The sequence below is a fragment of the Giraffa tippelskirchi genome, chromosome 5 (genome assembly GCF_054371585.1).
Source record: "Giraffa tippelskirchi isolate mGirTip1 chromosome 5, T2T-mGirTip1v1.2.pri, whole genome shotgun sequence".
Classification (NCBI taxonomy): domain Eukaryota; kingdom Metazoa; phylum Chordata; class Mammalia; order Artiodactyla; family Giraffidae; genus Giraffa; species Giraffa tippelskirchi.
The window spans coordinates 90,215,607-90,359,785 of NC_137279.1; the positions used below are offsets into that span (position 1 = coordinate 90,215,607).

The window sequence follows — 144,179 nt, forward strand, 5'->3', positions numbered from 1 at the left end:
GGAGATTAGCATCTGAAGCTCTGCTTCTTGATTAATTGAGAAAAATAACTATGGAAATGTAAGCAATCAGTTTTTAATATCTCTGTATTTTGTTTGTTTATTTTAAAGGCACATATGTCCCCATTTCACCCACCAGCACCACACTGTATATATGCCTCTGCGTATGTAATAGTGTGTGGCATTTAGGGATATGTGTGTGTTTATGAGAACACTACATTGGAATCTGCATTTTCAGGTATGGAGTAATGGTGAAGAGAGGTTAATGTACATTAAAAATGAGCATATTCTGTTAATAATAGCAAATATTTAACCATAAGCTGCCCTAAGAAAGAATTACAGAAATAATTTTAAATATTCCAAATTTAAATCTATAAAGAAACTATAAAGGTCTTTTAATGTATGACATGTGCTAGTTTGTTATGGTACTGTTAGTGATAAAAACTAACTAGATTAATGTTTAGTAATAATATTCAATGGAAGAAATTAAAAAATTGAACACTAGAAAACTAATCTAGAGTTTTGACTTGAGGAAATATCATAAAATTTAAAGAAGAAAAGTACAATGTCCTGCAAAATAGATTACATGGAAACTAAATCCTAGAAATGAAATATTAATGAAACTGAAATTCCAGAAATGAAGAGACTAATACCCTGAGGAAACTGTAAAATTTCTACAGTAGTTATGATAGAAGGAGTTATCTTAAAAAAAAAAACAGACAAAAATAAATGTTTCTAACTAAAATGGAATACATCGTATTATCTATGTTTCAAAAAAAAAATAGGCTTACAATTTATAAGACAAGAATTGATAGAACCAAAATTAGCAATGGAAAAATTCACAATCATGTGGAAGTTTTAAAAACAGATTAACAAACTGGATGTAAGTGACAACATAGAATTAATACTTGATTTGTGTAAAGTTAGAAAAGTATTTTCACAAAGTAAAAATTTATTGAAATATGTATTTATAATTTGTGCACTTTTTTACATGAATTATTTATCATTAAAATATTTTTTTTCTGAATTAGAACTCTTGTGAATATCCACATAATTAAAATTGAACTTTAATAATATGTTGTCCAAAAAAACCAAAACATTTCAATAAGTTGTATTATCACATGATATCCTGCTCTTGTCTGCCTGCACACACATATGAGTTGTACAGTAAGCTAAATTTATCAATAGATTTACAGATATGCTGCAAGTTAATATTAAATATCTAAGCTTTTGCCTCACTTATATGGAGTCATGAAAACAATGTTGTGAGCATTCATAATATGATAAATATGGACTAACTACTCTGGACCTATTTCTTTATAGCCATGAGGTGAGAAGAAATTATGGGAATTTAAGAAAGAATGAGTGGAAGTAAGTAGTCTACAAGAAGTACATACAAATCTTTAATATATTTTGTGCTGAAAAGGGGGAAATATAAAGAGCTCAGCAGAATTAATAGAAACAATTTGAAGGAAAACCCTGTGTATATTGTTGGATAAAACTTGGCACTCTTCCATCTTCTTTCGTATGGCATACTTCTAACTTAAATATTTTCATGAAAATTGGTCTATTTTCTATTCATTAATTTGTTCACAATAATTAACATGTCAGTAAGGCTCTTTTGACATCGTCCTATTTCTTGTGTTTTTGAAAGGATGGGGTCCAATCAAAGGTGAGTGCACCTTTATATGGTACACTTCCAATTCCACACCTAAATGGAGGCTGACTGGTTAAATCACAATGATGACAAGAAAAGAGGTAACAATGGTCACCAGAACTTGAAGTCTTCCTTGGAGCGCTGATTCTCCTTTGATCTGAAAATATGATGAGAAAAGAGTGCAATTACATTCTGATACTGATCCCATAGGAAAAAGAAAGATTGCTTTCTATTTATTACCAAGGGAAGAAGTCTCAGTGGAACTCATTTCCCCTTTAGTATTTTTCTTAGGATCATTATAACAATCCCTTCCAGAGAAGTTAAAAGAACATTTAAGAATGCAGGGGCCCAGGAAAAAGTAATACCCCTACTGGATCTGGCAGAGGTGAGTTGAGGGTCACTGAGCTTTGGGTAGAAACTATTCATTTTTCATGTTCGGCATGAGACACACTCTAAAGATTCAAATAATGAAGATTTGAACAGGCTTGAATTTTGGCATTGGAATAGAATTTATGTGAAAGCTCCATCTTTGGGGTTATGGGCTTTTCACACTTAAAATCAGAAATAATATCTAGTTATTCAGACTTTACAACTGTCCAAGATATAAATGCTTACAAGTTTCCTTCCTACTAGTCTTATTTCTAGATTTTTCTAGCTTTAATATAATGCTGGGGAAGATTGAGGGCAGGAGGCAAAAGGGGCAACAGAGGATAAGATGATTGGTTGACATCACCGAGTCAATGGGCATAAATTTGAGCAATCTCTGGGAGATAGTGGACACGGAAGTCTGGTGTGCAGCAGTCCATGGGGTTGCAAAGATTTGGACATGACATAGCAACTGAAAAACAGCAACAATATTTTTCTAAGCCTAATCTAAACTTATTCATTAAAAAATGGCCATTTTCAAGCGATCAATGCATGCTAGGGTTATGAAACACAAAAGGTTGATCCTGCTCTAATAGAAGCTCATAATCTCATGAAGTTAAACAAATAACAAGTTATAATAAAAACATAGTAAGGATGATGGTAGAAACCCTCTGTAGGATATATATATATGAGAATAAACGTGTGTGTGTGTGTGTGCGTGTATAAATGTAGGGAGGGAGATGAAACCACAGTAACTGTTGTAGGGCTTCTGATAGGGATCAATGCCTGTGCTGAAACTTGACGAAAGCCTAGGAGTTAGTTAAGTGAAGAAGAGTAAGCAGGTCTTCTAAGAAGAGGGTTAACATTCACAAAAACAACGATCCAGGAGAAATCAGGGTGAACTCTGAAAACTGTCACAGTGCAGCATGAGAGAGTGGCAGATGGGGAAGACTGAATATGCAGAGCTAAAGTTCAGGAAACATACCTCTGCTGGCGATACAGACTTGAAAGAACTGAAGAAGTGTGGAGGGCATGTGTTCATCAACAATAAGGCAAGGCATGATTTTAGGGACCACAGCAGGAAACTGGAACACACAGTCATTTGAGAATGGGTCAAGAAGGTGAGTTTATAATACATAAAATAAAAAAGTTTTATAACAAAACACCTGAGAGGAAGCTTCTATTCAGGAAGAAGGTAAACCTGGAGAGGGTGGTTTCATGAGAGACTGTCTTCAAGTAGTAGTAATCAGTCGTTTCTAGTGCCAAAGTGAAGTTATAAAGACTGAAACTTTTCCATTGTTTTGCAGTTACCATGTCACTGATACATGGGACAGAATGGCTTCTGTATAGGAGAGAGAAAACAGTCATACAGCAAATGATTGAGGAGTGAAAAGATCTAAATGAAATGTTGTTAATATTCTTTCAGAAAGCTATTCAAGACAGGAAATAATTAACAAATATTGAGCAATATTTATACTCTGATACATTAATTCTTTCAATACTCATAATTTTGCACTAATATTTTTCAACTACAGAAGATTCTGAGGTTCAGAGAAAGATTATGTAACTTGCTTATTTGCTCAATAAGTGGCAGAATGAGAATTCAGGCTCAGAATGTCTGATTTGAACCCATGCTACTAATCATCATTCTGTATTATCTCTCAAATAAAAAGATTAGTGATAGAGACAAGTTTTTTAGTTATTTTGAATCTGAAAAATGTCAAAACACAAAAATACCAGGTAACCAAAATGCCTTTTACATTTATACTGCATCGGTTTCCTTCTCTATTAGTTGAGTGTACATTCTTCCTCATTCACAGATAGCTCTCCTGGGGACACGGAAGGTGGAAATCTATCAGCAGTAACTGAATTTAGCTTCACTGGGTTCCCCCAACTCCAAGATGGTGGCCTCCTATACTTTGTTCCTTTACTCTTCATCTACACTTTTATTATAGTTGGGAACCTATTGATCTTTGCTGTAAGACTGGATACCTGTCTCCACAATCCCATGTATAATTTCATCAGTATCTTCACATTTCTTGAGATGTGGTACACCACAACTGCTATTCCTAAGATTCTCTCCAATCTGATCAGCAGTCAAAAGACCATCTCTTTCATTGGCTGCCTCTTGCAGATGTACTTCTTCCATCCACTTGGAAACACTGAAGGAGCCTTGCTGACTGTCATGGCCATTGACAGGTATGTTGCCATCTGCAACCCACTCCACTACCTAACCATCATGACTCCCCGACTATGTGCTCAGCTCTCTGCAGGCTCTTGTATATTTGGTTTCCTCATTCTTCTACCTGAGAATGTGTGGATTTCTATCCTACCTTTCTGTGGTCTCAACCAAATCCATCAGATCTTCTGCTCTGTGATTTCACACCTTTATTAAATTTAGCCTGCACAAATGCCTCTGTGATCTTGGTGCAAGACGTGATTCATGCTCTCGCTATTCTAATAACAGGTCTGATTATTTCTCTTTCTTACATCAGAATTTCTGTCATTGTTATCCTGGGTATCCCTTCAGCTGAGAGTCATAAAAAGGCCTTTTCTACCTGTGCAGCACACATTACCATCTTCCTGCTGTTTTTTGGCAGTGTGGCTCTCATGTATCTTAGACTCTTTGCTACTTGTACACCACTCTGGGACATCACCATTGCACTAACGTTCTCTGTGCTTGCTCCCTTTTTCAATCCCTTTATATATAGCTTGATAAATAAGCATATGAAAGATGCTATTAAGAAGCTCCTTTGCTCCCCAAAAGGTGTTTAATATATCTGGTAAGTAATTTAGGTTGCAGTCCTGTAAACAAATGGAACTTCTTCACAAAATATTAAGCCCAAAGAGACTAGAATTTCAAAGAATAATACAATTAGTCTAGTTTTCTTCCCCATGACCTGGTGAGCAGACTGGTAAAGAAAGTCTTCCAAGGATTTACAGAGATGACAGCAATATCAATTCTACTTCTGACTTTCTAGGGTCAGTGTAATTTCTCTTTTTGTATCTGTAGTCTTGTTATTTGGTTTTAATTTACTCTGTTACTTCAAAATGATCAATTGTATATATGTTAATAATACTAATAGTTACTACCTTTACTATTCAATATATTTTTTTTATATCCACTCTGTCTTTACAATACTCTTAGTTTCCTTACAAAACCCATGTAAATCTGTGAGAGTACATGCTAACTCTCTATGTTACTAAGGAGATTTCTCTAAGCCCTTTCAGTTACTGGAAATTAAGAAGAAGCAAGAATTCCTGGCACCCAGGCAATAGATTTTATCCCCCATCTTTGTTTCTTTTCCAGTTAGCCTTGCTGACATTTAAAAATACATGCATTGGCTGGCTTACTACATTTAGTACAATAATATCAGGTCCATTCATGTTCATGCAAATCACATTATTTCATTATTTTTTATGACTGAATAATATTCCATTGTATAAACATATCTCCTTTATTCATTCATATGTTGATGGACATTTAGGTTCCTTCCATGCCTTGGCTATTATAAATAGAAATTACTTTTCTGTACATCTGAAACTAATACAGCATTTTAAGTCAGCTAAGCTTCAATAAATAAAAAGAAAAAATATACATGTACTGATGTGATTTGCAGGTGATGTTGTCATGAACTGTGATGTAATTTGGTATTATATTACCTACTACAAAAAGCTACCAGGCTTATACATTTTTAATCATGGTTATAGAAAGCATATATGACTGTCAGAAGAGGCTAACTTTTTTTTCTTTGAACTAAATAAGCAAGTGTGAATGTGGGCTGTATAGTGATAGATATTGTATAACAGAGAAAATAAGAAATGTTTTGCAAAATATAGAGAAAAATATTTGTGAAATGTATCATTCTGGTTACTCTGAGAGCTTTGCATTAAATACAGCCATGAAAGACCAAAAAAAAAAAAACTTAGGAAGATCAGATTCCTACCCATGAAAACTTACTATATTATGTAGAATCAATGCAAGAGGGTATTAAAACATAAAAAATGCATATATTTACATTTATAGTCAATAAAATTTATTAATGATTTAATCTATGTCTCTAAAAATCATCTATTTCCCCTTCCATATTGTGCTAAAAATATACTTTGTATAGTATTTTTAGTATAATACATGTGATTTGATAATAAATATATTTATGTACTAACATTTATTATTTCCACTATGTATTTATAATCATCAGTTTAATTATGGTAAACTGTTTCACTGATCGAACATGCAAATTATTTTTCCATTTTGTTTCTCTATTATTTGCTTCTCTATATTGTTTTTTAACTATTACCACTGGTGGCTCAGATGATAAAGAATCCCACTGCAATGCAGGAGACTCAGGTTCCATCCCTGGGTGGGGAAGATCCCCTGGAGGAAAAAATGGAAACCCACTCCAGTATTCTTGATTAAAAACTCCCGTGTACAGAAGAGCCTGGTGAGCTACAGTCCAAAGAGCTGTGAAGAGTCAGATGTGATGGAACACGCATACACACATTCTTATAAATATAGCAATTATCATTTTCTTGCATAAAGTCCTTTTCAACTTCAAAAACTTCTGTTTCAAGATAAATTTCAAGAAGTTGAATTATTAGAGCAGATGTGAAAGTAGATTCATAGCTTTTGGTAAAAATATTGATTTTGTAAATGGTTGCACAAATAATGACTTAATGTAGCACTTTTGTTGCAACTTCAGTAGTATGGCAACTGAGGTATAGATCAAATAAAAGTCTAGTTATTCTGTGGAAAATATCAACCCTATCACTGGCAAGCTGAACTTGCAGTACAACTATAAAAAGGAAATGTGATGAATTGAGTCATTCGACCCAAATCTTCACATCCCTGTAACAGATTCATAAATCCATAATTTTGCAATGAATGGATTCATGGTAAGTGCCATTTACTTTCCTGCCTCACAGATTTGGTTTGAGCTCTTCATTTAACTGACTCTTGGGAAAGCAATGAATACTATAAATACTGAATATGTGCCTTTACAGTCAGGTTTACATCAGATAACTGCTCCCCTTTCATCACTGGGCTCACATGAAACCATGTCTCTGAGAATCAGTGGTTCAGAGGATGAGAGACACAGGGAGCTGACCTGAACTGTAACTTGCCTGAAGACTGGTGCTTGTAGTCCACAACCCAGAGCTCAGAGCCTGAAGTTGAGCATAGCTCTTCCTATTGCAACTGACTAAAGGACTTCTAGTTCAGTTCAGTTGCTCAGTTGTGTCCGACTCTTTGCGATTCCATGAGCCGAAGCACTCCAGGCCTCCTTGTCCATCACCAACTCCCAGAGTTTACCCAAACTCATGACCATTGAGTCGGTGATGCCATCCAATCATCTCATCCTCTGTCGTCCCCTTCTCCTCCTGCCCTCAATCTTTCCCAGCATCAGGGTCTTTTCAAATGAATCAGCTCTTTGCATCAGGTGGCCAAAGTACTGGAGTTTCAGCTTCAACATCAGTTCTTCCAATGAACACTCAGGACTGATTTACTTTAGGATGGACTGGTTGAATCTACTTGCAGTCCAAGGGACTCTCAAGAGTCTTCTCCAACACCACAGTTCAAAAGCATCAGTTCTTCGGTGCTCAGCTTTCTTTATAGTCCAACTCTCACATCCATACATGACTACTGGAAAAACCATAGCCTTGACTAGACAGACCTTTGTTGACAAAGTAATGTCTCTGCTTTTTAATATGCTGTCTAAGTGTGAGGATAAATTATTATTATTTTAATACCCATGTGTGAAACACTTAATAAGTCACTGTACACTGCCATGTGCGGGCTTTGTCTGACATTGTACCTTCCTGAGTTTGCAGAAATTAATAACTAATGCTTCTTACCTGAATCTTAAGATATTCTTTTGGGTTATAACTATTTTAAAACTGTATTGGTAATAATCTTTTAAAATAATTCTATAATTTCCAGAAAGATTACCTACATCAAATGTGCAGTTATTTAACCACACTGCCTATTATTTTGTATGTCAAAGAACTTTTACACATCAAAGGGATTTGAGATCATTTAGAAATATAGCAGGGGCTGAGTAGTGGATTGTAAAAAGATGTAAGGCAGTCATTCTTTGGAAGCTACATTCTCCTTCTTACCATTTTTCTTCATTGTGTGTGTGGCTTACAGGCATCTTGCACCTGACATGTCCTTGAAAAACAAGTTATGAAATTAAATCTTTATGAAATTTTATCTTTCAGTGTAAGATAAAGCTAAAGACCGCTTTAAACTATGTGAAAAAAACAAAGGTTTATTGGTAACAGAATGAAGAATTTTAACAAGTAGAAAAGACAAGTCAACTTTTATTCTTGTTATTTGTCATATGTACATGAGCAAAATGTTTTGGGTTTGTCCAAACATGGTACAAAATTCATACTAATTCTATGTGATATTCTTTAACTAGAAATTGCTGTATTAAGAAAATTGGGGAATGTGTCTTTGTTTGAAATTATAGTATCACTTCTTACTGCATATTTATTTAGCTTACTTTGAGTAAGAAAAGTCATTACATTTAAAGAGATGAAGGAAATGGATTGCATTTTATTAATCTTTTTCATTCTCAGAAATTTTAGTGAGTAAATGGACAAAAAATGAAAACAATCTTAATAATGGTAACATTAAACAATTAAATCAACATAATTAGCCAAAGCACTGGCTATAGTTCAATGTGGAACTAAAAGGTGAAGCATATGGAAGATGAATCAATTTTCCTAAATTTGGCTGAATGACAGAAACGGGTAAGAAATAAGATATAAGACTATATCCCTCATTTTATTGTTTTACCAATCTCCTCTCCTCTACTGCATTCAGTTCAGTTCAGCTCTGTCGGTCAGTCATGTCCAAATCTTTGCGACCCCATGGACTGCAGGATGCCAGGCTATCCTGTCTATCACCAACTTCCGGAGCTTACTCAAACTCATGTCCATCGAGTCAGTCATGCCATCCTACAATCTCATCCTCTGTCATCCCCTTCTCCTCCTGCCTTCAATCTTTCCCAGCATCAAGGTCTTTTCCAATGAGTCAGTTCTTCGCATCAGGTGGCCAAAGTATTGGAGTTTCAGCTTCAGCATCAGTCCTTCCAATGAATATTTGGGAATGATTTCTTTTTTTTTTTAAATTTATTTGTTTATTTTTTTACTTTACAATATTGTATTGGTTTTGCCATACATTGACATGAATCCACCATGGTTGTACATGAGTTCCCCTTGCAGAGCCCCCCTCCCACATCCCACCCCATCCCATCCCTCTGGGTCATCCCGATGCACCAGCGCCAAGCACCCTTATCATGCATAGAACTTGGACTGGCGATTTGTTTCACATATGATAATTTACATGCTTCAATGCCATTCTCCCATATCATCCCACCCTCACCCTCTCCCACAGGGTCCAAAATACTGTTCTATACATCTGTGTCTCTTTAGGATCGACGAGTTGGATCTCCTTGCAGTCCAAGAGACTCTCAAGCATCTTCTCCAACACCACATTCAAAAGCATCAATTCTTCGGTGCTCAGCTTTCTTTGTAGTCCAACTCTCACATCCATACATGACTACTGGAAAAACCATAGCTTTGACTTCATGGACCTTTGCTAGTAATGTTTCTGCTTTTTACTATGCTATCTAGGTTGGCCATAGCTTTTCTTCCAAGGAGCGATCATCTTTTAATTTCATGGCTGCAGTCACCATCTTCAGTGATTTTGGAGCCCCCCACATAAAGTCTGTCAAGGTTTCCATTGATTCCCCATCTATTTACCATGAAGTGATGGGACTGGATGCTATGATCTTGGTTTTCAGAATGTTGAGTTTTAAGTCAACTTTCTCACTCTTCCCTTTCACTTTCACCAAGAGGCTCTTTAGTTCTTCTTCACTTTCTGCCATAAGGGTGTTGTCATCTGCATATATGAGGTTATTGATATTTCTCCCAGAGATTTTGTTTCCAGCTTGTGCTTCATCCAAACTGGCATTTTGCATGATGTACACTGCACATAAGTTAAATAAGCAAAGTGACAATACACAGCCTTGACATACTGTTTTCCCTATTTGGAACTGTCTGTTGTTCCATGTCCAGTTCTAACTGTTGCTTCTTGATTTGCATACAGATATCTCAGGAGGCAGGTCAGGTGGTCTAGTATTCCTATCTCTTTAAGAATTTTCCACAATTTGTTGTAATCCACACAGTCAAAGGCTTTGGCACAGTCAATAAAGCAGAAGTAGATGTTTTTCCTAGAACTCTCTTGCTGTTTTAATGATCCAATAGATGTTGGCAATTTGATCCCTGGTTGCTCTGCACTTTCTAAAACCAGCTTGAACATCTGGAATTTCACAGTTCACATAGTATTGAAGCCTGGCTTGGGAATTTTGAGCATACTTTGCTAGCGTGTGAGATGAGTGCAACTGTGCAGTAGTTTGAACATTCTTTGGCATTGCCTTTCGTTGGGATTGCAATGAAGATTGACCTTTTCCCGTCCTGTGGCCACTGCTGAGTTTTCCAAATTTGCTAGCATATTGAGCGCAGCACTTTCACAGCATCATCTTTTAGGATTTGAGATGGCTCAACTGGAATTCCTTCACCACCATTAGCTTCGTTCGTAGTGATGCTTCCTAATGCCCACTTGACTTCTCATTCCAGGATATCTGGCTCTAGATTAGTGATCACATGTCGTGGTTATCTGGGTCATGAAGATCTTATTTGTATAGATCTTCTATGTATTCTTGCCACCTCTTCTTAATATCTTCTGCTTCTTTAGGTCCATAGCATTTCTATCCTTTATCGAGCCCATCTTTGCATGAAATATTCCCTTGGTATCTCTAATTTTCTTGAAGAGATCTCTAGTCTTTCCCATTCTATTGTTTTCCTCTATTTCTTTGCATTGATCGCTAAGGAAGGCTTTCTTATCTCTCCTTGCTATTCGTTGGAACTCTGCATTCAAATGGGTATATCTTTCCTTTTCTCCTTTGCCTTTAGCTTCTCTTCTTTTCTCAGCTATTTGTAAGTCCTCTTCAGACAACCATTTTGCCTTTTTGCATTTCTTTTTTGGGGGGATGATCTTGATCCCTGCCTCTTGTACAATGTCATGAACCTCTGCCCATAGTTCTTCAGGCACTCTGTCTATTAGTTCTAATCCCTTGAATCTATTTGTCACTTCCACTTATAATCATAAGGGATTTCATTTAGGTCATACCTGAATGGTATAGTGGTTTTCCCGACTTGCTTCAATTTAAATATGCATTTGGCAATAAGAACTTCATGATTTGAGCCACAGTCAGCTCCTTGTCTTGTTTTTGCTGACTGTATAAAGCTTCTCCATCTTTGGCTGCAAAGAATATAATCAATCTGACTTCAATATCGCCTATCTGTTCATGTCCATGTGTAGAGTCTTCTCTTGGGTTGTTGGAAGAGGGTGTTTCCTGGGACCAGTGCATTCTCTTGGCAAAACTCTGTTAGCCTTTGACCTGCTTCATTTTGTACTCCAAGGCCAAATTTGCTTGTTACTCCAGGTATCTCTTGATTTCCTACTTTTGCATTCCAGTTCAGTCTCTCAGTCATGTCTGACTCTTTGAGACCCTATGAATCACAGCACACCAGGCCTCCCTGTCCGTCACCAACTTCCAGAGTTCACCCAAACCCATGTCCGTGGAGTCGGTGATGCCATCCAACCATCTCATCCTCTGTCGTCCCCTCCTCCTCCTGTCCCCAATCCTTCCCAGCATTAGGGTCTTTTCCAGTGAGTCAACTCTTCGCTTGAGGTGGCCAAAGTATCAGAGTTTCAGCTTCAACATCAGTCCCTCCAATGAACACCCGGGACTGCTCTCCTTTAGGATGGACTGGTTGGATCTTCTTGTAGTCCAACGGACTCTCAAGAGTCTTCTCCAACACCACAATTCAAAAGCATCAATTCTGAGGTGCTCAGGTTTCGTCACCGTCCAACTCTCACATCCATACATGACCACTGGAAAAACCATAGCCTCGACTAGATGGACTTGTATTGGCAAAGTAATGTCTCTGCTTTTAAATATGCTATCTAGGCTGGTCATAACTTTCCTTCCAAGGAGTAAGCGTGTTTTAATTACATGGCTGCAATCACCATCTGCAGTTATTTTGGAGCCCCCCAAAAATAAAGTCTGACACTGTTTCCACTGTTTCCCCATCTATTTCCCATGTAGTGATGAGACCAGATGCCATGATCTTAGTTTTCTGAACGTTGAGCTTTAAGCCAACTTTTTCACTCTCTTCATTCACTTTGATCAAGAGGCTCTTTAGTTCTTCACTTTCTGCCATAAGGGTGGTGTCATCGGCATATCTGAAGTTATTGATATTTCTCCCGCCAGTCTTGATTCCATCTTGTGTTTCTTCCAGCCCAGCGTTTCTCATGATGTACTCTGCATATAAGTTAAATAAGCAGAGTGACAATATACAGCCTTGAGGCACTCCTTTTCCTATTTGAAACCAGTCTGTTGTTCCATGTCCAGTTCTAACTTGCTTCCTGACCCTGCATACATGTTTCTCAAGAGACAGGTCAGATGGTCTGGTATTCCCATCTCTTTCAGCATTTTCCGCAGTTTATTGTGGTCCACACAGTCAAAGGCTTGGCATAGTCAATAAAGAAGAAATAGATGTTTTTCTGGAACTCTGTTGCTTTTTTGATGATCCAGTGGATGTTGGCAATTTGATCTCTGGTTTCTCTGCCTTTTCTAAAACCAGCTTGAACATCTGGAAGTTCACAGTTCACATATTGCTGAAGTCTGGCTTGGAGAATTTTGAGCATTACTTTACTAGCGTGTGAGATGAGTGCAATTGTGAGGTAGTTTGAGCATTCTTTGGCATTGCCTTTCTTTGGGATTGGAATGAAAACTGACTTTTTCCAGTCCTGTGGCCACTGCCGAGTTTTCCAGATTTGTTGGCATATAGAGTGCAGAACTTTCACAGCATCATCTTTCAGGATTTGAAATACCTCAACTGGAATTCCATCACCTCCACTAGCTTTGTTCGTAGTGACGCTTTCTAAGGCCCACTTGTCTTCACATTCCAGGATGTCTGGCTCTAGGTGAGTGGTCACCCCATTGTGATTATCTGGGTTGTGAAGATCTTTTTTGTACAGGTATTCTGTGTTTTCTTGCCACCTCCACTTAATATCTTCTGCTTCTGTTAGGTCCATACCATTTCTGTCCTTTATTGAGCCCATCTTTGCATGAAATGTTCCCTTGGTATCTCTAATTTTCTTGAAGTGATCTCTAGTCTTTCCTATTCTGTTGTTTTCCTCTATTTCTTTGCATTGATCGCTGAGGAAGGCTTTCTTATCTCTCCTTGGTATTCTTTGGAACTCTGCATTCAGATGGGAATATCTTTCCTTTTCTCCTTCTTTTCCCAGCTCTTTGTAAGGCCTCCTCAGACAGTAATTTTGCTTTTCTGCATTTCTTTCCATAAGGATGGTCTTTATCCTTGTCTCCTGTAAAATGTCACGAACTTCTGTCCATAGTTCATCAAGCATCTGTCTATCAGATCTAGCCCCTTAAATCTATTTGTCACTTCCACTGTATAATCATAAGGGATTTGATTTAGGTCATACCTGAATGGTTTAGTGGTTTTCCCTACTTTTTCAATTTAAGTCTGAATTTGGCAATAAGGAGTTCATGATCTGGGCCACAGTCTGCTCCCAGTCTTGTTTTTGCTGACTGTATAGAGCTTCTCCATCTTTGGCTGCAAAGAGTACAATCAATCTGATTTTGGTATTGACCCTCTGGTGATGTCGATGTGTAGAGTCTTCTCTTGTGTTGTTGGAAGAGGGTGTTTATTATGACCAGTGTGTTCTCTTGGCAAAACTCTATTAGCCTTTGCCCTGCTTCATTCTGTACTCCAAGGCCTAATTTGCTTGTTATGCCGGGTGTTTCCTGACTTCCTACTTTTGCATTCCAGTCCCCTATAATGAAAAGGACATCTTTTTTGGGTGTTAGTTCTAGAAGGTCTTGTAGTTCTTCATAGAACCCTTCAACTTCAGCTTTTCAGCATTACTGGTCAGGGCATAGACTTGGATCACTGTGATATTGAAGGGTTTGCCTTGGTAACAAACAGAGATCATTCTGTTACTTTTGAGATTGCATTCAAGTGCTGCATTTCAGACTCTTCTGTTGACTATGATGCCTACTCCATTTCTTCTAAGGGATTCTTGCTCAACAGTAGATATAATGGTCATCTGAATTATATTCATCCATTCCAGTCCATTTTAGTTCACTGATTCCTAAAATGTCAGTGTTCACTCTTGCCATCTCCTGTTTGACCACTTCCAATTTGTCTTGATTCATGGACCTAACATTCCATGTTCCCATGCAATATTGCTCTTCACAGCATTGGACTTTACTTCCATCACCACTCAGATCCACAACTGGATGTTGTCTTTGCTTTGACTCTGTCTCTTCATTCTTTTTGGAGTTATTTCTCCACTGATCTCCAGTAGCATATTGGGCACTACCGACTTGGGGAGTTCATCTTTCAGTGTCCTATCTTTTTGCCTTTTCATACTGTTCATGGGGTTCTCAAGGCAGGAATACTAAAGTAGTTTGCCATTCCCTTCTCCAGAGGACCAGTTTTGTCAGAACTCTCCACAATGACCTGTCCATCTTGGATGGCCCTACATGACCTGGCTCATAATTTCATTGAGTTAGACAAGGCTGTGGTCCATGTGATCAGTTTGCTTAGTTTTCTGTGATTGTGGTTTTAATTCTGTCTGCCCTCTGATGGAGACAGATAAGAGGCTTATGGTCCTGATGGGAGAGACTGACTGAGGGGAAACTCTTCTGGTCTTGTTCTGATGGGTGAGGCCATGCTTTTTAATCCAATTTTCTGTTGATGGGCAGGGCTGTGTTCCCTCCCTGTTGTTTGATCTGAGGCCAAATTATGGTGGAGGCAATGATGATAATGGTGAACTCCTTCAAAAGGTCCCCGACTCTGCAGCAAGCCACCATCGACCCACGCCTCCACTGGGGACTCCTGGACACTCACGGGCAAGTCTGTGTCAGTCTCTTGTGGGGTCATGGCTCCTTTCTCCTGGGTCTTGGTGCACACAGGTTTTGTCTGTGCCCTCCAAGAAGGCACAGTCCTGTGCACGTTCTGGAAGCTCTATGGTGGGGTTAATGGTGAACTCCTCCAAGAGGGTTTATGCCATACCCAGGTCTGCTGTACCTAGAGCCCCTGCCCCTGCAGCAGGCCCGTGCTGATCTTTATCTTCTCAGGAGGCACTCAAACACAGTTTCTGTCTCAATATCTGTGGGGTCTCTTGGTCCTGGTGCACACAAGGTTTGTTTGAGCCCTCTGAGTGTCTCCGGTGGGTAAGGGATTTGATTCTAAACTGGATTTCGCCCCTCCTACCATCTTGCTGGAGCCCCTCCTTTGCCCTTGGATGTGGGGGATCTTTTTTTGGTGGGATCCAACATTCCCCAGTCAATGGTTGTTCAGCAAAGAGTTGCAGTTTTGGAGTTCTTGCAGGAGAAGATTAGCACACATCCTTCTACTCTGCCATCTGCATTAACATTCTTCAAATTCGACTCTCGGAATTTCAACTTTTGATTTATTTAAAAGTTAATCCAATCAGAAGTACCATAAAAAAGAAAATAAACAAACAGACAAAAACACATTTATTGCAATGTCTCAGACTCCTGGATTATCTCATTTGTTCTGGATTTGAGTTACCTCAGATTAGGGTTTTCCTAATTACCAGCTTGAATTTTTTTCCTAATTGGAACTATTATAAGAAGGATTGTTTTCCTACTTATTTTAAATCACTTGTGAAGTATTCTCAGGAGAGTCCATCTTCCCATTCTGGTTGGGCTTAGGAAGATACACAGATACACACAAAGGGGCAGGGTAGAAGGAGAGAGATCCATAGGGAGAGTCAGATCTCTTTATCACTGACTGATGAAGGAAATATAGTTTACGTGGAAGACTCAGGGTAGAAACACAGCAGAAGAGCAAAGAAAGCCTGGCTCAGTAGCTCTATATGGTTGACCATATTAGGGTAGGGAAAGATAGAGTCTTCACCCATGTGTATTCCAAGTTCGGAACCCAACAGCAGCAAGGTCAGTACATTAACTAATTTGGGGAGTTGGGAGATAATGTAGGGAAAGAAAAACACTTCCACAGGACAATAGACCGCCCTAGTGTGCATGTAAAATCTGTGAGTAACTATTGGTAAGGCTGGGCAAGGAAGAATCAGGAACTTTTCCTGCATTGCAGGCAGATTCTTTACCGTTTGAACTACCAGGGAAGACCTGTTATAAGCAAGTTAGTACAAAGCATAAATGTTTCAGTTGCTAAATTTCCCAAGAAATAGGAGGGATGCAAGTGGGGCCAAAGCTCATCAGATGGCTTTAAAACAACAAATGAGCATTGTGGTTGATCTCTGAAATGTTTCAGGAATCAAGTGAGATTTCCAGTTTGTTGTGAGGCATTAATATCATTGACAATTGTACTAGACTTTACTGAGATTTGGATAAATATAGAGAAGCGTTCATTGGGAGAAATCCAAGTTTTTCTTTTTGATTTCCATCTCTCTTATCTTTCTTCTACTTAGCCATGTCTTTTCAATAGAATGCGGAATTAGTTCTGCTCAGAGGCTCTTTCTTGAATGAGTAGACTGGTTCAGTTTTTAGGACCCTGTCTTAAAGGCCATAATCACAATGTAGGGACTAGTACTGGGGACCTCAAGTCTTATGGGCAAGATCATATATGTATATGAAAAATCAAGAACACTTGAAAAAATTTAAAAGGAAAAGATACATAGACATACAAATATTACAGGAAATAGAATGATTTCTATTACGTGTAGAATTATCTTGTTAAAATTAGAAAAGACACATGTATATTGGGCTGGCCAAAAAGTTCATTTGGGTTTTTCCCATAACATCTTCTGGAAAAATCTGAGTGAATTTTTTGGTCAACCCAATAGAATTTGGCTAGTTTAAAGAGAAGGTAGAGCTTATAAAGAACAAGAGGATATTTCATGCAGGGGGGATTTCTTTCAGGAATGCTCAGAGACCAGAAACTGAAAGTGACATGTTTGGATTAACAGCGGGTTTAATAAACTGGATTGGAAATGAACAATTTTTCATAGCAACAGTAGACAAGATGGCTTTGTTTTCTGCTGAAATAACGAAAATGTCATTTCAGTACAGTACTAAAGAAAGATGATGTAGTTGGGAGTTTTATGGGCTTTAGTCACATAATTGGGCATCCTGGTGGCTCAGATGGTAAAGAATCTGCCTGGAATACAGACATCTGGGTTCGATCCTTGGTAGGGAAGATCTCCTGGAGAAGGAAATGGCTCCAGTATTCTTGCCTGGAAAATTCCATGGAGAGAGGAGCCTGGCAGGCTACAGTCTAAGGGATCACAAAGAGTCAGACATGTCTGAGCACTTAACATGTTCACTTTCAGTCACATAATCAATGAACAAATACATCTATAGATAATATACATAAGAGAACATTAATAAAGTGCCCTTTCCTAATGTATCATGAGATTATTAATCAGTGACAGACAAAAGTGAAGCTTATTTTTTCCTTTCACAGTGATTATAAAAATGTTATCCTAAATAATCTGAGACTTTTTTCTTTTTAAAGACAAAACAATTTAGAGGAAGAACATAGTGAGAATGTAAAACTTAAGTATAGGTATGAAAGGGGAGTCACATGAATAAACTGATGTTATAGCAAGATTAGTCTTGAGGGAATAGAGGCTTATATGAAAATAGTAAGACTGGAAGTAGAAACCTTTGATAACCTATTACAATAGTGTGGGCATTATTACTAAGCATCAAATTAGGGGTAAGATAAAAGAAATAAAACGTATTGGTAATACAACAGAAAAAAAGTTAAGCAGACTCCAATGATTAATTAAATTTGAGACATAAGAAGACAACAGATGCAAAAATGTGTAAAGTTGGTATCTAGAAGAACCAAGAAATAAGAAAGTCAGCAAGGGAAACTGGTTGAGTGCTGGGTATAAGTATGGTATATTAATTTACTAAAGCTTTTATAACAAAGTATCAGACTAAGTGACTTGAACAACAACAGTTTATTTTCTCAGTTCTGAAAGCTAGGAAGATTTTGGCAGAGTTGATTCCTTTCAAGGCCTTTCTTCTTGGCTTGTAGGTGATTGCCTTTTCCTTGAATTTTCTCAGGATGAAGACCAGTAAGCTAAGTTTTAACAAGCCCTCCAAGTTATCCTGATGCCTGATAAATTTTGAGAATTATTAATCTAATCTATTGGCTGTGCTTTCTGATTAATTTTTTTTCCACATTCCAATTTTAGTTGTAAGCATCTATGGAATATGGAATATTCCTTCTTCTTCTACACTCCCAAGACAGGGATTTAACCAGATGCCGGCATTTTGTAAGTGTACTTACTCTATGATGAGTAGTAGACATCGCCTGGAAGTTTGAGTGCAGTAGGATTTGAAAACCTCATTTCTTACCTGGAGATGGAGAATGCCAATGAAACGACTGCTCACCAGTTTATCTTCTCTGCTTTCCCTTATTCCTGGAGAGATTCTGTCATCTGTTTTGTTCTACTGCTCTTCATTTATGCATTCATTGTTGTTGGAAATGTGGTCATCATCACAGTGGTCCAGCTAAATATTCATCTCCACACTCCCATGTACTTCTTTATCAGTGCCCTTTCTTTCCTGGAGACCTGGTATACCACAGCTACCATACCAAAGATGCTCTCTTGCCTGCTTCGTGAGAAGAGCATTTCCTTAAATGGCTGTCTCCTGCAGATGTATTTCTTCCATTCCACAGGCATCAGTGAGGTTTGTCTCTTGACAGCTATGGCCTTTGACCGCTACCTGGCCATCTGCAGACCTCTTCATTACCCTACTATCATGACCCCAAAGTTATGTGCCTGGCTGGCTTTAGGTTGCTGTGTTTGTGGTTTTGCCACACCCCTTCCTGAGATTGCCTGGATCTCCACACTGCCATTTTGTGGCTTTAATCACCTGGAGCATATCTTCTGTGACTTCCTCCCAGTACTACGCCTGGCCTGCACAGACACACAAGCCATCCTCATGATTCGGGTAGTGGATGTTGTCCATGCAGTGGAGATTATTACAGCTGTGATGATCATCTTCATGTCCTATGTTGGTATCGTGGCTGTAATTCTACGTATTCGTTCCACTGAGGGCCGTCGCAAGGCCTTTTCCACATGCATCTCCCACCTCACTGTATTTCTGCTCTTCTTTGGCAGTGTAGCTCTCATGTACCTACGCTTCTCTGCCACCTACTCCTTATTCTGGGATACAGCCATTGCTCTGGCCTTTGCAGTTGTGTCCCCATTTTTCAACCCCATTATCTATAGCTTGAGGAATAAAGAGATAAAGGAAGCCATAAAAAAGCACATGAGTCAAGCTAACATCTTTTTTTCATAAGACCAGGGACCTCAAATAAGATCTAGTGTTTGGGAGTCTATGTAATTGTTAGAGTCTTTTTATCCTCAACTGTCTTCCATCTGTCTTTTTCTGCCAGTCTTTGGTTGAAACTGATCTCCCAAAGGTCACCAATAAACAAAATTCACTAATAACTGGATTCAATAGTTTTTTTCAACCTTTATTCAATTTGACACATTTTGAATTGGACTTTGTTGATTACGTTTTTGCCACTCGATTTCTCCAAGATAAATTTAACTTGTGGAAATAATTGGGGTAAAAACTTAATTTTAATACAGTCAAGACATATGATTATAAGATATGGTAACTGAGCAACCATCTTCATAAGACTAAGTTCTCTCTATGGTATTTACAATGAATATACTTGAAGAATAATCCTAATTTCTAATCGAGTGTTCATGTGTTGATAAATAACAGTCTAGATGTTTTTCAGTAGGTTCAATTATGAATCTTTTGTATGATTTTTACCTTGGCAGTACTACACAATATTAATTCCATGTCTGGGTCAGTAACAGGGACTAAGGCCTGCATCCAACTGTAATGAGCCTATGTGCCAAGTTAGTGGAGGTTGATTTGCTGAACACCAAGTTAACTTCATTAATATTGATGACCACTAGAAGTGAAGAGAATGGATAGGCCTCTTTAAATTGACATAGAGAGAAGCCCCATAAAGGAGTTGGTTGCAGTTCTGTGGTAGTTAAGAAACATGGCAAAGAATCTCAGGCCAAGAAGTTCATTGAAGAAAATTTTAAATGCAATAAATGAACAAACAAAAACCTTGACTCTAAGAAAGTAAAGTGATGTAAGTAATCTATTAATTAGCTAATCAATATTTTTTCATGATACATTGAAAAATGTAATCCTTGGTTTCACTGTAATAACATATAAAGTACTTATTAATGAAGCAGAAATATTAATAAATATCTATTTAGTGAATAAACCAGTATTAGCATGCTGCATTCAGATTGGTCCGGCCAATTGATCTACCATATTGGACAACAGTGCTTCCCTTTTGACCTCTTCTCCCTTAGGTTTCAGGATGCTAAACTCCATTTTTTAAAAAAATCGTACTTTGTTTGAGGGCTCTTTCTTTTGTGAATCCTTGTCTTTATAAAGGGTGAAATCCATGCTTCATAAAGGGTGATTTTCTCCAGGGCCCACACTTCAGTGGTGATGAAATAATAAAGCTGATGACTATGCAAATGTTAATAGATTGTCACTTTTCCGTAGCCCACCTATAGGAATCCTATGGTTGTCAGCCTTACTCCCCTACTAATATGCTACAGCCATGCTCTCATCCTCACCCCTAAATCTTATGATACTCAAGAATCAGACACAAAGACAAAAGTTAAGGGAAAGGTCTTATGAGAAAAGGCTAATGCTATCTAAAAGAACTCAGATAGAGAGAAAGAACGTGAGAGAAAAATCACAGTTTGTGCCTGGAGAGGTCTTGGTAAAGGGCAGTCATCAGAAAATACATTTGGCACAAGAGAACAAGGAAAAAGAGAAAAAAACGGAAACAAGAAGTGTTCCTGTGTTTAAATAGTGTGTCTTTAATGTCCCATTTTTAATGTTTTTCATAAAACGTGAGGAATGAAATTACAGATTGATTGACTAATTATTTAACTATAATTTTCTAAGTGTAATTATTGTTCCAGAATTGATATACAAAAATTCCAGATTATGAAAGGGTTATGCAGTTTTCATATCTGTTTTCTCCTTTTTAAGATTTTGTATTATATAATCTATTTCTCGATTAAAGTTCAATTAACAATCCAGTTTAGAAGAATAAAGAGAATTTTATCTGAGCCAAACTGAGCATTATAACCAGGGAGACAGACTCTCAGAAAGCTCTGAGAACTGTTTCACCTGTTAGAGGTCAGAGGCACAGTCAGATACATCTTCAAGACAAAGGATATTGCAACAAATGACATACTGATGTATTACATAAAATTCAACAAGGATACATAGTCCAGATAAGCATTTACAAAGCAAGCATCAAGTCATTATGACTCTTTACAGAGTTGGGAAATAACAATGTTTATTTTAAAAGGAGTTACACTGCCAGGGTCAGAAGAAAGGAAAATAAGTGATCTTTACTGCCCAGCAGACACTCCCATCTTTGCGAAGTTCTTTTTAATATGTAATGCAGGTGCACACCGCACATTAGGGAGAGAGAGAGGGTGCCCAAATGGACACAAACAGAGAATTTTATGTTGAGATTTTCTTGTCGTGCCTTAAAATAGAAACTTTGTTTATCACTTTCCTGAAAAAGAAAACGAAAGTGTTAGTTGCTAAGTTGTGTCTGACGACTCTTTGCCACCCCATGGACTGTAGCCTGTCAGGCTCCTCTGTCCACAGAATTCTCCAGGCAATCATACTGGAGTAAGTTTCCATTTTCTACTCTAGGGGATCTTCCCAACCCAGGGATTGAATCGGAGTCTCCTGCACTTCGGGCAGATTTACCATCTACTACTTTCCTAGTCCCTCAAATTTTATCCTTGTCATTTATCTTTATCATTATCACTTATTTATCATTATAATGTATAAATTATCTATAAATTATATTATTATTATTGTTGTATCATTATTGTTTATCACTTATGTCATTTATAAATGACATTTACATATATTACATAAATGACATTTATGCCATTATCACTTATCATTGTCTCTAAAAAAATTATATGGCTGAAACTTCCACACTTTCTCACCTTCAGTCTGCTCTTCCAACTGAGACTACGTTATTTCTTAAAACTTACATATTATTGCTTTACTACTCTGTTTAAAAACCTTCTAAGACTAAACACACCCTCACTCCAAATTGCAAATGTAATTTTACTAGCTAAACTGTGTATGTGTGCATGCTATTCCAGTGTGTTGAATAAAAACAATTTCAAATTGAGAGAAAAGCTAAAGGAAAAGAAACAGCATACAGCAGGGTCTGATGGTCAAAAGTAAGGACCCCATTCAGAGGGGCGATCACTGTGCTGACCTGCTGGTGGAACTTCTTACATGATTTCTTTTTTTTTTGGATTCACATTACTGAGAATTGAGCAGTGAGTTCTTTTACACTGTATTACACCTCACCAACCTATGTATTATCTGATACTTGGGGAATATTATATTAAATAAGGGGCTTCCCAGGTGATGCTAGTGATAAAGAATCTGCCTGCCAATGCAGGAGACCCCAGTTTGATTCCTGGGTTGGGAAGATCCCCTGGAAAAGGGATAGGCTACCCACTCCAGTATTCATGGGATTCCCTGGTGGCTCAGATGGTAAAGAATCCACCTGCAATGCAAGAGACCTGGGTTTGATCCCTGGGTTGGAAAGATCCCCTGGAGGAGAACATGGAAATTCACTCCAGTATTCTTGCCTAGAGCATCCTAATGGCATAGGAGCCTGGCAGGCTATAGTCCATATAGAGTCAGACTCGACTGAGCAACTAAGCACAGCACAGCACAACTTTGGAGAATCTGAGGTAGTAAGAGTTAAAGTGAATATTGTTCACTGTAAAGAGGTCTTTCTTTTTTTTTTTTTTTTGAATGACAATATTTAATATTTTAAATTTAGAAGACAAACTTTGGAGGTTTCTTGAAATGAGAACTCACTCTAGAAAACCAAAAATAAAGTCTTAAAAGTAAAATAATGATGGCCTCTATTCCACAGGAAAACATTTTTTACATTAAAATTACTGGATTTTTCCTTGTTGTTAAATGAGTCGAGAAAATTGAACTCTAAAATTCCACAGTAAGCATGTGAATTTTAGTGTTGCAAATTGGGGACACTTTAGAATTTGGGGATATAAAGCACCTCTTGCAGGTTCTGAGTCCAGGAAATGAAGATCTGATAACTGAGAAGAGACTCAGGAAAGCTGGGCAGTGCTGATTAAATGAGTGTGAGAAGTACAGTTCTGCCCAGAGCTGATAACCGTGATCAAATACAGCAGTTCTCAAAAGTACTCCCACCCTGTAAAATTGACTATAAGACTTCTCTTTAATGAAGCTGCCTGTAATGAACTTAGTTTTCTCTGTAATCTCTCAGCACTCATTTATATAAAGGGCTACATACAATTTTAAAGATTGAACATGATTCTTAACCTCCACAATGTCTTCCGTACATTCTTTACCTGAGTCTCCTGTACTCAGGGCCTTTATGTTGTCAGTGCCAATAACCATTCTTGGAAAAATTTAATAGTGGCAAGAAGGTCAGAGGCCCAATATTAAGCTACCAGGGTTCAAAATTTTCTCATCATGCCCTTCCATCAATCTGAAGGAAACATCCTGATGCTTGTACTAATACATTCCCTAAGATTTGTGTTCATGCCTTTAGCACCCAAATTTGACTTTTATATAATGAAACTATATGAAAAAGTAAAGTTAATAGTATACTTTCAAGAAGAGAATTTAAAGCTCTCCCAGTTTCTTTAGGTAAGATGATCCAGGGTGAAGGGAAACTAGAAATGTAGAACCTTGGTCTTCCCTAGTAGACCATGAATACTATATTATTCAAGTTGGATCTACAGTGGAATGATGTTTGACATGGATAGACCCACTATTTTTAGGATCTGAAGCCATCCCAATCTTTTCTTTTGATATGTTTGCTTCATTTCTTAAAAGTTGTATAAAAGAACTATGTGTTTGGAGGATTTCTGCTTTCTATTCTCTTCATTAAACATAATACATAGAATAAATAGTATGACTTTATCCCAAAGTTTAGAACTTTGCTCCATTTTTAGATATTTTATGGCTTCATTAGTTTGTCAAATGTTGTTGTTCAGTCGCTCAGTCATGTCTGACTCTTTGAAATCCCATATACTGCAACACACCAGGCCTCCCTGTCCTTCACTATGTCCCAGAGTTTGCTCAAACTCATGTCCACTGAGTCAATGATACCATCCAACCATCTCATCCTCTGTTACCCCCTTCTCCTCTTACCCTCAATCTTTCCCAGCATCAGGGTCTTTTGCAATGAGTCAGCTGTTTGCATCAGGTGGCCAGAGTATTGACGCTTTAGCTTCAGAATCAGCCCTTCCAATGAATATTCAGGGTTGATTTCCTTTGGATTGACTGGTTGGATCTCCTTGCAGTCCAAGGGACTCTCAGGAGTCTTCTCCAGCACCACAGTTTGAAAACATTGATTTTTCAGCACTCAGCCTTCTTTATGGTCCAACTCTCACATCTATACATGACTACTGGAAAAACAAACAAACAAAAAAACAAACATAGCTTTGACTATACAGACCTTTGTTGACAAAGTGATGAGGTATCCTAATTTTTGTTTCACAAAATGCAAATAAGCAAGCATATATCTTACTTCCTTTGTTCCTTTTATTTAAATGATTAAGGGTAAGGTTAAATCAGATTTTTAAAAACCCAATCTGTGAGACCAGGAATAAAAGTTTCTCCCTATTTTAACAAAGTCTCTATAGTAAGAATTAGGATGCCTTGTTGCTTAAAGACTTAAAAATCTGCAGCTGAGTTTTAATGGAGTTGGTGATTTGTATTTCTGAGAGACAGGCTGGAACAAGAACCTATGTATGCCTTGAGTTCTTGTAATTCTGTACAGAGTATGAAGAATGGGCAACCCAGAATTCCTTCCTGATTTATAATTCTCAGATGTAAAATTTAAAGCTAATTGAAGAAACAAAACATAATCTTAACACATTGTCCTATGTTACATCTGTAACGGTTTTTTTTTTTTTCTAAATTTTCATCTAAGAATTTTGCTTTCATTTTTTTTTATATCAAGTCTTGTTGAAGACCTTTGACAGCCACAGTCCCCTCAAAGCGCTGAGTCACCCAGCATCTGTGAAAGTTAGCAGCTACCTCAGCTCAATCTGTCTCCTGAAGATAGGGTAAATTGTAGTTGGCGGGATTCTGGCCCAAGCAAGAGGCTTTTTTTTTTCTTTGTCTTGCCACATATGTAACGTTTCTCTCATCTCTAAGTTAGACTAAACAATTACATGTGAATTGTTTCTCTTTCTTTCTCTCTCTTTTGGATACATTTTATTTTGGCAGGTTCTTGATCTTTAGGAAGAGCATAACACTTTCCAAAGGAAACGGTGAGTACAGAATTCTTTACCAGATAATTTGTCACCAATATAATTAGGAAAGCTGTCTCCTTTGAACTTTCTGTGCTATCTTTGACAGGATCAGCAAGAATAGTTTCTTGATTCTTAAGAAGTAAAGAAGCTTAATTTTAATTCTCTTTTTTATGAATGTATCACTTTAAACTGATCTTGAGCTTATGACTATACAGCACCAAAATCCAGCAATGACCTGTTCACACAGGTTCACATGGGGAACAACCTGATAACTTGCAGCAAAATAACACACAATAAATGTTTGAGTCTCCCTAGAAGGATTTAATTTTGTAACCAAACTAGTAAAGGCCATCCACAGAATAACAATTACATGTAGAAGGAGACTAAAGTCTAAATTTTATATTGAATGTTTTCAGTGAGGTAAACTAGGAAAAACGGTGCTTATATCCAGATAAATCAAGGTGTATCCTATGGAGATTTTGCTGGATGTTGTCACAAATAAATTGGATCCCACTATTATTGGAAAATAATACGTGATGTTATTTGATAATACAATGTTTTATATTGCAAAAGTCAATTACCAAGATGCTAATAATTTGAAATTTGTGGTAATTAGATTGTAAATGTGCTAAATTTTTTATTTGTAATGTTTATGAATAAAGAAAATGAAAAAGTAAATAATAGTTATATTTTTACATAAATTTGTTTTGGACTTTGGGGTATATCATTTGTCAAAATTAATTGCAAGCCATTTTTATTTATTCATTAAATTAGGTTTGTCATGATCAGTACATGTTAACACATTTTAAGCTTTTGAAAGCAGTAAAATTGCATTTCTTTTTATGCATCTGAAAATGTGATTTTGCTAATTTAAACTTGTTTTCAATTAGTCTAATAATATATGTTATAGAACTTCATTGTTAATTAAGTTTATTAATATGGGCAGATGTTTATGTAAAAAGTTGGAAAAGTATTCTGAATGATCAAGAATTATTAGCCTAAGTTGTAGCTGTATATGGTTAAAATTATATAAATGTACTACAGCCTTTCTAAAAAGAGACTTTTATAGGTATAAAGATATCTGACTGTAAGTCCAACATGAGTAAATGCCTTGAGACATTTAAAAAGACAGAATATTAGAGAGAGAGAGAGAGAAAAGGAAAAAAACAGTTTACTAGAGGCTTGAGAACCAGCAATAAGTAGAAACTTTTTAACTTGCAGGCTATGGAGAGTGATGGGCCAAAGGTGCTGGAAACAGCAGAAGAGATCCAGGAGAGGCGTCAGGAGGTGTTGACTCGGTACCAGAGGTTCAAGGAACGGGTTGCTGAGAGGGGTCAGAAACTTGAAGATTCCTATCACTACCAGGTTTTCATACGAGATGCAGATGACCATCAGAAATGGATCATGGAGAAAATCAAGATTGCAAGCGATAAAAGCTATGAAGACCCAACGAACATACAGGTTCTTCAGTTTCACTGACTTCCCTGGAGTAGACTCTAAATTCTCTAGGAAGGGAAACATTTTTATAATGTATGTACATTTGGTAAACTCTAGAGGGATGCTGTTAATAGAAAGATTAGACCTTGGGAACTGTAATTCTGTCTCTAAATAGCCCATGTCTTCAACTCCTTAAGCCTCAAAGTCTTATTTACACAGGAAACTCATTCTAGATAATACTTTATAAATGTAATATTGCTCTGAACTTAAACCATGGGCAAAACACTGAGAATTCAAAGAATTTATGATGTACTATGGAATTTCAATGTTTGTGACATTAAGGATGGAATTGAAGTAAAGAGACATCAGTACTTCTGAACCAACTTCTCTTTGCTCTCCTCAGAAAGATATGATTTAACCAGGGTTTTTCCCAGTTGGCTGTTCATGACTCTTGTTTAGTCCAAATGAGAGGTCTCAGATAGAGAGGTTTGGTGGAAGCTCCCCCTACTACTTGTATTACAGAATAAGGCATAGTTAGGATCAGAAGAAAGGCTGGTATGCCTAAAATGGGCAATGGATATAAGGAAGGAAGCACCTAGAACAAGAACAAAGTGTTACCTACTAAATGGATCAATTTATATATGACAACAAGAGTATAATTTGGCATGCAAATACTTCCCAATTAAAATAAAAAACACTGTTGTCATGATCATTTTCCTCATTGTTCACTACTTTCAGTAGGATTTAGTTCCTCTTTTCATAAAAGGAAAAATTCTGTTACATTATTTCATTTCCACAGAAGGCAATTAAGACTTTAACATAATATTTATTGGAAATTTCCCAAAGGAAGTAAGGACTGAAAAAACCTTCTTCTGTGGTCCTGGACATTGGATCTGGGATCTTTGAAAACCCTTATGCGATGATTCTGCCACAACCACTTCTTTTAGGATAGGACTCCTCTAGCTATGGTCGTTGGTTATCATTTAATCTACGTTGGGAAACTGGTAGTTCTGTCTGCAAGAAAGTAGAGGAAAAAAAAACTATTTTATGGTCCAGGAGACCAGGCTCCCTTAAGCCATAAACTCTGATTTCTAATCTTCAGGGGAAATATCAGAAGCATGAATTGTTTGAAGCAGAGGTGCAAGCAAAATCAAGGGTCCTTCCTGATCTGGAAGAAACCAGGGAAACCCGATTTCCTGAGGGCCATTTTGCCCATGAGGACATCAAGGTAAATATATGGTAGGGCTCTGTGAAAGATGCTTCTAATTGTTGATTATGTTATCAGAGTTTTCATTGATTACAACAGGTGTAAACCTTGATACAACTGACTTGGAACCATGGTTCTGCCTCTTATATTTTACTTGGATTGTGGAAGGAAAAAATGATGGGATGTACTAGTGTTCCTAGGAATGGGGAGAAGAGGTATGGCACAAAGCTCTCATTGAATAGTGTCACCTTCCTCCTTATGCCATCACAGGATGGGTTGGCTCAAGATCAAACCCACTTCAACCCAGATGAATTGGCTTTCCCAAATGTCCTTTCTGACTAATTCTTCTAAGCTCGGAGTTAGTGCTTAAAGTTGGTGCTTAAACTCTCTAAACAAGGGATGCTCTTTCTTTGAACCTTCTCTGAAATCCTTCTCCCTTTGTCTATGATGCCTCTTTCTCTTCAGAGCTTACATGCTATGACTACCATTGTAGTTCTCCAAGCCTTTGAACCCTGAAGATCGAAGAGCACCACCACCATGGAATCCATTATTAATTTATCAGCTTTTTTCTGAGTTAATTCATATAGTCTCCTAAAATGTTTGTGTTGATAGAGTCAGTTCAGGTTCTTTTTGTATCAAGTGAAATATTTTTTACTGTTTAACTGTTTCTAAAATTGTCAAAAGAAATGCGTGTTACATATTTATAAGCTGGGGCTGTTTTTCCATATCTAGCATACAAATTCTAGTTCCTTCTACTGTCAACAAAACATGGTCAGGCGATACAGACTTTAACATGAATAAACCTTATTAGAAAGAAGATTCTGTAACAAGAATAACTCAAAATTTACCTGTTATTAAATAAAAATGATTTGGTCAAATTGCACAAAAACCAGTCCCTTACATTAATTAAAACAGTTGAGTAATATCTGAAACATCTTCACATCTATCAGAATTACTGAGATTATAGTGATCCTGTAGCACTGCAGGATCCATAGATAAATGTGATCTATATGCTACATGTTACCTTAGACTCATGAAGTAGTTGAAAAATACAAGATTCTTGAAGACATAACATAAATGATACCTTCAATTTTACTATATATGTAAAACCTGGTCTTCTAAGCTAACCTAGCATTAGAGCGCTCAACTATATAGTCTCTCAAGTTCTGTTATTGCTTTGGTGACCCTATTTCCTTTGTAAGTCAGAAAAACTTGTAGCTCTTATCCCTTCTGACAAACAGTCCATGCCAAATTTTTTCTGTGCCTTTGTCAGTACTTTGAACACCCTCTCTGTATCTTCTGCCTATCAAAATTCCATCTATCCCTCAAGGTCCAATTCAAATGAGCACCTTTTTTAAAATGAATTTTTATTCCATCCTGTCTTATCGTTTGTAATCATTTCATCCTCTAAAATCCCCAAATGTTATTATTTATTTTTCTTTATGGAAGATCATATGATTTAATGGCTATTCCCATACATGCCTCTTTTAAATATTTTTGAGCAATTAATGCATGAGTTAATGGGACGAAGGATTTTTATCCAGATCCCTCTCTGCACAGGTCTCTGAGTCTATTTCTGCTGCTCCACAGCAGGTAATGTGCCTGAGTGGTTTTACTTCTCCCAAAGGGCCTTCTGAAGGAACTGAACAACCTGTGGGACCTGCTGCTGGAGCTGACCCGGGAGAAGGGTGCCCTGCTGCTGCGGGCCCTGAAACTCCAACAGTACTTCCAGGAGTGTGCTGACATCTTGGAGTGGATTGGAGACAAGGTATAGGACCAAACAGCCTGTATATTGGATTTTCCATCTCTCTGGCCCAGATATCAAATAGCAATTTAATGTGGACTTCCCTGGTGGCTCAGATGGTAAAAATCCACCTGCAATGCAAGAGACCTGGGTTCTATCCCTGGGTTGGGAAGATTCCCTGGAAGAGGGGATGGCTACCCACTCCAGTATTCTTGTCTGGAGAATTCCACGGACAGAGGAGCCTGGCAGGCTACAGTCCCTGGGGTCGCAAGAAGTGACATGCGATGCAACTGAGAGACTTTCACTTTCACTTTTTTTAAAGCAGTCAGGGTATCTGTTCCTGGTCTTAGTTCCTTGGAAGAGAGAGGAATGTTAGCAAAGATTTAGAGGTATTCTGGAAGTAGGCAACATTATAGGAGGATAAGTCTAAATGTATGAATCTGAACATGAAGAAGGCAAGACGTATAAAAAAATGTGTACTGAAAGATCATCTGGGATTGCCCCCCTTCTACCTTCCATGAGCTTTCACTCCTTCCAGATTTTCAGTACTACTCTGGGTCCAACCGAGAGAATTGCCAGTTTTTCCCTTCATCCTTTGTCTCTTAGTACCTATAACTAGAGAGGTTTCTATCTTCTATTACTTGAAGAATAACCCTATGGTTAGGATGGAAAATTTACACAGGCAAGCATTCAGCACAATACTTTTGTAAATACTCAGTATGTTGAATTGATCAGAACCAGGATGAATTTACTTTTTATGTTCCAAACCACAAAAAGGTTCTTCCAGGGGCATTTGCTGACAATGTCTCTGGTCTTCCCAAAGAATTACCCCAAAGACCACTGTCCCCTGAGTCACAGTGCCACATCAGGAAATATACCCTTGCTCTGACTCTTTCTTGAAGGAGTTCTCCCAGGTTCAACCAGTATCTCCTTCTGAGTTATCCTGGGAATGTAAATGTAAGCAAGGGTTTGGGGCATTTGACTTGTGGGAATCCCTAAATATTTGCCAGTAACCTAATAGACCCTTCTGTGGCTACAGGAGGCTCTGGTGACATCAGTGGAGTTGGGTGAGGACTGGGAGCGCACAGAGGTTCTGCATAAGAAGTTTGAAGAGTTCCAAGCAGATCTGGCAGTTCGAAAGGAGAGAGTGAATGAAGTGAACCGATATGCCAATGAGTGTGCAGAGGTGAGGTGGGGAATAACAGAGCCAATCCAGGGAAAGGGTTCTGATCTTCAAGAAGATTGCCTGGCCATTTGTGGAAGGGGCAAGAAAGATACATAGGGCATTGTGAGAAAACAGAGGTATGCCTGTCCCTGGAGTAATACGCCCAGAGCAGCTTTCTCTCATTTCTGAATTTATCCCTTGCCAGTCTACAGAAATAGAGGTGTGAGTGAGTGAGTGTACATGGGTTTATGTAAAGAAATTCAGTCCACAATGAGGTTACTCTTGCACTGTGCAGTACATTGATTTCTCAAGTTTATGAAGCACCAGAGTAAAGTGGCAAAGAATATAAAATAATGGTGGCTTCTCATAATATATATGATATCATTAAACAAATTTTTCTGTGCTTTGAGGGGGAAGGAAAAAGAGGTAGATTTACATTCATTTACTTAAGAAAGTGCTTAAATAAGCCTTTAATTTCTGAGCCACAAATACTCAGTGTGTGACTAAATACCCTTAACATGTAAGAACTGGGAAATCAGTCTGATTTTATATGTATGTGAAGGAATTGAACAGAAACTGCAATAGCTGGCTATCATGCTTTTCCATTTAAAGTTTTATTATCACTGCAACCTATATAATGGGAATGATATTTATGTGTAAATAGAACCAAGATTTCAGGATTAATGGGTACTTGAGTAGGGAAAATAAACTATTTCTCAATTTTTTCCAGGCATCATTTCCAACAGTCCCTAAATTTCTCCCTCTAACATGACTGAATTTTTCTTATTGTGCAGATTTTTTTTTAGTTATCTGTTACTATCTACCAAACTACTACAAAACTTAAAACAGAAAACATCTTATTTTTTCATGGTTGAGTCAGATTCACTGATTCAGCTGCTCAGCTGGGCCATTTTGATCTCACCTGATATTCTTAAGTAACTGCAGTTATGTAGTGACTCATTTGGTGTACAGGATCTAAAACAACCTTCCTTCCATGTCTAAGAATTTGGCAAGGATAGTGCAGGCTTTCTCCATATGCCCTCTCATCTTTCAGTAGATCATACTTTTTAATGTGTTCCAAGAAGATAAGAACTGAAGCTGAAAGACCTCTTGAGGCCTAAGTACTGGGGCTTATAAAATATTATTTCTACTTGTAAACAAGGAAGGAGAAGAAAATTCTGTCTGAAGAGGCTGCAAAATAGAAATGGAAATAGGAATAAACAGGGATAGGAGGGGGTAGGGAGACCTGGTATATGGGAACTACTCAAAATTGCCAAGTATCAAAATGAGCTGATGCTGCTAGCTTTATCTGATAAACATAAATCTCATTGCTTCAGATAGTCTGCAAAACTATATGAACTTTTCTGCAAAATTAAATTTATCTGCATGTCTGTCTAGTTCTGGAAAGAGGGAAATAGCTCGAACTATATTCTCAAAGGTGCCAGGGCCCCAAAAGAGCCAAAACTCACAGTATTAGAGTTTTGAAAAAGAAAGTCAGATTTCACAGAAGGAATTTTCTCTTCCTTGGTTTCCAGGATCTTGAGGGAAGCTAGCAGCCATCAACATGATGGAGCTCTGAAAATAATGAGGTTGGGCAACCTATGTTAGTAGACTAGTCTTGAGCTGTGGGCAGAAGATACAACATCTGGTAGTTTGGTTTTCTAGATTTTGGTGATCAAGTAAAAGGGACCAGGGCTATGGTGAAGTACAGTATCTGGCTAAATGGCTATCCTCCACTTCTGACAAAGTATGGACCAGTGTGAAATAAGAAGCGTTTAAATGTTTTTTCTGCATTAGTCCAACACTGACTTACTGCCACAGGGAAAGCATCCTGAGCTGCCCTCGATTCAGTCAAAGCAGAAGGAGGTGAATGCAGCGTGGGAGCGTCTCCATGGTCTGGCTCTCCAACGACGGAAAATGCTGTCCAGTGCTGTAGACCTCCAGAGATTCAAAAGGTAGGAATCTGGCCCCTGAATTGTAGGAAACTACAATAGCACCAGGCTGGGTATTTTGGTTAGCCTCTGTCTACTGTTAGCAATTAGCGGCCAATACTTTGAATCAAAGAAAAGCACGTGCTTGCCTTTAAGACAACAAGGGATAGAATAGTTAAAATTGTGATCAAGTCAATAGCCAAGTATGTGTTAAATGGAACTTAAAGTAATAAAATTAGCACTAGTGAATTAGTGATGGAAGTTCTGCAGGGGCAAAAGCAGAAAGAGAATGGAGGGTGAGGTTGGGAAGAAGGGCATTTGTGAAGAGCTAACCTAGAAGTATATTTGGAGGCTCAGTTGACAGGATGCCCAGGTCTCTACATCTCAAAACCTTTGAAGTAGGAACTCTTTAAAAATCTTTGTGCATTTATTCTATTTTTGGCTGTACTGGGTTTTGGTTGTTGACGGGCTTTCTCTAGCTGAGGTGAGCCTGGGTTTACTTTTCAGTGTGGTGGAAGGGATTCTCATAGTGGTGGCTTCTCTTGTTGTGAAGCATGGACTCTAGGTGCATGAGCTTCAGTAGTTGTGGTGCACGGGCCTAGTTGCCTCTTTGCATATGGGATCTTCCCGGACCAGGGATCGAGCCCACGTCCCCTGCATTGACAGGTGGATTGGCTAAGAATCCTCTTAACCAATGGATCACCAGGGAAGCCCCAAAACAGGAATTCTTTATGCTATTTTTTGCTGGTGTGTGGGAAGATAGGATAATTCCTGACAGGGTGAGTGAAGCTGGTCCTGCTGGGTGCTGTTTGCACTGGAATGCTTGCCTTCTTCCTTTGCTGGAGCTCATGGGGATGTCTGGCAGGGATGTGACTGAAGCCATCCAGTGGATTAAGGAGAAGGAGGCTCAAGTCACATCTGAGGACTATGGCAAAGACCTTGTGAGCTCTGAGGCACTGTTTCACAGTCACAAGACGCTTGAGAGGAACCTTGCAGTCATGAACGACAAGGTAAGCCTGTGGGATAAAGAGCTAACGTCCTTGAGTTAGAAGAGCCAAATGATGTTCACCTTGTCTCCATAAGTAAGTGAAGTCGCTCAGTCGTGTCCGACTGTTTGCGATCCTATGGACTGTAGCCTACCAGGCTCCTCTGTCCATGGGATTTTCCAGTCAAGAATACTGGAGTGGGTTGCCATTTCCTTCTCCACTTGTCTCCATAGAACACAGTAAATTCATTATTTCAGTGAAGGTGAAATTTTGTGCCACCTGAATATACCTCTTTATTCTAGTTTATAACTTGTACATGATTCTTGGATATCTAGTATTTTATTTAAATTATTTTTATTTATATGCACATATATATTATATGTATATGCTTATGCCTTTTGCAATATATTTCATAATTTAAAACCAAAATAGATAGCTTCATGAATGGTTTCCTACCTAACTATATCTTCTCCCGTTGGAGATGAACCTTGTTTTTTTTTGTCCTTTACTCAGTAGAAAAGGGAGAAAATTTCTTCTTCTCCTTTTATAATAAACATAGACACTAAAACACTCTACTCAACTCACCTTTGGGTTTTCTTCTGGAAGCTGAAAGACCTCAATTCCTGTACCTACGGTAGGCATAGTCACACTAGAACTTGGAGTAAGCCTATATTCTTGAATGCTTCCCATTCTTACTTCTTCCCCTCACAACTTTAACCATAATTTAAACTAATTACTCCTCAGCTTTTACAGTGGAGTCAGCCCACAAGAAGATCCCTAGTTGCTATGCTTTAATCATAGTTCTATCCCTTGGTCCAGTTTCTGAAAAATATTTCACCAGTCTACTTCTTTTTTTCTTCCTCATTTTCCCCCCTTTTATCTTTTCTAATTATGAGTGATAAAATACCATGACTTAATGAATAATAGTAATGAAATCTCATCTTAGACAACACCTGATTATAATTCAGTATAGCAGAAGGACTAATGGTAACATGGAATTTTCTCTAGTAACCCTGCTCTTCAGGAATTGTGTTCAAAATGGCCTGGTATTACTGAAATTTTCTTGGCCAAAATTTTCCTTAGCAGAAATATCTTTCTGATTCCTATGGTAATGTTTATGAAAACAGTATAAAGGGTAATGAAGGAGTGATATACGTCCAAATATTGCTTCTGATACTGATTCATTAAATGAACTTGGGCAGATAAAATACTTAGCCTCTCAGTTTTCACACACAAGGGGAACAAGAATAGTTTCTGCCTCATAGTCTTATTAAAGGGAGACTATAAAACAAGAAAACACACGTGACATACTTAGCCCAACAAGAGACAAAAAGCAGTCGGTAAATTATTATTGTTAACATAGTTACATGAATATATTAATATAGATATATCCATATAAATGCACTGATATGTTATTCTTACTCATATAATTATTATGTTACATCCCTCCCATAAAACTTTGTCAGGAGGATCAGAATACTTGGATTTCCTACTGAGTTTCTTTTTTCCTTTTTTAAAAATTATATATTAAGTTTGAGATACTCCAGTACTCTTGCCTGGAAAATCCCATGGATGGAGGAGCCTGGTAGGCTACAGTCCATGGGGTCGCTAAGAATTGGACATGACTGAGCGACTGCACTTTCACTTTTCCCTTTCATGCCCTGGAGAAGGAAATGGCAACCCACTCCAGCGTTCTTGCCTGGAGAATCCCAGGGACGGCAGAGCCTGGTGGGCTGCCATCTATGGGGTCGCACAGAGTCAGATATGACCAAAGCAACTTAGCAGTAGCAGTACAGCATTATCATTCAGTTCAGTCACTCAGTTGTACCTGACTCTTTGCGACCCCATGAACCACAGCATGCCAGGCCTCCCTGTCCATCACCAACTCCTGGAGTCTACCCAAACCCATGTCCATTAAGTCAGTAATGCCATCCAACCATCTCATCCTCTGTCCTCCCCTTCTTCTCCTGCCCTCAATCTTTCCCAGCATCAAGGTCTTTTCAAATGAGTCAACACTTCACAACAGATGGTCAAAGTACTGGTGTTTCAGCTTCAACATCAGTCCTACCAATGAACACCCAGGACTGATCTCCTTTAGAATGGACTGGTTGGATCTCCTTGCAGTCCAAGGGACTCTCAAGAGTCTTCTACAACACCACAGTTCAAAAACATCAATTCTTCGGCACTCAGCTTTCTTTATAGTCCAACTCTCACATCCATACATGACCACTGGAAAAACCGTAGCCTTGACTAGACAGGCCTTTGTTGGCAAAGTAATGTCTCTGCTTTTTAATATGCTATCTAGGTTGGTCATAACTTTCCTTCCAAGGAGTAAGCATCTTTTAATTTCATGGTTGCAATCACCATCTGCAGTGATTTTGGAGCCCAGAAAAATAAAGTCAGCCACTGTTTCCACTGTTTCCTCATCTATTTGCCATGAAGTGATGGGACCAGATGCCATGATCTTAGTTTTCTGAATGTTGAGCTTTAAGCCAACTTTTTCACTCTCCTGTTTCACTTTAATCAAGACATATGTATATACTATAAAGTCACTGTCTAGCACCATACTGTTGACCCACCTTCACATACTAGGTTTCTTTTTCATCCCAAAGGTGAAGGAGTTATGTGCCAAAGCAGACAAGTTGAAGCTTTCCCATCCTTCAGATGCAGCTGAAATCCAGCAGATGAAAGAGGATCTGGTCTCCAACTGGGAACATATTCGCAACTTGGCTACCAGCAGATATGAAAAGCTGCAGGCTTCTTATTCGTGAGAAAGCCTTCTTTTCTATTATGTTAACTACCTCTACAGGGTCAAAGTGCAATATTAAAATAGAAATAAAAGAGTAAAAGGAATAAAATAATGAATGATCCAGTCTCCTGCCTGCTCAGTAGAGGCAAAAGAAATTTTAATTTTCCAGAAGTCCTTTGCAGGATGATATAATCCTCAGAATGACATCTCCTTTCACCTATACCCTTTCTGTCTTCCTCTGTTTGTATAGTTATAAGAAGCTATGAAGTGGCCCATGAAGCTGAAAAAGTAATTGAAGAAATAGGTCAAAATCCTGGCCTTAGTTAAGGAATTGGAATTAATTTTCAAGCTGAAGAACAGAAAATAAATCTAGAATTGTTTCCTGAATGTAGGCCAGCTTATTAATAAAAAAGAAAAAAAAGACTTGGACATCATTTCTGTACTTAATTTTTATGATTAGTTTTTAAATCACCAGAAAACAGAATTTATCTTATTGATGTGATTGAAAATTAAACGGTGATGCTTTGATTTTTTGAATAGGTAATTTTGGGGGGGACTTTTGTTTTCACTGATATGGTAAAGAGTGAATTAAGATACATGAGGGCTCCTAATCCTAACTCTAGCTGCCCCTTGTCATAAGGTGCTTCCTGCTGTTGATGTTATGTGATTATTTATTGGCCTCATAGTACTTTACCAAATAGTACTTTACTTCAAGTGTTTCTGGAGTGTGACTGTGATGTTGGAGATGTCATGCCCAAGTGCTTCATCACACAAAGACACATTCACCCTAGGAATATACAATCTAGAGTGAAGGATTTATAGCCAGCATTGCTAAAGGAATAGGGAAGTATATCAGAGGAATGAAGGGTTAGGTTTAATGCAAAAAGATGTTGTACATCTTAGCCCAACCCATCTCTGACTCTTTGTTCAATGTCCGTTTTCATCTGGTTCCTCCTTTCTGTCTTTTCCTTTACCTTTTCCAGGTACCAGCGGTTCTTATCCGACTATGATGAGCTCTCAGGTTGGATGGAGGAAAAGACTGCTCTGATCAATGCTGATGAGCTGCCCATAGATGTGGCTGGTGGGGAAGCCCTACTGGACAGGCATCAGCAGCATAAGGTAGAGAGGAAGAGCCTCGCTAGTAGGAGGAAGAAGGAGGTGCCAACAATGCCAGAAGATTTCTTGCTTCATTTTAACACATTTTTGTCTTGTGGTCACAGCATGAGATTGATTCTTATGATGACCGATTTCTATCTGCTGATGAGACTGGTCGAGCCCTGCTGGATGCCAATCATGAAGCATCTGATGAAGTTCTGAAAAAGGTAATCCAGTTTAACAGAATGTGTGAAATTTTGATGCGTAGCCTTCACTTAATCTCTTACTAATTGACAATCTCTGAATGGAAAGAAGGCGGAAGACGTATAAATATCTTAACATAGATCCAGATTTCACATTGCTTCCTTCATATGTTGCTTTAGCTAGTTTGAAGGTTTTGAAATTCTCAGATCTTGATGTGTGCTTCCTCATCTCTGAGACGTTAGTCAGTCTAACTAATTTCATCACTTGAAAGTGAAAGCATTAGTTGCTCAGTCATGTCTAACTCTGTGACGCCATGGACAGTAGCCTGCCAGGCTCCTCTGCCCATATAATTCTCCAGCAAGAATACTAGAGTGGGTAGCGATTCCCTTCTCCAGGAGATCTTCCTGACCCAGGGATTGAAACCAGGTGTCCTGCAAGTACAGGCAGATTCTTTACCATTTGATCCAAGAAATCTCCATGCCATCTTGCCTTGTCATATGTGCTCTGTTGTGTCACTTTCCCATGCTAGTGTCTAGATGGTGAATTCTTTGAGAACTGCTCCTTATTCATCTTTGGGATCCCTAAGGTACCTAGCATGGTTCCTGGTACATGGCTCCTTTTCTTATCTCCTCTATACAATCTCATATCAAGCTGATTTTCCTATATCTGTGTTTCTGAAATCTTCATTAAACAACAGGAAAGCTTTACACACTGCCATCATCATAATCTTCTAGATCCCAAGGGCTCACCTAAACCTCCTGATCCCTGAGACATTTTGCTCTAGCCACAGAGTCATAGGAACTCCTGGGATGATAACTGAAATAAGATTTGCAGGTTCTCTGCATCTCATTAGCTTCCAAGCACAGCCACCAGCCCTATATGATGAAGACTGAGATGACTATATTTTCAACTCATCAAAAACCCTAAGGGAAAAATATAATATGAATCTTTATTTTTAACAATTTTCTGCCAAAGGAAGAGTGGAACTCTAAAACCTTGAAATTCTGAGAATTTGTACCATTTTTGATGGAATTAACACAGCAGTTTTAATAAGCTGGGATTTCTCAGACAAATGCTTGAGCAGAAACAAAGGCTCTCTTGAGTTTGAGAATGTCCCTTTTTCCTTGATGGTTTTCATTTGCATTTGAAATAGAATAAAAACTTCTCAATCTGATCATTTAAGTGCCCTGTGAACTTGAATTTGATGAAATGTCCACCTTTTTTAGACACTGCAGTTTTCTCTGGAGCACTTCGTATAATCTAATGATTACCTGGAATAATTACTTACTTGTGGTATTATGTCCTCCTATAATCCTGATCCCCACTTCTCTGCCCTTTAAATCTTGGTTTGATACAATAGTTTCTATACTTCTACCCCCTGTTTCTTTGAATCAATTAATCTTTTCTTCTTTATTTATACACAGTAAGTATACCTCTATTATGGTATTTCTCCCATTTTTTTATATACTTCAGGGATTTACTTAGTTGTAGGAGCCTTAAGAGAAAAACCCATTATTCTATTCATTTTTTTCCTGCAAAGAGCCTTGCATTTATTAGATGCTCAGTGAAAGTAGGATAAAATAAATTCATTTAATATCTTCCTGGTCTTTTACCTCTTCCTTTCCAAAGAGAGCAGCACTTACCTACAACTGGGCCGCTCTGCTGGAGCTGTGGGAGAAGCGTCGGCAGCAGTATGAGCAGTGCTTGAACCTGCACCTCTTCTACCGTGACAGCGAGCAAGTAGACAGTTGGATGAGCAGACAAGAGGTAATACAGGGGCTCAGGGAGTGTCCAGAAACCATTTCTCCTGCTCCTCATTCACTACTATCAGCATCCTCACCACCACTTCATTTCACCTGGGAACTAGAGGGTGAGCCACAAGGAGGAGAAAAGATCGACCCTCTCTGTAAGGCTCTTGAATTTCCCTCATGGATAAATTCACAGGAAAAATATTTAAATACAAAGCACAGAGTTTTTAAGCTTCTCTTAACATGAGGCAAAATGAACATCCAACTGTTAAGGGATCGGCGAAAGAAAAATGTGATGAGTCAGGGCAGGGCTAACCAGAGATTTTCTGGTGGAGGTGAGTGGTCCTCCTGAGGATTTGCGAACACAGAATCATGCTTAGATTGGTTGGTTCAGACACTGAGATGAAGGTGATAAATTTGGATGAGAAGGTTGGGAAGGGAACTCTGAAGCTGAGGTTCTGCTCTTTGAGGTTAGTCTCTATCTCCTCTCTTACCTTGTGTTAATTCCCATCTTGCTTTCCATCCCCCTCACCTCCTTTCTTATTCCTTTTCTCATAGATATTCCAAGGGGAATGATTTTCACTGATGAGGCACAGCTGGGATGTATCTTTCTGTCTTCTACAGGCCTTCCTGGAAAATGAGGACCTTGGAAATTCCTTGGGCAGTGTACAAGCCCTTCTTCAGAAGCATGATGATTTTGAGGATGCTTTTACTGCCCAGGAGGAGAAGATCACAGTAAGAAATGGGCCCTGGTTTGGGCATTGGCTTCATTTTTTTTTTTAATCTTTAATTGGAGGATAATTGCTTTACAATGTTATGCTGATTTCTGTCTTACAACAATGTGAATCAGCCATAAGTATACATATATTCCCTCCCTCTTGGACCTCCTTCCCAATGGGCACTCCATCCCACACCTCTAGATTGTCACAGAGCACCAGGTTGAACTCCCTGTGTTATACACATCTCATAGATTACCAATCCTTAGAATCACTCATAACTATCAGACATGAGGGTTGTTTTTAAAAGAGAAAACATCCAGACAAATAATCATATCCATTTTTTATCAACACATTTCTTATTCCACAAAGCATATTTAGAAAGTATTTATTTTTTAATTTTTTTAAGAATTAGATAAATTTATTTTTTTTAAATTAATTTACTTGTAGGATAATTCCTTTAAAGTATTGTGATTTTTTTTAGAAAGTTTTTAAAGATTTTGAGCAATTTATATTTTCTGATACAGTGCCTGATTGTCTTATTTTTTCTGCAGTGTAAATAGAAACTATGATATCCATATCCAATATGAATCATAACTTAAAAGTTTGGATGTACTATTTATATTTTTTAGTCTTTTCCTCTCTAGTAATATCTCCATTTAGCTTTCTTTAGTAATATCTAGATATCTAGGTATTATCTATTTTTTCCTATATATCTTCATCTATATGTTTTGCATTTAATGCTGCTATAATTTTCTTGTGAACCTTAAGTTACACTGTCCCAGAAACTTGTCAATACATAAGCAAGTCTCAGAGAAGTAAGAGGGAGACTTTATTTGTCCAATGCATATATACTATATGTCTTTGGCTGTCTCCTAGGATGGTACTGGAGTTAGCTAAAACTTGCACATGTGCATATATACCACCAGCAACAACAACAATAACCACAAAACTCCAAATTTTCTTTGTTAATCTTCAGTCAATACAGAGCTTATTATAGTCCCTTCCCAGTTCATATGCTCATTAGGTTGATTTTCATCGGTAAAAGATAACAATGTAAAATAAATCATTGTTTATTAAATACTATTTGTAATTTTACATCATTTTCCTATCCCCAATCAATTAATTCATCCTGAGCAATTTTGAGAGTTTATGAATGAATATGAGTCAAAATTCACATGTATAATTTGACTCCATTTCCCATATAGCTAGAGATAGAGATGAAGGTGAAAAAGTACATATGGTATATGATGGATGGATGAGTGAATAGATAGATAGATAGATAGATAAAGACTGGCCATTGAACAAGGTTGTATCAACAATGCTTCTTAAAAATTTAAAAATAGATCAAATATTCACCTCATAGTGAAAACAGGATTCATTCACTGTAACCTAGATTAAGAAGAAACTACTGTGGCATAGAGAAAATAATTAACCTGCCTGAGATTTACATTTTGAAATACAATTTATAACAGAAATCAGAAGTAGGACCCAGATCTTCTGACCCTGAATCTTGTCCTCTTTCCACATTGTCATGCTTCCTCTTTAAACAGCTAGCCAAACTGTGGACACTTACTCAGTGCCAATGAGAGAAAAACAGTTGTTTTTTTTTTCCAGACCGTAGACGAGACTGCAACCAAACTGATTGATGATAATCACTATGACTCAGAGAACATCGCTGCTATCCGGGATAGGGTATGTGCATCTGCCTGCCTGTGCACCCGAGTCAGGGAAGATGTGGCGCATTGTTAACCATGGTAGGCAGTAGATCTCAGGCATCCATATTTTATTTTTCTGACAGTGAGTTTGTTTATGGTTTTTGCAGCTGTTGGCCCGACGGGACGCTCTACGAAAGAGGGCTGCTACTAGACGCGGATTGCTGGAGGATTCATTCCTTCTGCAACAACTGTATCAGGACTCAGATGACCTTAAGAACTGGATCAACAAAAAGAAAAAGTTGGCAGATGATGAAGATTACAAGGTAGGCAGGATTGCAGACCCTGGACATACTCATTGATACTTAATTTCATGGAATTAGAGTCTTGAAACTGAAAAGGCAATAGTGTTCAGCTGGTGAGCCTCATTTTATAGATGGAAAGACAGAGTCTCAGAGAAGGGCAATGATTCTTCCAAGACTGTACTTCTAATTTCCAATTTTCCAGTACCCTGTTGCCCATCACCCCTTTTCCCTGGCACAATTTCCAGCGGTCCCTAACAGAGCGAGAGAAAGCAAGAACTCTCCTTATTTAGCTGCATATCCCCTTTTCTACTGCTCTATGCACTCTTATAGTAGAAAAATGTTGGGTCTAATCATAATGTACATTCAGGCTACCAGGAACTCAGAATTAATCTAATGATTTGATACAATATAGACTTACTGCTTTGTAGTTGGAAAGGAACATTTCCTTATTTTACAGATGAAGAAACCAGGATCTGAATTGTGTAGTGAGTTGCCCAAGGTTAACCAATTATTTAGACCTGTTTAACATAGAGTTAGACACATGAATTCTCTTGGGGGAAAGTAAACACTGGGCTTGAATTCACTCTCTGTCTTGTTTTAGTTTGTGTGACTTTGAAAAATTCCTGAATTATCTATGAGCCACACATACGTTTCTTTACTTTGGTATTGTATAAAACATATTTTTCACTCACAATATAAATTATTAATAGGTTTCCCTTATGGCACTGTGGTAAAGAATCTGCCTGCCAATGTGGGAGATGCAAAGAGAAGTGGGTTAGATCCCTGTGTCAGGAAGATCCCCTGGAGTAGGAAGTGGCAACCTGCTCCAGTATTCCTGCCTGGAAAATCCCATGGACAGAGGGGCCTAGCTGGCTACAGTCCATGGGGTCACAGAGAGTCGAACATGACTAAGTGACTGAGCATGATAAACTGTTAACTATTTTGCACACACACCCACACATACACTCACAAATTTTTGCATTTACAGTCAGGACTGGAATCAGTCTCTTGATTTCTAGGCCAATATCTATTCACTGTATTTACTTTCTAGATATCATTTAGTCTTAAATGTGTACCTCTGATGCTCTTGTTCTAATATTCTTTTGATAGAACTTTGAGCATCTAATTTGTAACTTTCATTCTGTAAAACTCAGCAGTATGTGCTTGTGTTCTCTAGAGGAGTTATAGTTCCAGTGTATGTAGGGTAAACAAGTCTTCTCTGCTAAAGGCAGGAATGGAAAATGATATCCATCTTTCATGACAGCTGTGATTGATTGATAATCCTTACATATGGTGTCATATTTAAAATGATTTTCAGGCTGTATCCAGACTCAGTAGAAATAAATTTAGGGGGTCATTAGCCATGTCTGCCATTTGTATGAAAGGAACGATTGGTCATAGTTTCCTGAGCATCTTCTGGCTCTGTACTTGGACTAGGACAGTTCTGCCTTATATCCTCTTCTTAGCTCACTTAGATTTATAGTGAAAAGAAATTCCTGTCCTCAAAATATCTGCCCCTCATTTTTCAAGGAATTGTTTTCTTTCATTGTTTTCATTTTCTCTCAGGATACACTGAACTTGAAGAGCCAGGTTCAAAAGCAGAAAATCTTTGAAGAAGAATTGGCAGCTAATGAGATCCGGCTCAATAATATACAGAAAACTGGCCAGGAGATGATTGATAGCAATCATTATGCCTCCGAAAGTGTAGCTGCTCGTTTGAATGAAGTTGCCAGCCTCTGGACTGAACTGCTGGATGCTACAGAGCAGAAAGGTTAGAAGCAGAGTTTTTTAAGAAATGAATTCCTAAATTCTGAAACCCACCTTCATCTTTACCACCTTGAATTTACCTGGTGGCCTCTGTGAGAAGGGAGGGATGCTACTCATTTGCTTCCCTGTGTCTTCCTCTATTGGTCAAGAAATTTAAAAAAATCTAACCTAAACTTATCACACTATATATTAACACAATTCTTTTCTTCAGATATGTAGGTCTTTTCGACTGAAATTATATTTGTTTTCTTTTCACTTTTCTCCTCTTTTTTCTTCCTCTTGAATAAATATTCAGGTACTGTGAATTCAATATTGACTATACATCTAAAATGAGTGTCCATAAATTCAATTATACATCTTTTTGTTCTATAAATGAAGCAACATATTCTGACTCAGGTTATTAAATTTGGCATTAAAAATATGGTTGTTACCAAATGTGATGTTCCCATGATATTTTATTCTTATGAAAAGGCTTGATGACTTGCTTTTTCCACCTATCTGGACATATTCAGTTTCTGTTGTAAGCTCTTATAAAATTCCCATGTCTGCTTGAATAGCCTCTACTTAAATTTAACTTCACCTCTTACTTTGGAAAGCAAATCAATCATCATAATTAACACAAATAATGATGTTTTTTCTGTCAATAGTCCCTTTGTTATAAACATTATCTATAGACATGCCTCTGTCCTGGTTATAGAAAAGATACATCATACTGATTTTGTCGGATATCCTGATTTTTGGTTTAGGAAAAAAAAATCAACTTGACTGTAACAAGAAGTTGCTGTTACTTCATGTCATAGTAATTGTTGCACAGAAATAATGCAAATGATTGCTATAAGATCATATGATAAAGAATTTAGCTGAGAACAGTGGATAATCAAGATATTTTCTGGAAGAGAAAATTGTAAGGTGTGGTTTGTGATAAAGAACAGGCACTAAGGCAGAAGTGGCTGATGGCTAGCAAAGTTCTGAGAAAGATATTTAGGAAAAGATACTTCAAAATTTCAAACTGAGCTAACCCAAAGTTTTATTCTTTTCTTGGAAAATGACATGTTTATGCTTAAATCCCTTTGAAAGGGAGGTCTCAATAGAGAATAACAAGTGACAAGATAGTTAAAAATCTAACATAGGCCCATACCTCAACAAGAAATGAACATATTGTTAATATCTGTCTTGAGAACACTACTATCTTCAAAAGCAAATCCTATCTGAATTCTACAAATTAATGGTAATTTCTTATATAATCACATGTTAGATAGTTATATTTTTCCCATTGGACTATCCAAACATTATATTATTCCTTAAGTTGGTATAATTTGTAATAGCATATAATGAGGATAAGTTATGATATCTTACACCTGATGTCTTTTCCTAGGGATCCAGTTGAATGAAGCTAATAAACAGCTGCAATTTGAAAATAATGCAGAAGACCTGATGCAATGGCTGGAGGAAGTGGAATGGCAGGCTAGATCTCAGGATTATGGGAAAGGCCTAGCAGATGTACAGAATCTGCTCAGGAAACATGGCCTCCTGGAGTCTGCTGTGGCTACTCGTCAGGTTTGTTGCTAGCTCTTTGACCAATTGTGGGCCAAGTTACCTATATACATTCTGAGCACATTCATCATAATTATTATTTAAAAAAAAGAGTGAGAGCAGGAAGCTGTTAGGTATTTAGAATAGGAAAAAGAAGTCCCAAATGGTGGTGAAGAAAGATGAAGAAAGGAAAAAGCCCACCAAAATGAAACAAAAAATCTGCAGACCGGAGTGAAGAACTCAGGTGAAACAAACATGCCCCTTTCTTGGCTAGCCCAATTTGCATGGGGGAGGCTCACTGGGGAGGAGACAAAACGTATAAAAAGAGGAAGCTAAGACGGATTGAGGCCTCTCCTTTGGGGTCAGCCTGCCCTCACGCCTCAAGTGTGTACTATCCTCTGCTTGCCAAATAAAACTGAGCAATAACCAAGCTGTAACACTGGTCCACCGTTTCAAATCTTTGCTCTCACGTGATAGAACTGAAGAAATTACACACTCCCTCAACATATCTGGTGCCATGACTTTGATAATATGCCCAGGGAGTGTGTAATTTCCTTGGTTCTGTCTCTCAGCAGCAAAGATTTGAAATGGTGGATCAGTGTTACAGCTTGGTAACAGTTCAGTTTTATTCGGCAAGCAGAAGATAGTACACCCTTGAGGCGTGAGGGTGGGCCAACCCCAAAGGAGAGGCCTCAATCCATCTTGGTTTCCTCTTTTTATACATTTTGTCTCCTCCCCCCTGAGCTTGCCCTATGCAAATTGGGCTAGCCAAGAAGGGCGTGTGTTCGTTTCACCTGAGGTTCTCACTCCAGTCCACAGATATTCTTCTGTTTCATTTTCGTGGGCTTTGTCCTTTCTTTATTTTTCTTCACCACCATTTTGGACTCCTTTTTCCTACTCTAACTTTAGAACCTAACAAAGCCAAAGGTAAAAATTCAAAACATTTAGTTGGTCAACTACCTCTTTCCAGTAACTCCTTTATCCAGCTATTCTTCTCGGTGCCTGGTGTCTTTTGTCAGAACCCCATGGCTGATATAAGACTTTATTGACTCTTCTAAATATGACACTGTACTCTCAATCCAGAAACCTGGATTTTATATAGCCTTATCACTTACCAGTTCTGTGGTGTATCTTTTCAACTTTTTGCAACTCTGTTTACTTACCTGTAAACTGAAAGTTTGGATAAAATTGTATCTTTCTATTCTGGCATCCTACAATTCAAAACTTGAAATATTTTTAATTGTACCAATTTTTTTTTCTTAAGAAAATTGAAACCCAGAGAAATAAAGTGACTTCTCCAATGTCACAAAGAAAATTAACAGCAGGGCCAGGACTATGAAACAGATGTCTAGGCTGTTGGTTTCAAAGTTACCCACTGATATCACACCAGACTATTTTTTTAAGTAAATTTATCCAGCAAGTTTTTAAAGTATAGATGTTACCGAGTCCAAGCTCACTCTGCTAGTCACACAACAGGCCAATGAATCCAAGAGATGAGATGTTGAGGCAATGAAGAGACTTTAATTGGGGAGCCAGCAGACCAGGAAAAAGGCAGGCTGATGCCTCAAAATAGCCATCTTGTTGGGATCTGGATGCCAGGTTCTTTTATCAATCAGAGAGAAAGAAGCAATGAGGAACTAAAGTCAAAAGGCAGAATAGAGAGGGAGAGACAGTGGGAAAGTCAAGTGAAAGGGTCTTCAGTCTTGCAAAACATCTCCAAGAGAATGTCCAGCCTGCAAAAGTGGTGTGTTAATCTCTTCTATTCACAGGTGGGCAGGGACAAGCTATCTGTCTGTAAGCTGAGCAAAGGCACTTTAGTTCACAGTCAAGCGAAGGGGCAGGATCCTCCAGGAAAACCACTGAGTGTGATTATAATAACAAAAGCAATGAAAAACAAGTCAAAGAAACAGTTTTCAACATGGCGTCAGAATTGGCTTCCTCCCTGCAGCAGAGATACTCTATGTGAGTTTCTAGAGAATTCAGTGGAAATCAACTCCCAGTTGACTCAATTTCTCACCCTAGGAATCCAAGCTTGTATTCAATTGAGAACAGTTAATATTATCAAGCCTTAGGTTCCAGAAAGTCTGCGGGCTACTGCTCATGATCCTCAAGCAGTTAATTTCTTCCATTTGGTGGTGGTTTTAGCATCTGAAAAACTCAGGAAATATGCATCAGATACTATTATCTGGCTACTTCAGAAAGGAGCTAACACAGAAGGTATGGGGGAGGGATTTGTCCCAGGAAGGCCCATAGGGTCCTGCTTGGTTATTCTGCTGGTTGGAGTAGAAGCTAAGATATCATGCTTGCAAAAGAAATTTTAGATATGGACTATCAAAGCTGGAAAAGGTCATAAATATTCTCTAGCCTTTACTATATATTATATATATTAAATGTTCTCTAAAGTCTTTATTATATAGCTGAGGAAACTAATATTAAAACAGGTGGAGAGCTGGATAAAATAGCAACTGCCTCTCAGCCAAGTCTATCTCTTTAGTCTGAGGCACCATGCACTACATTAGCTTTCAATAGTACAGTGGTGCCATAATCATGATGACAATTACTATGTTTTAAAATCACTCTATTATACAATGATGTTTTTCAAAGTTAAACTGTCCTAAGAGATGAGAACAGTTGGCTAGTAGAAGATTTTAATTTTAACTCTTTATGGAGTCTTTAATTCTTTATTGAGAAGTGAGTATACACTTTAAGAAGCTACTGATGATCAATGGTTTGTTCCAAATAGAGAAGAGATAGAGCAAACCTTGTGTAGGTTGAGCACAGAATGGCAAACTAGGATAAGTAAAACCAATACCTGCTGTATGTATGTCTTTTAGAACTTATTTTATCATCAACTGCCCATCCCAACAACAAAATGAAACAAGCAGAAAAACAAAACTCATGTGTGCTGTGCTACTGCTGGACAGTCATAGTTGACCTCATTAATAAAGATGAAATGAATCTCTCGTATCTATTTTACTGTGCAGTAATATGATTAAAATTTTATTTCTAGGAAGACTCCTCAAACTTCTGCTTCTGTTTTTCTCCTTTCCCATGTATAAGTCAAATGGCAACAGTTATTTCCTTAGATTCGTACAACTAGTAGCCAAAGAAAGGCCTTTGGATTTCTCTTTATGGGGTTCTGACACTCGTTTTGCAGAGCCACATTTCATCTCACAGGCACTGTTCTTGCTCTGCAACAAATGATAATAGCTCATTATAAAGGACAAGAAAGGAGTTGGAAGAGGGATTGAGATAGAAAAAGCCTCCTACTATCTTCTTTGGGGCCTCAATTTAGCAACACTCCCAATCAAGGAAGGCTTTGTAGCTCTGGTTTCCCTGATTTCTTTGGTGCCCTCTATAAATATTTTGTCCTTTCTAGCACATGACTTCGGGGCTTCCCAGCGGCTCAGTGGTAAAGAATCCACCTGCCAATGCACAAGATGTGGGTTTGATCCCTGGATGGGGAGGATCCCCTGGAGAAGGAAATGACATCCTTTCCAATATTCTTGCCTGAGAAATTCCATGGATAGAGGAGCCTGGTGGGCTACAGTCCATGGTATTGCAAAAGAGCCAGACATGATTTAAATGACAACATGTTATTTCAGAACTATTTTCCTATAAATAGCTTTTGGCATGATGAATTGGTTCTTAGCGTAGCAACCTCTCCCACTCTTTTTCACTGATTTGATTTAGAAGTTTAAACATAAGCACGCATGGGAGCTGATTCTCCTTATCACCCCCTGTCCAACAGCAACCCCCCACCCCAGATACCAGATACCAAACTCTCATCCTTTTCTTACTAAATTATGGGACTTTCTGACCCTCCATTCTATTTCTCCCTTAGGATCAGGTGGATACCCTCACAGACCTGGTGACATATTTTGAAGAAATAATCCATCCCGATGCTGGGAACATACGGGAAAGGCAGGAGTACCTGGTATCCCGGTTTGAAGCCCTGAAAGAGCGACTGGCCTATAGGAAGAATAAGCTCATTAACTTTTTCCACCTGTACCAGATCCAAAGAGATACAGAGGATGAGGAGGCCTGGATCCAGGAGACAGAACCCTCAGTGGCTTCCACCTACCTTGGTTAGTAAGTCATACAGCATCAGCAGGCAGAGCCAGAAGAAGAAGACCAAGGTCTACAGTTGGTTTGAAAGATCAGGAACACAGTAACTAAGTTTATGCTCAGGTCTTTCCCCACAGACACTTGAAAATTTTTCAAGCTTTCAAAGAAAAAAAAAAAGATTTTAGAAAAATTTATATGAGAAGTTTACCTCCTAAAACTAAGCATGAAGAATGCCACAGATTTAAGGCCTCTGGGAAGAGCTAAAATATGAGCAGCTTTTTGCTACTTGCTCTACTTAAGTTATTGTCAAGGTCCTTGGCTGAGTGGTCATGGTTAATGTTTGAGGTACCAAGTGTTTCTGTCTACATTGTCAGTAGTTCCCTTTTATAAGGGGAGTTTTCACAAGGATATATTAATATATGAGCTATTACAAAGATAAAAGGAATGAAACAGCAGATGCAGTACATTTTTTTCCTTTGGAAGCTATTGGTTTACCATTGTTAAAGCCAGGACACTTGCGTTGAAATAGAGAAAAACGTGCACACAAATATAATGTAAATGTAATTTACGTATATTAGGTACATCTGTGAGAGACTGGATCATGATGACAGGAGGAACTAGTATGGGAAAACTTCCTAGAAGAGAAAAGATATCTTTGAAGGAGAGATGAGCGTAGAGATTTGCAGACATTTAGTGTGAAGTATACAGTGGAAAATTTTGGAGGAAAGAGAGGTGAAGCTTGGATGGGAGACAGGGAGGATGAAGTAGCTGGAGCCAGAGGCTTTAGAAGAAGGAAGAAATTAATACTATGTAGTTTTTATTATGTGTTTGTTAATGTTAACCAATGGTGAGGCACCTTTTGTAAATTATTTCTAATCCTTACAAAGAAAATTACAGAACAGTTATTATTAGTTTAGAGGATTTAATAACTTTCTGGTACCTATAGAAATTAGTTAGTGGAAGAGCCTGCTTTTTATACTACAGTGTGTTGAAAGAAACTGGTTGCATGATATATTGAAAGTTTGAGCTGAAGAGTTACTTGTCTTTCTACCTATCATCCAAAGAGAAGAATGATTTATTCCTCATTTTTTGTAAAATAATAAATTGAAATTTCTTAGTACAAAGAGGCAAGGGGAAGAACAAAGCCAAGCAGAGATAATTAATTCAGACAATGTAAATTTTAGGAAGCCTGCTTAATGAATTCAACAGGAAGAACTTGTAGGTCCAAGAGTTAAAAAGAAGTAGAATAATACCTTCTTATTCTGTGTACTGCAACAATGACCTTGAAATTATTTTTATCTCTAGGCAAAGACCTGATTGCCTCCAAGAATCTTCTGAACAGACACCATGTCATCCAGGCTAATATTGCCAGCCATGAGCCACACATCCAAATGATCACAGAGAAGGGAAACAAAATGGTAGAGGAAGGTATGTATGATTCGGATTGAAATGACCTGTCACCACTTTGCCAAATTTATGGGAAGAACTTTTTCCAATTTTAGGGCTTAATCCCTTTGTCTACATTGACACTTTTACCTGTATAATTTTCCTTTTAGGTGAAGTTTCTCTAACATTTCCTCGAGTGGAGTCCTGCTAATAATACATTCTCTGGGCTTTTTCTTTGATCTAATCGACTTACTTTTGCCTTCATTTTTGAAACACATTTTCACTGAATATAAAATTATTGTCTGACAGTGTCTTTAAGTATTTTAAAGATGCTGCTGCACATCTTCCGACTTGAATATTTTCTGGTGAGAAGCCTGCTCTCATTCCTGTCTTTGCTCTTTTGTATGTAATGTCTTTTTCCCTCTGACTCTTTAAAGCTTTTTATCACTGACTTTCACCAACTTGGTGTAGTTTTCTTTGTTTCTGCAGCTTTGCAGAAACAAAGATCCAGAGCTTCTTGGATCTGCTTTCTTAGGGAAGCTTTTATTCTGGAACTAATTTAGAGGATTAGTCCACTACTAAGGTACAACCCTTCTGAGGACACTATCTCATGTCTTATAATATCTTTCCACTTTGCAAAATATTTCTCTGTTGTCTCATTTTGTCTAACCTACTGTGTTCATGGTCTCCTTTCCACAGGCTGCAGGGCTGTAGCTCCTCTTGTTTCTGTTGTCTGCCCTCTGGTGGGTGAGATTGGTCTAGGGGTTTGTTATAGGCTTCCTGGTGGAGAGAGACTGGTGCCTGCACTTTGGTTGGTAGAGCTGAGTCTTTTCCCTCTGTTGAGCAGGGTCATATCAGGTGTGTTTTGGGGTGTCTGTGAGCTTAGTATGACTTTAGTCAACTTGCTTTTGCTGATGGGTGGTGCTGTATTCCTCTCTTGCTGGTTGTTTGGTGAGAGGTGTCATGAGCTGGTGCCTGCAGGCAGTTGGGTGGAGCCAGAGCCATGTCCAGATAGATGCCATAGAGGGACCAGGAGGTATCAGACCAGCAGTTGAAACTGGAATATGATATCACAACTGTGGCTAAGGACATACCAGCATCGTATATGCTCAAAAAGGGCAATTTTGACCACTGTATGTCTTTCTATTTTGCTTCTGCAAGTTGTTTCAGTCGTATCCAACTCTTTGTGACCCCATGGAGCATAGCTTGCCAGGATCCTCTGTCCATGGGATACTCCAAGCAAGAATACTCAAGTGGGTTGCCATTCCCTTCTCCAGGAAATTTTCTGGACCCAAAGATTGAATTCGCATCTCCTGCGTTGGCAGGGGGGTTCTTGACCACTAGTGCCACCTGGGAAGCCCTTAAGAGTTTTTTGGTCTACTTCTTTCCAGTCTTCTTTTTCTTCCGCTTTAAGAGTTTCCTGGTACATGTCTGCCAAGGAATGATCAGTCAAATACTCCAGGGGACCTTTGCAAATTTCCAAAACACCCTCCCTGGTACAGTAGTCTTGTCAGTATTCTGCTCCACAAGTTCTAGCTGTCTTGTCTTCCCTCAGCTCTGATCTCTGTCTCAGCATGTTGCGATTGCTATTGATAGTCCTGTTTGGTTTAACCCTCTTAGCACTACAGTGTATACACTGCCCCAGGCCTAAACTGTGGCATTCACAAAGGCATAGCTCATTTCTTTCCCTTCTCTCAGGAGTCACACTCTTGCCTATTGTCTAAAAATCATTATATCTTACAGTCTGTCCTATTTTCTAGTTGTTTAGGATAGGAGAACAATTCTTGTAGTAATAAATTCTTTATGGGCAGAAATGAAAATCTGCTGGTTGATTTTTGCCAACACTTCACTGTATTTTCTTGATTTATCTGTGGTGGTGTTCACCAAATTTCAAAAATGTACTTAATACAATCTAAGAAAAAATTTTGATTCATCGATATTTAAAAAAAAAAACAGAAATGAAAATTAGCTGAGTTTTCTGTTTAGGCTAGAGAATGCATGGTTTTAGTGCTCTGAACAGTACCCACATATAGGTATTTTGTTTTCATTCCCTGCATCAGAGATTGTACCTTCCAATTCATCACCACACATACACTCTATCCCTCATTAACAGCTACCAATGCTTAATCCCACATATGACATTTCAGTTCCTAGGAATTTAGGTAAAATGTCATATTGATTTCATGTAGCATGATCCTCATGTCTCCCTTTCTCTCTCCCAGGTTACCAAAAGGATTAAAGTATAGTGGACATTAATGAGGGTAAAACTCTCCTTTTCTATAACTACCTTATAGGACACTTTGCTGCAGAAGATGTGGCCTCTAGGGTCAAGAGTTTGAATGAGAATATGAAATCTCTCCAGGCTCGAGCTACTAGACGGCAGAATGATCTTAAAGCCAATGTCCAATACCAACAGTACCTAGTCGATCTGCATGAAGCAGAAGCATGGATTAGAGAGAAGGAACCTATAGTAGACAACACCAACTACGGGGCTGATGAAGAAGCAGCTGGGGTAAGGAGAACATAAGGAAAGATATTGTCTAATACTCACCATATTGGTACCAAATATGTACCTAATTAGACTGTGTGATAGTGTTAGATTTTCTTAGATCATTTGGGGTTTCCAGAGTGATAACATTTGGGCTTCCTCTTCTGGGATAACTTGAATTAACAAAAATCCCAAAAGATATGCCACATTTTCCTATTCCCATAGAAATCCATATTTTTTAGAGATTATCTAACCCCCAAAAGGCATGACCAGACATCTATGCCTGACTCAAGTCTCATCCTAAACTTCTCAGGCTAACTTTGGAATTTCACAAGCCAACTATGGTTTTAACATATGCTTAACTACTTTATTATAATAGAGTCAAGCAGACACATTAGGGTAAGAAGAATCTCAAAGGTTATAATTACTCTACATTCCCATTTCTTTATTTTGTTCATTATTCTATGGTGAGCTAGTATAGTATTTCATAAACCCTAGAAATACTTGACATGAACATCTAACGATATGCTAATATTTAATCCTACAAAACAATGTTACCGACAGCATCTTCTTTCAGCTGTGATGTGCATTGATAAAATGTTTGCACAATTTGACTTTATTTTGATTAAAACAAATATATTGAAATTGTTGTTCATTTAACTCCTATTTTTTGATACTTACAAATTTAGTATCTTTTACTAGGAATTAGGACAATACGTATATCATAAAACAAGTTTAGTGTTCTTCCTGTATTTGCTTCTGATGATTTCCCATCAACAAATTCAGGCTCTTTTAAAGAAGCATGAGGCCTTTCTGGTGGATCTGAAGGCTTTTGGAAATAGTATTCAAGCTCTTCGGGAACAGGCAGAAGACTGCCAGGTAAGAAGGACTTAAGTATAACAAGAATCACATTCTCCACTGCAGAGGAAAAGGAATTGTCACAAGTTTTTACTTTACATAGTCTAGGAAGCAATTGCAGTAGAAAATACTGTCTTGTGATCTTTAGGCAGGCACTGTAGCATCTTTGTAGCATCTACAGAGATTCAGTGCAAAAGAATTTCTCAATAAGTGTTATAATTTATTCATTGATATATTTTTGTTTCCTTTTTCCTTTTATATTTCCATTTTCCTTTCTTTTACTTCTTTTATTCGCATCTCTCCTTTTTGTGTTCCTTCCTTTCTTAGTTATTTTTTATACCAACACACATTAAATGTCTACCATGTGCAAGCATGAATAAAAGAATAATTCTGACTTGAAGGAAAGTTACAGGCTATTAGATCATGAATTTTAACAAATAACATGTAATAGATATATGAATGGGAAAAACAATCTCAAAGAAAGAAGAGTTTCATTATCTTGATATTAGAGTGCTGGAGGATAGGAAAATCTTCATAACTGAGGCAAGCCAGTTTATCTGAATTAGTTTTGTAGGGGTGGTTTACTATGCAGATAAGGAGAAGATGGTGAATAAGCTATGAGAGCAAATGCACTGAAGCACAAAATAATCAAATGTATTGTGAGAATGGCAAGACTGCAAGGAGGAAATAAGTGCCTGGAAAGGTGATGGAAGCAGGAATCAACTAAATGATATGGATGTCTCCTGAGTAGAGTGGAAAGAAAAGAGACACACTTTTCACATTCAAGAAATTCTTTCTTATGAGGGGCTCTGAATCCATATACTGCAAGTAGAAAATACATAGGCTTACTATGTCAATAAGTATTTACAGAGTTTTAGTGCTGTGCCTTCCTCAAGCTCTGCAAAGTAGGTACCTACATAAAAACAGGTAGATTTATGAATTGTAAGTTATGAGGAAATAGTACTTGAAGGATACAAAATCAGGGGAGGTACATCTTCACATCCCATCTGAAAAAGATGTGGGTCATTACTTATGAAGGGTGATTGTATTTGTTCATTCTCTCAGAGATAATATATTTGGGGGAAATGAAAATCAGAAAAGACTGTATCTTGGAGGGCAGGTTTCTTGCTAAAGAGAGAAACAAGATATTTGATGTAAGTTTATTTTCTCAAATAGTAAAATTCTAGGCCTTCCCTGTGCTGTAAGTCATTCATCTCTAAAAAAATAAAAATAAAAAAAGTCCACATTTCATCTACAAAATATTTTAAAGACCTAGGGAATGGAGAAGGTGATGAGAGATAGTGGATTTTTCACTTTCTCAATTTTCTGAAACATGGATACATCCAATCCTTTAATATCTGCTTAAGACTGGTGACTTAGAGCATTTAATATGTTTTTGACAAATTAAATTCTTACTTGCTCACTCTATATATGTATTTCCCAGTCTGCCTGTCCCCTGAGAAATGTTAAAATGAAATGATATTTCTAAAGATACCATATTGCAGTAGCTCTGTTACTGGCATCCAGGTAAGAGGTTGTAACCAGGGGCTCCTCCCTTCTTTGGGTGCAGGAACAGCCCACCGTGGGTAGGCTGTACAGAAAGATCTTTCCTATGGGTGACTAGAATGTTCTTTTTCCTATTTTTATTCAGGAACAACAGGCTGCACCTGTGGAGGTGGCTGCTCCAGAAGAGAGGGTTGTGGCCTTATATGACTTCGAGGCCCGCAGCTCCCGAGAAGTCACCATGAAGAAAGATGATGTCTTAACACTGCTCAGTTCCATCAGCAAGGTGACTTTCCTTTCTACTCTTCTCCCCATCAACAAGGTGGCTCTTGCAGTTGACTCTCCCAACCCTGCCAGATATGGATATATTTTACCCAGTCAGTATTTTTCTATTGTTCTCTCTCTTAAATAACCATAATTTATTGAGTAGTATCATCCCTACAGATATTGTGTAGGACCCTGTACATGTCTTTCGAGATTACAAAATACCCATCACACTTAACAAAGTGAAGACTCAAGGAGCTTAAGTAACTAGCCCAAAGACTTATAAGCCATGAGTGACAATTCTATAATATGTTTACAGGATTAAAACTTGTCTCTTTGCCTCATCTTTGCTTGTTCCTATTCTGTGCCAGTGTTCCTAGTAATGGAAAAAAATGGCAGAGCTTAAGAGGAGCCTGGTCAAGGAGAGGTCTTTTGTCAACTTGGTTTTTCTTTAGCCTTTATGACTGTGAGAATAGTAACAAAATATTGTCTAATATTTAAAATATATTTATCATAGGAGCTCACGTAAACAGCAAGGTTCTAATGTACAGCACAGGGAGCTATATTCAATATCCTGTGGTAAAACATAATGGAAAAAATATTTTTAAAAAGAAGATATATATGTGTATAACTGAGTCACTTTGCAGTACAGCAGAGATTGGCACAGCATGGTAAATCAACCTACTTTTCAATAAAAAAGTACAAGTTCAAGTAACTTTTTTAATATTTTAATATTTTATTAATCTCCATAAATTGAGAAGAAAAAAAAGAGATCTCAGGATTTTTTACTCTGAGGATAAGTAATTTTGGGGGGAACAAGATTGTCATTATCAAATAAGCTGTGTTCCAGTTCTCTTTTATTTTTTCTCAGTCTTCCTCATTTCACTACATTATTCTCTGAGGATATTAACTCCAGTGTGGTTAGTATAGCAACATTCCTAAAAAGACTATGAAAGTCAGGGTGATGCTTAAGCATGAAGCATTCTTATAGGTGAATTTCAGGCAATGCACAATTTTTAGGGGCTCTAGGAGAAGGATGGGGAGAAGTTCTTATACAATACTCTCATACACAGATGCTCCACCCAGAAGAAGTCTAGTTTAGTTCTGGCCCTATAGGTTTTTAATGAATTTTTAGTAGACAAAATACCCTATCATGAAGAGAATGACCATTGGGTTTTGAAAACTTCATCAAAGTTAAGGGTCTTACATCAAATATCGGATTCCTTGATTTCAGAGGCTTATCTCTGCAATTCCTGCGACTCCTGATTTATCTTCAGGATAAAACAAGCACTTGTTTGTTTCTTCTGGTCATCAGCTTGTCCCTTTGCCTAGAGACTCAGTTATGACGGTTAAAACTTCTAAATGTGACTTTTAAGGAAGGAGTGGGGATTTGCTCTTTCTTTAGGACTGGTGGAAAGTAGAAACTGATGATCACCAGGGCTTTGTGCCAGCTGTCTACGTGAGGAAACTAGCCCGTGATGAGTTTCCCATGCTCCCACAACGGAAGCGAGAAGAACCAGGCAACATCATCCAGTGCCAGGAACAGATTGAGAACCAGTAAGTTCTGGAGGCTGGAGAACTGGACAGTGTTTGGCCAAACATCTCTGATTGGTCAAAGATACATCTCTTGATTCTATTATTTGTTAGATTAAAGATGCTCTTCAAATTCACAGATTTTAAGAGCTAAAAGTAAACAGAGTAATTCAAACCTTTTATTTTTTAAATGAGGAAAGGGGATTCCAGAGCCATTATGTAAATTGCCCAAGGTCACACAATATTAGGGTCACATATTCTGACTCCCTGCCTGGCACTCTGTCAATCTTTCAAGCTTATCAAAAGGTCTTCCGACTCCCACGTGCACTTTGTGTGTGTGTGTTACTATACAAGGCTACTTCCTACCCAGTTGTCAATAGGAATGTGAACTTTTCACTTCTATAAAAAGAGGAAGGGGTATTGTCAGTCACACTATTGGGACACCGACATTTTGATTGTTTTTAAATGGAAAGCTTTTGTCCCTCTGCTCTTAATACTATTTTTCTTCCATCTTTATTTTCTCCTCTCTATTGTTCTTCTTTTGATTTTTCTTCCCTTTCCTTTTTGTCCCTTTTATTCTCTCCCTTTCTTACCAGTACTCTTCTGTGTTTTCTCTGTCTCTTTTATCCACATATTCCATTCTCTTTATTTCTCCACTCAGGTACCATTCCCTCCTGCATCGGGCAGAACAGCGCAGACGTCGTCTGTTGCAACGTTACAATGAGTTTTTGCTGGCCTATGAGGCAGGAGACATGCTGGACTGGATCCGAGAGAAAAAGGCAGAAAACACCGAGGTGGAGTTAGATGATGTTTGGGAGTTACAGAAAAAGTTTGATGAGTTCCAAATGGTAAGAAAGAGCTGTCTCCTCTAGACAGCTTTCTGAGGGTTTTCATCATTTTCTTTTACCTCATATCTCCTCCTATGTAATCCCTTAATTTCATATTTGCTAAATATCCTCCCCAAAGCTAGAGAGTTCCATTTTTTAAATATTTCTCTAGATATTACAAGTGGAAAGAAAATGCAGAGGAAACTAGTTACCTTGATTTTGTAACCTGCAGTCCCTGTCACTCCAGCATCTTGTTGGAAGTACTGGTCTTCCTGAATCTTTACAACTTGTCCTATACTGTCCTGTGATCCTGATGCCCAGGTTGAAATGGGGTGTTGTAAGACTCCTATAAGGTCTAATTATGCGGCAGAAGTTTGGGTGGAAAGGTGGGAAGAACAATCTGACTTTACAGCCAGACAATTTCTAATTTTCTGCCTACCTAAAATCTTCTCAATCTCTTTTATTCTCTCAGATCTATTCTATTGTGTTAACTAGCAATTAGTATAAACTTCTCCCTTCTTTCCTTTCTCTTCTATATGATACTTTCCTTACACATGGAATTCAAAGCTGTACAAACTGTATATATATATATATATGTAGAAGGTAATGGCAGTATGGAGCTAGTTATGGGAAAGGTCAAAGGAAATAGTCTCTATATATATAGAGAGAGAAAGAAGTAAGAGAAAGGGAAGGGTAAACAGGGTACAATTTATAAAAGAACACTAAGAATAAGACCTCCATGAGAAAACTCATTGAAAGCCCATTGTATTGTGAAATGAACAATATTGTCACTATAGACATAGAGATGAGTTCCCTAGAGCTGTTTCTTACAACATATTTTAATATAAGCAGATCATAACCCAGGCAATGAAATTTTTCAGCAAGTGGAGAAATCTGTATTGGCAGCAAAAACTATCACATGGCTCAGGTATAGACCCCTCTGATAGTATAATTTAATCAGTGAGAGATTTTTAAGAAATTTAAGGAAAGAGATCTCTATATTTCATATAAATAACATTTTTGATAGCCACTGAGTATCGGGGAATTTAAAGGTCCTCTTCTTTGTGGCAGATTGGAGGAGGGCAGTTTGTTGTTTATTACAAGTATGGTTAGCGATATGTTTTAATCTGTAGTCAAGTCAGGGCAAAGGTGAGCAGGCAATAGTGAAAGAATTTTGAGGAGGAATTTAAACTACTTTGGTACATTTTCCCACCTAGGATTTGAAGACAAATGAGCCTCGACTGAGGGATATCAACAAGTTGGCTGATGATCTTCAGTTTGAAGAGCTTCTGACACCAGAAGGAGCTCAAATACAGCAGGTAACTGTGACTCCTTCTTCCTTCTCACTACCAGGCTGAGTTTTGGGAGTCTTCATCTCACTTAAAAATACTTAACTTCATATTCTGCAGATTAGCTAGAACATGAGGAAGGTAATTGCAGTAGAGAGCTAGCTGTAGGAAAGGTCAAAGGAAATAATCCAGATAGTCCAGCTGTGTATCCATTTTGTTGTTGTTCAGCTCCTAAGTCATATGCATTTTAATTGATTCAAAATCCTTAAATTGCCACACCTCCCCCACCCCATCACCATGAGAAATTCATTCATGGTCAAATACTTGAATACAAAGACAATGCAGGTAAAGGAGCTATGATAGTGGGGAGTGGTTAATCAAGAAAGTGTACTGGATGAGATAGGCTCTGATAAAATCTAATGAAAGAATATAGGTAGTAGAGATGGAGGAGAAGGCATTTGAGACCTTATTCAAATTTGGACCTGTGGTTCCATAAAATATGTACTGAACTAATGGGATGTCTAGTCCAGTTATCTGAGTTATCATAAACCAGTGAGGATAAACTCTCTGCCTCCTTTTATGGTAACTGATGTCGGGTAAGAGTGAGAAAGAATGTGCGAAGGAACAATTTTCTTACTCTTCACAGAAAATAGGGCTCTAAGAGACTACCTGTGTCATTTCAGGACATAAAAAAAATATTAGATCTCATATAAAAAGGCAGTATCTTCTAACTACCAAGGCAACAAGTCACACTTACTCTCCAGAGGTTGTAATGTAGTCTCTGGGGCAGCTCTAATGTTGTTGGTTCCCACCTGGAACATCAATTTGGGAAGGAATGTGATCCCTTTTTTAACTGCATTGGCATAGCTGAGGCTCAAGCTCAAACTATCCAAGAAAGAAACCTGTGCAATTTTCTAAAGGAGATAACATGAAAATATCAGGATTTAAGCCTCATCTAATCTTTAGACACCACTAAGATGAGTTAGCTCCCTAGCTAAAGTCTGTGTCTGCCTTTTTTAGGAGTTGAATGCCCGCTGGCGGTCCTTGCAGAGGCTGGCAGAGGAACAGCGCCAGGTGCTGGGCAGTGCCCATGCTGTCCAGATGTTTCACAGGTGAGAATTTTAACCTTGAAAACCAACGCTGCTCTAGAACCCACTCAAGAACTACCAATTCTAATTGCTATAGTAGAACCACAGCTACTAGTTTAACCCTTCTTTCTGGAGAAAATAGGAAATCAGGTACTTCAGTAGTAGGTAGATATCTCATTGGGCACATAGGCTACTCCAGACAACCAACTTCAATTTTCTCATACCTAGGCTTGGGCCTTGGTACATAATTAGCAGTTTATATATGTTTTCATGATAGCAAATGAAAATTGAAGTTGAAACAAGAGGTTTAAGTAATGAAACATCTGAACTAGAAGTAGAGAGTAGAGGGCAACAAACATCACATTGACTCTAAGTGTTGATTCAACATTTTTTTTTTATGTCTGATTGTCAAATCTCTGTCTATACTAACAAGCACAACTAAGTAAGCAAACTGACAACCAAACACCTTTACTGTGTATAAATGTATTTTTGAATATTCAGAGAAGGGAAAATTGAAATGCAGACAAGTCTTGTTATTTAGAAAGGCATAAGATTTTCCATATTATTCCACAGTTAAAGATGTAGCTTTGCCATCAGGCTACCTGATTCAAATTTAGGGTCTGCCTAAATTTGCAGCAGTGGTATAATCTTGAGAAAATACCTAATCTCTTTTCTTTTCTTTTTTCTACTTAGCCTCTTAAGCTTTAGGTTTCTCATATGTTAAATAGGACTAGTAATAGTAATTAGGCCTCAAGTAGTTGTTGAGATTAAATGAGCCTAAGTTCTAACACTTAGTTCTAACACATTCTTAAAAAAAGGATGATGATGGTGGTAGTGATGACTTCTTTGTGAGCCCTGCTAGTCTGCCTCTAGCTTGTGTTATTATTATTAAACTTTTTACCCTCATGCACCAGAGAAGCAGATGACACAAAGGAGCAGATTGAGAAGAAGTGCCAGGCCCTTAATACTGCTGACCCTGGCTCAGACTTGCTCAGTGTGCAGGCCCTTCAGCGACAGCATGAAAACTTTGAAAGAGATCTCATACCTCTGGGGGAAAAGGTGAGATGTGCCTTCAAGCTTTTCCAACACATTCCTCTTCACATCTACCCATATTAATGCCCTCTCCTTTGGTTGTATTATCCAGTGTCTTATTTTAGTTCTCTTTATCCTGATCCATACTTGTTCTTTAACCCTGCCCTGGAAGCTAGTCTACCAAAAGGGCATGCCCAGGGCAATTCACATGGAGGGAAACGTTTTTAAACGTTTTTTAAAAAGTGAAGTACAGTTGATTTACAATGTTGTGTAAATCAATATTGTGTACAGCAAAGTGATTCAGTTTTATAAATATGTATACATATATATATATATCCTTTTTTATATTCTTTTCTATTACAGTTTATGATAGGATATTGAATATAGTTCTCTGCGATATACAGTAGGACTTTGCTGTTTATCCATTCTATATATAAAAGCTTACATCTGTTAGCCCCAACCTCCCTCTCCATTCCTCCCCCAACCCCCTCCCCTTTGGCAGCCACAGGTCTGTTCTCTATGTCTGTGATTCTGTTTCTATTTTATAGATAGGTTCATTTGCGTCATATTTCAGATTCCACATGTAAGTGATATCATATGGTATTTGTCTTTCTCTTTCTGACATACTTCACTTAGTATGATAATCTCTAGTTGCTCCAAATGGCATTATTTCATTCCTTTTTATGGCTGAGTAACAGCCCATTGTATGTATATTATATCTTCTTTATCCATTTATCTGTCAATGAACATTTAGATTGTTTTGTGTCTTGGCTATTGTAAAGAGTGCTGCTGTGAATATTGGGGTGTGTGTATCTTTTGAATTCTAATTTTGTCTGAATATATGCCCAGGAAAGGGATTGCTGGATCATATGATAATTCTATTTTTAGTTTTTTGAGGAATCCCCATACTGTTTTCTACAGTGGCTGCACCAAATAACACTGAGGAAAAATATATTGTAAATGAGCCTCTTTGTGAGTTCCAAGTGAGTATGTGAGTTCCAAGTGACCAGAATGTATAGAAATTAGTTGGAGATCAGTAGCCTAAGATAAATAGGAGATGATCATACCTGGTATGACCAGGCCTATGCCTGAATATGGTGCAGAGTTTTCTTAGAAGGGATTGAAGAAGCTTAATCCTACTCTAGCCAAAAAATGAACTCTAAAGCTTGCCAAATACACTCAAGAATAACTCAGGAGTAGCATAGAACGTGCATTACCGTAAAAAGCAAAAAGAAGCACAGAAAATGTCTACATTAAAAAGATCTTCACATTAATTGACACTTGCCACCAACCAAGTCACTTAACCACCCTGCCCTATAGCCTTCTTTATTTGTTTGTTTATTTATTTATACAAAGGTTTATTTTTAAATGTATGATAGATTCCAGGACAACACTTCATTCTTCTTATAGGTGGCAATAGATGTTATTCTGTCACAGAATACAGATGCTTAAACAAGGGTGGAATTAAGTATCATCATTGCCTCAGGCACAAGGAACAGATTCCTTTTTGTCAGATTTCTTAATTCCACCTGTGGCCAGGGGATCCTTTCCCTGCAGCCTTTCCTTTTAGCTCCTCAAATTTCTTCTGCTCCTCTTTCTTCTGTTTCTGCTTGAATGCCTTATCTTCCTCGTCTATCTTCTTGACTTGCTTTTTGGGCTGCTTCAGGGGCTTCTTCTTGCCACCTTCACAGCCCACCATGATACCTGAGGTCTCTTCCCTCGACCTTACCACCAGAAGCAGCCTTCTAATCATAAAAAGAAACATGGTCGTGTCAAGTGTGACTACTTTGGAGAATTATCATATACATCAAAAGAGTTTCCACTATCATATAAAAAGTAGCAAGACCTCATTGATGTCTATTTGAGGAAGGAGCACCCTGAGGCTTGGAACTCTTTTGCTAGGATTCAAGTGTGACACCAAGCTGATTGTCAGAGCTCTTGACCCCCTAGGTGGAGGTATTGAGGGACACAGCAGATCGACTCAGTGAATCCCACCCTGATGCCAATGATGACCTGCAGAGGCAGCGGTTGGAGCTGAAGGAGGCCTGGGATGACCTGCAGGGGCTTACAAAGGATCGTAAGGAGAACCTACAGGAGGCCTTAAAATTCTACCAGTTCCTCAGCCAGGCCAGGTAAAGTTCCAGAGGCAGACTTCCACCAGGTAGAATTGGCAGTTTCCATATCTAGCCCATAAATGGAGCTTCCAGGAGCTGTCTGGGTACAGGTGTTCTTCATTACCTTGTCTGGAGGGTACCTCTTGGTCCAGATTGTACCTTCGGTAAGGAACAAAATTCTCAGGTTCCACATTTCAAGTCATGAAATATTGAATTTTGGAAGAATATGAGGTTATCTAGGCCAATTAAGTATGCTTCTCTGGAGTCTATACTATATAGGAAGTGCTGTATCAGGAATTATAGGATATTGGGAATTCCCAGAGGCACTAGTGGTAAAGAATCTGCCTGCCAATGCAGGAGACAAAGTAGACATGGATTTGATCCCTGGGTCAGGAAGATCCCCTGGAAAAGAAAATGGTAACCCACTCTAGTATTCTTGCTGGGAAAATCCCATGGACAGAGGAGCCTGGAGCTACAGTCCATGGGGTCACAGAGTCTGAAATGACTGAGCACACACATGCATAGGATATGGGGAGATATTCTACTGGAAAAGCAAAGAAGAATACAGATAACCATGGAAGAACATAGAACAGCCCCAAACATACATCCCAACAAATAGGCGGAACTATATAAACAAAGGCATGAAAATAGGAAGGTATAGAATGCCCATGACACGGGGACAGCTAGAGCCTGAGTTCTGTGTGTCACAGGGGTGAGGAGAAGTAGCAAGAGATAAACTCAGAAATGTTAAGCTCAACTCCTTTTTTAAATTAATTTTTTTTTTTTATAAATTTATTTATTTTAGTTGGGGGCTAATTACTTTACAATATTGTAATAGTTTTTGCCATACATTGACATGAATCAGCCATGGGTTTACATGTGTTCCCCTTCCTGGACCCCCCACCCAGCTCATAAGAACTCCCTCCCCATCCCATCCTTCTGGATCATCCCATTGCCCCGGCCCTGAGCCCTTGTCACATGCATCGAACATGGAATGGTGTTCTGTTTCACATATGATAATATACATGTTTCAATGCTATTCTCCCAGGACGTCCCACCCTCACCTTCTCCCTCAGAGTCCATAAAATTGTTCCATGCATCTGTGTCTCTTATTCTGTCTCGCATATAGGGTTATCGTTTCCATCTTTCAAATTCCATATATATGCATTAGTATACTGTATTGTTGTTTTTCTTTCTGGCTTACTTCACTCTGTATAATGGGCTCCAGTTTCATCCATCTCAGTAGAACCGATTCAAATGTATTTTTTTTAATGGCTGAGTAATATTCCATTGTGTATATGTACCACAGCTTCCTTATCCATTCGTCTGCTGATGGACATCTAGGTTGCTTCCATGTCCTGGCTATTGTAAACAGTGCTGCGATGAACATTGGGGTACACGCGTCTCTTTCAATTCTGGTTTCCTCGGTGTATATGCCCAGCAGTGGGATTGCTGGGTCATATGGCAGGTCTATTCCCAGTTTTTTAAGGAATCTCCACACTGTTCTCCATAGTGGCTGTACTAGTTTGCATTCCCACCAACAGTGTAAGAGGGTTCCCTTTTCTCCACACCCTCTCCAGCATTTATTGCTTGTAGACTTTTGGATAGCAGCCATTCTGACTGGTGTGAAATGATACCTCATTGTGGTTTTGACTTAATTTTTTATTGGGGTTTAATTGTTTTAGACTGTTGGAGAAGTTTCACTGTTTTGCTAAACAGTTTAGACATGATCATATTTTAGCAAATACACACTTTATCTGTGGAACAATTTGCACATTCTGCCCCGTCATATCAGTCTGCATTTAGAATTGAGGGTTCAGGAAGTAACAGCTTGCAGTGTAATATTTTTGAAGATAAAAGGGGGCGACTGGCAAATGACTACAAGTGTTCTTGCCAATGCCCTCCCCAATTCAACATCTCCGGAAAGTTATAGTGTTTCACATAGTATAAATAAATAGCATCCATACTCACTCCTGCAAATCATATATATGCCTATATATCTCTGTTTATATAGGTTCTGCCTATACTTCAGATTCCATGTTAAATTCTCTTTCCCATTATGAAATATTCTTCAACATTGCAGAAGTAACATTACCACCCTCAAAGCAACTATAACACCTTATTTTATCTCTTCAGGACAGTGGTTTTTTTTTTTTTTAGGGTTTTTGAAGAAAAATACTAGTCTCTAAATCCCATGGACAGAGGAGCCTGGTAGGCTGCAGTCCATGGGGTCGCTAAGAGTCGGACAGAGTCGGACACGACTGAGCGACTTCACTTTCACTTTTCCCTTTCATGCACTGGAGAAGGAAATGGCAACCCACTCCAGTGTTCTTGCCTGGAGAATCCCAGGGACGGCGGAGCCTGGTGGGCTGCCATCTATGGGGTCGCACAGAGTCGGACACGACTGAAGCGACTTAGCAATAGCAATAGCAATGTTTTGCTTGCTTTTTTTTTTCTTATCTCAGTATAAAGTGTGAACACCTAGAATGCACAAATATGTCTCTTTCACAATAAAACTTAGTTGTTTAAATAAGTGAATAAATGAGTTTACAAAAGAAGAGGATTTTCTGCCGTAGAGCTACTGATTCCTATTTAGCAAACAAGAGCAAGGGCATTCTTCATGAGATGCTAAATTTGACCATCGTATATAATTTTTTAACTCAATGCATTATTCTTTGACATTTACCTTCTGGGACAGATGGACTTTATTCCTCCTTTTCTAATTTATTGACTGCTAAAAGAGTGGGAAATGGCACTGGTTTAATCAGCAGCAGAGAGTAAGTATGGTGTGTGTGTGTGTGTGCGTGTGTGTATGTTGGGCAGAAGCATGTACTGGATTCGATTTGGAATAAGAGTAAGAAGAAACACATGCCTCACCTGAGATTCTATGCTAAGATAAATCTTTAAACCCAAAAATCCACTTTAAAGGAGTAGGACGTGTTAAAAGTGATGGAATATGTACCAGTCCAGGATTCCTGTGTCTGGGTTCTACTCCATATGTCTGTTTCCAGTTTTAGCCCATAGGCAAATCACTTACATTCTCTAGGCCAACTTCCTCATCTCCAAAGTGGAGGGAAAAGAATTCCCAGAATTCTACTCAAAATTATTGCAAGAATCAAAAGAGATAGTGTGTGAAGAAAATTTCAAATGCAACAGAATGCTATTATTAAGTTATACAGTGAAAACAACAAAGCTAAGATCTGTGAAGGCTATAAACCAGAGAGAAAATATAATATAGATCTGGAAATGTTTTCTAGGGGAGAAAAAGTCCAAGGACAGACAGTTTTATAGCAAGTTGCAAGGTTTTCTTGATTCAATTTCAGTATGCCCATTTCTCTAGGGACTTACAGAATTGGATTAGTGGCATTGGTGGCATGGTCTCATCCCAGGAGCTGGCTGAGGATTTAACTGGCACAGAGATCATGATAGAGCGACACCAGGTATGGTGACAAAAGCCTTAGCCTCTGATCACATAACCTCACAACCTTCCTGCATTTTGCAACTTTTGTGAGATGTCACTGGCCTCACCAATCTCTGATCCCTTTTTCCCACAGGAACATCGTGCTGACATGGAGTCCCAGGCTCCTGCCTTCCAGGCCTTTGAAGACTTCGGTACAGATCTTATAATCAGTGGGCACCGGGCCAGCCCCGAAATTGAAGAAAAGCTGCAAGCTGTTAGACTAGAGAGAGATGAGTTGAAGAGTGCTTGGGAACAACGCAAAAAGATGCTAGATCAGTGTCTGGAGTTGCAGGTACTGCAAAATTCCCAATCGTTAAGCAGGCTTAGCTGAGTCTGTTCCTTCTATGCAGTTCCACAGAGTTAATATACGTGCTTATTTCACTGGAATTCCATGCCAAAAGCATAAAGGTATCTCTCAATTATCTGACATTGCATTTTCTGCTTTGCATTTTCTGATCATTGTGGTGTTCTTTGCTCCTTATTCTTGTTAAAGAAAAGCTAAACAAAATGGGGGTCAGTCCCAGGGCATGGGGACCTGAAATTAAGTCGTTATAATTTATTGATATTTAAATTTACTTATTGATTGAAAGTTTTATTGATTGATTTTTATTGAGAACCTACTAGGAACACAAATATTAGTAAGATAGTGTCTATTTTCTAAAAGTAGTGAAATTAGACTTGTAGGCAGATCATTCTAATATATAAAATAATTACTGATAAAATGTGTGAATGTTTTGAGATTATAGCAGAGGGAGTGATTAATGCTCTTGAGGGAAGGGAGTGAAAGTGTCATAGGCTGTCTTGAAAAACAGTCCTTACCAGAGTCTTAAAGAAATAACCAGCCAGTTTTTACTAAGGGTGTGTGTGTGTGTGTGTGTGTGTGTGTGTGTGTGTGCATGCTCAGTAGCTCAGTGTCCAACTCTTTTGTGACCCCCATGGACTGTAGCCCATCAAGCTCCTTTGTCCATGGAATTTTCCAGGCAAGTATACTGGAGCAGGTTGCCATTTCCTACTCCAGGGGATCTTCTTGACCCAGGGATCAAACCCACATCTCTTGCATCTCCTGCATTGGCAGGTGGATTCTTTACCACTGTGCCACATGGGAAGCCTATTTACCATGTCTAGGATATGGAAAACTGTACTGCAAGAATGGAGGAAAGCTTATCTGAAACCATAAAACATGTTTTCAGGGAAGAGTAAAAGGTCCAATATAGCTAAGATTTATTGTATGAATGTTTCTTGGAAGAATATTGGCATCCTTTACAGGGTCCCTATTATCAATATCATGGGAGAGGTGGGAGATCATTTCTTCTATCTGACTGGAATGAACATACCATATACATTTAATTTTAACCCCCATAGTTGTTCCGAGGGAACTGTGATCAGGCTGAGAGCTGGATGGTGGCACGTGAGAATTATCTAAGGTCAGATGATAAGGGGTCCTTAGACAGTCTGGAGGCCTTGATGAAGAAACGTGACGATTTGGACAAAGCGATTACTGACCAGGTAATAACAGCTAATATAAGAATTCTAATAATAACTATTAGTAATAATGACAGAAATCCTGCACATGTATGTGGTTTTATGATTTGCATATATTTTAATTCCCATTTGCTTTTTACATAAACTCTGAGGTAGGTGGGGAACATAGTGGCTTAGTCTTAGCCAAGGTGCAGAATCTATTTTATATACTATCCAACATCCCATTCAGTGCAGGAGTCACTTTCTATAATGACCAAGGTAAGTGTCTGTTCTATAGGGAAATCGGCACCACACATGTAGTCCATCTCAGTATCACTATTGATGTTTCTCTTCTTGTTGAGTTAAAAGCCACCTCCCTATAAGGCATTTATTTACCTTTTGGCTTTGGTTTTGTTCCCCTTTGTGAAGCCACAAAGAATATATCTCTCCTTTTCTAGGAGGGAGTCTGAGATTGCACCAAAAGCCTAATTTCTGGGTATCTGGGCTTTTTCTCTTTCCTTTATCTAGGAAAATAGGATCACTGAACTAGATCTTTTTGCTGAACGACTCATAGCTGAAGACCACTATGCCAAGGAAGAGATTGCTGCTCGGAACCAACGGATACTAGACAGGTCAGTATTGAGCAGTTGTTTTGTGAGCTATAGGAAGATATAAGGGCTTCCCTTGTGGCTCATCTGGTAAAAATCTGCCTACAATGCAGGAGATCTGGGTTAGATCCCTGGGTTGGGGAGATACCCTGGAGAAGAGAAAGGCTACCCACTCTAGTATTCTGGCCTAGAGAATTCCATGGACTACATAGACCATGGGGTTGCAAACAGTCAGACACGCGTGAGTGACATTCACTCACTCACTCAGGAAGATATAGAAAAGTGACTACTTTGCTAGCATTGAGGATGGGGATAATACTTTGAGTTCTCATTTCTGTGCTGCGCTCTTCTAAGTTGCTTCAGTCATGTTCGACTCTTTGCAACCCTATGGTCTATAGCCCATCAGGCTCCTCTGTTCATGGGATTCTCCAGGCAAGAATACTACAGTGGGTTGCCATGCCCTCCTTCAGGGAATCTTCCTGACCCAGGGACCTAACTCTCATCTCTTACATCTTCTGCATTGGTAGGCAGGTTCTTTACCACTAGTGCCACCTGGGAAGCCCATATATGACATATAAGTGTATAAATAATGAGAATGAGAAGGTAAAGTGCAGAGAAGGAAATAGGGAGATTCATGGATATGGCATCAAGGCTTGGTGGAAAGATAGAGGGCAGAAAATAATCTAGTCCTGACTTTCAGATGGAAGATTCTCAAAGAACAGCTGATGGACGAGCGGATGAAACTTGGAGACTATGCTGATCTAAAACAATTCTACCATGACCTCAAGGACCAAGAAGACTGGATCAATGAGATGCTGCCCATAGCCTGTGATGAATCCTACAAAGATCCCACCAATATTCAGGTAAGGTCAAAATAAGAATCTTGGAAAACTTCAACATACTCAGACTGCTGAATGAATGGTCACCTCCTAATGTTGAAAACTTCCTTACTGTTAACACTGCCATCCCTGCCTTCAGGAATTTCTGAGTCTAATGTGGAGGGAGTTCTTCACAAAAATTAATTTAGAATGAATTAAGAATCCTTAATTCTTCCTTTTAAACAGAATTTATCTCATCTTACTTTCTAAATTAGATGGTAATTTAGATTCTGCTTTCCCTTCAGAGAAAATATCTGAAGCACAAGACCTTTGAAGATGAGGTCAAGAGCCGAAGTGAGCAGGTGGAAGGAGTCGTCACCTTGGGGAACACTTTGGTTGAGCGGAGGGCATGTGATGGTAATGAAGAGTCTGTGAAGGTGGGTTCTGCTTAAGATGGGCTTTAAGCTATCAAGGCATAGGAAGAGAAATCTTTTATACCCTTTTGGTGTTTCCATGTGTAGGAATATAGAATATATTCTGTTAATGGTCTTCCCTTTGTTTTTTTTCACAAAAGAGGAGGAAAATATGTTGTTTGGGGATTCCCTGATAGCTCAGTTGGTAAAGACTCCACCTGCAATGCATGAGACCCCACTTCGATTTCTGGGTTGGGACGAATTCTGGAGAAGGGATAGGCTACCCACTCCAGTATTCTAGGGCTTCCTTTGTGGCTTAGCTGGTAAAGAATCCACCTGCAATGCGGGAGACCTGGGTTGGATCCCTGGGTTGGGAAGATCCCCTGGAGAGGAGATAGGCTACCCACTCCAGTATTCTGGCCTGGAGAATTCTATGAACTGATAGTCCATGGGGTTGCAAAGAGTGAGACACGACTGAGAGACTTTCACTTTCAGACCTTATCACTCCCATCATACTCAGCATCTTGACCTCCAAGACAGCTTTAGACTTAATTCCTATGTGTTATCATGCTTGCCTTGTATTTTCTGTCCCTACCACCAAGAGCTTTGGCATTTAGGCAATCAGCTTCTGTAATCAGCTCAGAGCTCTTTTTTCAAAATTTCTGTTAACACCTACTGTTGCTTCCCCAGATTTAAACCAGTGTAATATATTATGATTTAAAATATATGACCTTCAAGTACTGGAAGATTTTGGCTAGACCCGAACTCCAGAGCCTCCCTACATTATCCTTTCAAGTTGTCACAGGACCCTAAACACCATAATGACCCCTCAGTTCAGGAGAGGGGGCTATGGTCAAGTAGGGCTTCCCTGGTGGATCAGACGATAAAGAATCTGCCTACAATGTGGGAGACCTGGGTTTGATCCCTGGGGTTGGGAAGATCCCCTGGAGGAGAGTATGGCAATCCACTCCAGTATTGTTGCCTGGGAAATCCCATGGACAGAGGAGCCTGGTGGGCTACAGTTCGTGGGATCTGCAAAGAGTCGAAAGTGACTGAGTGACTAATATACACAGGATCAAGTAGAAGAGTTGGAGAAAAACTGGGACTACTTGCTTGCGAGAACAACTGACAAAGGACAGAAGCTCGATGAAGCTAGTCGCCAGCAGAGGTTCAACACAGGCATCCGGGACTTTGAGTTCTGGCTCTCAGAGGTAATTATACCTGGAAATGGTGTGGGCATGGGAGTTTAATAAATTCTCGTCAGATAAATAGACTTTTGCATGAGCAATTTCCTTGACTTTTCTTGGGCAAAGTCTGGGGACATAGCTGCGAATCTTGTTCTCCTTAAAGACAGTTTTCATCTGGCAGCGTTTATCTTCCCATTTCCAGGCAGAGACACTGCTGACCATGAAGGATCAGGCCAGGGATCTGGCTTCAGCAGGAAACTTGCTCAAGAAGCATCAGCTGCTGGAAACAGAGATGTGGGCCAGACAGGTAAGTAGCATTAGAATTGCATTCTTCTGGCCAGGACAGAAATGTTGGTGACTGTTCACTTTCCTGTCTTAGGAGTCCATTTGAGAACACAGCTTTGCAAAGCTGAGCTTAGTGTTCTCAACCAGCAGTCATTATAATCAGGTCAAATCCATGGACTTCAGAGCTGTTAACCTTATTATCATCAAATCATAGATTCTAAGATTCCAATAAAATGTGAAAGTTAAAGTGTTAGTCATTCAGTCATATCTGAGTCTTTATGGCCCCATGGACTGTAGCCTGCCAGGCTCCTCTCTCCATGGAATTCTCTAGGCAAGAATACTGGAGTCAGATTCCAAGAAGTAGATCCTAAAAATGATCTTGTTTATCTTTTAATGATCCATGCATATAAACTCACTCTCTTCCAAAGCTGAAATATTTGATCTGGTGTCTTAAAGAAAATAAAAGTTTATTTTTCAGAAACACTAAAAAAAAAAAAAATCAGATGGGAACATGTGCAAGACAGTTGAACTATATGTACATTGTGAAAGTTCTATGGAGCATTTTATTGTATCGTAATATCAAGCAAAGATGTGTCCTGTGAGCTATGATAAACATTCAGAGAGGTGTTAATTTCACATTGATGGATTCTATATTATCAGTTTTATTTGGTAACACAGACACAGAAAGAACATGATGTCAAAGGTCTTAGTGTCAGGACTTGACGATATTCTCTTTGACATCACTAGGGGGCAGATTTAGAACGCAAATAGACAGAAGAGGCTGGCTGTGTTCTGAATGTGACTAGCCTGAGAATGCTGCCAAAAGAGAATCTTCTTGAGTATTTCAGTCACTCAATCTGTGTCATATTCAGCACTGTGAAAAGATACCCTGTTTGGAGACACAGCGCTTGTTCACCGAGGTCTTATTTTCCATATGGGGAGAGGAAGAAAACACAAGAGAAAACATCAGAAGGCCAAATACACAGTTCCAACAAATTACCCATGCTATCTATAATGTCTGTAGTCTTGCCCTTATCCAAACTCTTTTAAGAGCATAAGGTCAAATTCTTTATCTTCAAAAATGATCTATTTTCCCCAGTCTTTGAACTTGAACTAGCAGTGTTTAAAGGTTTACTTAATATCTATACTACACTAATCATTGAGGACACTTGGCTTTCTAGGAAGCACTCCAGGACCTGAACACATTGGCTACAGATCTGATCTCCAGTGGGACTTTCAATACTGATCAGATTGTGGAGAAAAAGGATAATGTCAACAAGCGCTTCCTGAATGTCCAGGAATTGGCGGCTGAGCACCATGAAAAACTGAAAGAGGCGCATGCCTTGTTTCAGTTCTTCCAGGACCTAGATGATGAAGAGTTCTGGATAGAGTATGTCCTGACAGCCCACATTGCATGGATAGGCCAAGAAAACAGATAATCCATCAGACATGTTCTTATTTGATGCTGAAATGAAATAAGTATAATGAACATTGGTTTTCTTTTTATCAATTTTTTTCACTATGTGTACACAGAAGGAGACAGGCATGGAGGGAGTGAGGAGAAGTTCACATACATTCTGGGAAGAAAATTAAGAAGCTGTATATGTTTGTTTTTTGGACTTCCCATAACGGTAAAGAATCTGCCTGCGATGCAGGAAATCAGGGTTTGATCCCTGGGTCAGGAAGATCTTCTAGAGAAGGAAATGGCAACCCACTCCAGTATTCTTGCCTGGAGAATCCCATGGGTAGAGGAGCCTGGGGAGCTACAGTTCATGGGATTCCAAAGAATCGGACACGACTGAGTGACTAACACACATATGTTTGTTTTAGATAGTTCATGTGTGTTAAGTCCTCTGTCCATGAGATTCTCCAGGCAAGAATGTTTGAGTTTGCTATTTCCTATTGCAGGGGATCTTCCTGACCCAGGGATCAAACCCATGTCTCTTATGTCTCCTGCATTGGCAGGTGGGTTCTTTACCACTATGGCCACCTGGGAAACCAGATAGTTCATAGAATGTGTAATGCTCATTCTGAATTAGATAACTGAGCATTTACAGCTTACTGCACTGATCATTACCGTGATTCTTTCTGTGTCTTGTGTATCTAATATGTGACTGAACTTGATACTGGCAGAAAATGCTATATAGTACCTGTGCTTTGTGCTTAGTTGTGACAGACTCTTTGTGATCCCATGGACTGTAGCCCACCAGGGTGCTCTGTCCATGGGGATTCTCCAGGCAAGAATACTGGAGCGGGTTGCCATTTCCTTCTCCAGAAGATCTACCTGACTCAGGGATCAAACCCTGATTTCCTGCATCGCAGGCAGATTCTTTACCGTTATGGGAAGTCCAAAAAACAAACATCCCCTCCTCTAGGGGATCTTCCCAACCCAGGGATCAAATCCAGGTCTCCCACATTGCAGGCAGATTTTTTACCATCTGAGCCACCAGGGAAGCCCAAGAATACTGGGTAGCCTATCCCTTCTCCAGGGGATCTTCCCAACCAAGGATCGAACTGAGGTCACTTGCATTGCAGGCAGATTTTTTACTGACTGAGACACGAGAGAAGCCTACATAGTACTTGCTATGGTATTATTGCTGATTCTTCAGTTCAATTCAGTTCAGTCGCTCAGTCGTGTCCAATTCTTTGCCACCCCATGGACCACAGCACACAAGGCCTCCCTGTCCGTCACTAACACCTGGAGTTTACCAAACTCATGTCCAGTGAGTTGGTGATGCCATCCGACCATCTCATCCTCTGTTGTCCCCTTCTCTTCCCTCCTTCAATCTTTCCCAGCATCAGAGTCTTTTCCAGTGAGTCAGCTCTTCACATCAGGTGGCCAAAGGATTAGAGTTTCAGCTTCAACATCAGTCCTTCCAATGAATATTCACTGATTTCCTTTAGGATGGACTGGTTGGATCTCCTTGCAGTCTCCAAGGGACTATCAAGAGTCTTCTCCAACACCACAGTTCAAAAGAATCAATTCTTCAGTGTTCAGCTTTCTTTATAGTCCAACTCTCACATCCATACATGGTCACTGGAAAAACCATAGCCTTGACTAGATGGACCTTTGTTGGCAAAGTAATGTCTCTGCTTTTAAATATGCTGTCTAGTTTGGTCATAACTTTCCTTCCAAGGAGTAAGCGTCTTTTAATTTCATGGCTGTAGTCACCATCTGCAGTGATTTTGGAGCCCCCCAAAATAAAGTCTGCCACTGTTTCTACTGTTTCCCCATCTATTTGCCATGAAGTGATGGAACCAGATGCCATGATCTTAGGTTTCTGAATGTTGAGCTTTAAGCCAACTTTTTCACTCTCCTCTTTCACTTTCATCAAGAGGCTCTTTAGTTCTTGTTCACTTTCTGCCGTAAGAGTGGTGTCATCTGCATATCTGAGGTCATTGATATTTCTCCCGACAATCTTGATTCCAGCTTGTCCTTCCTCCAGCCCAGCGTTCCTCATGATGTACTCTGCACATAAGTTAAATAAGCAGTGTGACAATATACAGCCTCGATGTACTCCTTTTCCTATTTGGAACCAGTCTGTTGTTCCATGTCCAGTTCTAACTGTTGCCTCCTGACCTACATACAGATTTCTCAAGAGGCAGGTCAGGTGGTCTGGTATTCCCATCTCTTTCAGAATTTTCCACAGTTTATTGTGATCCACACAGTCAAAGGCTTTGGCATATTCGATAAAGCAAAAATAGATGTTTTTCTGGAGCTCTCTTGCTTTTTTGATGATCCAGTGGATGTTGGCAAGTTGATCTCTGGTTCCTCTGCCTTTTCTAAAACCAGCTTGAACATCTGGAAGTTCATGGTTCACGTATTGCTGAAGCCTGGCTTGGAGAATTTTGAGCATTACTTTACTAGCGTGTGAGATGAGTGCAACTGTGTGGTAGTTTGAGCATTCTTTGGCATTGCCTTTCTTTGGGATTGGAATGAAAACTGACCTTTTCCAGTCCTGTGGCCACTACTGAGTTTTCCACATTTGCTGGCATATTGATTACAGCACTTTCACAGCATCATCTTTCAGGATTTGAAATAGTTCAACTGGAATTCCATCACCTCCACTAGCTTTGTTCGTAGTGATGCTTCCTAAGGTCCACTTGACTTCACTTTCCAGGATGTCTGGCTCTAGGTGAGTGATCACACCGTCGTGATTATCTGGGTCGTGAAGATCTTTTTTGTACCATTCTTCTGTGTATTCTTGCCACCTCTTCTTAATATCTTCTGCTTCTGTTAGGTCCATACCATTTCTGTCCTTTATTGTGCCCATCTTTGCATGAAATGTTCCCTTGGTATCTCCAATTTTCTTGAAAAGATATCTAGTCTTTCTCATTCTATTGCTTTCCTCTATTTCTTTGCACTGATCTTGCTGATTCTACTTTTTGTAAAAATAGAGGTGGAAAAATCTTACCAAATCAAATAATTTGTCTTATTGCTATCCTGCCTCAACATGTTCCTTTTCTATAAAACTGTTGATTCTTGTCCATTATCAGTGAATTAGAGGAAAGGAATGCACATAGGGCACCAAGGAGGACATTTCTGAACCTTTTTGGAAACAGTGAGATATTGGAAAATGACTATATCCCAATAAAAGAAATAGTAAGATATTTTCTACCTAGTCTTTCACCACACTTCATGGTGATGTTCAAACATTTTATACTCAGAACCAATCCAACTGTCATGACTCCTGTAATGTCAGTTTTTATGTCTATTTTACCTGAATTAATTATTGATATGGACTTCCCACAAGGCTCAGTGATAAAAGAATCCATCTGCCAAGGCAGGGAGTTGCAGGAGACCCCCTGTTCAATCCCTGGGTCGGGAATATACCCTAGAGATGGAAACGGGAACCCACTCTAGTATTGTTGCCTGGAGAATCCCATGGACAGAGGAGACTAGTAGACTATAGTCCATAGGGTTGCAAAGAGTCAGACACAGCTGAGCAGGCATGCAAACCATATACATAATCATTAACATTAATAGGTCATATAAGCATACATGTTTTTATATATGTAGTGAGTGTGTGTGTGTGTGTGTGTAATTTTCACATTTTGAAAGAGAAACAATAGTGAGTTCTTGAGAAAAGAGAAGAAGATACACATGTAGACAGGCAAAGAAATGAATGAGAAGGCTGTTCCAGTATGTTATTTTAATTTGTGTTGGTCTAAGTCCAATATTTTGCTGAAACACTCTGCCACTTATTCACTTTGTGATTACTGACACGAGAGTGTTCCAGAATTTACCCCCACCATACCCCCAGCCAAACACATATGCTTAGAAAGTCATCTTTTTAGGATGTCCTCAGATGTCTAAAGTCTAAAAGTTTTCTTCCTTGGTCTCAGGGAGAAGTTGGTACGAGTGAGATCCCAGGACTATGGGAGGGATCTGCAGGGGGTTCAGAATTTGCTGAAGAAGCACAGACGCCTAGAAGGGGAGCTGGTGGCGCATGAACCTGCTATCCAGGTAGGAATATGAAACCTGAAAAGACAGAGTATAATCAGAGCACTTCATGTTATGGATAAATATTAGGTTGGTGCAAAAGATTTATGGTTTCAGATCCTGAATTTTAAATCATTATAACTAGCCTCAAACACCTTTATTAATCAAAATAGGAAACATTACAATCAACACATTTTTGCCAGTGAGAAATGTTTGAATATTCCTGTTGCATAAAAATCCATGCTTCAAAATTCAGTGAACTCTTGGAAAACATTTTCTGCCTCCTGATGGTTGTGAAGCATTTTCCCTGCAAAAAGTTGTTGAGGTGTTTGAATGAGTGGTAGGTAGGCAGTTGGTAGGAGGTCAGGTAGATATGGTAGATATAATTGGGCTACAAAGGCAAAACTTTGCAGCCCATTTCATCCAACTTTTGAAGTGTTGATTGTGTGACATGTGGTTGGCCATTGTTGAGGAGAAGAATTGGGCCCTTTCTGTTGACCAGTGCCAGCTGCAGTCATTGCTGTTTTAGGTGCATCCTGTTGATTTGCTGAGCGTACTTCTCAGATGTAATGGTTTCACTGAGATTCAGAAAACTGTAGTGGATCAGAGCAATAGCAGACTACCAAACAGTGACCATGATTCTTTTTTTGGTGCAAATATGGCTTTGGGAAGTGCTTTCGAGCTTCTTCTCAGTTCAACCATTGAGCTGGTCATTGTTGGTTGTCATATAAAATCCACTTTTTATCACACATCACAATCCATTTGAGAAATAGTTTGTTGTTGCTGCATAAAATAAGAGAAGATGACACTTCAAAATGATGATTTTTTTCTTTCTTTTTTTTTTTTGATTTGCAGTCAGCTCATGAGGTATTTGCTTATTGAGCTTTTTCACTTTTCCAATTTGCTTCAAATGCCAAATGACCATAGAATGGTCGACATTGAATTCTTGGGCAACTTCTTGTGTTGTAAGAGGACCAACTTCCATGATCCTCTCAGTTGGTCACTGTCAACTTCTGATGGCCAGCCACTGTGTTCCTTATCTTCAAGGCTCTAGTCTCCTTTGTAAAACTACTTTAACTGCCTTTGCAGTTATATGTTCATTAGCAGTTCCTGGGCCATATGCATTGTTCATGTTGCAAGTCGTCTGCTGATTTTTGACCCATTTTGAACTCGAATAAGAAAATTGCTTAAATTTGCTTTTTGTCTAACTTAATTTCCATAGTCTAAAATACACGTAAAATAAATAGCAAGTAACAATTTATTAGCAAAAAACATAAAGCAAAATTTGTTCATTAAAATGATGTATAACTTAACTACATTAATTTAAGAATGTATTCCAATGTCAAATGGCAAAGTTCAACAATGCAAAACAGAAATTACTTTTGCACCAACCTAATAGGTTGAGGCTACAAAATGTGAAGGCAGCATGCCAAGGTCACATAGACAGTTGGCTGTAGAGTTCACAAGCATTCTCCTCCATATTGTGCCTTTTATGAATAGAAGAATCTGTGTAGAAACCCATGTCTTCCCTGGAAGGAGCGCCTTTGACAGTCCAGGGCACAGTTGTTGACAATTAGGATGCAGGTTGGGAAAAATCTGGAAAAGCTATACCTGAGCTGAGCCATGTGGAAAGAGGGCAACCCTGAGTGTTGGCTTGGCAGCAGGGTCACCCTGTGACCATCAGTCAGATCTTGGAAAGTAGTCTAGTTGCAAATGCCAAGGTATTTGTCTGAATCCTTGATGAAGTTTAGCATGTTAGATCTTACTGCAGCTTTCTTCATTCTCCCAGGATTATCAGGACTGCCTTGAGTACATCCAGTTTATAAATGAGCCAGAGGGTAGGAAGGGCTAGATACTTTGCTAGAAAACTGTGGCTAAATGGGGAGATGCTGTGGGGAAATATGACATGGAGGATGTGTGTTGTTCAGAATGTGCTGGATATGGCAGAAACGCTGGGAGACAAGGCGGCTATGGCGCGAGAGGAGATCCAGGACAAGCTTGATCAGTTTGTTCAACACTGGGACCAGCTCAAAGAGTTGACCAAGGCTCGGTGAGTTGGGGATAGGAGGCCGAATTCTCTTGTTGGATTGCAGGTATTGGGTAGATTTTGAGAAGATACTTAAGTGCCTGCTCAGCATCTATCCCTAGCTACCAATCTCTTCTAGCTTCTAAGTCCCTGCTCAAATGCCAAGTCTTCCATGAAGCTTCCTCTATGTACCCCAGGAAAAAATGACACTGTTTCTATGTCTCTATGACACTGTCTCTCTAGAGGTGTGCTTACAATTGCTTGCAGCTGTCTTTTATCATTGTTGCCCTACATATGTTATCCTTTATACCACATTATCTCCCACATGTCTGTTTTACTTTATGCATCGCCCCAGTTTTAACATTATGTGCAGCACTTAGTAATAAAAGAATGGAGTATTTTTCTCCCTTACACCCAAACAGCCAAAATCTTAAAATCTTATAAGATTGTGCCACTTTGCTACACTTCCACTGCTCATTAGTGTTTTTTTTTTTTCTCTTATTTTGGGTGGGGGTTACTTTCCTGTTACAGAGGGATTCAGTTGGGAGAATCCCTAGAATACTTGGAATTCATGGAGAATGCTGAGGAAGAGGAAGCTTGGATCAGTGAAAAGGAAGCTATGGTTGCCCAAGGGGATTCTGGAGACACTTTGGCTGCTACTCAGGTGAGGAACTGGCAGAATGGATCAGTTTTCTTCTGTTTAATTTGAATCTATTCTTAAGTAATCAACATTTTTACCTGTAAAATTAGAATCTTTCTTCTGGTGGGAGAAGAAACTTTCAGGTCAGTTCTTAGCATATGATGTTCTTGATACTAAATATTTTTCTGCTAGATGGAATGTTTCCAAGAATCATTATGCATACATTTCAACATGGAGAAATACTTTTGTATTAGCTTGACCAATACTCACTCCCAAATCCAGAAGTCTCAAGTGGCATGGTTAGTTATAAACAATGTCACATGTATTCCTTTGGCTCTTTGATAAGACTGCCTTTCTGAGAAGTGAGGAATTCAGGAAGGGAAATTTACTGGAGCTATGCAGGAATAAGTGAACAGTCATGTAGTCTGCCAACTTAGTTGAATCATTGCTGGTGAATGGCATCAAAAGGAATCAGAATGTGAGTGGGATGGATTGTTAATTTTGGAAGTTTTGATTCTCACTGACTCACTCACACAGAGCTTGCAAAAGAAGCTTGAAGCTTTGGAGAATGACTTTGCTGTCCATGAGATTCGAGTGCAAAATGTGTGTGCTCAAGGAGAAGACATCCTGAGTAAGGTGAGATACTCCAGGGATTCCAGGTCATAAAAAGGATCTTCAAAAAAGGATTGGCCTGAATATAGAATCATGAACCTTGCTAAAATCATGCACAACTTTGGTAATCTCTTTCAAACTGCCTTTTTGTTATTGTTTCAGCAGACAATTATCTATTTAATTATTGCTCTTTTCTGGAAGCTTTTTTTCAAAGTCTTATAGGTATACTTTTTAGATATTTAAAAATCATTCATTGACTCATGCTCTATGCAGAATATGACATTTAAAAATATTTTACACATGAGTTGCTTTGGTCATAGAGTACTGTAAGAATGTGAAGAAATTTCTTTGACCTCTAGAGATGAGGATCACACTGCAATCTCTTTGTAATTTGAGAACATTCTTTTGTTTAAATGCTGGTATTAACAGAACCTCAATGATCTAAAGGCTGTACAAAGAATCCTAAACAGATGATTCTGTACCTTTGAGATGCTTATGCCAACTAAGAAGATCACACTTACATGGACAAACATGAGACTGTCCAAATGCTGGACAATATCATCTGGGTAATAGATATTTTATTATAGATGAATAATAGAATAATTTCACTGGACCTAGAAAAGAATAGCTATATATTTGGAAGGAGAGAGATGAAAGTTTTTTAATAGTGCAAAGGATTTCACTTTTCTGGCTCTGAACATTCATCAATATATCTATCTCTCCTCCTTTCAACCTCGGTGATACAGGAGGAAAGTCAGCATAAAGAGAAGATTTCTAACAAGATACAGGCTCTAAATGAAAAGATTCCTTCTCTGGCCAAGTCATTGGCTGTTTGGAAGTCACAACTGAAAGATGATTATGACTTTCAGCAGTTCAACTGGAAGGCTGATGTGGTTGAGGCCTGGATAGGTATGATGTGTGAGGACCGGAGGCTTCCCAGGTGTCGCTAGTGATAAAGAGCAAACCTGCCAATGCAGGCGACATAAGAGATGTGAGTTCGATCACTGGGTCGGGAGGATCCCCTGGAGGAGAGCATGGCAACCCACTTCAGTGTTCTTGCCTGAAAAATCCCATGGACAGAGGAGCCTGGCAGTCTACATTCCATAGGGTTGCAAAGAGTCAGATACAACTGAAGTGACTTAGCATGCATCCATTTGAGGAACATGGCCTCTGGGTTTGAGGAAATGCTGATAATTCAATTTGTTGAATGGATCCCAGGGCTCTGTTGCTCACTATGGGAAGAAAGATGCCCCCTTCATCACCCACTCCTATCTTGTCTGAACACAATTACAATTAAAGTTACATGTGTGCAAAAAATACACATGCGTACACACACACAAACTTATAGAAACATATGCTGAGAGAATAACTTAGTACTATAATCTCAGAGAACATCTTTTTTTGGAAATTGGTGATTTCCATGTGATATTCAGAAAGATAGGGTCATGGCAAACATTCTAGAAAATAAACTCTGTGTTTGATTTACTTATAATTTATGTCTAAGCTGAAGATTTCCTTTGTTCAATGAAACATCCAGAAGTTCTCTTGGTTCTAGCTCTGTTTCAGTCAGTTTATCCTGTATACATCTAGAAAAATAGTTTACTGGCTCCCACTTCCATATTCTAAGGAATCATCTACTTGGAGAGTCAAGAGGCTCTCTTGTGGTCAATAGTAAATATGCCTTTCTTCTTTGCCAAGCCTGATATAAAACCAACTCTCTTTCTCTTCTTATGAATTACCTTTGTTCTTCAGCTGAGAAAGAAACAAGCTTGAAGACCAATAGCAATGATGTGGATCTCGCTGCCCTCTCCACTCTCCTGGCAAAACAGGTGAGAGCAGGGTTGCCTTGTTCATAAATGCCCAGGAAGTCCAAGACCCACATCACACAGAAGCTTCACACATAGGGTTATTTCATTCCCAAATGTTGTGGTTTTATTATCTGTAGGATCTGTAAAATTGTTCCCTTTGTGATAGAGATAATTTGCTAGTTCTTTTTCCCTCATCAGTCTTGCCAGTAAGTGCTCATTTTTATTAGAGAACCAACTTTTGACCACTTAATTTTTCTCTGTTTTATCTTTGTACTATATTCCATTAATATCTTTTTATCTTTATAATTTTTTAACTTTCTTTGAGATTACTTGATTCAAAAAAATTAAGATAGATATTGATGTTGTTAAATAGTTAACCATTCTTCTTTTCTAGTATATTGATGTTAAGAATATACATTTTCCTCTAAGTAAATCCTTAGCTGCATCTCACAGATTTCATGTTATTTTTGTTATCATCTAATTAAAAATATTCTGTTATTTCTTACATAATTTCTCAGTTGACTCACTATTTATTGTGTAGTGCATTGTTCAATTTCTAAACACTTGGGAATTTTCTAATTATCTTTTTGACATTTATATCTAGTTTATTTAACTTTATTTTAAAAACACATTCTGTGTTATTTTAGGAGGTTGCTTTATATCCAACAAATGACTTGTTTTGGTGAATAGACTTTGTCCAATTAAAAAGATTTTGCAATGATTTATATTACCTATCAGAGTCTGTTGCTCATGTTTTTTTTTTTTTAAATATTTAGTTTTATATATTTTAAAGCTAGGTTAAAAGTTATGTTGACATTTAGAATTATGAAATCATTTTGATGAATTAATTCTTTTAATTATGCAAAGTTTCTCTCTAATAACACATCTTTTTAAACACTTCTTAAAGTTTTTTTTTCACATATTAGTGTACTACCCCAATTTTCTTTTGTTTACTGTTTGCAATGTACATCTATTTCCATTTCTTTTAGAAACATTTCTATGTCTTTATAGTTTTTGTTGTTTATTTTGTACATTCATAATTGCAACATGACTATCACTATAGTATTAACTACCCCCTTCATTCTGTGACATAATTATCATTTTTTTTAAGATGAGAACAGGTAAGACTTGTAAGACTTATGTACTTTAAAGTACATAATATAGAAATATTAACTATAATTACCATGCTGTACATTAGATCTCCAGAATTGTTAATCTTATAAATAGAAGTTTTTGCCCTTTTACCAATTTCTCCCCATTTCCCTCACCTCCAATATATTCTGTTTGACTTTTTTATATTCAGCATATAAATAACATTATGCAGTATTTGTCTTTCTGTTCCTGACATTTCACTTAGCATAATGGTCTCAAGTTTCATCCAAGTTGTTGCAAATAGCAAGGTTTCCTTCTTCCTCATGACTGAATAGTATTCCATATATGTATATCACCTATCTTCTTTATCCATTGTTCTTTTGACAGGCAGTTTGTTTCCATATCTTGACTATTGTGAATAACGCTGCAATGAACATAGAAGTACAGAGTGTCAATATGTCTTAGATTTGTCTCTTATAAATATCATATAGTTGAGTGTTGATTTATTATCTACTTTGATGATTTTCATGGAGTAGTGAATCCATTTACATTTAAAGTAATTAATTCATGAGTTTTTGTTTAAAGCTATAATTTAATATCTCTCTCCTATCTCATGCCCTATCCAATCCCTACTTTTCTCAGTAGTGATTCAAGATATGATTTCAATTTTTCTGAAGATTAGCCATTTTTGTTTGTTCTTAAATGTAGAACCTTTAGAGACTTCAGCTAAACCTCTTTCACTAAGTCTGCTCCTACTTGATGTTTCCTGATCTCAACACTGTGACTGCAGAAAATTCTTAGATTTTAGATTCTTTAGATTGTTTAGATTTTATATTCTTTAGATTGTTTAGATTTTTGATTCTTAGCTACTGTTTTCTGCTTGATTTCTACAACTTGTATTCAGGAATCTGTAAATGCCCTAAGGGGGACATACAAGGAGATTATTGAGCCTCCTTTTCTGCAGCTCCCTTTTCATGGTTTCCTCAAATAGTGGATGCTTCAGTTTCCCAGAATTCTAGTTTCTGTCCTTTTAGTTCTAATGTGATGATCAAAAGCTCTGAGAAGCTGCTTTCTCTGCAACTTCACCCTGTACAGTTTATACTTCAAAGGAAAAAGTGACAGAGAGTATCACTCTTATTTTGCTACTATTTCCTTCTCCCTGTAATTTTGATCCCTCAAGTTATAGCTGTTTGAGTTGCATCCTGATCCCTTTCAAACAGCTGATTTTTTATGCTTTTATCCAGGGGTTAAAATTGTTCTCAAAGGGAGGATTGGTCAAATACACATCACTCTGTTAAAACTAGAAGTGGAACATTCTGAATTTTGTGATTTTGATATCATTTACACAGACACAGACACACTGTCACCTGTAAAAAGTTTTTTGTTAGTTTGCATACTTTCACAATTTCTAATAGTGCACTGTTATTAATACTAATTAGAATGCAAAATCTAATAAGTGATATAAAAGAGTCTTAGAAAGTGAGCCTTAAGAAGGATTTAATTTTGATTTGGAAGATTTGGAATATCACATCATGGTCCAAATCTCCCTTAATATTAATTTTGCACCTAATCTAAAAATCCAGTTTTAAAACACTGGAATTTAACCATAATTCCAACTCCAAATTTTTATGAAAGTCTCTAAGTTAAATTTCCTTTTTGGAAAAATCGTCCACTACTCTAAACTATTGCATAGGTCCAATCTGGTGGAACCCAGGTGTGAATGACCCCTTGGAATCTGCATTATTTTTCTGTTCACACCATCTCTATGGGTCTTTCTCAGGACACATTGCACGACAGTCTGCAGAGCTTCCAGCAAGAGAGATTGTCTGAGATAACTGACCTGAAGGATCAACTTGTGGCTGCTGAACACAGCCAGACCAAAGCCATTGAGGAGCGCCATGCTGCCCTGCAAAGGCGCTGGGAACAGCTGCTGGAAGCCTCTGAAGATCATAGACAGGAATTGCTAGAGAAACGACGGCCCTTACTGGAGGTAAAAAAAAAATGATGAGCCATAATCTGACCTTGAATATCTATATCCAGAAATAGATACTGGAAACCATGTTTGAATACTATAGACTACTGAGTGAGTATATTGCGAAGAATCGGGAAGACATACTTATAAACATGAAGTAATTCATTTTTAGATTGATAAGTTGTTTTTTTTTTCTGACTGATTAATCAGTTATTCAGCTGACTTATGATGGAAGTCTGGCACATATATTGGAAACAAGTAGGTGAGACAAGGACTAGAAGATCTTAATTTAAGGTAGAACTAATACTGGCATGTAGGAGTCAAGATTGCTCTTGTGTTTTTTCTAACTCAAATAAAAGGAATATTAGACAAGTAAAATTTGTGTTCTCATCTTTCCTAGCTGGGGGACCTTCTATATGTTGCTTAACATTTCTGAACTTTGATTTCTCTAGAAAATAGGGTAATATCACCATCATGTCTTGTTCTGTTATTACTATCAAAAGAGATAATGGACCTGAAAATGCAACATAAACCACTATGTTCTATATGGATATAGTTATTAAAATGTTCTTTCTATTGGTGACTGCTAAGATATTGGATGTTGATGATAAAATTATTACTAGTAGAAGGAAATCAAGATGGTCAGTGAAAATACTGAGTACTTCTAGACCATAAGATATTGTACCTGACAACAAGTAAAGTAGAGAATTAGAGGAATCAGGAAACACACAAATAAAAGTCAGACTCTTAATTTTAACTGTAGTGAGGGACATAGAACCTATGGAAACTTATCTTAAGTACAAAATTAAAGCAATTAATGGGCAACCACATATTATCTTATTCTATGATTATAAAATCTCTGTAAAATATTCAGTTGATACACCATATTATGAAAATATATGACATTATTTATAGGTTTCCATGTCCTTACAGGGTAGGGACAGTAATAGTTTTTTTCTGTGTTGGACTATTTTGGTGTACAGATTGCTGAAATGAATACAGCGACAACTTAATGGTATACAATACCTTTGCAATCTCCCTTCCATTTGGGTCAGTTTTTTTCCTCTTAACCCATTTTGAGATGAAAACTGATTCTCATATCTGTATAACAAAATCTCTTTGAAAATACAATCAGCTGACACAAAATATATGGTGTGTTTTAAATCTAAAACTTTGTATTACCTTCTGTTTGGAAAAATCCATACTATTTCTCTTATTTAGAAATTTACAGTCATTCAGAATACTCCAGAGAGTATTGTATGGCTAAAGATATAGGTTAGAGGGTAAGAAATGGATTTAAGCAGGGAATTTAGGCATGAAATGAGCTCTGAACAAGGTTTAGAGAAAGGTAGGAAGACAATTCAGTATACACAAGTAAACATCAAAGCAGTGAGGGCTGTAGATCACAGAAGAGAAAGAAGAAATGCCTATCCCACAAATGATTTTTATTTAATCTAATCATCCATCCATTCATTCACTTAAACTTAATTCATGCAGGTTATACTATGTGCCAATTAGTCACGGAACACAGACATCAGAAAAAGAAATCATGAAATCTTATCATTGAAAACTACCCTTGTCACTTTGGGAATCTTATGGCTAAAATAATCCTAGAAGTTATCCAACTTCATTTGTAAGTGTTGGAAGAAGAGAGAAAATGCTTGGATCAGGGCTTGTACCTTGAACTCACATGTCCACCCATCTGATTGCATGGTCTCCACTGGTTTTAGTTCTGCTCTCTTAGAGTGTTGGTACTGAAAATATTTGAAGACAGTCATTTTTTTATCCTCTTTACTTTTCTGCTGATGAACTTTATTGGAAAAGATGAAATTGTCTTTTATCTTTATAGGCAGAAGTTCTATTCATGGAATTCGCAAACAAGGCCTCAGCTTTCAACAACTGGTGTGAGAAGGCCGAGGAGGACCTGTCAGAGCCTGTGCACTGTAGCTCCCTGAATGCAATCCAGGAGTTGCAGAAGGACCATGAGGCCTTATTGGCCTCCTTGACAAAGGCCCAAGGAGACTTCAATGATTTGCGAGAGCTAGACCAGCAGATTAAGGCCTTAAATGTGCCCTCCAGCCCCTATACCTGGTTAACAGTGGAGGTGCTAGAGAGAGTCTGGAAACACCTATCTGATACCATCAAGGTAGTTTGGGGCAGAGAAGATACTTCCTTTAGCTATAGAGAACATGATCATTTGATTTATTTTCTGAATTTGGGGACTTTGAGAGAAAAAGGAACACTGTTAATAATTATATTGGGACAGCAGTCATGAACTGAGTCAATTTAAGAAAAAAATTGGAAATACGTTCATTATAGGCAGAGCCCTATGCCCTATAGTTTAGACAGTCTCAAGTGTCTGAGTGCTGATTGGTGATTCAGAGAAGCAAACATAAGCTCCAGAAGATGGCTCTAAAAATATGTTATGAAAAGCTCATGAGGCTTGTATATATATCTTTGCAGTCTATATGCTCAAAAGCATTTTCTCTTTAATACAAACTTCCAAAAGTGCCTTTTTAATGTGCTTGTGTTTAATTTTTTTCTGTCTATAGTAATGCTCATTATTGAAGCTATGGGAAATACAAGTTTGCAAAGAAAAATTTCACTATAAACTCACCAATTTTAGATGGAAACTCTTATTATCTTTTCATTTAAATGAAATTTCAACTGGAAAAATACTGAGATGAGGAAAGACTTGCCTTTATTACTAGCTTGTTTTTTACTGGGCTTGATAACACCTGCAAGTACTTATGAAATGTTGGATAAGCTTCTTTCATATTTCTGAGATGAAAAGAGGTGAACTGGAAGAAATTTGAGCACACAGGCAATGCCTTTGGAAGGCAGGTGAAATTTGGAAGAGGGGAGATGTGCAGATGAGCCTAGGAACCAGTTATTTTATTGCAAGAAAAAGTCTTCAATGTGCACACTACTATCTGTGATTTGGGGTTTCAGGAAAGAGACCAGGAGTTGAAAAAAGAAGAAGCAAGACAGATCAAGAACTTTGAGATGTGCCAGGAATTTGAACAGAATGCCAGTGACTTCCTTAATTGGATCTTAGAGACCAGGTATGCTGTAATAACCCCAAACTCAAGATCCTTATGCCACACATTCCACTCACTATGGGGATGGAATACATGAGGGAAAGGGGTAATTCTTACAGTACTTATGCTGTCCTAAAATTGCCATTTCCTATCTGTGTTTTGTATCTGGAATTGACTGTATTCTAAATCAGTCATTGAAAAATTGAGAAATGAGAACTTCATCTCATTGCCCATTCTTTATTCACTATTTGAAAGTCTCACTTTTTTTCCTCTTGCCTATAATTACAACCCCAAAATAATAACATTCACTTATGTTTGCCTTCCCCTTTGCACTTGACACTGTAATTTTATAATCCATTATCTCACTTAGCTTTCAGAATAACCTTGAAGAGTGTACAGCACTGATGTTATTACCTTTGTTTCTAAATATGGAAAGAAGCTCAGTAGATAAATTGACTTGCTCAAGGTCACATATGTATTTATTGGTACAACCAGAGCAGAGTATACTGTGAATACTTTATAAGAAACTATTATATTGCTTGACTACTAAAACTGTCATGCAAGTCAAGTGAGATAATATATGCTAATTGCTTTTATTAAATGCAAAATGCTCTATACATGAAAATAACATTTCTTACATCTTCTGGGGCAAATGACCTGGAAAAGAGGAGACTTAGAGGGTGTAATAAATGAATAAGTGGTCAAGTTGGTAGACTGTATTCAGCAGGTGTATCAGAATTGTGGAGTATTGAGAGCTTAAAGTGTCAGTTTAGACAATTCATGCTTCTGTTCCTATGAGCTCACTGACAAAGATAAATCAAAGAAGGAACAGAAAGAAGTCCTGTATCATGGCTTAAAAAAAAGCATCTGACTGAAGACAAAGGATACACAGCTCACCCTCCTCTGCCTCTGACTTTGGTCTCTCATCTCTGGCAGCAGGGGCCCAATACTGAGCATATCACCTGACACCTGAGCTCTTCATCCTAAAGCAACGAGCTGCACAGAAGGCTCTGAGTTTCTCAGTATGGGGGACACTTTGAGGACAGTGGGTTGAACAGATTCATACTTTAGGTACAAAGAACTTAGAATGTATCACAAATCTGAAGAAAGAAGATCATTGAAATAATCCATGTTAACGTGATTTTCCTTTTCTCTCTTCTGATTCCTGTTCTGGACCTCCATATCCAGGGAATATTTTCTGGATGGGTCAGTATTTTATGTTATCCTGTTTGTTTTGTTATATCATTCTGAAAGAATTAATTAAGGAGGCCTTAGTATTAAAGTATCTTCATCCCACTGCAAATCTGATAAATTAAATATATATGGAGTAAGAAGGCCCTTAAATAAAATGTGGGATAAGAAGGAGAAGCCTGTGTATCATTCTGGCCCTATCTCCCACTAGGTGGAGTCTTGCTTACATCAGGTTAAGGGTGTATTTGAGAATAAGAACTAGGAGAATATGGAAGCTCTCTTGTAGGCACAAAGGAACCTTACTTTCCTTTTCATCTGTCCATCAAGGTTACCAAATCAACAGAGAGGGTCTGATTTCATGAAAAATTGGCATTGTGAAAATTCATTTCAGAAAGGCCATATAACTTGGAAAAACTTATAGAAGTGTAGGAGATCTGGGTTGGTCTATTTGTGTAACATACTGACTTCTGATATTATAAGTAATGTTTTCCTCTGGTTCTAAACTAGATCTTTGCTGAAAGAAACAGGAACACTAGAATCCCAGCTGGAAGCAAATAAAGTACGTAATGTTTATTCATTAGTTCTAAATATTGCTGGAATTTACAGGAGTTCAAAAAGAACTACTCAAAGGAAACTGGTGATTCCTTTAGGTAAATCTCCTGGCCTAAAAGTCAAAAACCTAAGGCTCTATTGTCAATCTTGCCAACAATTTGCATTCTAACCATTGGCCACCACTTCATGGACGTGGATGTCAGTTTGCTTAAATCTCAACTTTAATTTCTGTGTCTATACAATGGAGTCAATAATATCTACATTATAGATTTACTATAGTTATTAAGTAAGTGAACAAATATGAAAGCTCATAGCCTACAATTTGTAACATTGACAAATTTATGTTATTTGATGTGGTAAGAAAATAAAATTGAATATAAATCATCTCTCAACAATTGGGTGAAGAAGTGGCTAGAACAGTATTTTTAACTTTTACCTTATCTTTAGTATTGCCTCCCCACCAGAAAAATATTTAATTAATTAAATCTAATTTATCCCCAATGAGAGAACTTAATGCTAAAAAGATGTTATCAGGTAGGATTGATTTTTGGAGAACCACAAACCACTGTAATATCTAATATATTTTCACACTTTTCACACATACCCCATCCTCACAACCAATTCACTTCTCCCTTCTTTAGGGAAAGATATTTCCCTGTTGACAAAGCGTGACCTAAATGCAGATATTTGGCATTTAATGTGCCTGACAGAAGCATCTTGTAGAAGTCTGTCCAAGCTGACGATGCATGGATCCTAGAATTCCTACCCTTCTCTATCTACAGTGTATGACTGCTAACCCTTAGATTTATATATTACAGATTACCAAAATGAGAGAGGTCATATCAGTTAAACTTCCTACCATTTTATAAATGAGGAATAGAGAATTGAGATGGTTTTCCTGTGTAGTTCAATTTTTACAAAGGACGGGAAAATTCCTGAAGATAATTGAAAAGGAGCAATGAAGGGAAATCTAAATTTATCAGCTTCTTACCTTCCAAGTTATTCCTAGATTTGACCTGGTACCCCAGATAACTGCTTCTCTTCTTTGTCATTTTCCAGAGGAAGCAAAAGGAAATCCAGGCAATGAAGCATAAACTGACCAAGATTGAGGACCTGGGAGAAAGCTTAGAAGAGGCTCTGGTCCTGGATATTAAATACAGCACCATTGGGCTGGCTCAGCAGTGGGACCAGCTCTACCAGCTTGGGATGCGAAGGCAACACAGTCTAGAACAACAAATCCAAGCCAGGTATTGAGAACTTGTGGTCAGGGCTGGGCAAGGATGTGGGTGGTGTTAGGTATTAGAAACTTAGTTCCAAGGGCTAAACTTTGGCGGTATTGGATACAATGGCTGCTTCACTGATAGTGTACTTATTAACTCCAGAACCAGTTTTCTCTCTTTGCTGACCAAGAGAATGACTTTTTAAAAAAATATGAGCCCACAGTAAACTGAGAGACATTGCTATCATCCTCCTGGGTCTATTTACCATCCATTTCTCAGAGTCTATGCATCATCTTATATGACCTCTTCAGAGAGTATTCCCTTTTGTAAAATTCCCATTAAAACGTCTGGAGTGAAAGAAATATTCAAAGTATAGAGCAGAAGAGAATTTTTTTTTTCTAAATAGAGTATTTTGGCAGCATTAGTTATTTAGACAAACTTTTTCTGTAAAGGTCCTGATAATATTGCAGAATTTGTGAACCATGTAGCCTTTGTTTTAACTGCTGCTGTTACTCAGGTTTGCTGTTGTGAAAACAGCTATTGATAATTCATAAATGAATAGGCATGAACATATTCCAGGAAAATTTTATTTATGGATGCTAAGATTTGAATTTCTCACAATTTTTAGTGTTTAAGGAAATAGTCTTCTTTTTTTTTTAAATTTTCAATCATGTAAAAACTATTCTCAGTTCATTGACTGTACAAAAGTGAGCGATCTCCTGGACCTGGCCCATGGACCATAGTTTGCCAGCCCCTGAACTAGGTGACTTGACTAACCTAATAGTCACTAAAATTTCTCTCTTACTATTATAGCATGTCTATTTATTTATATTTCTCTGTTTTATTTAATGGGTTAATTTTTGTTTTTCTTTCAGAGACATCACCGGTCTCAGTGAAGAGACAAAACAAGAGTTTGAGACAACCTTTAGGTGCGTATAGCTTCATAGTTGATTGGTTCTCTGTTTTGCAGGCAATTCAGAATGAAGTTCCAAATAACTATCTTTTTTCCCTTGGTGTGGTTTGATCTGATTCTTACTGAACCTGATTAACTATTGTTTGTTCTTTAGGCACTTTGATGAAAATTTGACAGGTCGCTTGAGTCACAAAGATTTCCGGTCCTGCCTGAGAGGGCTCAACTACTACTTGCCCATGGTGGAGGAGGGTGAACCTGAGCCCAAGTTTGAGAAATTCCTCGATGCTGTGGATCCAGGGAGGTAGGAGGAAAACCAAAGCCCGGACCACAGCAGGGAATAGGTCTTGGGGGAGAGGGGCAAATGCAGAAAGTAAAATGATCCATAAAATATAAAATTAATTCATCTTGAGAGTAGGAAGATAAAGACTACCATAAATGAATTGGGCAGCTTTTGGTACCCTTTTAGAATACTAAAGACCAAACAAGACCAGAAATAGAGGTCTTCACCTCAGTTTGAAGAGCTTGAGAGACCTAGAGATGGTGCTAGTGGAAAATTCCTAAATTCCACTTAGGGAGTCAGGCTGAATTACTCATGTGGAAACAGTGACTGGAACTTAAGAAACTGTTTATTTGGCTTAAGGCTTTGAGGATGGGGGTCAAATAAAGGTCATATCCCATAGTCTCAGAGAGCTGAGATGAAACAGGCGCTTAGAGGGTTCATCCTATCTCTGTCTCTGAGACACTGAGTAGAATGAGAAAGGGACCTGTCTTCCTCTCTGTCTTGATCTATTTCTCCAACAGAAAGGGCTATATCTCAAAAGACGAGTACATCGACTTCTTGACCGACAAGGAGTCAGAGAACATCAGGTCCAGTGATGAACTAGAAGATTCTTTCCAAGCCCTGGCAGAGGGTAAAGCTTATATTACGAAAGAGGACATGAAGCAGGTCAGATTCCCGTTTATATCCACTCTCACTGCACTCTCATCATCATCTAGATTTTGTTCATCTCAGCTCTGGCTCACTAGTTACAACAGGCAACTACTTTCCTCTCCCCCATGTTTTCTCAGATATTGTCATGCACTGGTTATCATTTGCTTTGGTCACTACCTCATGTTGCTTTGACCCAACTCAAAAACCTATAGTCAATATCTAATTATTTCATCATTAATCTCAAACATGCTACTTGGTTTTAAAACTATTTCTTTATTCTATTTATTTAATAAGCCAAATTTAAAGAATGGGTAAACAGTGCAATCAGAATGAAATGGGAGTCTTTGGATAAGAGCTGAGTTGAAAAGATGAGTTGGTCTTATTCGTTAGAAATTACAGATTTCTTTCTATAAGAAAAGCATATGATAGGCCCAGGACTGGCTGCTTTTGCCCAAACCTCTCTACTTCCTGAGTTTAGGGCATATTAGAAGCCCAAAGGAGCCAGCTATTCTGAATTTCTATCATGGTAATTTTTTTTTTTTTTAATTTCAGGCGCTAACCCCAGAACAAGTGTCATTCTGTGCCTCACGTATGCAGCAATATGTGGATCCCCGGGGCCGAAGCCAACCTGCTGGCTATGATTATGTTGGCTTCATCAATTCTTACTTTGGCAACTGAGAGGCAGCTTTTTTTGGGGTCAGAGAATCTTGATGTTGTGGGAAGTATTGGGGGATGAAGGAGATAGGCAGATATGAAAGATGGGAAGATAGTTTTGTGTGTGTGTGTGTGTGTGTGTGTGTGTGTGTGTGTTTTACATTTATTGTAGGACCTGAAAAAAAAAATCCTGAGCTTGGGAGATAAAGGCATTAATGACATTGAAGGAAAGGAGGCCATGGGTTTATTTTATATGCAACTATCACTGCTGAAGGGTGTTAAACAAAGTTTCTATTTTTCATTTGTTGGGTTCTATGTAATATTACTTTATTTTGTTCTGATTATAGAATAAAGTATTTCTTTTTTTTTTTAAAAAAAGCATTTTTTGCACTTCTTACTTTTGAGAGGACAATGTGAAATAAAATGTTCCTGATTCAGTTAGGTTTCTACATTTCTGAGAATAGTACTATCATCTAAATATAGGCAGCGAATTATACTGTAAATTAGGGCCTTGGTAAAGTAGATACATAAGATTCAAGATAATTTACAAAGTGTTTCTTGAGTTTGAAATATGATTAAATTCTTACATTTGAAAATGGAGATATTTGATATTCTGGGAAACCCTGATATTTTAATCTATAAAATGGAACCATACAGAGAAGACCAGCATAGCACCCATTTTCTTCTTAATCTGTCCGTTTTTCATACTTCCCCATTAAAGTGAATGTTATTACTCTTGGAACAGCCAAATAGGAGCATAGAAGGTCTTCCTTTTGTCCTCTATGTCCCTGAATTTTCTCTAAAATTTTAATGTGATAAAAAAGAATCTTTGGGACTTCCCTGGTGGTTCAGTGGTTAAGAATCCTCCTCACAATGCAGGGGATGTGGGTTTGTCTCTGGTGGGAGACCTAGGATCCCACATGCTTTGGAGTAACTAAGCCTGCACCACAGCTAGCGAGCTGGAATGCCACAATGAAGCATACTGCATGATGCAACAAAAATCCCACATGATACAACTAAGACCCAATGCAGCCAAACATTTTTAAAAAGGAATCTTTGTTTTCGTTTACTTTTATCTCCTGTTAGTGTAAGAGTTAGTAGAATTTTTCTTTTTAATAGAATTAAGAAAAAATAAACAAGAGGTGGTGCTATTTCCAAATAATTTTCAGGCCAGGTTTGATTTGAACTGGTTCGAATGCTGACATTCTGTCCTGACTTGTAAAAATGTATTGTGCCATTTGCTTGTGAGTCGACTTATTTCTTTGCTCAGCATGAAATGAAACAGCCTAGCTGTTTGTGTATCCTGCACAGTTTCTGCCTCCCAGTCCATGTATATGGTCACTTGATTACCACTTCAAGACTCTGCCTCATTCTTTGCATAGATATTAGTCCTTGCTAAGGGATAAATCCTGTCACAGGAGCCATTTAAAGAAATTTTAGTTAAAACTAAAAAGCTATCTTTGCTGCTAATAATGTATAGGTTTTCTTTTCTTTTTCTTTTTTTGCTGATTTTTGCTTAAACAATTACATATTATGAAAAATAATAAAATATATTTCAAAAAATGTTCATAAATGTCTAAATTGTGTTACCAAATTATGAGCTGCAAAATATCATTATAGTTGAAAAAAATCATAGCCTGTTAGGCCATCAAAAATCAGTATCATTTACTATCACACTTATTGAGCCTGGAAAATCTAAAAAAAGTGCTTGTTTGTAATAACCAAAGGCAAAGGTGAATATGGTTCCATTCTCCCCTTGATCCCTGTCAAAAATCTGGAAGTCCTGAATCAGATTGTTAGGCATGTGATAACTCTTTAAAGGCAAAGGACCATTAGTAACATCTCAGAAAAGGAGATTAATAATATAGAGGTTAAAGAAGATAGTATTTATCTAAAGAGTCAACAAAAGTTAGTTCAGCCGCTCAACTTTTTATGACCAAACTTTTTTTGTGTGTCCAACTTTTTGTGACCACGTGGACTGTAGCATGCCAGGTTTCCCTGCCCATCACCAACACCTGGAGTTTGTTCAAATTTGTGTCCATTGAGTCAGTGATTCCATCCAACCATATCATCCTCTGTCGTTCCCTTCTCCTCCTGCCTTCAATCTTTCCCAGCATCACGGTCTTTTCCAATGAGTCATTTCTTCTCATCAGGTGGCCAAAGTATTGAAGTTTCAGCTTCAGCATCAGTCCTTCCAATGAATATTCAGGACTGATTTCCTTTAGGACCAACTGGTTTGATCTCCTCGTAGTCCAAGGGATTCTCAAGGGTCTTCTCCAACACCACAGTTTAAAAGCTTCAATTCTTTGGCTCTCAGCTTTCTTTATGGTCCAACTTTCGCATACATACATGACTACTGGAAAAAACGATAGCTTTGACTAAACGGACCTTAGTTACCAAAGTAATGTCTCTGCTTTTTAATATGCTGTCTAGGTTGGTCGTAGCATTTCTTCCAAGGAGCAAACATCTTTTAATTTCATGGCTTCAGTCACCATCTGCAGTGATTTGGGAGCCCAAGAAAATTAAGTCTGCCATGGTTTCCATTGTTTCCCCATGTATTCAACATGAAGTGATAGAAACAGTTGCCATGATCTTAGTTTTTTGAATGCTGAGTTTTAAGCCAGCTTTTTCACTCTCCTCTTTCACTTTTATCAAGAGACTCTTCAGTTCCTCTTCGCTTTATGCCATAAGGGTGGTGTTATCTGCATATCTGAGGTTACAGATATTTCTCCCAGCAATCTTGATTTCAGCTTGTGCTTCATCCAGCAGGCATTTTGCAATAATATAGAGGCTAAAGAAGATAGTATTTATCTAAAGAATCAATAAAAAATGCCTTAAAAAGATGGTACTGTTAGAGTTACACACAGCACCTTCTGAAATCAGATTCTGACCACATGTGCACTCCAGTAAAAAAAAAAAATGACAAAATGGGAATTATCATGCATAAATTAATTATGAATATAAAATTCAACTTATAATATTACAACAATTAGAACTTATATCAAATTTCCCTCTTGATCTCAGGGTTAAGCTCCGCATATTACATAGTCATCTTTTCTAGATCTTCTGTTTACTTACCTTAAACTAGAATCTCTGCTCTACTTCTGGTAATTTATTTCTTTGTAATTTATATAGTGGAGCCTGCCTCTGAGACACAGCCTACACACTTAATTTTTCTTTCATGATTACTACCACTTCATTGGGTCCCCAAAATTCACTCCTAACTGAATTTTCTCTTTAACATTTTATGGGCCTCCCTGATGCCAAATATTTTCTTGGAAGTCATCTCATTCTTTTTCCCTAGAGCCTGAACCATTTCCCAGTACCTACTCCTCTCAGAAGGATCTAAGTCCATCTTTCTACCTTCTCCAGTCAGGCACTATGCCAGGTAACAGCATTTTACTCTTGTCTGGTTATATCATGAAATATAAGATGCTTGGCATCCTGCCAGCATAAACTAGGTAACAAATGTGTCAGTCTAAAGTGATACTGCCTAGAAACTTCAAATAATAATATATGGTCATGCTGGGTGTTTCATGTATGGCAGACTCTGTTCTAAATATTTTATCTTAATCATCACAAAAAGCCCTACAAAATAGATACTGCTAAAATTCCATTTTGGCATTGATAATGGAGGCCCAGAAATGTTAATAAACTTCCTCTAGATCACACATCTAAGAAGTGGCAAAACTATGCTTTAAAGTCAAACAAAATGATTCCATAAACTTATGGAATTAATTGGCTCTTTAAAAAGACATGAGTTTTTTTTTAAAGGGCATATGTGGTCATGTTCATATCAGGGGGACCTCTGCTTTGCTATGTGTATATATGTGTATGTACCTGGCAGGAGGACTTGTTTAAGCACATGGCTGTATTTGTAATCAAGGAAGGAAATTTGAATCACCGAGGGGGTTTTGTAGATTATTTCTGCCTGCCACCCCAGAGCAATTGTGTCAGGATCTATGGATATGGTTCCTAGGAATGTATACTAGATGATACCTCGTGTGATTTTTATACCCTTTCATACTTAAGACTACTACATTTAGATGGTAGATGGACCTTTGAGTGAAAGTGAAAGTGTTTGTGGCTCAGTCTTTCCTGACTCTTTGCAACCTGAAGGACTATAGTCCAGCAGGCTCCTCTGTCCATGCAATTCTCCAGGCAAGAACACTGAGGGAGGTAGCCATTCCCCTCTCCAAGGATCAAACCTGGGTCTCCTGCATTTCAGGCAGATTCTTTACCATCTGAGTCAACAGGAAAGCCTGGACCTCTGAGTAATACTTAGTAATTTTTAGAACATCTCTACACATTGTTGCTGAGTGTGCATTTAGGGAATATTATTCTAGACGAACTGCGTACATTTTGGAAATGAATTTGCTCAAACAACCTCTGTGCAATGAGGAAGTTACTTCCAGACTCACTGAAAAGGAGTTTAGAGTACATGGCTTTTCTTCCCTGACTCAAGTTCTTTTACTCGAGTCCTTTCACTCTATTTCTCTACAATTTGTTCTCTTCTCTTGGACTAGCTTTTTTCTCCCAGATTTGATTTCCACTGAATTCTCACTAGAGGATATGTTTCTTCACTGAGAGCATAGAAAAATATGGATTTCTATCTGCAAAACATTCCCTTAATATACATTCTTCTCTCTCTTAAGTCTTGTCCCACTTTTAACTTATTGATGAATCACATGAATCCTACATTTTCAAAATTTCTTATGTCTACAACTTCTGTCAGTTCGCAATGCTTCTATCCTTATTCAAGTCCTTTTGCCTTTCTTTAGAATGATGTCAATGGATTTCTTATAGATTTCCTTGCTTCTGTTTTCTGTCTACTGAGATTTATCATATTCTCTGTTACTAGATTGGAGCTTCCCTGATGGCTCAGTTGGTAAAGCATCTGTCTGCAAAGCAAGAGACCTGGGTTCGATCCCTGGGTCAGGAAGATCCCCTGGAGAAGGAAATGGCAACCTACTCCAGTACTGTTGCCTGGAAAATCCCATGGACAGAGGAACCTGGTAGGCTACAGTCCATGAGGTCACACTTCACTTTTTGTTACTGGATTAATCTTCTTAAATCACTTCCCAGATTCAACCCCACTCTCTGCTCAAAGGTTTACTGCCCAAAGCATCAAGTCTGAAGCAAGGTATTCACCATGCCATGCACAAAAAAGTCTTAACCCTAGCTAACTTCACCCATCATTTGTGAGATATTTTTGTCCCTCAGGACAACTCACTGTACTCTGTAACAGGTGTGTATTGTCTTGCCACTGAGACTTTAGTTATTCTGTTCTGTCTTCTTAGAATATATGTACTTTATTTCCACTTACTACATTCAAAGTTTACTCACTCTTTGGGAATAAGTTCAAGTACTACCTTAGACATGAAGCCTCCTCTGTTCTTCCATCGAGAATAACCTCTCCCTAAATTAAAAGCCAGTATCAATTTGCTCAGCACATAATTATAGCTGCTAACATTTGTTGGAAGATGATTATTAATATGATCCAGGTATTACACTAAATAATTTATATTCATGACCCTGTTTAGTCAGCAATACAAAACTATCAAGTTATTAATAGAACCACTTGACAGGTGAGGATTTTGAAGCTGAGAAAGATTAAGTAACTTACCCAGGGTCACACTGTAAGTGGCAGAGCCTATATTTGAACTCATACCTGACAACTGTGTGAATTCATTCCACCTTTACAGAATCGTCCTGCAATGCAGGAGACCTGGGTTTAATCCCTGGATTGGTAAGATCCCCTGGAGAAGGGAACAGCTACCCACTGTATTCTTTACTGAAGAATTCCATGGCCAGAGGAGCCTGGCAGGCTACAATACATGAGGTTGCAAAGAGTCAGAACATGACTGAGTGACTTTCACTTACTTATCCCTAGAAATGTCTGGTACCATGCATATTGAGGGTGTAAAGTAAAAAAACAGGGTAGAGAATTCCACAATAGATTCTAAAAGATAGTATCCATGCTAAGTAGTGACCCAAGTGAGGAGATCCATATACTCAAGATTAGGAGGTCATTTAGAGAGGAATAGCAATTATCAAGGAAAATAGGAAGTAAATAGAATGCATCCAACCAGGAGAGTTAGTTAAAAAGAGGAGGGCAAAGAAATAATGAGCCAGAGATTAAAAAAAAAAAAAACTACATAAAGAGATTAAAGACATCTAGTGGGAGACAAAAAAAAACAACTGATCTTTTCATTTAGCAAAGCATTCAAACTGATTTGCTAACCTGATAGTCACTGGGTTTCAGATCTTGGAAGAACATTATTGGTGGGGTAGTCTAATTATATAATGATTTTAGAAATCTCTATAGTACTCCTAGAAGGACACCAGTTGCTTTGAACTTGGGTACTTGAAACTCCCTTCATCTTTTTTAGCTCAGTTAGAAAATTCTTAATGAACTGAGTTTCAGGAAATACTGCTGACATATGGGAGACTGGAAATGACAATTCAGACTCTCAGCTCAGTGTGAGTTAAGCACAGTAACCAGAGCAGGAAACCCTGCCTCAGCATTCCCCGGCAGCCCTGGGGAACCTGTAAGAGACAGGATGGGGCTCTCTCAGGGAATTGGGATAGGTCGGTTTGGCCTAAGACTCTGAACATCTGGCCCATTGGCCTCGGTTTCTGGTGTATATCTAGCCTACACAAAGGAGCCTTTCGCATTGGGTAGCCTTCATCCTTTACCCAGTAATCCTCCTTGGAAAGCATTTCTCAGGGCTGTCTGCACAGCCCTATTTCTTAGGCTATAAATGATGGGATTGAGGAGAGGAGTCACTACAGTATAGGTGACAGCAATAAGCTGATCCCGCTCAAGAGAGTAACTGGCTTTGGGTCTCAAGTACATGAAGGAGGCACAGCCGTAGTGAACCATGACCACTGTGAGGTGCGAGGCACAGGTGGAGAAGGCCTTCTTCCGTCCCTTGGTGGAGGAGATCCTCAGGATAGCTGCCAGGATGTAGGTGTAGGAGATAGTGATAAGGGAGAAGGAGACCAGGAGAACCAGCAGGCTGAGGATCAGGATTCCCAGCTCACTCAGGCCTGTATCTCCACAGGCCAGGCTCAGCACTGGCGGTGTGTCACAAAAATAGTGCTGGATCTCATGGGAGCTGCAGAATGGGAGGTGGAAAATGACCAGTGTCATTCCCAGACCAAAGAGGTACCCACTCAGAAATGAGGTGCCAACAAGCTGGGCACAGAGAGTAAGATTCATGCGGCTGGCATAGTGTAGTGGGGCACAGATGGCCACATATCTGTCAAAGCCCATGACAGCCAGAAGAAAGCAGTTGGTACAGGCCCATGCAGCAGAGAAGAACATTTGGACAGCACAGCCCACAAAGGAGATGCCCTGCCCACCCCTGACAAGGCCAGAAAGCATTCTAGGGATGATGCCCAAAGTATAGCAGGTCTCAGAGAAAGCTAAGAAGGAAAGGAAGAGGTACATGGGGGTGTGCAGATGGCTGTCCAGTCTGATGACTACAATAATGAAGACATTGCTGGTCAAGGTGACAAGATACAGGGAGAAGAAAAATGCAAAGAGCAAGAGTTGCAGTTCCCCAAAGCTGGAGAAGGCTAGGAAGACAAAGCCCCTCCAGAAGGTTGCATTCGTCTGCTCCATTCTGAGTGACATCCTGATAGACTTGATTCCTTCCACTTTGCCAGTAGATGTCTAGTTTCTTCAAAAGCCAAGATGAAGTGGATTCTGATTACTTTGTACCTATTGTAGCTAAAAAGATTTAGACAGTAATAAACTCAGAAAGATACTTTATTAGACACACAGATTATGAATCCATTCCACATACATAGATGTGCATATGTGAATACAAAGATACACAATATACACACACATACATGATTACATATACGCATACATTTATATACATGCATATCACATGCAAAGCACTCACACATAATTGTGTACGTTTTACATGTTCAAAACTATGCACTGCACATTTACCATTAATATCAAACATGTACACACATTGGAAATGGACACACATTGTAATTTAACATATATTCAGGAAGCACATATATATGTAGATATGCACACCACACATATACTATACCAACATTATACACATAATACCACATAATACACATGTGGGCACATCATGTTGCCTGTTAGAACTTGAAGTTTGGTAGCTTTATGGACATTATTTTAGAGACTAAGTGACAGAGCCAAGAGGGTGGAGTGACTTCCTTGAAATTATAATAAGCCAAGACTAGAGAAAAAGTGCCTTGTGTTCTAATCAAACATTATTTCCCCCAAACAATGATGACTCTTAGTCTCTGTGGGACACTCGGTCACATGATACAAAATAAGAAACAGTTTGCTCAACAATAATCTCTTATATCTATAACACCCCTTCTGCAAGCCCTTGTTCATGTGAGTCTATGCAAAGCACTGAAGGAAAAATCAGGGCAAGTTGCACGTCCCTCAGCCCAATGATCAGCTGTCAGGCTCCACTGTCTCTAAGAGATTAGACAAGGGAGGATTCCCTACTCACCTGAAGTGGCTCACAGTGAGGGCAAGTCCTGCCTTTAAGCAGCCATGTACTAATCTGACCCCCAGTAGGAGAAAAGAACTGTAGGAGAAAGTAGGTCTGTAGGAGAAAGGACTTGAGATGCAGATTAGAAACTCCTATTCTGAGCCAGAGTGATGTTCCCAAATGATACCTGGGAATCTTCCAAACCCCTGTTCCCAGGGATGAATCTGTTTCCATGAAAACAGCTCCTCTCTCTGAAGATTCCACAGTCCCAGTGGGTGCTGTTTCAGCAAGTAATTTGTGCTTGTCATTAACTAGAAATATTCTTCTGGGAAAAGCAGAAAAAGGAAATGTGAACAAAGGGATACAAACAATAATTTATACATCTATTGTGTGATAAACATTATATAACTTTCATAGGTTAAATCTATTTTAAAACTTAGAAGGACTTAGAAAGAAATGGTAACAGTTGCATTTAATTGAAGAAGAAAGTGAGCCTAATAGAGTTTAAGTGACCAGCCCAAAATCACAGAACTTAAAATGTATGGCAAAACAAATACAATATTGTAAAGTTAAAAAAAAGAAAATAAACTAATAAAAAAAATAAATTTAAAAAAAAGAGAAAAGACAAAAAAATAAATAAATAAAAGGCACAGATTAAAAAAAAGAAAAAAAAAGTTGATGCTTTTAAATTCACACTGTAAGAAGTATAGAAAGAAAACAGGTATTCACCTTCCATTACTGTTGTAAAAGTTTTAGATGACCATTTCTGATGTTCTTTCAATTTTGAGGTCACATATACCTTTACACTCAAATATTGAGAATATTTCAATCTCCCTTAGGTTCAATCTCTTCTTGTATATCAATATTTTCAAATGTCTGTTCTACTGTCTTCAGTCACATTTTTTAAAAGTAGTTTTTACCTTATTTTCATTTTTTTCTTCTTTGCAAAGTACTGCAATATCTGCACCCAGATTTCCAATCTACCACACTCAGATTATCTTTAAATGTAAAAATGTCTGGAAAGTCTACCCAGGCTAATCATCTTATCTAACTAATGATGTGAATATTTGCATCTCTAATATGTATTATCACCCGTTCATTGATTCATTGATTCAGTGTTATCTTGTATTTCAATGACAGGCTTTTTGTTCACTGCTTTTTACTAATTTAACAATCACAGTTAAAGTCACAGTATTTAAAGGTTATTTAATATTCTCATTTGTCAGACTGAAAAACTGAGGCATGGGAAAATTAAGTAATTTATTAATATAAGACTGCCTGTTTGTAACACAGGGGCAAGAGGACCTGAGAACACATCCTCCTAACTACAGTATAATTCCTGGTCCTCTGCATTGGTTAGGAGGATCCAAAAGATGAAATGTGGAAACTAGGATGGCATTAGTGTAACTATTGACTTTATAGCGGTTTTCCTTACACTATTTTTGGTAGTCTAGAGATTATAGCCTGCATTTTTTAACTTAATCTGTTTAAGCTTAATAATGAATTACTTCAAGAAAAATAGAGTAAATTTGCAATGGCATAATTCCATTTGGGCTTCCCTGGTAGCTCAGAAGTTAAAGAATCTGCCTGCAATTCAGGAGGCCTGGGTTCAATCTCTGGGTCAGGAAGATCCCCTGGAGAAAGGAATGTCCATCCACTTCAGTGTTCATGCCTGAAGAATTCCATGGACAGAGGAGATAGACAGGATATTGTCTATGGGGTTGTAAGAGTCATGACTGAATGACTAACACACGCACACACAGAGTTCCATTTACTTAATTCCATTAATCCATCGCTATGTTTCAAACATGCATATGCCTTGTTAAGGAAATAAGAGGAAAATTATATTAGTGTATATAATCCTTTATATTCAACCATACATTTGCCATTTTCAGTAGTCCATTCTTTGCTGTATATCCAAGTTATGATGAGTTTCATTTTTCTTCAGCCTGAAGGACTCTGATACTGCATGTTTGCTAGCAGCAAATTACCTCTGCTTTTACCTGAAAATGTCTTCATTTTGTCTTTATTTGTCAAAAATTGCTTTACTGAATAAAAAATTCTTGATCAATAGATTTTTTTTTTCATTTCCCATGGCATTTAATGTATCTGTCTACCCTAGTTTCTGAGGAAAATGTTGCAAATAATGCATCATATTTTGCTCTATGTAATATGTCAAATTTCTCGTTTCAGTATTTTCTCTTTACCTTCAGCTATCAACAATTATAATATGCTTTTGTGTGCTTTTTGTGCTTTTCTTATGGTTTGTTGTTCATCTGGAGATTGTAAGTCATTGTCTTCTACCAAATTTGAGAATCTTCTAGCTATCATTCATTCAAATACATTCTTTCTTTTTATCTTTTTATTTCCTTCTGTTATTCCAATTACACATATGTAGGGTCAATTGATAGTGTCTCAAAAATTTCAAAGAAATTGTTCATTTCATTTCTATTTTTTCCCTCCCTCTTCAGATCAAGTTATTTCTGTTGATTTACCTTCTAATTCACTAATCTTTTCTTCTATCAATTACAATGCTCTTGGAAATTATTTCATGATTTTTTTCATTGTAGTTATTATGGCTTTAAAGCCACAGGAAAAAAAAAATACTCTATGATCTCATTTATATGTGGAATCAAAAATAGTCATAGAAGCAGAGTAGCATGGTGGTTACCAGGCACTGTGGGGAGGGAGAAATGGGGAGACATTTGTCAAAGGTGTTTCAGTTATACAAAATGAATAACTTCTGGAAATCTAATGTATAGAATGGTGACTATAGGTGAAAATACTGAACTGTATATGTGAAATTTATTAGCAGGGTATATCAAAAGTTTTCTCACCACACGCACCAAAAAATTTTGTAATTTCGTGAGATGGTGGGTATGTTAATAAGTTTCATTTTAGTGATTATTTCACACTGTATACATATAGCCAGTCATCAAGTTGTACATCTTAAATTGTTGTTGTTCAGTCGCTAAGTTGTGTCCAGCTCTTTCCAATGTGATGGACTGGAAAGCATGCCAGGTTCTTCTGTCCTCCACTCTCTCCCAGAGTTTGCCCAAATTCATGTCCATTGAGTCAGTGATGCTATCTAACTATCTCATCTTCTGTCCTCACCTTCTCCTCCTACCTTCAATCTTTCCCAGCATCAGGGTCTTTCCTAATGAGTCAGTTCTTTGCATCAAGTGGCCAAAGTATTAGAGCTTCAGCTTAAGCATCAGTCCTTCAAATGAATATTCAGAACTGATTTCCTTCAGGGTTCACTGGTTTGATTTCCTTGCTGTCCAAGGGACTCTCAAGAGTCTTCTTCAATACCACAGTTCAAAAACATCAATTCTTTGGCCCTCAGTTTTCTTTATGGTCCAACTCTCACATCCATAACATGACTACTGGAAAAACCATAGCCTTGACTAGACGGACCTTTGTTGGCAAAGTAATGTCTCTGCTTTTTAATATGCCATCTAGGTTTGTCATAGCTTTTCTTCCAAGGAGCAAATGTCTTTTAATTTCATGGCTGCAGTCACCATCTGAAGTGATTTAGAAGCCCAAGAAAATAAAGTCTGTTACTCTTTCCATTGTTTCTCCATTGATCAGTCATGAAGTGATGGGACCAGATGCCATGATCATGGTTTTTTGAATGTTGAGTTGTAAGTCAGCTTTTTCACTCTCCTCTTTCACTTTTATCAAGAGGCTCTTTAGTTTCTCTTCACTTTCTGCCATAAGGGTGGTGTCATCTGTATATCTGAGGTTATTGATATTTCTCCCTGCAATTTTGATACAACTTGAGCTTCATCCAGTCTGGCATTTCACATGATGTACTCTGCATATAAGTTAAATATGCAAGGTGACAAAATACAGCCTTGACATACTCCTTTCCCATTTTGAGCTAGTCTGTTGTTCCATGCCCAGTCCTAACTATTGCTTCTTGACCTGCATACAGATTTCTCAGGAGGCAAGTGAGGTGATCTGGTATTCCCATCTCTTCAAGAATCTTTCACAGTTTGTTGTGATGCACACAGTCAAAGGCTTTATCGTAGTCAGTGAAGTAGATTTTTTTTCTGGGATTCTCTTGCTTTTTCTATGATCCAATGGAAGTTGGCAATTTGATCTCTGGTTCCTCTACCTTTTCTAAATCCAACTTGAACATCTGGAAGTTCTTGGTCAGCATCAGTCCTACTAATGAATATTCAGGGATGATTTCCTTTAGGATTGATTGGTTTGATCTCCTTGTAGTCCAAGGGACTCTCAAGAGTCTTCTCCAGCACCACAATTTGAAAATATCAGTTCTTCAGCACTCAGCCTTCTTCATTATCCAACTCTTACATATGTACATGACTACTGAAAAAAACATAATTTTGGCTATATGGATCTCTGTCAGCAAAATGATGTATGTCTCTGCTTTTTAATACACTGTCTAGATTTGTCATAGCTTTTCTTCCAAGGAACAAGTATCTTTTGATCTTGTGGCAGTAGTCACTGTCTGCAGTGATTTTGGAGCACAAGAAAATAAAATCTGTCCCTATTTCTACTTTTCCCTGTCTATTTGCCATGAAAAACTGATGGTACCAGATGCCATGATTTTAGTTTTTTGAATGCTGAGTTTAAGCCAGCTTTTTCACTCTCCTCTTTCACCCTCATCAAGAGACTCTTTAGTTCCTCTTCACTTTCTGCCTGTACAGTGGTATCACTTGCATATCTGTGGTTGTTGATATTTTCCATTATATTATATCCTCAGTTGTGTCCTAACCGTGAGTTGGTATTCTTTCTCATTTTAAAAGTTTGCAATGTGGAATATAAAGTGAAAAAGCAAGCAAAATCCATGAACAAAACCAACCCAAACAAAAATAAACACAGAGATATGCATAACAGAGCAGTGGTTATTAGAAGGGCAGCAACCAGGAGGAGGGAGAAATGGGTAAACGTGTTCAATTATGTAATAAAAAACAGAAACTAAATTTTTGATGGCTACCATGCTATAGTGTATAGAGAAGTGAGCATATAATGCTGTGCACATGAAATTTACATGTTATAAATCAATGTTTCCTCATTATTTCAATAAAAGGTAAATTAAAAACTTAAAAAGTAAAAGCTTGAAATAAAATAATTATTAGTGTTAGATCATTTGTAGCTCCTTTTTGGCCAGTTATTTATTATTAAGCTGAAGATGATTACTCTGGGAAGTTTGTTTTTTTTTTTCATGAAGAACTCATGTCTATGGAATTTTAAAAATGCATACTACCTATTAGTTAGCAAAGATGTTCATTTCTCTGCAACATTCTTTCTTCTGTTTCTGATGAAAATCTTTGTTCTTCAAATTATGTTTCCCTCTAAGTAAGCTGTCATTTCTTTTTCTCAGTGATTTCGAATTGTTGTTGTTGTTGTTGTCTTCCCCTTGGCTTTAGTTTTCAGAAATTTGACTATTTGTGTGTTGGTGTAGACTGTCAGATATTATTCCATTTCTATGGAGTTAGGAGCAAAGGTCTGGGTTTGTAACTACTTCATGCTAACATAGGGTACTGTATTCTCCAGAAACAACTTTGGAATATCCTTTTAACAATTCGATTAAACTTTACAATTATGCAGCATGAAAACAAGGGGCTGTCTGAGACTTTAGTTAACGCACACCTCAATTAACAGAATCAGAATTAGATATACATTGAAACATTATCTTTTCTGCCTAAAATCATCCTCATTTTTACCAAATATAACCAAACTGAGATTAATCTGTTTACAAATTAAGTCTGATTTCAATAAGGTTGGCCTGGTTACTTATATCGATCATATAGACACTTTTAAATTGGCTGTGTTAGAATTTTTCATAAAGAATCTCAGAATGAACATTTAAAAGGCCTCTCATGGCCAAGAAATCCAAACCAAAGGCTTGTTACAGATTTTGCCTTACAGATTTGGATAAATTTCTCCTTTTGAAGTCTCCAAAATATCACCAGTCAGGAAGTAATCTTCTTTATTTATTTGAAAAGACTGTTGGGAACTTATGAATTTGCAACTTCTGGAGAGATCAGATAGAAAGAGAAGATACATGGTTCAATTTTACTTACAAAAGTATTATCTACCAAGTTGCTATACATCATAATTAGCTTAAGGGGCAAAGTCACCCTATATCTGGAAAACATAGATTAAAAACCAGTAATAGTTCAGACAAAACCAAAAAATTATTATCACATTCATCAGTGTACCCAGTTCCATGTAACTAATCCTTTTTGCTAACAGTTTTATGAAATCAGAGTTTCCATTAGAGTTTTAAATTTCTTACCCAGTTCAGCAGTATGATCTGAAATTTATCATAGACCTGAATGTTTTTAAAAGTCTCTCCTATGAATTTTCTTAAGGATGAAGCACTTTTGACAAAGTATCAGAGTACAATAACTGTCTATAATTGACAAAAGACCTAAAGGTCAAGGTTAAAGATGTGATTAAGATGTTTGACAAAGAAGCTTAACCAAGTTGCTGTAACATACAACATTTTAAGATAACAACTAGAATTATGACTTATAACATTACACTAGGACATATCTACATTTCAGAAACTATGTAATTTTAAGAATGTCTATACTAACAACATTTATCCATAGTATAACTGAGGAAGTTTATTATGCCCTGACAATGCTTCCTGTGTAATTCAACATACTAAACAATCCTTAGCTTCTATTTTTCTCTGAGATGCCTTAAGGGCCCTCTGAAACATTACAAAGTTGGTTGTGTAACAGAGCAGGATGAGCACAGATGAGCACAGCCCTTACCAAGTAGCCATTGCTGTGCCTCATTATTCTGCACCCTGTTACTAAGCAACAGGTTTTTCTCAGCCATTGTGCCTCAGTGAGCCCTACCCACAACCAACCAACTGTCAATAAGCATTGATTTAGTTGTCCTGCTCAACTATTGGTCGGCATCACAGCGGGCCTTGCCCACTGGTAACTGTCAGTGAGGGACCATTGGGGAAGGGATTCAATCAAGGATCAGTGGTGCAGTGGTCATCAGGTAAGAGGCAGATTCAGGCCTCCTCCTGGAGGTCCTCCAGCTTACCCAGCCTTGGGCCAGTAGGTGAGAGGGAGGGCCCAGGGAAGAGACTGGGGACTATGTCCTGCACGGCTGCAGAGCCCTCACTAAAGGCCTCCACTAGCTATGGCCCAGACCATGAGGAACAGTGAAACTCCTCCCCCCATTCCTATCTCTGTGACCCACTAGCAGTGGCTGTCTGTCTGAGCCACAGTCTGTGAGACTTGGTTTCCCCATTTGGTTGACCTGAGGAGACTGAACACCAGTTGGGTTGGATGCCTGGCTCTTTCAGGGGTGACAGCTGGACAGGATATGGGAACCTGGCCCTGAAGGAGCAGTCAACTGATATCTGCCTCCTCTTAGCCAGGACTGACAACTTGGAGGGTGAAAGTTGTGCCTTGGGACTTTGCCATTTCTTGTCAGGATAGAGAATAACATTCATCTGGTAGAGATTTACAGGAACATCATTACATGACCATGACAGGACCTTAAGAAAAAAGGATCTAACACCAAAAAGTCTGCAACAATTAACCATGCCCATCCTTCTCCTTTTGCTTTTAAAGGGTCTTGCTGAAAGCTCTCAGTAACTTTGGGGTTCTTAAGGCATGAGCCACCCATCTCTGTGCATGAATCTGTAAAAAAGCTTTCTCTGTTCCAAACTCTAATGTTCAGTATTGATGGGCCTCATTGTGTGTCAGGCACATGGACTTGTGATTTCAATAACAGTTGTAGGTCAAAAGAATTTTAATTAAAATGTGATATTTGAGAAGACTGTCAAAAACATCAGAAAACTTCAAAGCACTTGGTCAAATAGGATCTTAGGTCATTATGAGTACTTATTAATTCAACCAAAATGACAGAAGATTTCAAAGCAAATACAGATTCCTTAAAGGTACAAAAATGCACATGACTTGTTATCAAAATGTGACTGGTGATGTAAGTAAAGTCTGATCATTATATCTACTACTGTGGGCAAGAATCCCTTAGAGGAAATGGAGTCATCAGAGTCAACAAAAGAGTCTGAAATGCAGTACTTGGGTGCCATCTCAAAAATGACAGAATGCTCTCTGTTCATTTCTAAGGCAAACCATTCAATATCATAGTAATCCAAGTCTATGCCCCAACCAGTATTGCTGAAGAAGCTGAAGTTGAACAATTCTATGATGACCTACAAGACCTTCTAGAAAAAACACCAAAAAAGATGTCCTTTTCATAACAGGGGACTGGAATGCAAAGGCAGGAAGTAAAGAGATACCTGGAGTAACAATCAAGCTTGCCCTTGGAGTACAAAATGAAGCAGGTCAAAGGCTAACAGAGCTTTGTGAAGAGACTGCACTGGTCATAGCAAACATCTCATCCAACAACACAAGAGATAATTCTACACATGGACATCACCAGATGGTCAATACTGAAATCAGATTGATTGTATTCTTTGCAGCTGAAAATGGAGAAGCTCTATACAGTCAGCAAAAACAAGACTGGGAGCTGACTATGGCTCAGAACATGAACTTCTTATTTCAAAATTCAGACTTAAATTGAAGAAAATAGGAAAACCACTATACCATTCGGGTATGAGCTAAATCAAATCCCTTATGATTTTACAGTGGAAGTGACAAATAGATTCCAGGCATTAGATATGATAGAGTGCCTGAAAAACTACGGATGGAGGTTTGTGACATTGTACAGGAAGCAGTGATCAAGACCATCTCCAAGAAAAAGACATGCAAAAAGGCAAAATGATTGTCTGAGGAGTCCTTACAAATAGCTGAGAAAAAAGAGAAGGGAAAAGCAAAAGAAGAAAAGAAAAGATATACCCATCTGAATGCAGAGTTCCAAAGAATAGCAAGGAGAGATAAGAAAGCTTTCCTAAATGATCAATGCAAAGAAACAGAAGAAAACAATAGAATGGGAAAGACTAGAGATAACTTCAAGAGAAAGTTAGAGATACCAAGGGAACATTTCATGCAAAGATGGGCACAATAAAGGACAGAAACAGTATGGACGAAACAGGCACAGAAGGTATTAAGAAGAGGTGGTAAAAATACACAAAACTATATAAAAAAAGATTTTAATGACCTAGATAATCACGATGGTGTGATCACTCACCTAGAGCCAGACATCCTGGAATGGGAAGTCAAGTAGACCTTAGGAAGCATCACTATGAACAAAGCTCGTGGAGGTGATGGGATTCCAGTTGAGCTATTTCAAATCCTCAAAAATGATGCTGTAAAAGTGTTGCACTCAATATGCCAGCAAATTTGGAAAACTCAGCAGTGGCCACAGGAATGGAAAGGTCAGCTTTAATTCCAATCCCAAAGAAAGACAATGCCAAAGAATGTTCAAATGACTGCACAATTACACTCATCTCACACACTAGCAAAGTAATGCTCAAAATTCTCCAAATGGCGCCTCAACAGTACATGAACCAAGAACTTCCAGATGTTCAAGCTGGATTTAGAAAAGGCAGAGGAACCAGAGATCAAATTGCCAACATCCAATGGATCATAGAAAAAACAAGAAAGTTCCAGAAAATCTTCCACTTTCGCTCTATTGACTACACCAAAGCCTTTGATTGTGTGGATCACAACACACTATGGGAAATTGTTAAAGAGATGGGAATACCAGACCACCTTACCTGTCTCTTGAGAAATCTGTATGCAGGTCAAGAGGTAACAGTTAGAGACAGACATGGAACAATGGACTGGTTCCAAATTGGGAAAGGAGTTCGTCAAGGTTGTATATTTTCAACCTGCTTATTTAATTATATGCATAGAATATCATGAGAAATGCCTGTCTGGATGAATCTCAAGCTGGAATCAAGATTGCTGGGAGAAATACCAGTAACCTCAGATCTGCAGATGACATGACCCTTATAGCAGAGAGTGAAGAGGAACTAAAGAGCCTTTTCATGAAAGTGAAATAGAAGAGTGAAAAAGCTGACTTAGAACTCAACATTCAAGAAACAGATGATGGCATCTGGTCCCATCACTTCACGGAAAATAGGTGGGGAAACAGTGGAACCAGAGACAGACTATTTTCTTGGCCTCCAAAATCACTGCTAACGGTGACTGCAACCATGAAATTAAAAGATGCTTGCTCCTTGGAAAAAAAGCTGTGACCAACCTAGACAGTGTATTAAAAAGCAGAGACATTACTTTGCCAACAAAGGTCTGTCTAGTCAAAACTATGGCTTTTCCAGTAGTCATGCATGGATGTGAAGTTTGGACCATAAAGAAAGCTGAGCACTAAAGAATTGATGCTTTTGAACTGTGGTGTTGGAGAAGACTCTTGAAGCGTCCCTTGGACTACAAGGAGATCAAATCAATCAATCCTAAAGAAAATCAGTCTTGAATATTCATTGGAAGGACTGATGCTGAAGCTGAAACTTCAATACTTTGGCCACCTGATGAGAAGTACTGACTCATTGAAAAAGACCCTGATGCTGGGAAAGATTGAAGGCAGAAGGAGAAGGGGATGGCAGAGGATGAGATCATTGGATGGCATCACTGACTCGATCGACATGAATTTGAGGAAGCTCCAGGAGTTGGTGATGGATAGGGAAGCCTGGCATGCTGCAGTCCATTGGGTCACAAAGAGTTGGACACGACTGAGTGACTCAACTGTACTGTATCAAAAGCAGCATTTCAGTAAATATTTGTTCTCTTAAAAGAGAAAAAAGTAGGGTTATCGTTACCATCTTTCAAATTCCATATATATGCATTAGTATACTGTATTGTTGTTTTTCTTTCTGGCTTACTTCACTCTGTATAATATGCGAGACAGAATAAGAGACACAGATGCATGGAACAATTTTATGGACTATGAGGGAGAAGGTGAGGGTGGGACGTTCTGGGAGAATAGCATTGAAACATGTATATTATCATATGTGAAACAGAACACCATTCCATGTTCGATGCATGTGACAAGGGCTCAGGGCTGGGGCAATGGGATGATCCAGAAGGATGGGATGGGGAGGGAGGTGGGTGGGGGGTCCAGGAAGGGGAACACATGTAAACCCATGGCTGATTCATGTCAATGTATGGCAAAAACTATTACAATATTGTAAAGTAATTAGCCCCCAACTAAAATAAATAAATTTATTAAAAAAAAAAAAAATAAAATGACTTCCTGAAGTTAAATTTCAAAAAAAAAAAAAAAAAGAGAAAAAAGTAAATTCCAATCTTGTACTAGCTTACTTTTAAAAACAAAAAGTTATTTACTTGAGAAATTTAAATTTGGCCAAGTCTGGCTATGCACAAAATTCTTTTCTCAGGGTCGCTTTTCTACAAACCTTCCATCATTTTCTGAACCCATATTTTTTGTTACTTATTTCTTTCCAACCAGAAATAACCACCTCTAGGACAAATTGCCTCTTTTCACCTTAACAAAATGTAATTCCATTTCTTTTCACCTTTAAGAGTAATTTTATGATTGTCTTTGAAATATTTTCAGATTATTTAGCTGTATTTAGAGGGGAGAGTAGAGAAATTTGAATATAAATCATTTTGCCTGGAAATTAAATAGATTAAATTTTTTAATAAATGGCAAATTATTTTTCAAAGTATCAAAATATAATTGCTATTTCTCCAACAGCAGTGTATGAGTTAAAGTTTTTCCAAATCATCACCAGCTCTAGCTTGGGCAAACTTTTATTTTCGTAGTTGTGGACTACCAAACAAAAATGTTGGCATTCTACTAGTTGTTTAGGAAAATCATATGATGTTTTAAATTTGTATTTCCTAGCCTGATAATGTTGAACACCTTTACGAGTGTTTATTCCCCACCCATATACATTTATTAAATGTTTTTAAAAATCTCATCATTCTATCTATATCTTTTAAAATATATTTATTTAACCATTTTAAAATTTTTTAAAGGAAAATTGCTTTATAGAATTTTGTTGTTCTCTTTCAAACCTCACCATGAATCAGCCATAAGTCTTTGACTGTGTGGATCACAATAAACTGTGGAAAATTCTGAAAGAGATGGGAATACCAGACCATCTGACCTGCCTCTTGAGAAACCTGTATGCAGGTCAGGAAGCAACAGTTAGAACTGGACATGGAACAACAGACTGGTTCCAAATAGGAAAAGGAGTATGTCAAGGCTGTATATTGTCACCCTGCTTATTTAACTTATATGCAGAGTACATCATGAGAAACGTTGGGCTGGAAGAAACACAAGCTGGAATCAAGATTGCTGGGAGAAATATCAATAACCTCAGATATGCAGATGACACCACCCTTATGGCAGAAAGTGAAGAAGAACTAAAGAGCCTCTTGATGAAAGTGAAAGAGGAGAGTGAAAAAGTTGGCTTAAAGCTCAACACCATCACTTCATAGGAAATAGATGGGGAAACAGTGGGCACAGTGTCAGACTTTATTTTTCTGGGCTCCAAAATCACTGCTGATGGTGATTGCAGCCATGAAATTAAAAGACGCTTACTCCTTGGAAGGAAGGTTATGACCAACCTAGCTAGCATATTGAAAAGCAGAGACATTACTTTGCCAACCAAGTTCCATCTAGTCAAGGCTATGGTTTTTCCAGTGGTCATGTATGGATGTGAGAGTTGGACGGTGAAGAAAGCTGAGCACTGAAGAATTGATGCTTTTGAACTGTGGTGTTGGAGAAGACTCTTGAGAGTCCCTTGGACTGCAAGGAGAGCCAACCAGTCCATCCTAAAAGAGATCAGTCCTGGGTGTTCATTGGAAGGATTGGTGTTGAAGCTGAAACTCCAATACTTTGGCCACCTCATGCGAAGAGTTGACTCATTGGAAAAGACCCTAATGCTGGGAAGGATTGAGGGAAGGAGGAGAAGGGGACGACAGAGGATGAGATGGTTGGATGGCATCACCGACTCAATGGAAATGGATTTGGATAAACTCCGGGAGTTGGTGATGGACAGGGAGGCCTGGCATGCTGCGATTCTTGGGGTCACAAAGAGTCGGACACGACTGAGCGACTGAAATGAACTGAACTGAACTGAACTGATACATATATCCCCTCCTTTTTGAGCCTCCCTCCCATCTGCCTCCCCATCCCACCCCTCTAGGTTGATACAGAGCCCGTGTTTGAGTTTACTGAGCCATACAGCAAATTCCTATTGGCTATCTATTTTACATATAGTTTCCATGTTACATCTCACCATCTCCTCCCCTCTCCCTATGTCCATAAGTTTACTCTCTATGTCTTTTTCTCCACTGTTGCCCTGGAAATAAATTCTTCAGTACCATTTTTCTAGTTTTTCTATATATACATTAGAATACAATATTTATCTTTCTCTTTCTGACTTACTTCACTCCGGATAACAGGTTCTCAGTTCATCCACTTCATTAGAACTGACTCAAATGCATTCCTTTTTATTGCTGAAAAATATTTCACTGTGTGTATGTACCACAACTTCTTTTTTTAATTAATATATTTTTTATTGAAGGATAATTGCTTTACAGAATTTTGCTGTTTTCAGTCAAACTTCAACATGAATCAGCTATAGGTATACATATATCCCCTCCATTTTTAAACTCCCTCCCACCTCCCTCTCCATCCCACCTCTCCAGGTTGATACAGAGCCCCTGGTTGAGTTTCCTGAGTCATACAGCAAATTCCCATTGGCTATCTATTTTACATATGGTAATGTAAGTTTCCATGTTACTCTTTCCATATATCTTGCCCTCCTCACCCCCATATCCATAAGTCTATTCTCTATGTCTGTTTCTCCATTGCTGACCTGCAAATAAATTCTTCAGTACCATTTTCCTAGATTCCGTATATATGAGTTAGTAGACAGTATTTATCTTTCTCTTTCTGACTTCCTTGGCTCTAGTTTCATCCACCTCATTAAAACTGACTCAAATGTGTTCCTTTTTATGGCTGAGTAATATTCCATTGCGGAGAAGGCAATGGCACCCCACTCCAATACTCTTGCCTGGAAAATCCCATGGACGGAGGAGCCTGGTAGGCTGCAGTCCATGGGGTCGCTAAGAGCCGGACATGACTGAGCGGCTTCACTTTCACTTTTCCCTTTCATGCACTGGAGAAGGAAATGGCAACCCACTCCAGTGTTCTTGCCTGGAGAATCCCAGGGACGGCGGAGCCTGGTGGGCTGCCGTCTATGGGGTCGCACAGAGTCGGACACGACTGAAGAGACTTAGCAGCAGCAGCAGCAGCAGCAGCAATATTCCATTGTGTATATGCCAAAACTTCTTTATCCATTCATCTGATGATAGACATCTAGGTTGCTTCCATGTTCTAGCTACTGCAATAGTGCTTGCACTGAGCTATTATATACATGTGTCTTTTTCAGTTTTGATTTCCTTAGGGTGTATGCCTAGGAGTGGGATTGCTGGGTCACAATGGTGGTTTTATTCCTAGTTTTTTAAGGAATCTCCATACAACCTTCCATAGTAGCTATATCAATTTACATTCCCACCAATAGTGCAAGAGTGTTCCCTTTTCTCCAAATCCTCTCCAGCATTTATTGTTTGTAGACTTTTTACTGATGGCCATTCTGACTGGTGTGAGGTGATATCTCATTGTAGTTTTGATTTGCATTTCTCTAATAATGAGTGATGTTGAGCATCTTTTCATGTGCTTGTTAGCCATCTGTATATCTTCTTTGGAGAAATATCTGTTTAGGTCTTTTTCTCACTTTTTGATTGGGTTGTTTTTTTTTGTTTGTTTGTTTGTTTGTTTTTGGTATTGTGTTTTATGAGCTGCTTGTATATTTTGGAAATTAATCCTTTGTCAGTTGTTTAATGTGCTATTATTTTCTCCCATTCTGGGGGTTGTCTTTTTACCTTGCTTATAGTTTCCCTTGCTGTGCAAAAGCTTTTAAGTTTAATCAGGTCCCACTTGTTTTCTTTTGTTTTTATTTCCATTACTCTAGGAAGTGAGTCATAGAGAATATTGCTTTGATTTTTGTCACTGAATGTTCTGCCTATGTTTTCCTTTAAGAGTTTTATAGTTTCTAGTCTTACATTTAGGTCTTTAATCCATTTTGAGTTTATCTTTGCATGTGGTGTTAGGAAGTGTTTTAATTTCATTGTTTTACATGAATGCTGGTGCTGTTCAGTTTTCCCAGCACCATTTACTGAAGAGGCTGTCTATTTCCCATTGTATACTCTTGCCTCCTTTGTCAAAAATAAGATACACATAGGTTCTTGGGCTTATTTCTGGGCTTTCTATCTGGTTCCATTGGTCTATCTTTCTGTTTTTGTGCCAGTACCATACTGTCTTGATGATTGTAGCTTTGTAGTATAACCTGAAATCAGGAAGGTTGATTCCACCAGCTCCATCCTTCTTTCTCGTCTGCTTTCGCTATTTGGGGTCTTTTGTGTTTCCATATGAATTGTGAAATTTTTTGTTCTAGTTCTGTGAAAAATGCCATTGGTAATTTGTCAGGGATCTCATTGAATCTGTAAGTTTCACTTGGTGGTATAGTCATTTTCACAATATTGATTCTTCCTACCCCAAAACATGGAATATCTCTCCATCTGTTTATGTCATCTTTGATTTCTTTCATTAGTCTCTTATAATTTCTGTGTACAATTCTTTTATCTCCTTAGGTAAGTTTATTCCTAGATATTTAATTATCTTTGTTGTAATAGTGAGTGGGATGGATTCATTAATTTCTCTTTCTGATTTTTCATTGTTAGTATATAGATGTGCAAGTGATTTCTGCGTATTGATTTTGTATCCTGTAACTTTGTTAAATTCACTGATTAGCTCTAGTAATTTTCTGATAATATCTTTAGGGTTTTCTATGTGCAGTGTCATTTCATGACAAACAGTGAGAATTTTACTTCTTCTTTTCTGATCTGGATTCCTTTTACTTCTTTTTCTACTCTGATTGCTGTAGCTAGGGCTTCCAGAACTATGTTGAATAATAGTGGTGACAGTGTACACCCTTGTCTTATTCCTGATCTTAAGGAGAATGCTTTCAGTTTTTCACCATTGAGAATAATGTTTACTGTAGGCTTCTCATAATAAACTGTGCAAAATTCTGAAAGAGATGGGAATACCAGACCATCTGACCTGTCTCTTGAGAAACCTGTATGCAGGTCAGGAAGCAACAGTTAGAAATGGACATGAACAACAGACTGGTTCCAAATAGGAAAAGGAGTATGTCAAGGCTGTATATTGTCACCCTGCTTATTTAACTTATATGCAGAGTACATCATGAGAAACGCTGGGCTGGAAGAAACACAAGCTGCAATCAAGACTGCCGGGAGAAATATCAATAACCTCAGATATGCGGATGACACCACCCTTATGGCAGAAAGTGAAGAAGAACTAAAGAGCCTCTTGATGAAGGTGAAAGAGGAGAGTGAAAAAGTTGGCTTAAAGCTCAACATTCAGAAAACTAAGATCATGGCATCTGGTCCCATCACTTCATGGGAAATAGATGGGGAAACAGTGGAAACAGTGTCAGACTTTATTTTTTTGGGCTCCAGAATCACTGCTGATGGTGACTGCAGCCATGAAATTAAAAGACGCTTACTCCTTGGAAGGAAGGTTATGGCCAACCTAGATGGCATATTTAAAAGCAGAGACATTACTTTGCCAACAAAAGTCCGTCTAGTCAAGGCTATGGTTTTTCCAGTGGTCATGTATGGATGTGAGAGTTGGACGGTGAAGAAAGCTGAGCGCTGAAGAATTGATGCTTTTGAGCTGTGGTGTTGGAGAAGACTCTTGAGAGTCCCTTGGACTGCAAGGAGATCCAATCAATCCATCCTAAAAGAGATCAATCCTGGGTGTTCATTGGAAGGTCTGATGTTGAGGCTGAAACTCCAATACTTTGGCCACCTCATGCGAAGGGTTGACTCATTGGAAAAGACCCTAATGCTGGGTAGGATTGGGGGCGGAAGGAGAAGGGGACGACAGAGGGTGAGGTGGTTGGATGGCATAACCGACTCGATGGACATGGGTTTGGGTAGACTCTGGGATTTGGTAGTGGACAGGGAGGCCTGGCGTGCTGCAATTCATGGGGTCGCAAAGAGTCGGACATGACTGAACGACTGAACTGAACTGAACTATCATATATGGCCTTTACTATGTTGAGGTAGGTTCCTTCTACATCCACTTTTTGATGGGTTTTAACCATAAATGGGTGCTGAATTTTGTTAGAGGCTTTTTCTGCATTTTTTGAGATGATCATATGATTTTTATCTTTCAATTTGTTAATATGGTGAATCACATTGATTTGTGTATATTGAAGAATCCTTGCATCCCTGGAATAAACCCAACTTTTGATCATGGTGTATGAGCTTTTTGATGTGTTGCTGATTTTGTTGAGGATTTTTGCATCTAAGTTCATCAGTGATATTGGTCTGTAATTTTCTTTTTTTGTGTTGTCTTTGTCGGGTTTGGTATCAGGGTGATGGTGGCCTCATAGGAAGAGTTTGGAAGGGTTCCTTCCTCTGCAAGTTTTTGAAAGAGTTTTAGAAGGGTAGGCATTAACTTTTCTCTAAATGTTTGATAGAATTCTCCTGTGAAGCCATCTGTTCCTGGGGTTTTGTTTTTTGGGAGATTTTTGATCACAGCTTCAATTTCAGTGCTTATAATTGGGTTGTTCATAATTCCTGTTTTGTCCTGGTTCAGTCTTGGAAGATTGAACGTTTCTAAGAATCTGTCCATTTCTTCCAAGTTATCTATCTTATTGGCATACAGTTGTTCATCATTGTCTCTTATAATCCTTTATATTTCTGTGTTGTCTGTTGTAACCTATCCTTTTTTTTTTTTTGATTTGATTCTTCTGTTTTTTTCTTGAGGAGTATGGCTAAAGCTTTGTCAATTTTGTTTATCTTCCCAAAGAACAACCTTTTAGTTTTGTTAATCTTTACTATTGTTTCTTTCATTTCTTTTTCATTTATTTCTACTCAGATATTTACAATTTCTTTCCTTCTACTAACTTTGGGGTTTTTTTTGTTGCTGTTGTTGTTCTTTTTCTAGTTGTTTTAGGTGTAAATTTAGGTTGTCTTTTCGATGGTTTTCTTGTTTCTTGAGGTAGGAGTGTATTGCTATAAACTTCCCTCTTAGAACTGCTTTTGCTTCATCCCATAGGTTGAGTTGTCATGTTTTCATTGTCATTTGTTTCTAGAATTTTTTTGATTTCCCTTTTGGTTTCTTGAGTAACCTGTTAGTTATTCAGAAATGTGTTGTTTAATCACCGTGTGTTTGCGTTTTTTGCAGTTTTTTTTTTTCTTTCCTGTAATTGATATCTAGTCTCATAGTATTGGGGTTGGAGAAGATACTTGATACAATTTCAATTTTCTTAAGTTTAACTGAGGCTTGATTTGTGACCCAAGATGTCTATCCTGGAGAATGTTCCATGTGCACTTGAGAAGAAGGTGTATTCTTCTGCATTTGGATGGAATGTGCTGAAGGTATCAATGAGATCCATCTCACTAATGTATCATTTAAGACTTGTGTTTCCTTATTAATTTTCTGTTTTGATGATCTGTCCATTGGTGTGAGTGGGGTGTTAAAGCTTCCTACTATTATTGTGTTACTGTCAATTTCACTTTTTATATCTCTTAGTGTTTGTCTTATGTGTTGAAGTGCTCCTATGTTGGGTGCATAGATATTTATAGTTGTTACGTCATCCTCTTGGGTTGATCCCTCGATCATTATTTAGTGTCCTTCCTTATCTCTTGTAATCTGCTTTATTTTAAGGTCTATTTTGTCTGATATGGGGATTGCTGCTCCAGCTTTCTTTTGCTTCCCATTTGCATGGAATATATTTTTCCATCCTCTCACTTTCAGTCTATATGTGTCTTTAGGCCTGAAGTGGGTTTCTTGTAGACAGCATATATATGGGTCTTGTTTTTATACCCATTTATCCAGTCTGTATCTTTTGGTTGGAGCATTTGACACATTTACATTTAAAGTAATTATTGATATATATGTTCCTATTGTAATTTTCTTAATGGTTTGGGATTTATTTTATATTTCTTTTTTCTTCACTTGTATTTCTTGACTATATAAGTCCCTTTAACATTTGTTGTAAAGATGGTTTGGTGGTACTGAATTCTCTTAACTTTTGCTTGTCTGAAAAGCTTTTTATTTCTCCATCAGTTCTGAATGAGATCCTTGCTGTGTACAGTAATCTTGGCTGTAGATTTTCCCCTTTCAGTACTTTAAATATATCCTACCATTCCCTTCTGGCATGCAGAGTTTCTGCTGAAAGACCAACCGTTAAGCATATGGGATATCCCTTTTATGTTAGTTGTTGCTTCTCCCTTGCTGCTTTTAATATACTTTATTTGTGCTTAGTCTTTATTAGTTTGATTAGTATGTGTCTTGGCATGTTTCTCCTTGGGTTTATCCTGTATGGGACTCTTTGTGCCTCTTGGACTTGATTAACTATTTCCTTTTCCTTGTTGGGGAATTTTTCAACTATAATCTCTTAAAAAATTTTCTCATATCCTTTCTTTTTCTCTTCTTCTGGGACTCATATAATTCAAATATTGGTATGTTTGATATTGTCCCAGAGGTCTCTAAGACTGTCCTCCGTTCTTTTCATTCTTTTTACTTTATTCTGATCTTTAAAAGTTATTTCCATCATTTTATCTTCCGGCTCACAGATTTGTTCTTCTGCTTCAGATATTCTGCTATTGATTCCTTCTAGGGTATGTTTAATTTCCATAATTGTGTTGTTTTTCTCTGTATGTTTATTATTTAATTCTTCTAGGTCTTTGATAATTAATTCTTGCATTTTCTCCATTTTGTTTTCAAGGTTTTTATCATCTTTACTATCATTGTTTTGAATTATTTTTCAGGTAGTTTGCCTATTTCCTCTTCATTTATTTAGACTTCTGTGTTTCTAGTTTGTTCCTTCATTTGTGTAGTATTTCTCTGCCTTTTCATTTTTCTCTTTTTTAAACTACTGTGTTTGAGTTCTCCTTTCCCAGGCTTCAAGGAAGTTGAATTCTTTCCTTGAAGAAGGTTGAATTCTTTCTTCCTTTTGGTTTCTGCTGTCCTAAGTTTGGTCCAGTGGTTTGTGTAAGCTTGTTATAGAGTGAGATTTGTGCTGACATTTTGTTTGTTTTTTTGTTTTTCCTCTGATGGGCAAGGCTGAGTGAGGTGGTAATCCTGTCTGCTGATGATTGGGTTTGTAATTTTGTTTTGTTTGTTGTTTAGATGAGGTGTCCTGCACAGTGTGCTACTGGTGGTTGGGTGATGCTAGGTCTTGTATTCAAGTGGTTTTGTTTGTGTGAGTTCTCACTATTTGATTCTCCTTAGGGTTAGTTCTCTGGTAGCCTAGGGACTTGGAGTCAGTGCTCCCATTCCAAAGGCTCAGGGCTTGATCTCTGGTCAGGAAGGAAGATTCCACAAGTGGTTTGTCATGGCATTAAGTGAGATTAAAACAAATATCCAAAAAAGAGAAACTAAAGATGAACCCCAGACAAATAGTAGTTACAAAATAAGGCATAGAATAATTAAAATAATGGAATATACACATATGCATATGCACCCATGAGCAAAGTCAAAACATTCCAACAAAAATAAAGTACAGTGGCTTGCCCCAGCAAAGGAAATCAAATATTATATTTACCAGTTAAGAACAAAAGTAACTAAAGCACAACCTGACAAACAAAACTAAAGCAAGGGACCAAGTGTGGAATAAAGCAATGAAAATAAAACTACCAAATATGTTGAGAGTAAAGGAGAGAAAGAAAAGAAAGAAAGAATAGATATGCAAAGTTAGATAGAGGTAGATAAAGATTTATATACATTAAAGATTAACTGCAAGGGGAAAAGAACAGTAGGAAAAGCAAAGGAATACATGTAGAAAAAGTAATAATAGGTTTAAAAAAATTAAAATTAAAATTAAAAAAAAGAGAAAAGAAAAAGAAAAAAAAAAAAAAAAAAAGGAAAATTTCACAGAACTGAAAAAGCCCAACATAGAAGCAGAGATTTATAACAACAGTAAAAAATGTGACTGAGAAAAAAAAAGCTCAAAAGCTTAGTTGTATTTCATAATGCCAATTAAACTGACAACTACAATGGGAGTGGTGGGGGGAGGGAGGGAAAAAAATCCAAAATAATCTACAGAACAAGTCAAAAAATAAGAATAATAAATGTTTTCCTTGAGTCACTGCTATCAGAGTCCTTTCCCTCACTTGGAGTCACAGTCCACCTTACCTCCCTAGGATGCCCTCCAACACTGTGTTGATCTCTGGACCTGCTGTGGGCACAGATCAGATTCTAATCTGGTCCTACTCCTGTGTGTTCTTGCCTCCAACGTCCACAGCTATCAGAACTAGTGAATTTTCTTTTGTGGGAGCTCTCAATGGTATATATTCCATAGACAGAGTCTGCCTAGTTGATCGTGTGGATTTAATCTGCAGCTTGAACAGATAGTGGGAAGGTTTTGGATCTTCTTCCTTAGCCACACTGCCCTTGGGCTTCAATTGTGGTTTTATTTCCACCTCTGCATGCGGGTCGTCCACTAGTGTTTGCTCCTGAGGCTGCCCTGGAGGAATTGGGTTTGCCCCTTCGAGGGCCAGGTGTTGTGGTGGTGCAGCTGCTTGGGTTGCAGGGGTTCTGGCACCATCAGGTGCTCAGAGGAGCTGGTGGCTAGGGCAGCGGGAAATATAGTGCTCTAGAAGGGTATGGCAACCAGTATTGGCCAATACACTTCAGTATTCTTGCCTGGAGAACTCCCCTCCCTGACAGAGAAGCCTGGCAGGCCACAGTCTACAGGGTCGCAAAGAGTCGGACATGACCGAAGCGACCCTGCATGTATAGACACAAGACATTTTTGGCCTGTGGAAGTTCTTCCCCAGTGAGAGTTGAGCATGAAGGTGGCACAGCTGCTTGGCTTGTGGGGACCCTGGTGGCACCAAGTGTGCAGGGACGCGGACTGCCTCCACTGCAGGAGTTATGGCCCTATCAGATTCTTTTTTTTTTTTTTTTTGATCCTCTTGTACCTAGCCTGGGTAAGATTGAAGGCAGGAGGAGAAGGGAACAACAGAGGATGAGATAGTTGGATGGCATCACTGACTCAGTGGACATGAGTTTGAGTAAACTCCAGAAGTTGGTGATGGACAGGGAAGCCTGGCGTCCATGGGGTCGCAAAGAGTCAGACACGACTGAGTGACTGAACTGAACTGAACTGTACCTAGTCATCAGAAAGCCTCTTTGGGTAGTCTTTCTCCATAGCTCTGCTCATTCATGCACTTAAAGGGCTTCCCCCTGACTGGGCTCCTACTCTGTAGATCAGTGTATCAGGCACTTAAAGAGGCACCCTGGGTTGGGTCCTACTCTTTAGTTCAGAACTTCAGCCATCTGATGTGCCAGCCTGTCTATTGTTCAGCTGCCTATGCTGGCCTGTGGGGAGAGAGAGGCTATGATGATGGCCCCACGCCCTATGCATGACTCAGCAGTATCGCCTTGCTTCTATGGCTGCCTGGGTTTCCTCCACTGCGTTTCCCACCATGATCTCCTCCCTCATATCCCCTCAATCTATCTCTCCACAGTCAACAGCAGCCCCCACCCTGGGATTGCTCCACAATCCCTATACTCCAGCTCCCGGCTGGTGCGCTTTCCAGGGGATGAGCGTTCCTGACCAGGGAATGTATGGCTACAGCAAGGACTGTCTGACTCTCATTCCTTTTAGGCTGCCACAGACGAGCTGTTTCACTCTCAGCCTTAAATGCTTCTTCTCTGACTCAGACAATTGCCCTGATGTGAGGATTGGACCCCTGCTTCAGTTCCTGCACTCGCTGAGGGCAAGTCCAATCCTACTAACACTCCTGTTTTTCCCCCTAGTTCCTTCATCCTACCGAGTTTCGTGTGGTTCTATATACTATTTTCCACTGGTCAGGTACTTCTATCTGCTCTCAGCTGGTGCTCTGCATGCACTTCTGTGTCTGAAGATGTATTCCTGATGTATCTGTGGAGAGAGATGTACTCCATGTCCACCTACTCCTCCGCCATCTTGTTCTCTTTATTTAACCATTTTTATGTTATCCTTACATAATTAGAAGTACTGGACTCCAGCAAGATATTTTATCACACCATGAATTAGAATACCAACTGTTGTTATTACAGAAGTTTTTCACAACACTCCTCTTCCATGACACCTTCTCTGACCACTCTAGGCCATTTTCTTTTATCTTGTCTGATCACTGTTTTAGTTGTGAGATTACTACAGTGTACTTCACTTTTCATTGACATCTTCTCATCCTCCCATCAGGGTATATATCCATGTATGAAGATACTGTCCTTTGTATATTTATGAGTTTCCCCATAATACAGTCTTTAAACACTTCTTGAATACTCAAGAAGAGAGTAGGTAGTTAGAGGAAAACAAAGTGTGTTTATGGTAAGTGAAAAAGTAAATTGAGTGAGCATTAGGGATGCAGTTTACTCCCTTCTCTGCCAAAGCAAAACTAAAAAAGTAACAGAAAGCTTTGATCTTGGGAAGAATATGAACTCTGTAAATCCCCAGATGGACAGGAAGGCCTGGCGTGGTGCAGTCCATGGGGTCACAAAGAGTTGGATGCGACTGAGCAAATGAGCTGAATTGAACTGAAATTCCCAGAGATGACCAGAAGAATTTCACAAGGCACATGTTACACAAAGCCTTTCAAGTAATGAGAGTAAATTACAAAGTTGAGTGAGAAATATCTCTTGGTAAGAGTGGGAAATATCTCTTGATACCTCTGATGAAGAAAGAGAAATCCCTAAGGTCTTCTTACCAGAACCAAATTTCTAGAGATGAGGAATCTGAAGCCCTGATGATTATAAGACAATATATCTAAAGAGGTGGAAGAAAAGGCTCTAAACCGTTGTAACTTAGTGAATATTAGGAACTGATCTTAGCACATATGGACTAGCCTCAGATCTCACGTCACAAAGCTCTAGAGCCATAGAAAGCTGAAGTGCATAAAATTAAGACCATTTTCCTCACTTCCCTAGTGGAGAAATTTGGACCCAGAAGATATTGGAACTTTTTCAATGTCACTAAAATAGCAGTGTTAAAGTTAAGAATCCAGAGTCTTTGACCAGTGTTTTTCATACTAAGTTGATCTTTGCCTCTTTTCAGTGAATAACAAAGCATTCTTCCAAGAATGTGAAGACTACCCTGGAATAATATAAATATAATACTGAATTGGCTTTGGAGCCTGGATAAAACACACAAGGTAAGAAATTATTCTAGATGGTTTGACTCTCTCTTCTTCATGTTAATTGTCACTGTATTATCTCCAAATTACCATTTCTCTTTGACTTTGGAAAGGGTGTGTGTATTTTTTTTGTCAGTGGGTCCATATTTCAAATTACATTTAAGAAATTTTATGTAGAAACAATTTCAAAGAACTGAAGGTAGGGTGGGATGTAGTGTGCTCACTCCAAACTCCCCTATACAAACACACACACACACACACACATTTAAAATATGCCAGAAGTAGAGAGTGTTTGACATTCATATTCTACCACTGATTATTCACTAAGTAAGTAATTAGCACACAATTAAATAAAAACTAGATAAGGAAAGGACTGTCTTGGAATTTATATTGCTGATTAATTGCATTTTCAAAATGGTTCTGAATTTAATGATGACACTGAAAACATCCTCTCTGGACTGTCTTGGAAGGAATATGGTATATTGTGTGAAATTAAGTTTTTCAGTAATATGTCAGAAAGAGCTTAGGTTTTGTACCAAGGATACTGGCTTCTAAAACAACTTTTCATTTTGCCAATATATTACTTTTTCCCTTTGGGATACTTAGATGACATCTACAATCTGTATAACTACCTTTCTTATAGAATTACACTGAAGAGTGAAGAGAATTTAAGAACCTTGCTGCTAAGTCGCTTCAGTCGTGTCCGACTCTGTGCAACCCCATAGACGGCAGCCCACCAGGCTCCACCATCCCTGGGATTCTCCAGGCAAGAATACTGGAGTGGGTTGCCATTTCCTTCTCCAGTGCAAGAAAGGGAAAAGTGAAAGTGAAGTCGCTCAGTCGTGTCCAACTCTTAGTGACCCCATGGACTGTAGCCTACCAGGCTCCTCCGTCCATGAGATTTTCCAGGCAAGAGTACTGGAGTGGGGTGCCATTGCCTTCTCCGTTAAGAACCTTAGTGTGTAAATTTTTCTACTGATGGAATTTTCCCAAATAGTTTAGGAATAAATAGAGAGAGAATATCAGGACTTATCATTTTCTGACTGGGAGAGAGTCTTCTGAAACAGTGCAGAGTCCTTCAGAAGGTTGGTTATATTTGAAAGTTCAACAATAACCTGCAAGTCTGGAATTGGATTCCTAGGAGAATCACAATGAATTTGGATACTAAGGAGACTTATGTAAAACCTCATGAGGGAGCCCAAGGATCATTTAGACACTGTTGCTCATGGTATAGAAAGAAAGGAAGAAAGAAAGTGAAGTCACTCAGTTGTGTCCAACTCTTTGCAACCCCATGGACTGTAGCCCGCCAGGCTCCTTCATCCATGGAATTTTCTAGGTAAGAGTACTGGAATGGGTTGCCATTCCTTATGCAAAAGGGCAGAAAAATACCCTAGTATTCTCTTTGGGAGATAATTGCTTATATATAGATGATGTGGATATAGTGAGAGAAGGAATCAAGAAAAATAAAAGAGGTCAAAGAAAAGATTAGGTCATGTGACTATGTGTGACTTTGAAAAAATAAAAGTCTTGTCATGTCTAAGAGGACCAAAGAATCAAAGGGAGTTACCATGTGGAGTCCATACGTTGTAAATTATTTTTGCAAATTTAGGCTGATTTCCTACTGCCTCTTCTGACTCCAGGTGATCAGCAAGATTCTATCCTGAGAATGCTTAATCTTCACCTGCACCAATCTAAGGAATAGTGAAATGTCTGCTTATCTCTGTGTTTAACATTACATGCTGTATATTTCTGAATTAAAAAATGAAAATTGTTTATAGCTTCAGCACTTAAAAATTTTACCTATTTGTCCAACACTACTGCAAATAATTGTCTTCTTAAAATTCTCTATATTATCACCCTGAGAAACACAGAAATATATGACTTATACCCTTTTACCTCAAGGAGAAAACATTGATATAGGAAAGCAATATACAATTAAAGTCAGAACAGTCTGATTTTATTTACAAATATGACACTTTATAGATATAATTGTCTTATTTCTAGAGCAACTAAAATAATCACAGTTGCTTTACACATTTCTTAGCTGCCTATGCTCTTCACTTTTATGTGCAGAGTATAAATCATACATGTTTGAAAGAATTTGGCAAAATGTAGACTCTATAATGCCAGTTATTCAATATGTTCACATATGACTAAAGAAAAACATAGTTCAGTATAATACAAAGCAGATGGAATGTGTTAAATATGAGGAAAAACAACATGTTGTAGAACCCCAAGAAGAATGAGATTAAATGAGATGTAGAATTACCAACTAATTCATAGAATTACTAGCATCTATCTTATTTGGGCACTGAGCTTGAAGTAGAAGAAATGGGAAAAATCTCAACCACTTGCACCATACTTTTGAAAGGTTGCTGCTGAACCACGAAAGACGCCGGGATTCTTGGCTTCCAAAAGAGAAGAATTCAATCCGGGGCCAGAGATGAGGCTTGATCGCTCAGAGCTCTTGTGTAATAAAGTTTTATTAAAGTATAAAGGAGATAGAGAAAGCTTCTGACATAGACATCAGAAGGGGGCAGAAAGAATACCCGCCTGTTAGTTTTTAGCTTGATGTTATATAGTTACTAGCAGTCTGTTAATGAAAGAAAGAAATGTTTTAAAACTCAAAGAATAGCACCAGGCCCCTCATCCACAAGATGTATTTTGGGATAATCTTGACACCAGATGAATCATCCCGGGCCATAAAACGATTGACTTGAATCTTGTATACAGACAGTCAGTTCAGTTCAATTCAGTCGCTCAGTCATGTCCGACTCTTTACAACCCCATGAGCTGCAGCATGCCAGGCCTCCCTGTCCAACACTAACTCGTGGAGTCCACCGAAACTCACGTCCACTGAGTCGGTGATGCCATCCAACCAGCTCATCCTCTGTCATCCTCTTCTCCTCCTGCTCTCAATCTTTCCCAGCATCAGGGTTTTCTGAAATGAGTCAGTTTTTTGCATAAGGTGGCCGAAGTATTGGAGTTTCACCTTCAACATCAGTCCTTCCGATGAACACCCAGGACAGATCATCTTTAGGATGGACTGGTTGGATATCCTTGCAGTCTCCAAGGGACTCTCAAGAGTCTTCTCCAACACCACAGTTCAAAAGAATTAATTCTTCAGCACTGAGCTTTCTTTATAGTCCAACTCTCACATCCATACATGACTACTGGAAAAACCATAGCCTTGACAAGATAGACCTTTGTTGGCAAAGCAATGTCTCTGTTTTTTAATACGCTGTCTAGGTTGATCATAACCTTCCTTCCAAGGAGTAAGCGTCTTTTAATTTCATGGCTGCAATCACCATCAGCAGTGATCTTGGAGCCCCCCGAAAATAAAGCATCTCACTGTTTCCACTGTTTCCTCATCTATTTCCCATGAAGTGATGGGACCGGACGCTGTGACCTTAGTTTTCTAAATGTTTAGCTTTAAGCCAACTTTTTCACTCTCCTCTTTCACTTTCATCAAGAGGCTCTTTAGTTCTTCTTCACTTTCTGCCATAAGGGTGGTGTCATCTGCATATCTGTGGTTATTGATATTTCTCCCAGAATCTTGATTCCAGCTTGTGCTTCCTCCAGCCCAGCGTTTCTCATGATGTATTCTGCATATAAGTTAAATAAGCAGGGTGACAATATACAGCCTTGACATACTCCTTTTCCTATTGGAACCAGTCCATTGTTCCATGTCCAGTTCTAACTGTTGCTTCCTGACCTGCATACAGGTTTCTCAAGAGGCAGGTCAGATGGTCTGGTATTCCCATCTCCTGAAGAAGTTTCCACAGTTTATTGTGATCCACACAGTCAAAGGCTGTGGCATAGTCAACAAAGCACAAATAGATGTTTTTCTGGAACTCTCATGCTTTTTCGATGATCCAGCAGATGTTGGCAATTTGTTCTCTGGTTCCTCTACCTTTTCTAAAACCAGCTTGAACATCTGGAAGTTCATGGTTCATGTATTGCTGAAGCCTGGCATGGAGAATTTTGAGCATTACTTTACTAGCGTGTGAGATGAGTGTAATTGTGCAGTAGTTTGAGCATTCTTTGGCATTGCCTTTCTTTGGGATTGGAACGAAAACTGACCTTTTCCAGTCCTATGGTCACTGCTGAGGTTTCCAAATTTGCTGGCATATTGAGTGCAGCCCTTTCACAGCATCATCTTTCAGGATTTGAAATAGCTCAACTGGAATTCCATCACCTCCACTAGCTTTGTTCGTAGTGATGCTTCCTAAGGTCCACTTGACTTCACTTTCCAGGATGTCTGGCTCTAGGTGAGTGATCACATCATCGTGATTAACTGGGTCATGAAGATCTTTTTTGTACAATTCTTCTGTGTATTTTTGCCACCGCTTCTTAATATCTTCTGCTTCTGTTAGGTCCATACTATTTTTGTCCTTTCTTGAGCCCATCTTTGCCTGAAATGTTCCCTTGGTATCTCTAATTTTCTTGAAGAGATCTCTAGTCTTTCCCATTCTATTGTTTCCCTCTATTTCTTTGCACTGATAGCTGAGAAAGGCTTTCTTATCTCCCCTTGCTGTTCTTTGGAACTCTGCATTCAAATGGGTATATTTTTCCTTTTCTTCTTTCCTTTTTGCTTCTCTTCTTTTCCAAGCTATTTGTAAGGCCTCCTCCAATAGCCATTTTGCTTTTTTGCATTTCTTTTTCCTAGGGATGGTCTTGATCCCTATCTCCTGTACAATGTCATGAACCTCTGTCCATAGTTCTTCAAGCACTCTGTCTATCAGATCTAGTTCTTTAAATCTATTTGCCGCTTTCACTGTATAATCATAAGGGATTTGATTTTCGTCATACCTGAATGGTTTAGTGGTTTTCCCCACTTTCTTCAATTTAAGTATGAATTCGGCAATAAGGAGTTCATGATCTGAGCCACAGTCAGCTCCTGGTCTTGTGTTTGCTGACTGTATAGAGCTTCTCCATCTTTGGCTGCAAAGAATATAATTAATCTGATTTCAGTGTTGACCATCTGGTGATGTCCATGTGTAGAGTCTTCTCTTGTGTTGTTGGAAGAGGGTGTTTGCTATGACCAGTGTGTTCTCTTGGCAAGACTCTGTTAGCCTTTGCCCTGCTTCATTCTGTACTCCAAGGCCAAATTTGCCTGTTACACCAGCTGTTTCTTGACTTCCTACTTTTGCATTCCAGTCCCCTATAATGAAAAAGACATCTTTTTTGGATGTTAGTTCTAAAAGATCTCATAGGTCTTCATAGAACTGTTCAACTTCAGCTTCTTCAGTGTTACTGGTCTGGGCACAGACTTGGATTACCGTGATATTGAACCGTTTGCCTTGGAAACGAACAGATCATTCTGTTGTTTTTGAGACTGCTTCCAAGTACCGCATTTCAGACTCTTTTGTTGACCATGATGGCTACTCCATTTCTTCTAAGGGATTCCTGCCCCTAGTAGTAAATATAATGGTCATATGAGTTAAATTCACCCCAGTCCATTTTAGTTCTCTGATTCCTAGAATGTCCACTTTTGCCATCTCCTATTTGACCACTTCCAATTTGCTTTGATTCATGGACCTAACATTCAAGGTTCCTATACAATATTGCTCTTTACAGCATCAGACCTTGCTTCCAGCACCAGTCACATCCACAACCGGGTGTTGTTTTTGCTTTGGCTCCATCCCTTCATTCTTTCTTAAGTTATTTCTCCACTGATCTCCAGTATCATATTGGGCACCTACCGACCTGGAGAGTTCATCTTTCAGTATCCTATCCTTTTGCCTTTTCATATTGTTCATGGGGTTCTCAAGGCAAGAATACTGAAGTGGCTTGCCATTCCCTTCTCCAGTGGATTGCATTCTGTCAGACCTCTTCACCATGTCCTGTCCATCTTGGGTGGCCCCACACGGCATGGCCTAGTTTCATTGAGTTAGACAAGGCTGTGGTCCGTGCTATCAGACTGGCTAGTTTTCTGTGTTTGTGCTTTCAGTCTGTCTACCCTCTGATGCTCTCTCTCAGCGCCTACTGTCTTACCTGGGTTTCTCTTACCTTGGATGTGGGGTATCTCTTCACATCTGCTCCAGGAAAGAGAAGCCACTGCTCCTTACCTTGGACGTGGGACATCTCCTCTCTGCTGCTCGAGGCTTCCGCTCCTGCATAGAGACAGATTACCATACAAATAGTTTCATTTACATAGATTAGGGGGAAAATGTCTGAGTATAACATACCGATTTGTCAAGTCAGTCCTGAGCCTTTAGGCAGAACCAACTTGAAGACAGAGTCTGGGATAAATGCATAGTATATTAACATTGCATAAGGCAAACATTTTCATAAGAAAAATGCATTGGTTATCTCAAAGTTTGAGAAAAGTTTAGTTCAGCTGGAACCAGGTGTCATTACGGCAACACAGTATTTTAAGGGAAACCTCTTTAAATTTGTATAAAGAAGGGGAAAAAATTATAAAACTAGTTTGTTTCCTCCTGCTGCTTAAGAGAGAGATAAAAAAAAAAAAGTATGACACTTGCAGCCTATTTCCTCTGTTTGGAGAGCCCTGGCCTTCCTGCCTGTTACCCTCTCACTTTCATAAAGAGTCTGCTCATTAATGTCATCCACACACTCTAATTAACCATGATTGATCCTGAGTCCTGGAACATTCTATTTTCCTTCTCTCCCCTTAGAAGAGAGGGAATGGAGCATGTTCTTTACTTTCCTTTAATATTGCAAGACTTGACTCTTTTGCAAAAAAAGTTCATAACTTTAAGCTTCTTTCATAATTGTAAGCTTTTGTTTAAATTTGGTCCCCAAATTTCTAAGTCAACTATCAATCTTCTCTCATTAGATATTTAGAGATATTATATGTGCAAGTTGATGACCCTGACACTATTAACTGCCTGGTAGTTTTTTCAAGATTCAAAATCTGATCCAACTCTGAATCACCCAATACATACAAATTTCCATCATCTGGACAACAATGAGAACGTTTTTTGATTTACTGTATTAGCAGCCAATAAAATTCTTCATAAAATAGATCAGAAAAATATTTTTGTTATATAATATGAGATTAATAATTGGTTGCTCAATAAAAAAGAAAAAATGGATGAAAAATTAGATAAGGACTTTACCTATATACCTATGGAGCTTTGCTATACTAAATTAAAAGAAAAATCCTTTGGTAACTGTAACATTGATCATTGGTTAGTCACAGCAAAAATTTTCAAAGAATAATAATTAAATATTTACTTGGCCCTTTATTTTTAGATTTCAGACACTTAACAATGAAGATCAACCAGACAATCCTGAAAGAGTTCATTCTTGTTGGCTTTTCTGTTTACCCACATGCACAGACATTCCTTTCTGTGGTTTCCTTTTGCCTCTACTTTATCACCCTCACAGGTAACCTGGCCATTATGTATCTAACTTGGGTAGGCAGATCTCTCCACTCACCCATGTACCTCATCCTTAGTGCACTCTCTTTCTTTGAGACCTGCTATACATTGACCATTATCCCCAAGATGCTGGCAGATCTTCTGACCAAGAATAGAAACATTCCAATTATAGGATCTGGTTTTCAGATGTGTTTCTTCTAGGCTCCTTAATTTCTGTGACAGAGACTCTGGTGATATTCAGAGGCTCTTTCTGCAGCCCCAACCTTATCAAACACTTCTCCTGTCATACGAGGGCTGTTGTGGAGCTTTCTTGTCTAGACAGTGAACTCATAGAATTCATTATAACAATGATCCCATTGACAGGCTTGATAGGAACCCTTCTGCTTATCATCCTCACTTACGTATTCATTCTTCCCACTGTATTCAGGATCCCATCAGCTGACGGTAAGCAGAAAGCATTTTCAACCTGTGTCTCCCAACTCACAGTGGTCATTATCCACTTTGATTTTGCATCTGTTGTTTATCTGAGGCCAGAAACATCAGGGGAAGATGACACACTTATGTCAGTCCCTTACACTGTCCTTACTCCTTTCCTCAACCCTCTCATTTTCAGCCTCAGGAATAAGGACATGAAGAATGCTTTCAGAAGGGTACTTGGAAAGACAGAACCTTGAATAAACAATCTTGGCTTATTGCTGCATCATTGACTGTACCATTTTTCATTTTCCCAGTGACTGGCATATGGGGAACAAGTGCCTGAGTCTGAAACCTAAGCCATAACAAGCATTTATTTAACTTATTACTGAATTTGTCCATCTCTTCAAATTTTACTTTTTCTAGTTCAACTACTAGTCAACTCTACTTTTACTAGTACTACCAGTTATCCAACCACTTCTACTAACTATCCCTGGAGATGCTAGAATTCTGGCAATCAACCTCTGGATGTCCTGTACTATTAATGGAATGGGAAAACAAAGATTGTAGAAGAAAAAAAGCAACATTTCTAAGTAATTCTGTGAGGTTACTATGTTGTGCTACCAAAGATGTAAAACATTTATAATAGTAGATAGATTATGTAGAAATAACTTACTGTTTGTTTATGTTCGTTTATCCATAAACATACACACATGCTTGTTAAGTACTATACCATATTGATTAAGGTTTTAATTACACTATTCCTTATGATGTTCTGACTACTGTAGAGCTTATATATCACAAATATGTTGCAAGTGATCTTACTAAAAATTTAAACATATAAGCCTAGTAACTTTTCTGTATTCTTATTACTGATAGTAACCAAATTTGTACCTTCTCATGAAGGGTATAATCACTGTACTTGGAGGTCATGTACATAAAATATATGAAAAGTGTTGAAGTACTTCTGAGTTCCTTTAATTGTGGAAATGTTATAAAGATCAGTAAGATAATGGCTGAACATTATTTTATACTTACCCTGATTAAGGTTATAACTTGCCATGATTTATTTTCTTCCCTGGGAATATTTTTGTGGCACATATGCCATCAGAATATATATCCCCCTCATCTGTGGCCACTACCTCAGTGACAAAAGTGTTTCTTCTACTTTTGTTTCACTCTTGAGATCTGATTATTTTAAGGAAGCTATGAAATCTTACACATAAATACCAACAATTTACTCATGGCAAGTGTAGAAAATATGATGCTTAGACTTAAATTTTTGAATTTGAGCCAATTAACCTGCATATATCTGATAGGATGATTGTGGTAGATACTTCCAGTTACCTTCTTAGCATTCGTTAATAAACTAGAAATAAGTAACTGAGACTAAATGAGAGCTGGAAAATAGCTAAATGTATAGAAGTTAAGAAACACACTTGTAAATAAACAATGTGTGCACAAAACAATGCTGCCTGTTATTCCAGCCAACAACAAATTTTGCTTGCCGTCTGTCCATCAGTCACTATCCATCAGCTGCCCTGGTGGTGCACCATGAGGGAAAGTCAGGATGGAAAAAGCAGAACGCTGGCCCCAGATTGTAAAGATGCATAGTAAAGGAATAATTTGAATGAACCCAGACTTCTGAATCTTCCCTTGCATAGAAAAGCACTAAAATTGTTAACTTGAGATGCCTTTTTTTGTGACAAGCAGTCATTGTTTCATATTTGATTACAAATTTTCTTGAGCAAATAGTACTATGTATCTTGGCTTCCCTCTTCTTTGGAACAGTTTCTCAGAGCTATCTGAGAGGCTGTCTCCCAGGCTATCGTCTTCAGTAAAGCCCTGAAGTAAAACATAATTCACAACTTTTAGGTTGTGTGGGTTTTTTGTTTTGTTTTGTTTTTCAATTGACAGTTTCAGTGATCACAAAGGGACCCAGAAAAGACTTCTCTTTTTCACTACAACTGTATGAGGATCTGAAACACTGGCACCAGGAGAAACATCTTGGACCCATCCAAGAGGCCCATTTTTTTTCCCCCCTTGGGGACTCAAACCAAATTTGGCTGTATCTCTACTGGATCTTAAATCCTCCTTTATTGGTTGATAATCCTGAATTTAATTTGGTGATGTTAAAGTCCTTGCTGGAGGAGTAGGTTTTCTTTGAAACTTAGTTTTAAAAAAAGGTATCTAGGTTATCCTCAGTTGAAAAACACTAGAAAATTTTTGCTTAGTTGAAAGACACTGATCTTCAATTTGTTAGAGTCACTGGGAAGATTTTCTTATGTAGGTAAAGAATTTATACTTACTAATATTGCTTATTTGTGAATTAAAGGAAATCTTGCCCTAGATATGGCCAAATTGGGGTTCTTTTGACATTTTAAAATAATAACAATATTATTATTTTCATAGCAGTTAGAAAAACCCAGTTTGATAAAACATCCTTTCAGAATTTTAACCTTAAAAGAACAAAAATCCTTTTAGGAGGAACTTACAATTATCTCCCTGGGTCTTGAAGATGTAAATGTTCTACCTGATCTTCTTAGGTGTTTTGTTTTGTTTTGTGTTTTCTATTTTGAGACCTTGGTCTCTGCTATCTGGAAGGTACACATTTGATGTACACTTGGCAGTCAGTCAAATGTACTGGGATTCTGATGAGTCTTTTAGTCTGGCTATGGCAAATTTCAGGGAAATTTGACATTAGGGGTCCCACCTCATAAGGTATCTTTGTCATCTTAAATTTCATTTTGTCTGTTTGTAAAATGAAGCTGTTTCACTTTCTCAGACTATTTTTGCAAATTAGGTTTCTAGCCTTCTTGTGAAGGCTACATCTTTTTCACTCTCTTATGGAGAACTCTCTTGAACCTTATTAATTTGAGGTACTACTAAAATAGGGGCTTCCCAGGTGGCTCAGTGGTAAAAAATCTGCTCGCCAATGCAGGAGACCCAGGTTCAATCCCTGGGTTGAGAACATTCCCTGGAGATGAAAATGGCCACCCACTCTAGTATTCTTGTCTGGGAAATTCCATAGACAGAGATTCCTGGCAGGCTACAGTCCATGGGGTCACAAAAGAGTAAGATATGATTTAACAACTAAGCAATCACAACAACAGTAACTGTTAGTTAGATTAATTTATTAGGGAATAAGTAGGCTGAGTGAAGTGAAAGTCATTCAGTTGTATCCAACTATTTGTGATCCCATGATACCATCCATGGAATTCTCCAGGCCAGAATACTGGAGTGGGTAGCCTTTCCCTTCTCCAGGGGATCTTCCCAACCCAGGAATAGAACCCAGGTCTCCCACATTGCAGGTGGACTCTTTACCAGCTGAGCCACAAGGGAAGCCCAAGAATATTGGAGTGGGTAGCCTATCCTTTCTCCAGCAGATCTTCCTGACTGAGGAATTGAAATGGGGTCTCCTGCATTGCAAGCAGATTCTTTACCAACTGAGCTAAAGTGACCCCTTATTTGTCCCTAGTATTAAAGGGCTGCAAATAATTCTACTCTATTTACCTAGTTTAGGTAACTACATTTAAAAGACTGAAATAAAATTACACTGTGATACATAAACAGCAATTGTCATGGGCAATTGTTAAGCCAATTAGTCAAATTAAAAGATTGACAAGAGGACCCAGGTCCCTTGGCTCAATTGCTCACTAGGGACCCAAAGCCTTTTACACAAAAATAGATAAAATGGCCAGGGGATAAAAAGCAAAGCTTCTGGGATTCCTTGTAAGACCAGGGCTTGTTGATGAGGTCCTAGTGGAAACTAAAGATATAAAAATTGATAGAGTTGAGATGAAAGTTTATAAAATTTGGTACATTTAAATGAGCTCCATATGAAATAGCCACATCTCTTTTGCCTAATTATATTGTGAGATAAACATTATGTCTCACTAGGGAATCCTTTCTTGCCTCCTACTATAAGACAGGGAACAAACATCTATTCTTCAGGCAATGTTAATTAAACTTACTAAAAGAAACTAATAGCGTTACCTGAGCCCACACAATATATAATAAAAACTTGGAGCTAATATTCAAGGACTAATAAAAACAATAATAAAGCACCCCCCCCAGGATTAATTTGTGCATTCATAGAAGGGCCTTTGTTGAATGTCCTGTAGAAGCATTTGAACACCTGATAAATTAAACTCTAAGGTTCTAAAGCACAGAATTCTTGATTTTTAGTTTTGCTGCAAATCTCACTGAAAGAAAACAAATTAAAGAAGCTATAGTTGGGCAAATGAATTTTAATATGATTTAAACTGCAGACAAGTTCTTTGAGGAATTAAAGGCAACTCTCTTTGTATTGAAAATCTCTACTGATCACAAATGAAAATACAGCCCACAATAACCTGAGAGAGTACATCTTGAGAAACGCTGGGCTGGAAGAAACACAAGCTGGAATAAAGGTTGTCGGGAGAAATATCAATAACCTCAGATATGCGGATGACACCATCCTTATGGCAGAGAGTGAAGAAGAACTAAAGAGCCTCTTGATGAAGGTGAAGGAGGAGAGTGAAAAAGTTGGCTTAAAGCTCAACGTTCAGAAAACTAAGATCATGGCATCTGGTCCCATCACTCCATGGGAAATAGATGGGGAAACAGTGGAAACAGTGGAAACAGTGTCAGACTCTATTTTTTTGGGCTCCAGAATCACTGCTGATGGTGACTGCAGCCATGAAATTAAAAGACGCTTACTCCTTGGAAGGAAGGTTATGGCCAACCTAGATAGCATATTTAAAAGCATTACTTTGCCAACAAAAGTCCGTCTAGTCAAGGCTATGGTTTTTCCACTGGTCATGTATGGATGTGAGAGTTGGACGGTGAAGAAAGCTGAGTGCCGCAGAATTGATGCTTTTGAACTGTGGTGTTGGAGAAGACTCTTGAGAGTCCCTTGGACTGCAAGGAGATCCAATCAATCCATCCTAAAGGAGATCAGTCCTGGGTGTTCATTGGAAGGTCTGATGTTGAAGCTGAAACTCCAATACTTTGGCCACCTCATGTGAAGGGTTGACTCATTGGAAAAGACCCTAATGCTGGGTAGGATTGGGGGCGGGAGGAGAAGGGGACGACAGAGGATGAGATGGTTGGATGGCATCACCAACTCGATGGACATGGGTTTGGGTAGACTACGGGAGTTGGTGATGGACAGAGAGGCCTGGCGTGCTGCAATTCATGGGGTCGCAAAGAGTCGGACACGAATGAGCGACTGAACTGAACTGAACTGAACCTAATTAGCTAAACCCAGTAGAACTTGAAAACAAAGATTAAGAAGGGACAAAAGGCCCTTTTAAGGTCAAATTAAGGAAGAGTCTCCCCCAACCAAAATCCAATTCACAGGCTTTTACAAGATTTATCTAGGAAAAACAGAAATCTTACAAGTGTTTTCAACAAATAGTAAAGCTTTAATCATCTAATCATCTGTTCCAATTGTTATTCATAAACTAGTAGTTGTATATACCTGATTCATGAGTAAGTTTTAAAGTGATACTGTGAAATTTCTAGTTAACTCTGTATATGTGCACATTATGCATAAAATATGTCTCTTCTTCTGGGTAGTATTGTCAAAATTAAATCATAAAATAACACTATTAGTTGACCTAAAGGTAAAAACTTACAAAATAAATGCTTACAAATTAAATTGTCTGCCTACAATGCGGGAGGGGTTCGAATCCTGGGTTGGAAAGATCCCCTAGAGAAGGAAATGGCAATCTACTCCAGTACTCGTCCCTGGAAAATCCGATGGACAGAGGAGTCTGGTAGGCTACAGTCCATGGGGTTGCAAAGAGTTGGACACAACTGAGTGACTTCACTACACTCCTACAAATTAAATATTTCTAAATGCAAAAGAAACTGGCCAGATTCATTTTCATGTGATGTAGCAAATATTCAGTATTAAATTAATATCTCATATTAAGGTTAGTGTAAGCTTTTTGGTTTAATTGTTGCAAACATGTCTTTCGAGTCATCAACGTTGAGTATGGTACTTTTATTTTATTGAGGCTTACTGAAGATCAATAAGTTAATGTTTTTCTGTTGCAGAGTTTGCCAACAAGAAAATTTAATTGATATGATTATATTTTATATAATTGATATGATGAAGTTATGAAATAAAAGCTAAATTAGTTAAGAGTTTTCAGGTGAAATCTTTAGGAATAATTATGTTTGGGGTATGTCTATCTAAAATAGTTTCTCCAAATTTTTGGCAGCTTGAAATTTAGATTTCTGCTGTGTGTATAGTAGTTACTCAGTCATATCCGACTCTTTGCAACCCCATAGACTGTAGCCTGCTAGGCTTCTCTGCCCATGGAATTCTCCAGGCAAGAATACTGGAGTGGGTAGCCATTCCCTTCTCCAGAGGATTGTACCCAGTTCTCTGCATCGTAGGCAGATTCTTTACTATCTGAGCCACAAGGGAAGCACAGAGTTCTGCTTAGCACAGAGTTAAAGTCAGTTATGGAATTCATTGTATTTCCAGAGTATTTCAAATAATTAAAACACTGGACATTGATTGCCAAATAGGTCTAAGTTTACCTACTTTTGTCTTCTTACAAGAAGAAAACTAAAGATGATTTGGTTTATTGTGCACATGTCTTATACCACACTGGGAAAGAATTTATCACATGAGATAGTGTATATTTCTAGAAGTTCTGGAATGTTTTTAAGTTTTCCAATCAGGAAATTCTGGCAGGATAAACAGTTCACAATTACTTGTTTCTCAGTTTTAGAGATCAGTCCTGGTTGTTCATTGGAAGGACTGATGTTGAAGCTGAAACTCCAATACTTGGGCCACCTCATGCAAAGAGTTGACACATTGGAAAAGACCCTAATGCTGGGAAGGATTGGGGGCAGGAGGAGAAGGGGACAACAGAGGATGAGATGCTTGGATGGCATCACCGACTCGATGGACATAGGTTTGGGTAAACTCCGGGAGCTGGTGATGGAGAGGGAGGCCTGGCGTCCTGCGATTCATGGGGTCGCAAAGAGTCGGACACGACTGAGCAACTGAACTGAATTAAGGTTTTTAAGGGTTAAAGTTGTAATATATGTAAATAAGGCTACTAGGATAATAAGGGAAATACTTCAGTATGCAAAGAAAATACCATATATATTTTCAACAAAAGAGCATATAAGGAATGTAAATGCATTTTTTCAGGGGGAAAAAGTGATTTTGTCCTAAAGCTGGTTGTTTCCAAATGGGAAAGGAAATTAAGCAATAAACTAGTATAAACACAGAAAGTTGTAGAAGGTTTGTAGAAACAGCCCGGAAAAGGGAATTTTATACATGGTCATATTGGGATTGGATTGAATTTAATTTGGTAAATGAATTGTTATTTAGGAGGGCTAGTGCAGAACTGGAATTTTGTTTTCTCTCCATGTTGAAGACTTCCCTGGTGGCTCAGATGGTAAAGTGTCTGCCTACAATGCAGGAGACCTGGGTTCAATCCCTGGGTCAGGAAGATGTCCTGGAGAAGGAAATGGCAACCCACTGCAGTATTCTTGCCTGGAAAATCCCATGGATGGAGGAACCTTGTAGGCTACAGTCCATGGGGTCACAGACAGTTGGACACAACTGAGCAACTTCACTTTCACTTTCTCCATGCTAAAAGAACAAAGTTTTCTTGGAATGTTGAGCTAATTTTGATAACAGATTGTAAGTTTCTTTACTTTCTAAATAATTTATATATATCCTTAAAAATTTTCTATTGTCACTTAGGTTGAATGAATACGTATTGTTCCACAGTGACCTATGATCCTATTTAACCAAATGTTTTAAAACCTTTAGATCTTTGACAAACTTCTCAAATGTAAAATGCTAAATAAGGCTCCTTTGACTTCCAACTAACTTTGGAATGTTTAAAAGGGTTGGTCCTGAAGCATCCCAAAGAGAAATATTAGCTAGTTAAGTTCATTTTGTATGTTAAATTACATGGGAAACATTGTCAAAGAAGTGGTGATAAAAATCTCCTTAGGTTATATTGTATTGGTAAATGTCATTAATATACAGTAGATATTCCAAATTTTATATGGAGCACCTAAAAATCTGACATGTCCTAGTATAATGTTTTCAGTCATAATTTTATTTACTATTTTAAAATATTATATATAACAGAAATAAATTTTTGTCAATTACATACTAATCAGATCTTTAATCATGCCATTTTAAGTCTTTTGTCATTTTCAGATATTCATTGTTTTACTCTGATGCTATTATAAATCAAAAGGATTCATAAAAGGGCTTTTTGACAAATAAGATTTCTAATGACTTTTAGATCATACCATTGAACTAAGTAAAAACTTACAAAAGTAATGGAAAATTTGAGGGTTTCATCCAGATTAACAGGATTTAATTAGATGAGACTGAAGGACATAAATATGATTTATAATTTTATGTTTTTAATGAAATATACTGATTTCTAATTTTGTTTTCCAAAAAACCATTCCTTTTATGCTATGACATACAGGTTGCTAGAGTATTCACTTGTAAATGAAGATTAAACATTTGTCTTTCTTTTTCTTTTGATCTGATCCTTCCAGAATTTAACTCCTCCAGCTGGCTTCCATATGGATTTGATATCTTATTGCAATCAGATTATAAGTAGTTATGCTGATCATTGTTTTAATTTGTTCTTTCTTGTTTTTAAATCATTTATTCCTTGTGTCTCTCTCTACTATGCCTCTATTAATGTTACTATCTCTATTTACTTACATCCTGTCTATTTTACAAGATTGTTTTCTCTTGTATTCCCAAAGTCTAATAAGACATTTGGCAAAGTTAATGATGATTAACAATTTTGATGCTGGTAAAGATTGAGACAAGGAGGAGAAGGGGGTGACAGAAGATGAGATGGTTAGATGGCATCATCAACTCAATGGGCATAAGTTTGAGCAAACTCCAGGAGAGAGTGAAGGACAGGGAAGGCTGGTGTACTACAGTCTTTGGGGTCAAAAGAGTCAGACATGACTGAGCAACTAAGCAACAATAATCATATATATATATAACTCTACATAAAATAAGAGCAAATGTGAAAGTCCAGATACGGGAAGAAGCAATGAGTGATAACATTTCTTGGATCATAACAATTTAGCAGTCAGTAGATCCAGAGAATTTTAGGTTATCAACAGGGCCTAATCCAAAAATGAATATAAGAGTATAAGAATGGGAAGTAGATGGGGAAACAGTGGAAACAGTTCAGTTCAGTTCAGTTCAGTCGCTCAGTCTTGTCCGA

The 144,179-nt window shown here is 38.3% G+C and overlaps 3 protein-coding genes, 1 long non-coding RNA gene and 2 pseudogenes across 4 annotated transcripts; 4 read left to right on the plus strand and 2 right to left on the minus strand.

Moving 5' to 3' along the window:
* Positions 1 to 3,128: 3,128 nt before the first annotated feature.
* Positions 3,129 to 4,816, plus strand: LOC145505224 (olfactory receptor 6K3-like; annotated as a pseudogene).
* A 13,691-nt stretch (positions 4,817 to 18,507) lies between these two features.
* Positions 18,508 to 19,452, plus strand: LOC145504528 (olfactory receptor 6K2-like). Its single transcript, XM_081485586.1, has one exon. It carries the CDS (start codon positions 18,508 to 18,510, stop codon positions 19,450 to 19,452), a length of 945 nt encoding a protein of 314 aa, XP_081341712.1.
* Positions 19,453 to 26,741: 7,289 nt separating this feature from the next.
* Positions 26,742 to 94,560, plus strand: SPTA1 (spectrin alpha, erythrocytic 1). The gene is made up of 51 exons (XM_081485759.1): positions 26,742 to 26,978; positions 28,057 to 28,182; positions 29,789 to 29,929; positions 30,945 to 31,091; positions 32,892 to 33,025; positions 33,867 to 34,011; positions 36,600 to 36,754; positions 37,720 to 37,855; positions 37,957 to 38,058; positions 39,665 to 39,802; positions 40,408 to 40,518; positions 42,117 to 42,194; positions 42,325 to 42,480; positions 44,026 to 44,230; positions 45,602 to 45,783; positions 49,604 to 49,847; positions 51,133 to 51,255; positions 53,508 to 53,725; positions 54,488 to 54,580; positions 56,211 to 56,348; positions 57,732 to 57,883; positions 58,521 to 58,707; positions 59,904 to 60,005; positions 60,996 to 61,087; positions 61,978 to 62,122; positions 64,046 to 64,227; positions 67,550 to 67,649; positions 67,764 to 67,961; positions 69,032 to 69,175; positions 69,659 to 69,762; positions 70,439 to 70,601; positions 70,862 to 70,993; positions 72,043 to 72,180; positions 72,359 to 72,463; positions 73,623 to 73,831; positions 77,788 to 77,908; positions 79,813 to 79,934; positions 80,442 to 80,574; positions 81,088 to 81,185; positions 81,899 to 82,071; positions 82,915 to 82,991; positions 85,843 to 86,052; positions 87,884 to 88,180; positions 88,987 to 89,099; positions 90,264 to 90,281; positions 90,774 to 90,825; positions 91,878 to 92,065; positions 92,914 to 92,967; positions 93,106 to 93,252; positions 93,753 to 93,897; positions 94,435 to 94,560. The coding sequence occupies exons 1-51, from the start codon at positions 26,742 to 26,744 to the stop codon at positions 94,558 to 94,560; spliced, it is 7,236 nt and encodes a 2,411-aa protein (XP_081341885.1).
* LOC145504624 (uncharacterized) lies at positions 52,779 to 109,835 on the minus strand. The gene is made up of 6 exons (XR_014052339.1): positions 109,796 to 109,835; positions 103,225 to 103,362; positions 85,903 to 86,046; positions 84,239 to 84,486; positions 58,453 to 58,619; positions 52,779 to 56,412 (listed from the first exon to the last, which is right to left on the minus strand). It is a non-coding gene; the product is annotated as an uncharacterized LOC145504624 (long non-coding RNA).
* Positions 101,225 to 102,178, minus strand: OR10Z1 (olfactory receptor family 10 subfamily Z member 1). Its single transcript, XM_081485760.1, has one exon. It carries the CDS (start codon positions 102,176 to 102,178, stop codon positions 101,225 to 101,227), a length of 954 nt encoding a protein of 317 aa, XP_081341886.1.
* Positions 109,836 to 134,421: 24,586 nt separating the features above from the next.
* Positions 134,422 to 135,206, plus strand: LOC145507780 (olfactory receptor 10X1-like; annotated as a pseudogene).
* The last annotated feature ends 8,973 nt before the right edge of the window (positions 135,207 to 144,179 follow it).

Excerpts from the sequence above, each read along its gene's own strand:
- OR10Z1 (XM_081485760.1), bottom strand. The coding sequence starts at position 102,178 with ATGTCACTCAGAATGGAGCAGACGAATGCAACCTTCTGGAGGGGCTTT.
- LOC145504528 (XM_081485586.1), top strand. The coding sequence starts at position 18,508 with ATGGAGAATGCCAATGAAACGACTGCTCACCAGTTTATCTTCTCTGCT.
- SPTA1 (XM_081485759.1), top strand. The coding sequence starts at position 26,742 with ATGGAGAGTGATGGGCCAAAGGTGCTGGAAACAGCAGAAGAGATCCAG. Across the intron at positions 40,519-42,116 it reads CCCAGGAGGAGAAGATCACA|ACCGTAGACGAGACTGCAAC; the intron begins GTAAGAAATGGG and ends TTTTTTTTCCAG. Across the intron at positions 77,909-79,812 it reads CGCATGAACCTGCTATCCAG|AATGTGCTGGATATGGCAGA; the intron begins GTAGGAATATGA and ends TGTGTTGTTCAG.